General features: G+C 37.0%; 1 protein-coding gene across 1 annotated transcript; it reads right to left on the minus strand.

Moving 5' to 3' along the window:
- Nucleotides 1-24,428: 24,428 nt before the first annotated feature.
- CHL1 (cell adhesion molecule L1 like) lies at nucleotides 24,429-117,954 on the minus strand. The gene is made up of 26 exons (XM_007427096.4): nucleotides 117,780-117,954; nucleotides 109,693-109,798; nucleotides 105,498-105,688; nucleotides 88,346-88,468; nucleotides 86,683-86,853; nucleotides 82,066-82,107; nucleotides 80,402-80,519; nucleotides 77,661-77,842; nucleotides 70,612-70,743; nucleotides 67,904-68,050; nucleotides 66,755-66,866; nucleotides 62,814-62,965; nucleotides 60,637-60,802; nucleotides 58,163-58,287; nucleotides 53,293-53,394; nucleotides 52,869-53,066; nucleotides 50,914-50,984; nucleotides 48,607-48,826; nucleotides 46,707-46,822; nucleotides 46,171-46,375; nucleotides 44,882-45,004; nucleotides 43,301-43,480; nucleotides 33,605-33,763; nucleotides 31,499-31,630; nucleotides 28,237-28,309; nucleotides 24,429-25,754 (listed from the first exon to the last, which is right to left on the minus strand). The coding sequence occupies exons 1-26, from the start codon at nucleotides 117,868-117,870 to the stop codon at nucleotides 25,538-25,540; spliced, it is 3,654 nt and encodes a 1,217-aa protein (XP_007427158.1). The 5' UTR covers nucleotides 117,871-117,954; the 3' UTR covers nucleotides 24,429-25,537.
- Between the last annotated feature and the right edge of the window lie 26,225 nt (nucleotides 117,955-144,179).

Raw genomic sequence — 144,179 nt, forward strand, 5'->3', positions numbered from 1 at the left:
ATATGGAAAGAAAACATGTCCTTATAGGTATTACTATAATAGAAATCTGGTGAAATAAAAGTCTTAAGAATATTGAAACTTAAGAATATTGCTTTTGGAAGAAATACATATAACACAATGAGAAGTAGAAAGGCTTCAAATGTAAATAAACCATATGCCATAAAGAAATTAATGACCTAGAATATGGAAATCATTTGAAAACCTAGATAAGATTAAAAGGAGTAAGAAATGCAACCAGTATCAATCTGAGAATTTACTACAGACTGTCTATCCAAGCAAGGGATAAGGAAAATGCTTCTCTAAAATAACTCACCAGTTCTCAAGGGGGCAAGGTACAGCAGCAGATTTCAACTACCCTAATACTTTCTCAAAAACTAATTCAGCTAGGAGTGAAAGAGACACAAATTTCTGAGCTCTCTTGCTGATAATTTTGTGTTTCAGAAGACGAAAAAAGAAACAAGGGGAATCAGCTATTCTGGACTGAATCTCACTAATACAGAAGAATAAGTTGATGGACTGAAAATACAGGCACCATGATGGAAAGTGCCCACATCATGTTGGAATTCAACATAATGTAACAAGCTGGGAGAATTCAGTCTCTAACCTCAGACTACAGGAAGGAAAATTTTAATGATCTCAGTTGAAATATGGGCAGCATACAATATCTTGAAATCCAAAGAATAATAAATCCAAAAGGGAGGGGAGATCCTAAAAAATAAGACACAAATTATATTCATGAGAAAGAAAAATGGGGAAATTTTCAGGACTATGCATGGATGAATAACAAGCTAATTGACAAGCTGAGAGGCAAGCAGAAATGTATAGAATAACTAAGGGGCTGATAAGGAGAAGCACACACTAGTAGTTTGACCCTATATGGGTGGAATCAAGAAGGCTAATGCCAGAATGGAACAAGACTGCTGAGGAATGCAAAATGTAATGAGGGGTTGAGGGTGCTTTTAAATGCTTTGGCATCATCATGGATGGAGATATTGAATGGGATCCTCCAGGAATACATCTTTGACCCAATGCCATTTAACATTTATAAATGACTTTAAGGATGGAATGGAAGGAATACTTACCGAACTTACAAATGACACCAAGCTAGGAGAACTGGTAATACCATTGAGAACAAAATTGCAAATGAAAATGACCAACAGGCTTGAAGACTAGGCCAAGTCAATAAGATGTTGTTCAACTATGAAAAGAATAAGGTCCTGCATCTGAGTAGGAAAAAAAAATCAAATGCACAAGTATGAGTTTGGAGAGAATTGGCTCAAGGACAGTACATGGGAGAAGGATCTAAGCATGCCAGTGGGCTACCACTGAAGATGAAGGAGAACCATGATCCAGCAGCTGAAGGACTTGGGCTACATTAACAGAAGCATTGTCTCCAGATCATGGGAAAGAATATCCCCACTGTACTCTGCTCTGGTTAGACTACACTTGGGATATTGTATCCAAAAAACCAACCTCTGAGAGAAAGAATTACAAGAGATGAATATATTTAATTTGATAAAGAGAAAACTAAGAAGAGATATCCCCTTTTAAGTCTTACTATGCTGCCTCATTGTGATGGGAGGTATTCTTGGAAAGGATGAAAGAAGGACAACAGGAGTGTAGACTTCCAGTAGGATCACCCCAGACATGAAAATCATCCTAGCTGCCCAGCTAAAGCAAGCAGGTACCTATATTGGGCAGCAGTGATATAGGAAGATGCAGGAGATGGTTGATCACATTAGTGATGATGGCAAAAGCATAATTTCATACTGCATGGGAGAAAGCAATGGTAAACCACTCCTGTATTTTATCAAGAAAATGTAAAATGATTGATGATATGGTGTCAGATGATGGGCCTCTCAGGTTAGATGTCACTTAACACACTACTTAGGAATAGCTGAGGATTTTTCAGAGTACTAATGAGGTTTATGATTCAGCAAGATTAAGGCTTTCAGGACATCTAGTTGCTAAATGTTACAATGCAGGAAAAGAAAATCTGAAAATGCAAAGATGGAATTAAGTGGGAGTATAGGATGTAAGAAGCATGAACATGGGTAAGCTCAACACAGTGAAAGCTGAAATGAATCGACTACACATTGACATCTTAGGCGTAAGTGAATTGAGATGGACTGGATTGGACACTTTTAGTCAGATCATACTTTTATTGCTCAAGACCTGAAAAAGAAGAAATGGTATTGCTTTTACAGCAAAGATGCTACTTGGGTACAGTATAGCAAATGACCAGATATCAATTAAACTTTGTGGACAACACTTTAATACGACTGTTATCCAAGTTTATGCTCCAATGAATAATCTAGAAGATTGATGAGTTTTATGATCAAGTTCAATCTGAGATCAACAAGGTAGATGATTCAGTTACACTGGCAAAAAGTCCACCTTTGGAAGGCAGAAGGACCAGATTGAGGACCAGTCATCCTGGAGAAGGTCAATATATGTGACTGCTAAGAGTCAACACAAACTTGATGACACATACGTAATGTAAGGAAATCAAGAGAAGATATCAGTCTATAAATATCTAAAATGCTGCCTTCTCTAAAATGGAGCAGACCAAATCTGTTAAAACTGAGACAAAACAAAGACCAAAGGATTGATTTTTTTAAAAGGAGGTTTAAGCTAAATGTTAGGGAAAATTATTCTTCCAATTATTCTTGGATCTATTTATTTTCTATTTATTAATAGCAGATTGTAATTTTGTAATTTTAATTCATTTTAACCGTTTTGTAAACTCCCCAGAGTCATTTCAATGAGATGGTGGTGACAAATTTGATGAATGAATGCATGCATGCATGCATGCATGCATGAATAAATGAATAAATGTTTTGATGGCAGGAACAGTTGAGTAGAGGAATAGTAGTGGCAATGGAGGCGAATATGTGTAGCTCAGGGTTGAAGTGTGGAGTCCTTGGGGTTCTCTGAGCTTGGTTCTTTTCTTGCAAATGTTTCATTACCCAGCTAAGTAACATCTTCAGTGCTAAAATGGAATGAGGTTTGCTCTCTATTTATCTGCTGTGGCCTGCTTTGCCAGTGTTGGTGGGGGTTCTGTTTTGCTCTTCTGGTAGTTCATTGATTAGCATATGTTGACTGCTTGATTGTGTGCCTGGTGGTGACCTTTGCTTATCTGGGTGGTGATTGCTGGAGATGATTGCTGGTGATTGAATGCTGGTGAGGTGATCTTCTGGTCTTTTGTCTCTTTTGAATAGTATGTAGATGCTGTTTATCTCTATGTGTCTGTTAATTGCTCCCTTGTCTGAATACCAGGCTTCCAAGAATTCTCTTGCATATTTGGATTTGGCTTGGTCTAAAATGCTGACAGTTTCCCAGTTAAAACTGTGGTTAAGTCTGTCCATGTGTTGTGCAATTAAAGAATTTTCATCATGTCTTCTGACTGCTAGTTGGTGCTCATGGATGTGTTCTGCTAGTCTTCTGCCTGTTTGTCCTACGTAGTGTTTGTTATAGTCCTTACACTGTATGTTGTAGATGACTCCTGTTTTTTCTTCTTGGGCAACTGGGTCTTTTGGTTTATGTTGGAGTGATTTTGTTGGTTTGTGTGCTACAGAGATGCCATAGGGTTGTAATAATCTGTTGGTGGTTTCTGAGATGTTTCTGATGTATGGCAGTGTGATCCTTTTCATGGCTTGTGTGGGTTGTGTTGTAGTAGGTTGAGTGGTCAGGCACTTTTTTGATACAATTACATGGGTATCCATTCTGTTGGAAGATGTTGTATAGGTGGTCTTTTTCCTTTTTCTGCTATTCTGGGTTGCTGCAGTGCGTTTGTGCTCGCTTGAATAATGTTCTTACACAGCTCCTCTACTATTTATGAGGGATGCACAAAGGATTTTCTTTATTCTTTTAAGGTAGTGATTTTATCCCCAGCTAAAGACAGAGATTCTAGAAATGATTTAACACCAAGTTCAAAAATAGTCATAGCAGAGTCATGTGAAGTCTGAGTGTTTTGCACCATGGAAGTTACCTACAGAAAGAAACACAGATACATCTACTCATAAACTCCTACATAATAATAATATGCAGCTTCTTAAGAATTATTTTTAGAGTCACTGTAAAATGACAGATGGATTACCATTGCAAGCTGTTGCACAAATCCTTTTCATGACTGCTACCTCCTAATCCACCATTCAGCTAAGAAAGGCCATAACAATTGGCTTACTGAGTACAAATGAGTCTGCTGTTTTGCTTCTTTAAAACAACGTGCTCCAACCAATTCTTATTTCATTGCTCTCCCTCTTCTTTCTCTAAGCCCCAAGGTTCTTCTTCAAGCCTCTTCTTTACAACCAATTAATTTTTGTTCTCCTATTGACTCCCCATCGGGGTCCTTTTACTTTTTTTTTTTTCCCCCATTTTCAGTTCCACCAGATACAGAAAGATTGCCTGTTCTCTGTTTAAACAGTGGGGATGTTTCCTTACTGTTGCAGCTCCCAACCTACTCTTTCAGGATATGGAGGGTCACTGCATCATAAATTAGCCACTGCAGAGAGAGATGTAATGGGGCAGCAACTGACAGCTAGTATGACATTAGTATGTTGGAATGCCCTAATCCTTTGTCAAGATAACTCTTTCTTTCTCTCTTTCTCTCTTTCTCTCTTTCTCTCTTTCTCTCTTTCTTTCTTTCTTTCTTTCTTTCTTTCTTTCTTTCTTTCTTTCTTTCTCTCTCTCTTTCTTTCTCTCTTTCTCTCTTTCTTTTTTAGCAGTATAAACCAGTAGCAAGACTGTTGAATGTATGTACAGTCCCTTGAAGTACAGCAGCAATGTGGTATTCATAAGAATACAAAGAAATATTAATTTTACTCATAACTGAAGCCTAGGTTAATAAACTAAAGTTTTAGTTCAGGAATGGGAAACCTGTGGATTTGTAGATGTTTCTGTACAACATGCAGTCTTGCAATCATTCCAGATAATCCTGCAAAGGACCATCTCTCTTCAGAAAACTCAGCACCATTGGAAGTACATGGAACATTTCTGCTGTTAAAGGAAGGAGAATCAAGAGCCCCAGACAGATGTTTTCAAAAATAATTCCAAATCCCGACATTGCTTGTAACTTTTCTCCAGATTTTTAATTAAACATTTGGGAGAGAAAGCTCATCCAGAAATTTGTCCCACAAAATAATAATAAAGGAGATTGGAGTAATCTAAAACCAGATTATGCCAATCGGAAGGAATTTCTGGGATATGTAGATTAAAAGATCTCTAAACATTTATAGAAAAGCAGTAATCTGCGGCCCACTTATTCAATGCCCAGGAGGCTTCATGTGCTATCATATCCACCTCCCAAGGAACTATAATGAATAAGTACCTTGGACAGAGGTACTTGTTCCAGCTAACTGCAACAAAGTTTGGGAGATGAGAAAGTCGTAGAACAGGAAGCAGGGGACATGGCTTGGTATGGTAGTTTGCAAATTGTTTTCCTCCTAGTGAGGTGAGGTCACTGAGAACATAGCAAGAGTTTCAGAGAGAGAGAGAAAAAAAGACCCTGAAAGATTTATTGTTTTAAAAAATGTGTAAATTGCATTTAATATTATGTTCACATTTGCATTTGTTAAACCTTTGTGAACTGTCCTGGTGGGCTTTTGCCTGAAACGCAGCATAGAAATAAACTCTAATATTAACATTACCCATTTGGGGAAACAGTAATATAATACAGCTTGCTGAGCCAAGGAGACTTCACCCATCACTAATTGCAATTGAACTATGCAGCCAGCTGTGGCTTAATGTCAAATAATGTAAGTAGCTTTCTTAAACATTCAGACCTGTCACTGCAGTGTTAACAGAGCCCTTGGCTTGGCTGAATTTTTGGTGAGGGTCCTGCCTGTACAGCCCTGCTGAGGATTACTACTGTATGTACAGTTCTATTAAGAATCCTTCTCAGTTTATAAGGAAGAAATGGCCACTGCTTCAAGTTTCCTAAGCTGTTTGCCATAACAGCTCAGAAGCTAGTCACCTCACTACTGATTTTCAGCAGCTAATGAGGAAGCTGTTTGGGATACACCAAAAACCTCAAGCAATCCCATATAGGCCAGATTAAACAATTATCACCTCTGAGTGAGTTCTGTTCAGGCAGACAACCAAATTAAAATAAACCAGGGACACAATCACAGGAATAAACATCTAATACTGACATCAAGGCAATCCAATATAGCTTCTTCTACATGGAAATGTCCAAGCACATGCCATCTAATCAGCCTGTATCACACGGCGCTATTTGAAAATAGACCTTGATGGATAAAAAGTTAATCTTGATTCAAAAACTTCTTCAGCAATGTCTGAAGGCACCAGTCCCTGACAGGCAACATTGTCAAATATACTGGTGTAGGCTTTCATGGCAGGCATCTGTTGTGGAGTGCTGGGGTTTAGGGTTTAGTGATCGTGGTTTAGAGAACAGATTTCCTGGCATTTTGGCAACAACTGTGGCTGGCATCTTCAGAGGCAAGGTGGTCTGCTGTGCAGGCCTCAGGCAACTGAACAAGGACTGACTGGGCTCCTGCCTTCATAGCCAGGTCTCCAGACTCATCTTTAGCCAAGCTGCATAGAAGACCACCTTACCTCCAACAATATCAAAAATGTTATATGCATATTTTCTACCAAAAAATCTGGTGTTATATTTTTGTGCATCACAGAGACAGATTGTACAGGGAGTTGTATGTGTGGCCACACCATTTTGGTCAGCTGTATGTGCACAGATCTTGTTTAAAAACATCAGCTAAGAACCATATAGCTTTCCACTGAAGCAGAGGAATGAAAAAGAAGGAAAGTTATGGGCTTTTTTGAGCTCCTTATCTCCTATATTTTATCTTTGCATTGTGGCACCCCAGAGAGCAACAGCAGAATTTCTAAAAACCCTGGTTGAAAACAATTGTTTTCCACATTTTTTCCCCCTGCAGCGATTGCTAGACAGAAAGACAGGTTATAAAGTGAACACGTTTTCAACATAAAACTAGGTAGATATACAGAAACTTTAGATTTGTACTACTGTCTCTGAAAATGATTAGGCACATTGTGACTAACTCGTAGCTTGACACATCAGAGACTACTATATTATACAACCATTCATTAAACAATTAAAAGTGCCTACACTGTACCTGTTAAGAGTCATATTCATAAAATGATTGCTTTATGTGTAAAAATTAAGCTCAGGTGCTTATCTCTCTGTGCATTTATTTTCCTATAAGTAGCAATTTATCTTTAAAAAAACTAAAATTTCCTAAGCAATTCAAGCTATCACAGTATATAAGCCAGTTACAATGAAGTCTGCACCCCAGCTAATTATTGCTAATAAACATGTTAAGTTAATGCAAGCCCAGCATGGAATAAAGATAACATTAAGCAAATGACTCATTTGACAGTACAGTGAAATAAGATAGGATGGCACTTTAATTATGTGTGTGTATTTCAAGACATACACATGTGGCTAAAGACAATTACCCTCAACTAAAAACAAACAAACAGCACATTGATAAATAAAACAGAACGGTTCTTAAACCATAGTGAATAACATTTAATGTACTTCTTTCTCAATTTGGAGTACATCTCAAATATATTCTGAATCGGGGGGAATCTTTTTTATGAAGGATGATCCTGGATGTTGGTTTGATCTATATAAGTGTTACTTCTTAAGTTTTTAGATAAGTAACACTTTTATCTGTGGTTCTTTTTATAACTTTTAATCATGTATTTATGATTTTAATTTGATGTAAGCCACCCAGAGTCCCCCATTGTGGGGAGATGGGTGGGGACAAGTTTACTAAATAAATAAATAAATAAATAAATAAATAAATATCAAACCAAAATCTAGGGTCATGCTTCATTATACAGATGGGTGAGTTTTTCAGGTTTTTATTTCCTTTAATTTCTCATTTGGATGAATCTATCCATTTCAGTTTTTCTATTTTTCATTATTCCAGTCTTAAATTTGATCTGTTCCCTTTCCCCAATAGAATTCCAATGTAAAACATAATTTTGCAGATTTTCTACAGCATCTATCTCTCTATGCAAATTCAGAGAAGTGTTAAATTTAGTTTGTAAATTCAGAAAAATGTCAGGTTTAGTTTCAGTGTGTGTATTATTGTGAACTTAGATAAATTAAAATGTTCATTAAACTAATTTTTCCAGCATCCTTGTTTCCCATAGTGACTCAGAAGACACTCCTGGAAAATGCACAATCACATCAGCACAAGAGACCTTTTATATTATTTATGTTCTGTAACAGACTTATTCCCTCTTTCCTTTAGGAGCTCAAGACAGCATATATAGCACCCTTCCAGTTTTCCTGCACAATAACAACCCTATGAGTTAGATGGAACTTCTGTGGCTGTGGGTGGACTTGAACCGGGGTCTCCCTGCACCTATGCCAACACTTCAGATGAAGAGGAAAAACAAAAGCTGTGTGCAAGTTAAATCATCCTTTTAGGATGCAAATCTGAGTTCTGGCCTAATGGTTTCAGAATGGATAAATTACCATGTTAATCCTAAATAAACTTGCATCTCTTTTGGCCTTCTCTAGGCATTTACTTTTCTTAGGGTTTTTTTTTTTTTTTTGGGGTCACCTGTAATTTGGCAGATGTTGGCTACAGAATCATTGCTAGTTATGTTCTTTCATTACAAAGTGTGTGGAAAAAATATTGTTAATGTGGGTAACACATTAAGCATTAAGGGAGAACCTGGGAAGGTCTTCAGAAAGCCAAAGAAGATAGAGGTGATTCTTATGATTCTACTATGAATGTGGTTTCATGATACAATCAATTGGCCTGTAGGAAGTACTGAATATACCTACCACTCCTTGGAAGAGAAACTGGTGAACTCAATAGACACAGTATGAAAATTAACTATACAAAGAGAGACGTGACTATTTTTTCCCCATGCTCATTATGTAGTGTTGAGAACACTCTGGTTCAAGTTCTCACTTGATCACAGAGCTTACATGGAGATGTGACAAAGTATCATGGAAGCTTTAATACCTAAAAATGAAAAGGAATGCTGATGAGGATTTATCATGTTATTATATCACTGCTGAATTTTTCCTGCATCCTTGATGATAATCTCTGAGCTCTTTCCTGACTTAAAGGATAGTATGTGGCTTTATAAATCATTGCTGATTGTGGCACAACCCCAAAACATAAGATTTTTTTTTTTTCCCTCATTTACAGTGAGGTGGTAGGAATATATATGAATACACACACATGGTGAATTTCTTTGAAAATCTAAAGATTCAAATGAATGAGTTGTAGTAGCAGTTCTTTTATACTCCTTGGAGCAGTGTTGCTCAGCCTTGGCAACTTTAAGATGGGTGGACTTCAGTTAAAAATATAAATATTTTTATATCACATTATTTAGCTAAAAATATCATACTGGGTAAAAAGACTATATACATAAGAAGACTATTCCAATGATGGGAGCCCCCATCAGGCTTCCAGGCTATCTGGCATAGCCAAGATTTCACACTCTTCCTGAAGGCCATGAGAGTGGGGGCGCACCACACCTCAGGTGGTAAGTTGTTCCACAGAGCAGGGGCCACAGCAGAAAAGGCCCTCTTTCTAGACCCCACCAGTCAAAATTCCTTGACTGGTGGGGTCCAAAACATGCCCCTTCTGTTGGACTGGGGCAGGCTGATATAACCAGGGTGAGACAGCTCCTCAGATAGCCTGGTCCTGTGCCATGAAGGTCTTTAAAGGTAAAAACCAACACCTTGAATTGGACCTGGAAGCAAACTGACAACCAATGCAGCTCGCATAACAGTGGTGTTATATGGGTCCCCCAGGGGCATTTAGAACTGTCTGCAGCACTGCATTTTGCACCAGCTGTGGCTTCCGGATACGCTTCAAAAGTAGCCCCATGTAGAGGCCATTGCAGTAATCCAACCAGGAGGTGACCATGAGGAGAGCCTCCAGATCCAGGAAGGGGTGTAACTAATGCACAACATGAAGTTGTGCAAAGGCTCTCCTAGCCATGACTGCCACCTGCTCTTTGAACAGGAGTTGTGAGTCTAGGAAGACCCCCAGATTATGCACCGGGTCTGTCTGGGGTAGTGCAACCCCATCAAGAACCAAAGACGATAAACTCCTAGATCTTGAGGCTCCCAATATCCACAGCCACTCCATCTTACCAGGGTTCAGTTGAAGCCTGTTGTCCCCCATCCAGGCCCCTACAGCCTCCAGGAACCCGAAAGGGTAGCCACAGCATCACTTAGGTCACCTGGGATGGAGATATGTAGTTGACTATCATCAGCATACTGTTGATACCTTATCCCATGGTGCCGGATGATCTCACCCAGAGGTTTCATGTAGATGTTTCATGATTCCTTAATGAGGAATCACCTTCACTAAGGTATTTCTCTTACTTAGGAGAGCGCTTGGATTTCTTCAATCTAAAGGGGCTCATGTACTATCTTCTACATTGTTTGCAGCATGATTTGCTCAGGTGGCAGTCAACTCTCCCCTAGAGGAGAAACTGGTACCAGTTCCTGAGTTCTAATGGAACTCACTGAGTGCCTCCTAAACTTCTGGCTTCTTCAGGTCACATTCTTCCCTGTGTTTGCCTCTGTCAAATGATGTTTTTCCCCTGTTCTTTCCTTGCTTTTCACTTTTCTGCCCTCCTGGAGAGTTTCAGCTGTCTTACGCAGGAATGTCTTATCTTCCCTGATGCATTTCAGTGTAGTAACTTTCTCTTCAAGCCCTTTTACTTTTTCCTCCAATAAGGAAAGAAGCTTGCACTTACATTAGGTGTCATCTGAGTCCTCTTCAGGCAAGAAGATAAATGCTGCATATGCTTTGTAGGTCACCGAGATGCTGTCTATATTGCTTCTTTGCCAACTCTCCTAGATTAAACTGAAAGAAAAAGGAGAAAAGGGAGAAAAAGAAAAGCCAAAAAGGTTCCTCTCTTCTACCTGCCCCACATTATTAGAAGCAAGTGTATACTTACTCAGAAATGATTCACATGTAGTTCAATGGGACTTGCTCTTAACAAGGCTACTGTATTGCAATCTGCATATTTAGATATTCTCATAGTTCTCATATGACTCCTTCCTTGGTAAATGAACTTTCCTCTCTGACTGATTCATCTTGTTTTTCAAGTGTATTTCTGGATATCAGACAGCTTGACATATGAAAGATGAATCCTTTCTTATATTCAAGATAAGAACTCTTAAAAATTGATAGATTTCACCACAATGGAAAATACCCTTTAATTGTTGACATAATTGAGTCTTTAACAGAGTAATTGGACACAATTATAATCTCCCTGCTGTCAGATTTATTTTAGTTATTCACTGCATTGCCTTGGAAATACAGACATGAACCTCCATTATTAACCTTAAAGCATCTCATCTTTACTTCAAGAGATGCTTAGACAGCTGGCAAATGTACTGAGGCCACTGTTCAGTGTTTGGCATACTCTCAGGCTGATTCAAGAATTTTTAAAAAGTTATTTATTAGGGTTTCAAGGAAAAAAAATCAATGTTGGCAACTATTTTTTGCTGCTTGGACCGTCTACTCACCTTTTTCTTTCCTTTTTTCCCCCATCCCAAATTAAAAATCCTGCTAGATTCTGGATCATACAAGAGACTTTTTTCAAATGTCATTTTTTTTCAGAGAATCATAAAGCAAAAACTAAATCTTCAAGCATATTAGCAGTAAAATCCAGCAATGTAAATTTAACACCATCCTCAACAAACATTTGTTCATCACTTCCTTAAGATTCTAGGGTTAAAAACATTTCCAGATCAGATGACAAGCAACTCTTACTAGTGCCACAGAAATCACAAGGTACCACTTTCAATTGGGATATTGTGTTCTACAATGCAGACACAGTTATCCTGAACTTTTATTCTATATAGGTTTCCATTTCTTTCATAGTGGGGAAGAATCAATGGCAAGGTAAACCAATTCAGGTTTGCCAGCCTGGTGCCTGCCAGGAGAACCAATGTCATATTCTACAGCATCAAAGGACACAGAGACTGGAAATTATGAGTGATAAAAGTGAGAAGGGACCATCGAGAAGGCCCCAGGGAGAATGATCAAATTCCACAAATTTGGAATATAATTCAAAATACCACTCCCATCTTTAATATGAAAACATTTACCTGTGAATTTACTTACATATGTTACAATAATATTAGAATAAGGAAACAGTAACGGACAAGATGAAATAATTTTGAAATTAAAGTTATTTTTAAATTTCTGATATAGAGATGAAGTCAAATTGATTTCAACAGCAGACTGCATCAGAAATGATAACATCTTAGGCTTCATTGAGGCAGCTGTGGTGGCTGATCCATACTGAGCTATCAAAACATGCTTAAGTTGTTTATATTGCCATTATTAAGTATTAAGATCTGAGTTGTTTCAATGAGATGGGTGGTGACAAATTTGATAAATAAATAAAATAAATAAGCCAAGGACATGCTATCTGAAATCACTGGAATTCCTTAAAACAGTCATAAAACAACTGATTTAAAGTAAGTATTCCAGATTCTGTCCATGTTTTCTAATAGAACATCTTATCACCACTTTTTAGAGTAGAATTTTTCCATAAAGTATTCATGAGACTAAGCATAAACATACAATCCACATCTCAAATATATCTAGGTGCTCCCAAACCAGAAAACAAACGATGATGATGATGATGATGATGATCCAAGTATTGCCAAGAGCTTCACAACAACAAAAAAGTAGTAAGTTTCCAATAACATTCATACAGTAATGCTCATTCCACAAAAATATAGTTGATAAAATAAGTGTCCAATTATATTTTTGAAAGTCTGATAAATTAAAATCTGCTTCATCAAAAGATTTTCTCAGTTTAGCCAATGACATTCTTGGTGGACTATTCCCATATTACAAAGTCCAACATCTTATAGTGATTGGTTAAAATATTAGATCCTAAAGGAAGTAAATTAGATTTTTCACAATTAAACCTACTAACTGAATATTTGCCAAATTGTTGAACCATCTGTATCAAGTTAGGGAATGAAGTAGAATAATTATCCAATATTGACAAAATATATTCAGGATATAAAAATAATTTATATTCAGAATCCACCAATGTAATACTAGTAATATCTCAGAATTGCCAATATTAATTGCTAATGGCTCAAGAATCAAGTAAAATAGCCACAAAGGAAGTACACCATCACCTAGGTATTTTACATATATCTGAATACCTTTACTCATTGTCTTATTTTTGGGTAGGTGGTTGTACTGTTGAGTGTTTTACTTAATTATTTTCATGAAAGTTTTCTTAATTGCTCTTTTTGTATCCTGCTCTAAGAACTCTTGGGAGGAACAGAAGTAAACAATACTACAACAACTGCTACTGCTGCTACTCTTGCGACTACTACAAAAAATAATTTGTTTCCTTTAAACTTAAGAATTACAAAGAGTTTTGGTAAGGTCCATTTTCCCAGCTTTAGAAAAAATTAGCAATGCATGCTGCAATGCCTTTGATATCCCACATTCTCATAAGCCATCTACATTAGAACTGCATTACTTATATGAAGCTGTTAATTACTACCACTGCAAAATAAAATACTGCTTGGTGAAATCGGAACATCACTGCAAATAATACTTGATGACAATATTATAAAGGATCATTGAATAAGAAGGGACTGTTTAGACCATCATGTTCAGTTCTCTGTCAGTGCAAGAATCTGAATTAAAGTATCCTTCAGGATGGCTCTCTGTTTGAATACATCCAATGAACGGGAGCTCCAGTAACAATAACAATAAGCTTTTGCTAATGTTCAGTCAGAATCTGTTTCCTAGGAACTATAGACCACAATTTCATTTTCAGCCCTGCGGGACAACAGAAAATAAATCTAGCCTTCTCTGACTTGATGAGTGCTATCAGGCTATAAGCTACATTATTGTGTAGCATGTATGTTCATTTCTCTATGTCTCATTGTGTGAAAGAGAATTCTTACTTAGTTCTTCATTCTCCACCGCTATGAGAATTCATAGAGCTATAGTGGGAAAAATACCATTGGAGCCAATGGAAATGTTTCCACTAAAACTCCAAGCTTTATGATGTGGGAGACAGGGAAAGAGGGAGTTATAATTGTAGTTAGAATATGGCTGATGAGTGAAAAGATAAAATGGCCCTCTCCTCATTGCTAAACAATATTCGAGTGAGGGTACTTATCTCTAGTACCTGTAATTGTTTTACAAAGAAGTCTACCATACATGCGCACACACACACACAAACACATATACACACACATACAAACACACACATACATACATACACACACACACATGCACATGCACACACATATGTACACACAAACAAACATTTGGATCTGTAATAATATAAGCATATGTATATATGGTTGACAATAACCATACTTCTACTGCAGACCAAACAGTCCAGATGCATAATGATAACAACACAGAAGGAATAAAACTCTTTCTTTAGCTCCAGAGACCACAGATTGAACAGGCTAACATTTTCTGCACTGTTGTGAAACTGGCATATAATCCATCATGTGATCACTGGTCCACAGCTCCGCAGAGATGTGAACATGACACCTTTCAGGTTGCCTTAGAACAGGCATCATTCTTGCTTGCCTGCCTCTCTCACATTCTCTCTCTTTCTCTGGAAGGATGAAAAGAATCCACAATTTTATCTCGTCAGATAAAGATTTAAAATCCTCTTGGCTCTTTGAAATCATCTTTAAGAAAAATAAATAATAATGTAAAATTTCACAACTGTGGAGTCCTTGGTGCTCTCTGAGCTTGGTTGTTTGTTTGCAGATGTTTCATTACCCAACTAGGTAACATCATTTGTGCAAGTGAGTGTGGGGTTTACTTCCTGTTTATATACAGTAGCTTGCTCTGCTAGTGTTGGGGGGGGGGGTGTTTTTCTCCTTCATAGTTCTTTGATTACAGTATTGTTTTCTGCTTGATTGTTTGTCTGGTATTAATCCCTGCTTATCTGGGTGTAAGATGCTGGAGAGGTTGTGTTGTGGTCTTTTTGTTTCCTTCTTAGCTTTCTTATTGTCTCTTTTGAATGGTGTGTAGATGTGGTTTATCTCTATGTGCCTGTTGATGGCTGGCTTGTCTGAATGCCAAGCTTCCAGGAATTCTCTAGCATTTTGGATTTGGCTTGGTTTAGGATGCTGAGTTTCCCAGTTGAAACTATGATTGACTCTGTCCATGTGTTGTGAGATTAAGGAGTTTTCATCATGTCTTCTGACTGCTAGTTGGTGTTCATGGATGTGCTCTGCTAGCCTTCTGCTTGTCTGTCCTACATAGTGGCTGTTACAGTCCTTACACTGTATGTTGTAAGTGACTCTACACATTTTCACAAGTTATACACTTTTCCCTATTTCTATTGAGAGGAAAAGGTGACTTTTTCCCCATATCTCTTCATCATCAACCCTTAAAAACATTTGTTTGTGTAATCTGTGAGTAATTTATTTGCACACATGGGGGCTCAAACTAATTCCCAAAACTTCATCATCCTTCCCACCCACCAAATCCTCAACAGTTAATTTGTCTGCTGACTAAAAGCCATTTTTTGATATCTGCAGGCTTTGTCCATTCTCTTTCTTCATTTTTATCCCTTATCCCAAAACTTCTAAAAATTTTGTCCATGATCTTAAAATAGTGCTTGTTGATATTCAATTACAAAGAGGCATGGGATATTCCCCAAGTCTTTGTCTCTCCCCAGATGTGGCAGGATTAGGGTTAGGGGGCTAGGGGTAGAGGAGCCAGGGGTCAGAGAATCTCTATGGTACGGATGCCACTCTTTTGTTGACCCATTCTTTCTATGCAGTTGTAAAATAAATGCAATGCTTTCTAATGATAATGTCAGAATGGGACTCTCCCCTTGAAGCCCTGTGTTTGGGATGACAGTATACTTTGGTTTCTTTAACAACAGTCTCTTGCCAGGCAGGCCTGTAACCATGGCATGTTAAAGATCCTGCAAGAAAAAGTTCATAGTTCTATTTATGAGCAACATTTGTGGAAAGCCCAGGAAGAAGAGATATTTTTTTTGCTCCCAGGTAACAGTGACAAGAATTAAGAATTTGGACCTCTTTCCTGAAATTGAATGTATCTGCAGTCAGGACTATGAAAGTCTGATTCCATTTGTGCATGTGAACTTGACCACGAGATAAAGAGTTCAAAAGGTAACATGTTTATTATTGTTAATAAAAATAAAGTAAAACAAGGAAAAGCCAGTGTCTATATATTACTCTTGAATCTGTTGGTTACCGAAATGGAATAATATAAAGATGATGATAGTAGAAATAATAATAATAATAATAATAATAATAATAATAATAATATTATTATTATTCCTGTTGTATTCCTGATTTCATGTCTCTTATCTGCCTACATGCTGCAGAGTAGTTTGTATGTATGAAAGTATGATCCTCAGATTCAACATTATCTGAGGAGTCGCAATGTAGGGTAAGGGTCACATAGCTCTTCCTGGTGGTCAGTATCAGTAAAAACACCATACAGGATATATACTGTGTAAAAATAGAGAAGAGTGGGGTGGTAGGTGGAAGTCATGTAAAACCTCATAAATGAAGACATGACACCATCCAACATCTGTATCTTCTCTCTGAAAGATTAAGGGAAGGTGGATCCTATGTACCATTCTGATAGATACATATTACCTACTTATGTATATATTATATGTACATATTAGTTGAGATAGTAGAAGTGCCTCTCCTCCAAACTTGGGGCTGATGGGTACATTGAAACCTGAGAACGTATTATGAATGCTTCATAGCATGGCTGCCACATGGTGGAAATAGACAACTGGCTACCAAAGAAATTTAAAAAATTAAAAAAAAACACAATAAAAATGACTGTACTTTGTTAACTGCTTAATCCTTTTAACACCCATCTCCCATGGAATGCTCCCTCCCACACCTGCTCACCATTTTTCTTTTCTGGATCATTGGACACACTGCCAAACAAAGGGCATATTTGTAGTTTGCAGCACACATGTGCGTACACACACACACACACACAGCCCATCATTTTTATTTTCTACAAATGTCTAGGGACCGTTTATGGCCAGTGGCATTTATGGAAATAATGAGTATGCCAGAGGCTGGTGCTTTGCAGTGTGCCAACTTCCTTTTTTTTTTTAAGGTTTTTTAAAAATGTAAAAATATTAAAGCCCAGGGAGTCTAGTGGCCAAAGGGGGGGGGGGATAATATTAATGGACTCATTGATATTCTGGTCAGTGACATTACTTCACTACAGTTACATCAGTGTTAAGAGGATCATATTGGTCACAATCAGGGTATCTCTCTCTCTCTTTCCATCTATATTAGTTGGCAGAACATAACAATGACACACTTTATGGGAATGAAATAAAGTAATAAAGAATTTTTAACTTGCTAAATTACTAGAAGACAGGTTGGTGTAGTGGTTAACCAACCAGATTAGAAACTGGGAGACCAGGAGTTCTAGTCCTGCCTTAGGTATGAAGCCAGCTGGGTGACCTTGGGCCAGTCTCTCTCTCTCAGCCCTAGGAAAGAAGTAATGGCAAACCATTTATGAAATCTTGCCAAGAAAACTTGAGGGATTTGTCCAGGCAGTTCCCAGGAATCAACACTGACTCAAAGGCACACACACACAAAAGACAAACTGGCAAATCAATTGATCGTTGGGAAAGGAAATATTATATTAGGACAACTTAAAAAATGGAGCGGTGGATAGAGAAAGCTTAGTGCCATATTATGCCCATGCAAAAAGGTAGGGGTACAGCTTTGCCCCCACACCTCTTGTTGTGGTCTCTCATTAAAGCCATCTTTGGGCTTCCCAGGAGTTTATTATAATGTTTCAAACAGGTTACTGGATTCCTTTGATGAAAAAAGCAGCCTTCTGCATTGTTTTCTAATTCTCTTCAATTGGATCTTCCCTTTCCAGATGGCACATCTAAGTTATGGGTTTCACCTTGCATTTTAGTCGTCACTGACCCAACTCTTGGCTTGTATAACTCAAAGGAATGTCTCTACCCTCTGTATCTAAAGGTGGCAGAAGCATCTTGATTTTCAGACCAGTGGAGCACATGATTGTGCGAGTTATCCTGCTCCTTCTTATTATATATGCAACATGAATAATAATGGTAACATTTCAGATATCCTTGAGTCCTCCCTGAAAGTTTAGTACCTTTCCAAGGTGCATTTGTATTTGCACCAAACAGTTGGAGACATGTTTGCTTTAGAAAGGTAAGAAAGTTATTGGGAGATCAGTCTAATACAGTGTTTCTCAACCTTGGCAACTTTAAGATGTGTAGAGTTCAACTCTAAGCTTGGCAGCTGGGGAATTCTGAGAGCTGGTCCAGACATGTTAAGGTTGCCAAGATTGAGAAACACTGGCCTCATATAAAGGATTGGCTAACTTTGATGAATAGGCTCTTAATATGAACAAAAAGAATCCTGTGGAGAAAAAGGTGACTGAGGGAAAGTGCCAACCATTTCTTTTAAACTGAATATAGATGATCTCTTGTTTTTCTATCCAGTGTGAACATTCCACCTACTTTTTATCCATCCGGCTGCTGAATTTACAAATACCTATTCCCTGTAATTGTGTCCATTTTCATTGGCCACATGCATTCAAACTAATTCTGCCCTGCCTACACAGATGAAGATTATTTTTCACTGACTTTATTAAGGATATCAAAATACCTTGGCAGCTTTATGAGGTGCAAGATCAGGATTAGATCAGGATAAGAAACTTCCTGAGCATGTTTTCTTTTAAAAAGTACTGTAAATTCTAGACATAGTGGTTAACTATTGTGAGGCCAGTGTTTACCTCAGGAGATAGAGCATCCTACAAAATCTACATAGACACTCTTTATCATAGATTGGATTGTGAGGTGCAGTTGAGTCATAGTAAGCAGAGAGTGCTGTCTCTCTCTCTTCCTCTCTGTCTCATGATTTGTCTGGTAAAAGGAAACAAGAATATTCTTTCATTTTAATTTAGGCTTTTGAAGATTACATCAAGTCAAACTTTTATTAGCAAAGTTGAAATTCATGTAGAATGAAAATATTTTTAAAAAAACCATACATATACATAGGCATGATACAAACAGCAACTACAGTACAAACACATTTTTCTAAGCCTTAAGAAATTTTCATGGACATTCATTTCAAAAAGGAATAGCCAGAACCTAGTACTCATGTCCCCCCCCCACTTTTTCCCCCCACAAAGTAACATTAAAAAAAAAATGCTTTGGCTCTGACCAATTCTGTGCAAAAGCTAAAATTTATGTAAGATTACAGAGATGAATACTTGATAGGTTATGAATGATGCTAACATGTAAACAAGCTATTTAAGACTTGGAAAGGCAGATTAACAGGACAGTGGTATGCGTGCTTAAAAAGGAGTAAGTCCCACATGTTCAATAAAGTTTAGTAGGACTGATTATTTTAAGATTAAATATTTAATTTGGGGGGAGGGGAGGATTAAATATTCTGACTGGCAAACACTGGCTTTTCTGCTAAATCAGTAGAAACTTTATCAGCACAAGAATAATGATTTCCCCTGTATTATATATCTTATTCTTGTCTGATAAGGAAAAAAATAAGTATTTTTGGAAATGAGTTCTAAAACAGCCTCAAAATTTTCTCTTTTTTTCTAAGTTTCTATATTCTGGTTTTCTTCAGATGAGTTAGGACTATATCTTCCAGAATTCTTAGCTGGCATGGACAAATAAGTTGGTTAGAAGTTCTGGGAATTTGTAGTCTTGATATACAGTGATACCTCAGGTCACGAACGCTTCTGTTCACGACTAATTCGGGTCATGAACAGCTCTGTTCGCAAAATTTTGCTTCTGTTTGCGAACACCGGATCGGGTGACGAACAGGATCCGCGGCCATTTTCCCTCCCATGACATGTGGTTGTGGCTTCCTGTAGGGAGGGGGACTCTCCCTCCAAGCAATAACCGCCTCCCCACCCGCCTTCCTGTCCTCCACGCCAGAAGTTGCGTCGAGCAAGGTTAGCATTCTCTCTCTTCGTACTGTACTTTGTGTCATATTTTTGTGGTTTAAAAAAAAAACAAACATATGGTTCAGAACGGATTAACCATAATTACATTGAACCTTTTGGGAAAATTTGATTCGGGTCGCAACCAAAATTGGTTGGCGACCAAATTCGGAGGGGTCAGAACGGATGAACCGTATTTACATTGAACCTTATGGGAAAATTTGATTTGGGTTGCGATCAATTCGGGTCGCAACCAGAGTCGCAGAACGAATTAAGTTCGTGACCCAAGGTACCACTGTACTTGGATGGCTCCAGGTTTGGAAAGGCTATTCTGAATCATTTCCCACCCTGTAATTTAGTGGAAGGGATCAAGAATCTCATTCCCAATTGTTTAAACTCAATTAAGTGTGCATATTACTTTTCACATAGAGTATACAACATTTGAAACATATTATTCAAATGTATTAGTAATACAACAAAAGAAATTGTGGTTTAAATTCTCACTATGCAGAAGCTAAACATTATTCCTATCTAAAACCATAGCTGTGGTCAAGCATATCATGCCCCAAATTGAAAAAGGATGGGGAGGGGAGGAGGAGATGGCCGAGCTCTGAACACCTGCTATTCCTTGCAGAGAATGGACTGAAATGGTTTGCAACACTATTCACAGGGGTTTTTCCCTAAATGAGACCCTGATTAATCTGGTGTATTATGTAAATTTGGCAACTTCACTCACAAATCTATATTAGGCTAGACTAACAAATCAATTTCAGTGCAAATAGCAGAAATAGAATGTGCAGTCGGTTGTTCTCTCCTTCACGTACTGAACAGGTCATTGAATGAGGAGCAGAGGATCCAATGGCATGAGTGAGAAATATCACAAGGGACTGATAGAAGGCGCTGAGGGGTTATTACTATTGCTACTACTTCATCACCATGGATTCATAAAGCTTTATAGAAGGCGGAAGTGTCCAGGGTGGGCCATGGCCTCCTTTGTCATTTGGGGATAAAGTAGAAGGCTCTCCCCCACCCACTTTGCCCACAGTTTGGCTACTGTCTTACCATTATATTCTCCTTCATTATGCAACCACACTAAGCCAAAGTTCACCACTAGATGAGTCATCATTATTAGCAGCATACTCTTGGCTCACCGAGACACTTTGACAAATCACTCCTCCTTTTTCTCCCTGTCTTTCAACCAGTTCCTAGATCTGTCACTGTAACTTTTAAATAATTTCCTCTGTCTATCTTCCATCTGTCTACTGGGAAGTAATCAAAATTATATGCAATAGGATTTCCTCCCAGGTGCAGAGTTGAAGCCATAGAACTGACTCATTAGAACTTTTGGTGGTACCTTACACATACTTCCTACAGCCTTTCAAATGGTTCTCTTTAATCATTTACAGGATCAGAGATCAGTGCAAAGTAAATTGTTGATGGACAGAGGCAGAAGCTGCTAGTCATAATTTCTGTTATGCTAGGAATTGGTTCAGCATGACTGTGTACAGTACCAACAATCATTGCTTGCTGATTTTGGCTGTAAACTGAATATAACTGGATTTACCTTGACATTTTTTAAAATAGATCCACATTGGGAGGTACTGCAAGAAATCATCTGAACTGAAGAAAGTAAAATGTATGTTGAAATTCCTAGTAGAGAATTTATCACCTCAGTTTATAAAGTGGCAAATATTATTAGATTTTTATTGCTCCACATCTCCACATTGACAGAAAGCCTTGGCATCCTCCCCCATTTTTATGATAATATTGCTGTCATCTAAAATTCATATTAATGGAAAAACAGAGCATCTCTGCTAAAATCAAAGCACATATCCTGGTGTGAGCAATTAAGTTTATAGTATAAACTTTTTTTTTTTTAACCTCTCTCTCCAAAGAACAATGTAACTAATTACTTCTGCAGGAATGTGCAGATATTCCATGTTGGAAACTATCAATTCAAAGATGATGTTTCTTTTGGGATAAAACCATTAATATCTCAGGAACAGATATTTAAGAATCCAATGCAGATTTTAAACTCTGGATTGTACTTTTTAATGCATTTTTTAAAGCTGGGAAATGTCACATTAAACTCGGTGTCTTCTGAAGAAGAAATTGACATAGGTAAAAGAATTTTAATGAGAAATAAAGCAGAATACTGTAGAAAGCTTTCTAGGCTTATAGATACTGCCATTTTTCAGGTGTTGATTGTCACAGTGTCCTCAGTGGTCTTCGTTCTTAGTGTAGCTGTCTATTTTCTAACTCTCTGTGTGTATGTGCATATATATTTCAACATGGTTTCTTAAGAAGAGCAGTTTTTTTTCATAAATCCTTCATGCTGCTTCTGAGGCTAATGGTTAAACTAGTTGGTTTTCACAGTCCATTGGAATAATATCTCTTCTGACTATGAAATTTTAAACTTCTATTATTCATGTATCTCTGAGTTAGACAAATAGCCCATTTTCACATGATATAAAAAAATCCAAGGTAGCCACAACACTTCTGTTGTGGTACAAAATGTCATGTTTATTCTTCCTCACAATTCAAAAGAAATTCTATATATAGAAAATTGCTTGCCTGCAGAGGTAGCAGGAACAGAAATCTGTCCCTGATGACTAGTTCACTACATACAGAGAATTGTTCATCCCCCTTCCTTTATTTTCAGTTCATGCAGAAACAGTTTCATTATGTGATGATGTGGATTTCTTACCCTGGACTTTGCAAAAGGAATGGAGAGATGTTGTGTTTCTAAGAAGAAGAATCTGGTCAACTTTGTCAAACAAATCTCCACATAAAGAAAGGAATTATTTTAAAAGGAGATTGTCCTACTAGCAAATTGTGTCACTGCCTCTCCTGGTTCAATTATATGCACAAAATGTGTAAAGAAAGAAATGTTAAGAAGGGCTCTTCAGATAAGATGTTCTTATCTGAGTACATCTACACCTCTTCAGCCATGTCACTGCTATTTGTTAAGTTGCTCTCATTCTCTTGGCCCAATCTGCACCACTGTTGTCACCTAAATGGCAAGAAAAGTGGATGCCCATTTCCACCCCTTGCTATTTTGACCCTTTTGTATGGAAATGCCATGAAGCGGGGAAAAACAGCAGTGCAAAAATATTGCAGGGTGGTGCTCAAGTTTGTCAGTCTCCAGTGGCAGCTCTGAATCAAAGGAGAGTTGATCTTTTTCTTTTTTCTTTCTTTTTTTTTAATATAGGTAGGGAAATTATATTTCAAATATAGTTCAAGCTGAATACTGAGGGGAAAATGTGGCCTGCATGTGGCCCCTTGCCCTTCCCCCCCCCCCCGAGAGCTGAGACTGTGCCATCAAAATTTAGAGGCAAATGGCTGATGATTTTAATGAGGCTTGGGGAGATTGAAAGTGAGAACAGGACTGCCTTGTCTCCCAGAACCACTTTATAACCCACTACTACCAATGCTCCAAATAGAATAAAACAAGTTATACATGTCAAGTTTTCAGCTGAAAACCTTTAACACCACATGTCCACTTGAGTCGCGCCATCTTCCCTAGCAGCTATTGGTATGGACTAAGAGCTTAAATTATCATTTTAAACAGTGCTGAGCTCAAATGCTCTAATAAATAATCAGGGCTGTGATGTACAGACAATGGTTACTTTCTATATAACATGTCCTTTGAAATTACCAAAATATTAAGTCCTAGCCAAAATGAATGAACCTGAGGTCAAGATCAATGCTTAGTCAACTGCATCCTAGTTATCGGGGGGGGGGGGGGGAGAGAGGAACTTTTAATGTAAATAATAACTGCATGCACCAAATTTAACAAAATGGGCATGTATAAGCCTACCAAGATATAAAAGAGGACTGAGTAGCAAGCTAACAATACATTATAACAAAATGGGGAAGTATATTATCCCAAGATAGTTTTGCATACAATAGTATCTATATTGTTATAATTCATATGCCTTCCTTTCTGTAACATTCACCAGACAAGTTTAAATTTTGGGTAGCAACTGTATTATATATCCAAAGATATAACACTACAGGGACTGAAAAAGCATATATAGAAGACCTTTTCAATAATCACATTTGCTTTGATTTAACAAGTGAGACTAAAATAAATTTTATAATATTCATAGTTGGGGATTTAGAAGATTTTGTTTTATGCAATAGAAGAAAATTCTGTGTCAACAGAAATATTTCCCAATACATTTTGCTTGGAAAAATGAATTGTATCCATATAAATGTGACTTCCTGGGAAGAATTAAATTGCCACTGAGTTCCATAATTACAGGCTACCATTGTTTCTTGTTGGCAAAATAAAATTAGCATGACTTCCCGTGAATGTATCAATATAAACTTAATATATACAAACATTCAGAAAAGATATGTGGGCATTCAGATACGAAGTGGTGAAAAATCCTATTTCCTTTAAAAGCCAGCCCTTTCCTGACCCCCCCCCCCCTGCACTGAGTAGAACTCCATGATTTTGAAACAGCCATATACTTTCTATAACCAGAAGAAAGTACTGAATCTGCTTGCATAAAGAAAGGGTGCCAGCTAGTGGGCAAAACATAAAAGATCAGCAAGCCATACTATATTTGAAGGCCTTGCCATCTGTACAGAATACAAATTCTCTTATCAGTGGCACATTTTCTTTAGAATATGAAATAAGACATACCATGGAATGCATTCTTTACACTAATATCACTAGGTAATATTTTTTGTTGCTGCTATATCTGCCTGGAGATCCCTGTAACACCGAGAATATGACTTTACTAAGAAATGAGGTTTGAAACATACACAGAAAGCAGAAATGTGTAAGAAAGTGGAAGTTCTAACCTAAGGCCCATTACTATTAATTACAACATAACAAGTATGCGTATAGAATGTCGTACATGCAGTAGAATATATCACACCATCAGTTATTCCCAACAGAAAGATGACGTACTATGATTGGTTACTAAGAGCACCAGCAAACATGACCATCGGCAGACCTGATGTATTGGCGTAGCGCTGTATCCTTGCGCAACACGAAACTGACCAAGGAAAAGGATACAGTAGAGACATATGGAACTACTTCGCTTCTGAAGCTTTCCAGCACCATTGCCCAGCACAGTGTCAGTCATGCCAGCTTAACCTTCTCTCTGTATTATTTGGTTGTAACTTTCTATAGCCTGTCAGACCCAAACCAGAGATACAAATATAGCAGTCACCCATTTAACATCAATGGTTTGACTGCTGTTCCAGCTAGAGATGTCTATAAAACTGGGCTGTAAGAGACCTGGAGGATATTAGATCCCGATATACGTATATAACACTGAAGAAGGTGTGGTTTGGGTCAGACTAAATGACACATGTATTATCAAACCTTAGTTCAGAGTCATTTTTTAATGAATGGAAAATGTCAGTGTCTTGAAAAGGGAGTAAGTTTCAAAAAATCAGCTTTTTAAGTCATCTGCCTGTTTCTGTGCATGCTGCATGTCCAGGTCTTTAACTTTTCTGCAGCCTATTTCTGCCTTGTATGATATTTGCTGAGAAGTAAAGATAAATACAGTGATTTGAAATGAATAATTCATGCTAATATTTTATGCATGGAGAGGAAAGGTTGCTGTAGAACTCCCAATGCTTTCAACCGAAGCTTTTTCTTTACATCCAGCATAAGCGCCAATAAATGAACCATCTTCATTGAACATCCTGTGGTCCCCGTCTCCATAATCCACTAAGCTATCAGCACTTTCTGCACCTTTAATGTCCATGTTAAGAGACCGCAAGCTTCCTTTGAGTGGCTTTTCATCACTGTCACTGAAAAAAGAAAAGACACTCGTGAGAAGCAGAAATGCACATTTTATCACACAGGGAAAATTAGGAAAAGAGCCATTGGAAATTCTATTTAGGGAGGGGAAAGTACTCCTACAGTGGATAATATATAATATTCCAAAATATTTGATTCAAGGCCAACTACCACCTTGGAGTGGGAGGCTCAGAAGCTTCAGTGACTCTGACTGCAATGCTGACAGGAGCAAAACCTCCTAGTAGGATCAGTAAGGCTGCCAGTAGGGTTGAAAGTAGAGAAGCAAAAGTAGCAGTGAAACACTCCAGAAAAATATTTTTAAATAGGGTAAATGGTTTACTAAATGGCAAATGCAGTTCAATTTGTACATACTGTATAAAGCAATGCATACTGGGACAAAATCCCTAATTTCACATGTACAGTGATAGGGTTTCAGGGGTCTATAACTTGGTTCAGCTGGCTCAGCTCTGCTCTCTTTTTTCGGAAAGCCTTGAAAACCCAGCTGTTTTCTCAGGTATGGGGCCCAGGAGAGTAACTGAGCTCACACTGTTGGTGAATGGTGGTTTTGTGTTTGTTGGCTGAGGGGGCACATAATCAAGGCCTATACAATCATACATCATATGGAGAAAGGGACAGAGACATGTTTTTCTCCCTATTTCAAAGCTCTGAGACCAGGATCACCCAATGAAGCTGACTAGAAAAAGATTTAGATCAGACAAAAGACGGTACTCCTTCATATAGCGCATAATTGAAGTGTAGAATCCATTCAGACATGGTAATAGCCACTAACCTGGATGGGTCTAAAAGAGGATTGACTAAATTATGGAGGACAGATCTATAAAGAGTTTAATGTTACTTTTGGGTAGGGGCGGAAACAGCAATGGGAAAGAGGAGACTTGATATCTTTCGTGTACAAAATATACATTTCCATTTGTTTGCTTCAGTTCTGAAACGAATCACATGGTGCAAATGACAGACTTGATGGTAAAGAGCTGGTAATTCTTTTCCATACCTGAAAACATCAATTGGAAGCAAGTATACTATAGTCTACCGGCAAATGTTATAGCAAAAGCTTGCGTTATGCTAATTCCATTTATTGGAGGAACTTCTACAGATTAGTAGGGATCAGGAGTGAGAGAGAAATTCATTCAGTTGGATTTCAGGGTACACTTACAAATTCAATCTCTGATATAAATTAATTCACACTTCTCTGTGTGTGGAATGTGTTAAGGAAACAGTGCACAAAAATATGCACATGGATGAAATTATTGTACAAAAGGACAGGTATGAGAATAGGAATAACTTGAAACTTCTAATCTCCAAAGAGAAACGGTTCTTTTTTTAAAGCCAATTTGGACTTTCTTTCTTTTTTTTTTCCTTTTCAGAGGATTTTTACAGGTGGGAACGGGAATGAAAGGCTTCTAGGAAGCAATCTCCAAATTTTGAAAAATGGCTCCAAGTGAACTTGAAACAGGCAAGTTCGGGCCACTTTAGGGGGTTATTAGGGTTTTTTGGGGGAAATGGGAAACGTCTACCACCAGATATCTTACACATGCAAAGACCCAAAATGCCCCCCCCCCCAAGTCATTTCCTCCCTGTTCAGTAATGTCACCTTGGTACTCCATAGCAAAACACTGCCCACCTCTACTGTAAGAGAAAAGGGGGGGGGGAGACAAAAGAAAAGAAAAATGCATATGCATTGTGTATAAATCTTTTTTTTTTTAATGTAATGGAAACAAGAAAGAATGAAAGTAGGCTGGCAAAATGAAAACTGAAATTGCAAAGGGCCAAGCCATATAATGCTAGTCACAATCAGACTAAATAGGAAGGATTTAAGTAGGATATTATACATGGAACAAAATCCAGAGAAAGAAGGTAATACTAGCATTGGAAAGATATTTCACCTAGGGAAGAAATGCATCTTCTAGGTGGCTTGCTTACCTTTCTAATTATCTGTCCTTTTAGAAAGCATTGCTATTAAAACTGACCAACGAACCAGGAAGATCCTTGAGGAATATGGTGAAACTCTTTGAAAGTGTTTTGCTTATAACATATTTCCAGTCAAACAATAGCATAACAAATTTCAAATCTGGAGTACAGTGGTTATATAGTTCTGTGCGGATTATTTCTTCATTTTCAGAAAAAAATAATACCTGTATCTGTGTGGGCTCCATTACACTCCAGAACAGATCAGCAATTTGACTGCTTAATGAAATAACTGCCCCAAATGCCCTAAGAATCTATTTTTATTTGACCAAAATCTCTACAAATATATTTAGAAAACCATCCACAAGAAACTAATAAAAATGGAATTCATTCCACAAAGAATTTATTTATAACTGAAGCGTTCCATATACATTTCGTATCATTCCCATGAAATTTCATTTGGCAATGGAAAAGTATTATTGTTTGCAACATTCTTATTAGAAGATCTTACAAGTAGTAGTTCATTATTAACTCACAACATTTCAAAGAAGAATATGTCTCACTAACCTATATTCACCAAAGATTTCATCTTTTATGGACTGGCCTTCAGGATCTGGATGTAAATCTTCTTTTTCTTTTACTGCACACACATTAAAAAAGTCATTTATTCAGTTATGTTTTAGGCATTTGCTTTCATTTAACAGGAATAAAAGCATTCCACTTAACACTGGCAATAAGATAGTTATCTTATTGTATCACCATTCTTTAAAGCTGCTTTACTAAGGCTGTGCTGAATTATTCACAATAATATCATTCAATCAGCTGTTGTTAACACCTGTAATTTACTTACAACTGATTAATTTAGTTTAGATGAAGCTAAATCACTAGGCTCTACAATCCCAGTCTCCTAAAGACCACTTACTATGTAAGTTTTGGGAGCAAACTAGTCAATGTGATTTGCTGCTCTTTGTTACAACTGTCTTATTTGTGGCCAAAACTATAGGATGAGTTCTTAGGCACAGTCCTCTCTTGAAAGAGAAGCATTTTTAATTTTGGCCTAAAAGTGAAAGCCTATTGTCACTGTCATGGCCTTTCACTATTATGTCCAGGCTTCTCCCTCAGGGAGTACTTTTGTCCTTCCAGAACTTCTTTCCTTCCCCTTTTAAAGGCATTGTACACAATCTTCTCAGAATAATACAGTGCACGGTTAAAGAAACATATAACAAATATAACATCAGCATGTGTGTATGTATGTATGAATCATGCCTTCTAAAATAAGAATAAAAACAGCAATATAAAACTTTCAATTAATTCCTTTTTGAGAAACTCTCTCTCTCTCTTGAACTACTCTATACTTGCTTGAAACTATTTTCAGCTCTTTCAACTTTTCCTTGTAAGTTTTAATTAACTAATTAAGTACTAGGCCCAGTGATCTTAAATAAAGGCTAGACCTCTATAGAAAGCCAAAATTAAGGATGAAATAAGTTTTTTTAAAAAAATCTTATTTCTATTGCTCCTGATGGAATCATCTTTAGATTGGATAGTAGCTGGTCTAAAATCTGTCCCAGCTGAGAGGATAATAAGTGAATGGGATGGCTTAGTGTTCTTTGGATCTGAAGGGTCTTCTCAGCTATCTTTGCTAACCTCCACCCTTAGAGGCTTTATGGGTCACATTTTTGGCCTTGAAGCTATCGATCATGCAGTCTGTGAGCCTGTGGGAAGGACTAATTATCTTGAGCCATGATATAGGAGACATAACATTGAAAAAAAACAGACAGTAAAACAAGATGGCTGGAAGTGCTATAAATCCATGCCATAGTCAATCATAGAAAATCAAACACAATTACAACTGGGAGATATATATATAAAGAAAAAATCGATCAAAGCCTACTTTTATCTATATACATACATACATACATACATACATACATACATACACACATACCACACCCACCCACCCACATATACATACATACATATATACACATATATGTATATATGTATATATAAATAAATAAAAATTCAGGGTTGTTGTATAATGTATTTCACATGTATCTAGAAAATACATGTGAAATATTACGTTACATGGAATAGGATCCTGTAAGTAAAATAAAGGTAGACTTTGATCCATTTTTTTCTTTTTAAAAGGACCCCAAGCAATAAAAAGTAACCATCTAAAAGGAGTCAACATCTTTTTTTAATATATTGATTGTTAAAGTATTGACATACCAAGAATATTTTAAAAAGCAAATATTGGAATGCAAGGAAAGTAGGGAAAAAAAAGGGGGGGGGACAAGATAATCCAAAAAGAGAGACTAGTATGTTTAAATAATAATAAAAAAAGAAAACTATCATGAAAAAAGAAAAAGTGGATTACATCCTTCCCTTCCATTTGCATCCTGTACCACATGCCCTAGTTTAAGTATCTGAACTTTACATCCAACATTAGTGACCGTTGTTAGTTTTTGCTCTGTAAGGGAGCCATTCTTGCTTGAAATTGGTTAAACTTCTATTATGGATATAGACTGTCGATTTTACATTGCAGCATATTCTCCCATTTTACTCTCCCAATCTGGTATCACAGACAAGATATCTCTTTTCTAATATTGTGCTAAGTTTATTCTTGTTGTGGTCATTATGTATCTTGGTACATTATAATATTTTTTCATTTATGTTTTCTGGGCTTATGCCTAGCAGATACATCTGTAGTTTCAGTTCAGGTTTTATTTTTAAAAGTTTTTGGATTTTTTTTTTTTAATGCATTTCTTTCCAATTCTTTTGAGCGATTTTTGCATGACCTCCACAAATGTTCCTTCTTTGTTATGATATTTCCAACGTTTGTTGTTCTACACTTTATCTATCTTGGTGATCGTAGACAGAGTTATATACCATCTGTTGTACATTTTATACCAGATTTCCCTGGAAAAGAATCAATATCATGTGGGATGGATAAAGCATGTAACCTCAAGTTAAAATGATAGAGAAAATGACAGCTTTCTTGACAGGATCTTTATTTTCAAAACCAGAAGTTCTAACTATGCCGTGTACATTATCTGTATCTGAACAGCTTTTTTGTTTGTTTTAGGTTATTTATTTGTTTATTTATCCAATTTATATGGCTGTCCATCTCACAAAAACATGACTCTGGGTGGTGTACAAGACTAAAAACAATTAATATATAGAATTATTTTTATTTATTGTTTGTTTGTTCATTAAATTTGTATGCTGCCCATGTCCCCCAGAGGGTGACTCTGGGTGGCTTATTATACTTTAAAAAATACAAGGCTAAGAAAGAACAGCAGGTGTTAATAACAATGGAGGCACCTCAGTATCTCACTGGGGTAACGCTATACTCAAAGATACCAGAATGAAGACAGAGACATCACTTTACTGGCTATTAAGGCAAGTAGACGTGTAGCTGACATCACCAAATAGAAACCTCTGAATGGTGTGTATGTGTTTGTGGAGACTTTTCAACTTTTTTCAAGTTGGCTCTGTTTCAGGTAGGGTCTGCTTCTCTTTCAGCTGATCCCAACTTAAAGCAGAATTGGCAGTCTTGTCCCTTCCATGCTGCCTCCCTGCATCTTCCCCATGGAAAGAAGCTCTTTACTTTCATAAAGGATAAGAAGAGGTAACTTCCAGAAGTTCCCTAAGGTCTCTTATTAGCTGTTGGTAACATGCAGAGGACCATTTCTTGCTGGGGATCATGAGGATTATGTGGCTTTCTCACCCCAAGAAGGCTTAAAAACTCTAGCTTTGGAGTGAGCCAGGAAAGGCTTGCACGTCATTATGAAAGTATACTCATATTGGAGAGCGTGTTTTTCCTTACCTGAATATTTTCCTCCTCTGTTCCTTTTAACAAAGCAGATAGTAAGCAACAGTAAGGTAAGCAAAGCGATGGCACCCATCAGTCCAATAAACCAACCTTGTGTAGAGATTCTTTCATAAACTCCAATGTGAGCTTTGAACAGAAAAGTACATACAGTGGTATAAGAAAAAAACAAAAGATAGCATTTTAGAACTGATGATTGTGGATTGAGCAACTGAGATTGTAAACTTTTGCACATGCTCCTGTTTTATGTCTCTGTAAGCACATGTGGGAGCTTTGTGCTCTTACAGAGCATAAACCAGCACTCTGCCTCAGGCAGAACTGGGGATCAATATTTAAATTAGATGAAAGTGTGCAAGACACATTATTGATATTTGAAACACATATCTCATTACAGATTTTGATTTAACAAACAGGAATAGAGTACTTAAGTCAGCTTTTCATGCAAAAGTAGGAAAGAGCGAGTTACAAAGTGTATAGAAAAGATGCAAATGCATAGCTAACTGGATTTAATATGCAAGAAGAGAAGAATCTACTCTTCTGGGACTGGCAAGGCAATTAAAATCTAGGCCAAAAAAAAAAAAAAAAAACAACCCCTGAACAAAACTGGCCTTTCTGAACTACTTTCTCATTAGTCTTGGAAGCCAAGTCAATGTATGCCTCTGAATTTTAAATCTAGATTATATTCATTCTAGAACCAAAACGGAGAGATGTTTCAGTATCCGGCTTACCTACGGTGGCTCATGTTCTGCAGGAAATTGTGCGTTAGAACAGTTCCCTACAGGAGCTACCAGGGCAGGGAAAGTGGGGAATTCTGAAGAGAAGTGTGCCAATGTCCTAATCAGAAATCAACAGAATAATCCCAGAAATAGAAGACACCATTTATAGAAAGTATGTGTCTAGGATAAAGAAGTGCCCAAGCACAAAGCGAAATGAGCAGATTTGTGACCTGCATCTTCCACTGATGTTGTATAATGCTTCAAGCCTAGGCTTTCCAGATGCCTGACCTCAGCTGCCCTTTCAAAGAAGAATTTGTGAACGAAAGAATGAAGACCCATTCACAAATCTGATTGATGCATTCTCTGATGTCCACTTCTTGCTCCAGAATTGTATTGGGAGAAATATTTTCCCTCTTTATCTTGTTAGATACCCTCTCTCAATCTCAATCCTCTCAATCCTCTCTCAATCTCTTACCTATCTATCTAGATAAACTATCTTCTGCAATGCCATTATTTCTGTGCTGTAGCAATAGCTGGAGATTCAGTCAAGGAGGGTAACCCCCCCACCTCCATTTTCTGTACTACCATATCTACGTCTACAGTGACAGAATTTTATTTATTTATGTATTTATTGTAGACATTTATATAGCCGCCCCTCTCGTACCAAATTCTGGGCGGCTCACAATTCTCTCCTGACATTTTAACCTCTCACAAAATTTTGGATAATACCACTTGCCTATCTGACCCACATCTTTTCCACAAAGAAAAGATATGAGAACAGGAACTGAGAACACATGCGTCTCTGCAACATATATTGGCACAATGGTTTTCCGTTTGCAACAGTAAAACACTGGAATGCCTTTGTGTCAACTTACCTAAGAGCAAAAATCTAGATAGACTTCAGATGACAGGAAAGTATACAGAAACTATGTAACTCTTTGCTGCCATCCAGTGGTTCTGTTAAGTTTTGCCAGACATGGTAGCTCTAATTACTGTTATTTTCTTTGCATAGATGGATTTGGGGTTAGTAACAGGAAGTTTGCTATTAAAGGTAAACCAGAAAAACAAGCAATGTGGTGGGATGGGACTGATTACATTCACACCAGCATTTATTGCAAAGATAATTTGCAAGTCTCAGTTTAACATTCAAAAGGATTAAGAGAAGACTACCAGGCCAGGCAGAACTCCTCAAAATTGTGGTGCTTGAGGATTATGAACTGGGAAACTGTTTTTTTTTTCTCCCCTACTGTATAATTGGGTGCATTAGGTTCTGAATATATAATTGTATAATGTTACAATTGTATGATGTATAATGTTAACATGCAGTTGCTAAAGTTTTGTTTTTGTGAAAATCACCGTCCTCTCAGAGGCCTTAAGAATTTCTCACCTCTCCCCCTGGTCTCAATTACATCTGCAGAAATGCTATTATTATCAACCCAATTCTTAGTCATTAGTCGAATTGTGTTTGCAGTTCCAGGATCAAGTGCCTCAAGAGGCTGAATCTTTGGGGTGGGATTTACTTCAGAAATCTTCCCGACAGCGTTACCTATGGAATGCACAGAGTCAAGTCAATTATGTGAATTGGGTTAGGGCCTGAGAATATAAAATTACAGAATCAGTACCAATATTAATATGTCAAGCATTTATCCTCAGAGAATATTGCAAGTATTACCAGGGATCATTTAGGGAAATTATTCTATGACATATTAATGTTCATATAGTATATGTTCTAAATTATATTTAATGGATGTTACATACTTGAGCAGGTTTATATGTAGCTTATTTTATTGATTAAATTTTCATAAGAGCTATTCATTTAAATTACTGGATAATTTAGCCTAGTTTCTAAGAATTCAGGGAAAGAACCCTAAATTTAATAACAAATTCATTGATTCATTCCACATATTTAAATATCCATATAAAGTGTATGTTCATATAAATAAATGGAAATGTAGTAATACACAGCATTTCTATAAAACACATTTAAATCTATATTTGTTAATAAATGCTAGAATATACATTTTTAAATTAAAAACTCAACTTCTAAATTGTTGCAACTTCATTGCTGAAAAAAAAAATCAAATTATTTATATAGAATCATTTATATACCAAATGATTTATATAGATTTGGTATATCTGATTTACCAAAATCAAAGATATAATTGAATATTAACAAATCTTTTTAGATGAAAGAGACCAAATTTACCTTAATTATATTAATATGATATTGCTTTAGGGAAATAGTAATTAATACAATTGACTAATTGATTTAAACACGGCAAATGAAATGTGAGAATTAAAAGGTTATAAGATTTGGTTCATCTTAGTAAACTGAATTAAAATTCTCTATTAAAATAAGTACACAAATAACGAGTCAGAAATCCCCTTGGAATTATCACTGAGGAAAAGCAAGTCTCTTCTGGGGCTCTTAAGACTAATATAAGCTTTCATAGCAGAGGTCTCAGGACTACATTTCAGCCTCAGGCATGGCCCAGAGCCCCTCTAAAAGTTGCCACCAAATTGTCCTATTAATGTGGAGGAAAAGGAAAATGTATGAGAAATTTTATTTAAATTAATTTAATATAAATTAGATTCAAATGTAATGTAAATTAAATCAAATTCAGCTTTTCTCTTGCCCTTGCCTACTTCTTTGCCCTGAGTACATCTACTGCAGTCTGGTCCTGATCCACCATTCAAAGGCAGAATGCAGTCATCAGTCCAAAGAGTATTGGGAATTTTGGATTTATGCCATAAGAAATGTGTTAATTTTTAAAGTATCATAAGGCACTTTCTGGTTTCTGCTCTAACACAGTAGTTGTCACTCACTAAATAATTATTTTATTTCTGTTTCATGAATAAAATATAAAGTGAGTATGTAATTTTATTCTTGAGATGTTGATGCTTTTAATTTATTTTGTACAATATTGGGACATCATAATTCTTTAAGATGAAACAAAAAAATTGAGTTGAATGTTTAAATCCTAGATATGAAATCTGTACATTATTTTATAACTCTTTAATCTTCTCTTAAATAATATTTTATAAATATTTTCTAAGTATTCTTTTAAAATAATAACTTGTTTTGCTTTGTTTGCTCAGTGTATCTAGTATTACAACCTAAAGTGCAGTGTGTCTAATATAAGATTCTGCATAGTTATTAGTTCACAGATATAGTGGAGCTTGCAAACACTTAAGATAATTTGCATGTCTGATGCAGAAGCAATGATTATTAGTTCTGGAATAAGAAAGCAAGCAAATAGCAGCTTCGAGAGATTAACACTCAGAAGATAACTGAAAGGAAAAAAAGAGAAAAGATTAAAAATGGTTGGATATAGACCAAAACAGCAGAATATGACAAGATTTCTCCAAAACAACTATTCATCAATTACAATCAGTACTTTAATTATTATAGTGCCAGAGAGAGTTAAAGGGAATAAGTTGATTGGTGCATTAAACTAACATTTGATGAGAAGGGTTTAACGTAATTAAAACTATCTGGCAGAGTTGATGTTGCTAAATTAATTCCATGAAGCTGAAACTACATTTTCTAATCAAACCACAAATTAAGCAGCAGGCCATTACAAGTTATTTTTTCCCTAAATGCGCAAAGAAGTACACTTAACAGAAATGTTTTCTGAAAGGTAACAAGGGGAAAATATATTATGTCAATTTCTGTCATTTCAAATAATCCAAACTATTAAAAGCTGTCAGATATACAGAATTACAAACTGAAAGTAACAGGAGGCTCCAGCCAATTTTATATCCACTTTGTCAGGAACATTGCGGCTGCTGAAGTAACTGGAAATTAAGCATGTTCCATCAATTGCTTTAGACATCAAGTTTCAACAGGCATTCCTAATAATCATGTTTCTGTGATAACAATCTTTACGGATGTTCAAAGCATTTTGACCTTGAAACATTTTGACTCTTTTGTGGGTTTCAAGACTGTTTTAAGGTCAAGCAAAATGTATTATTTTTTCAATCTCAGAACAGAAGCCATCTATTTAGAACATTGCTATTTCAACTGTCCTGAGCACTAAGATTGAGCAATTGTTGTCTTTTAATGATTGGGTTATTTTTTAACTTTTTCAGATGTTTTCTAGCTTAGCCATTATACCAGTATCAGTTATGACCCTACTGATATTGATGGGTTGATGTGGAGATGAAGGAAACTGGGTATAGCAGTGAGATGCAGGTAGTCCTCAACTTACAACAGCTATTGGGACTGGAATTTCTGTTGCTAAGCAATGTGGTCATAAAGTGTGACCACATTGGTTAGCAACAGCAATCCCTGCAGTGTGGGTTGCTGTTGTTAACCAAATCCCATGGTCATTAGATGAAGCAACTTCCTGCCAGCTTCCCACAACCAAAGTCATTGGAGAAGCCAGCAGGAAGTTGCAAGTCCCAGGTCTGCAGGCAGGTAAGTGGCTGCTGCTAGGTGGGGGAGGGAGGGGAGGGTGTGCAAGGGGGTGCATGAGGGGCACAGTGCAGGTTGGGGAGGGTCCATGAGAGAAGGCTGGGGAGGGTGCATGAGGGTGCAAGGGAGGGTGAGCAAGGGTGTGGCGCAGGTCAGGAAGGGTGCACAGGGGTGCAAACGGGTCTTGAGGGAGGTGCAGGAAGGGTCAGGGAGAGTGTGAGGATGATTGAGTGGCCATTGACTTTCTGGGGAGCCACTGACTTTCTGGGAAAACCAGCAGGGAAGGCTGCAAATGGCAAACATGTGATCGTGGAGTGCTGTAACCAGTCTAAGTGCGAACTGGTTGCCAAGCACCTAGATTGTGATTCCACGAGCATGGGGGTGCTGAGATGGTTGGGACTCCAAGGACCAGTCGTAACCACCATTTGTTTAGCACTGTTGTAACTTCAAACAGTTGCTGAACGAATGGTTGTAGGTCAAGGACTACCTGTAGAAGATATTTCACACCTGCATAGCTGCCAATTATTGCTATTTCTTAAAAAAAAAACAAAAAAAACTTTGCTACAGATATGCAAATCTAAAAACTGTTAACCTAATGTATGAAAATCTAAAGTCTATTAGCATGATGTTGCAAGCTATTATCTTTGGTATACATACATTATCTGCATGCTCTTATAATTGGTTTACAAAAAGTATTTTGGTTAGGGATGGATTGCTGAGCTTTAGTGAGGCATTTACATCCTGTACATTTTTATTTTTTGTCCTGCTGATGTTGAATTTTCATGGAGCAAATATTGTGATGCCTTGGCCTTGTCTGTTGGCCTCTGGGATCTGTTTGTGTGTGTGTATGCTGCTCTGTGCATACTCATGATTCTTGTTGTTCTAATCTTAATGTTGATGCAGTTACACTCCAGCAAATCTTTTTCGCACCCAACAGCCACCCATATGTACAAGCAAAAACATCAGCAAAGGATAACACAAGCTGAAAAAATATCAGACATGATTGTTGTTGTTGTTGTTTAAGTGGGTAGGGTAGCAGTCTCTACAGAAAATCAGATACAAGGATGATTTTTTTTTTAATGAAAAATATTTTGAATATGATTGTTTTGTTCTGACTTTGAAACAAAATACACTTTCCATTTTGTACATATCCCCAGTCATTATTACTTTGTAATAATCAAGGGCTGGGGGTGGGGGTGTTCAGTGCTTATACAATTCTTCATAAATATATTCAAGAATGTACAGTATAAAAAGAATCCCATACAGGTAACTAGAAGTGGAGAAGTACTGTAAGAAGAAATGTGTTGTTAACGCAAAGAACAAGATGACACAACTAGTTCATGTACAAAAGCTAAGAAGAATAAATCTCTTCCATCACTCAAGGGCTACAGCAGGCTTCATTCATGTCAAAAATTACATATCAGATGTGTGCTGGGCCAGGATTCAATTAGTGGAAATTCAGATATTTTAAGGGATGAAATTGATTCCTTAAGTCTTGCAGAGTTTTAAAGCATCCAATTACCACCTAACCCTGCAAAGAATTCCAAAATAATGTAAAAAGAGACCAACACTTCTTGTCTATACATTCTAGGTTAAGAGTGGGAGGCTTCCGGGCCAGGAAAAGGGATACTGGCAAGATGCACGTGGCATCTGGGCTACTTCTTTTGCATATTCTGGGATAACCAAAAGAGATCTAAAGGCAATAAAGTATTTTAGGAGCTATAGGATAAGAATCTCTGTATTTGAGTACTTCCCTCACTCAATCTGTCCTGTAGGATTTAAACTTTGCCATTCATCTTTTGGTTTATAGTCAAGATCCAAGGAGTAAATTTCTGTTTGTCTGAGGTTTCTACACTGCAGTGTCTATTCTCCGTGGCATACTTTATGAGTCAACTTCTGTTCACACAGTGGAACTTCATCTTGTTTTTCTTCACCCCAGTCTCCCAAAACTGGTTTGGAAAGTTCCTTATCATAGCAACACTATGGACACAGGGTCTGACTGCCAGTTGTAGCAGTGAACATCATATGAGTATGATGTTTGTAGAAGGTCGTATCTAAAAATGTCCCTCTGCCAGCATTACTCCTCCTCCCATCGTGTCCTCCAACTTTGGAAGTACTAGTTCCTGAATTGGAGGAGGACCCCTACCCCCATTAAATACACATACAGTACATACATACATACATACACACATATATTTTGGAGTGTCAGTGAATTGTTTGGTTTGAAATGTCTACAAAAAAGCTGCAACGGTTTGACCTTTCCCAGCCTCACTCTTACTGAAACCCTAATAAAGTCAGACAAAAAGAAAAGGATATCATAAGGCTGTTTAAAGACTTAATAAAATAGAAACGAGTCTGCTGTACAACAGGTATCCAATTAATATTAACTGCTGGATAAGGAGATTTTGATACAGGCTTTTGGTTTTTATAAAAATTTCATATTAATATTCAGACATATTTCCCTCTGTAAGATCTATGCAAAGATTTAGTTAATGTATAAATCCATTGAAGATAGCCTGGGAGCTATATTTGGTGCCTGAAGAAGATAAATAGTATGTGTATGTATGCATTGTAGTATGCAACAGTAGTTTGAAAAGAAAGAAAAATGAAGAACTTTAAACAGTAAAAGGAAATACATACAGTAACAAAATATTTATAGGAAATATATTAAAGGTCACTAAGTTACAGCTATTAGTTTAAGAAAACCAAAAACAGATAGGTTAATTTTTGTTTTTAATATCCAGAAGGTGAGAACTAATAATAAAATCAACAGGGCACCAGCTTCCCTCATTTTTCTTTTATATCAAGGGGCCCATATAAACATTAAATGCTGATCTGCAATTTCAGATTTCTCTTGAGTTTGGAGACTTACAAAAATGAATGATACTTTGGAGACAATAGGATAAACTTAACCCAATAATGAACAATGTTACTATTTTCCCAAGTTATGTCTGTTAAGATTCATATTTATCACAAAATGTTCATCACAAATGGAAAGTTAATACAGACTTTTATGATATTTTCTAGGGCTATGAGTAAGGGGAAAAATATTCACCTCAAAATATAACTTCATTGCATTTGATGGAGAAGCACCTAAGCTTGGAAACCCATACTTGGACTTAGTTTAGAGATCCAATCTTGCCTGTTTCTGAGACTTTTTTCCCACTGTTCATAATGGAAGACATAAAAGTCTTTTCTGAATTGCCAGTTTTCAGATGATGTACATCTTTAATATTTGTTTAAGGAGATCATATATATTCTTGGAGATTTTGTGGAAAACTTGAACATGACATACGGTACAGAGATTCCCCTAGTAAAGCCCTATTAAATTTTAGAAGGAAACCTGTAGGTGGTAAGGTGCTATTCATTTGAACCTAGATGAGGCCCTTGATGGGCACTGACAAAACTCTATCTAAAACCTTGTGTGCTTATAAAGACACACTGCCTAGTCTCTCTACACTTTTGAGGAGAAGGTGAATTAGGGACCTTTCTCATTTTGATTTCAGCACCAATGTGTTCAGTTTATTACTTTCTGTATACATAATGGAGACAGTGTCCTTGGAGGAGGACCTGTCAGGCCTTGTGTCATGCTTTCCACTTACAGAGAATCTGCAGAATGTGTAGGAGATTAAAAAATAACTCACATTTAGTTCTAGCATAATTCTTGCCTTCTAAAGTAACTCTAATAGTCCAGAAGTGTAAAAGATAACAATGATTCAGGGGATTCAGCAGAACCCAGATTCTTTTCTCCTCAAATTGCTAAGACAGTTTCAGACTTGAATTGCCAGCCAAGACTCTATGAGGCTGAAATAAGGTAGCCAAAGCTGGACTGTAGCATAGGGTGGTTAGCTGAAAGAAAAAAGTTCTTACATGCTCTGTATACGTGCTACATTTTTTGTTTGTTTGTTTTTTGTTTTGTTTTGTTTTGGTTTTTTGTTTTGTTTATTTGTTTCTGTGTTGAAAGGTCATAGAATCTTAGACTGTTCCATAGTGGTCATCTAATCTAGTGGCCTGCTCAGTGGATGATCTGCTAAAGCATTTTGGAGAGTTAGCTATCCAGACTCTTTCTTAAGACATCCAGTGAAGGGGAATATACCACTTCACAAGGCAACCTATGCCTCCAATTGATAGCTCTTATTTTTTTAGGAATCTTTTTCTAATATCTAGCCTGAACTTACTTCCCTATAGTTTTAACCTACTGGTCCTGGTCCTGCCCACTGGGCAAGAGAGATGTCCACTCTCTCCTCTATATGACAATCCCTATCTATCTATCTATCTATCTATCTATCTATCTATCTATCTATCTATCTATCTATCTATCTATCTATCTATCTCACAGCAGTGACTCTGGGTGGTGTACAAAGATTAAAACTACCATAACAATATAAACCGATCATGACAGTTAAACAGTAACCCTCAAAACAAAAAGCCACATCACCAACAGAGCTTACCAACTGCCTGGCCTGAATGACTGACCCAAATATCTGAAGACAGCTATCATACTTTCCCCTGAACTTCTCTTTTGCAGGCTAAACATATTCAGTACCTTTAACCATCTTGACTTGGTTTTCAGTCCCTTCATTCTCTTGGTAGCCCTACTCTGAACTTGTTCTGGTTTTTCAATAGCCTCTTTAAGCTGTGGTGCCAAGAACTGGACACACTATTTCAGGTGAGGCCTGATCAAGTCAAAGTAGACTGAGACAATTACAGTTGCAATTTGGACTGTATGCGGCTGTTAGAGCACCTTAAAATAGCATTTGCCTTACCAGCAGCTGCATCACGCTGTTGCCACAATGTTGGATTATCATACTATCATTCCCACAAGTCAATCTACCCAGTACAGAATATGGCATGCCTATCTAGTCTATAGAACAAACAAATCATAGTTCAATCAAATCAGCTAAACCAAAAAGCAACCACTGTTATTATGTGCTGATTTTGCTTGAAAGATTCAACTAAATCTTCCACAAAGAAAAAGAAATATAGTGTTTTTCAACAGAACTTCAAAGGCATGATTTCTTCTTTAAAGCAGCATGGGCGGGTCTCCCACAGTCCCAGTTTCTGCTTTAAATGAAATGTACTACTTTCTAATTAGATAACCCATTAAGTACAAGAAAATGTTTGACTTTTCCTTGTCAACACTGTTATTACATGTTATTCACACTGATGAGCTTGGGCATTTTCTACTTAGCCCATTCCCTCTGGCAAATTGGTGTGCCAATCTCACTTAATTTTACCAATTAATATCTAGTTGGTTCGTCAGATATAAGGATGGAGTTGTAAGCTATCCAAGTCACTCATCTGATCATATTTTAGCTGAATGATGGATGAAATTGTACTAATGGGGCTTTGATTGGAAATTAAATGGTTCATCTAGTGACCCCCTGAATGTTACAGTTGAAAGAGCTGCAATTAAAAATGGGCGTCAGATTTAAGCACATGCGTATCAAAAGCAGTGCTCTGTTGTGGCAAATATTGTCAAATTGAATATGATTATATTTTTGATGACTATAACAATAGATTTACGTGGTATCTTTTACCCCTGTAGAACCAAGACTCTTTGACTCAGTATGATTGCATGAAGTTACACAGATTTGCTTAAGGAAGTGATCTGGACTGAGGAGATGACTTAATCTACTTTGCTGAATCAAAACTCCTGAATCAAAGGAGATTTTCCACACTACTGGATTTTCTTTTCTGCTGTCTATGGTTGGGAGAAAACAAGAGGCATGAAAATATGTATTCTTTCATGCTACTGGTTCCCTCAACTGGTCATTACCTGGCGAGTACTTGGGAGAATTGAGTGCCACCAAAGGAGCCTGTCTGCACCACTGACCTTTCTCAGCTGGGTGAGTGGTCTGTGGAGGATTCCCTGCACCCTGTCCTGGAAGTGACCAACTGAAAGATTCCTTTATGAGTGCTGAGGAACCTTTGAGCAAGCCAACTCCAGTATGTACAGTGGGACTTCCTGCAGTTTGTACTGGAGCCACCCATCCTGGGCAATTCTTGGTATGCAATTTTCTGCAGTTTCTACCAGAACTTTCCAACCTTGGAAGCTCCATGGCCAACGCTTCAAGAGAAAGCTCTTTCAGACTTCTCCTGCAGCATTTGCTGAAGAAGGCTTTTCAGCCTTCTCCTATAACATGTGATCTGTGGAGGAAAGATGAGAGTAGCTCTGAAACAGGAGGCAGTGAAGCAATATGGGTGCTTACTTGGACCTTAGGTGTTAGGGGTCCCCAGTTATAGTGAAGCAACATGATGCTTCTCTTGGATCTTATGTAAGTGACAAGATCATTATTGCATGAAGGATCTTTGAGGAGTGTTTCACTTGTCACTTTGTTGAAACGAAACACTGTTTTGAAGCTTTGCATGGTATTGAACTGCTTATCTTCTTAACAAGTTTGCAAGTAAAAAATAAATCCATGTCCTCACCGAATTATCACAGGAAGCTATTTTGCAAATATTCAGAGAAAAGAAAAAGACAAAGTAGTTGATGAGGAATATTTTTAGTAGATAATGATATGCAACCTTCTGAAGCCTTAAGTATCAGCATTCTAAGGATAAGCACTACTCCTTTTCCTTCCGATTAATTTTCCTTTAATTCAAATATCCAAATGTTAAGATTAAGATTGAATTGGTAGAAATGCAGCCCTGCTTTTAACTTACTATCTTGATTTATTGTTATTCCTTCCTCTGTAATAGGCTTCCCACATCCTTCTACTGTACAAGCCCTTGCATAGAATTTATACTTTGTGCTGAGGCTTAGATTGGACAGTCTGAAGCTTAATGATGATGAATTGGAAATACTGATTTCATGCAAAGGCCCAATGTTATCAGTTTCATTAACTGAAAAACAAAAGAAGAAGCGGATACTATTTAGTCAGACATCAACATTAGAAATCAATTCATTTGTTAAAAATGTACCTCATATACCAACTCTATGCTTCACCTATGTACAACATAAAACACTTTCACTGCTGTTAAATATATATATAAGCGTGGTAAAAAAACAAAAAACAAAAAAAAAACCTCTCACCCCTATGGCTGGTCTGTGTCTTCCTCAATCTCAGGTCCTCTACCAGAGGCCTGGGAGATTGAGGGTTCTGTGCAGTGTCTTAGCTTAAACTTGGGAGGGTCTAGCCCATACGCTGTGCAGATATTCCTGAACACAATGCCAGCTACTTGGTTGTGCCGTTCAGTGTATGCTGTTCCTGCCTGCATCTTACACCCTGCCACTATGTGTTGGATTGTCTCTGAGGCCTCTCTGCACAGTCTGCACCTTGGGCCCTGTCTAGTATGGTAAACCCCTGCTTCTATGGATCTGGTGCTTAGTGCCTGTTCTTGTGCTGCTATGGTCAGTGCCTCAGTGCTGTCTTTTAGTCTGGCCCTTTCCAGCCACTGATAGGATTTCCCAATGTCAGCCACCTCAGCTATCTGCCGATGGTACATCCCGTGGAGGGGCTTGTCTTTCCATGGCACTTCCTCTGTTTGAACGTCCTCCCATCATCAGAGCTCTCTGTCCAGAAGAGTGCAGTGCTGGGAACAGCTAAGATACTGTGCAGAACCCTGATATAGGACCCAAAATTGAGGAAGACACATACCACCCATGTGAGAGGGGATTTTTTTAAATCATTATTTCAAAAATATAGAAAAAGAATTATAAAAATGTTGGGGATTTTTCACCTTATGAAAAGTTTCTGTTTAAAGAAAATGTATACTTAACTCCATATTCTAATCATTCTTCCCCCAAGTCACACTATTCCTTCTCTACCAGCTTGCATATCTATCTTCCTTTGCTAGTAGTCAAACTGTGGATTGGGAAGAAAACTCTTTGTGACTAGTGAAATTCACTCTATAAAGTTGGTGCATGGTTGCAGTAAGATAATTTTGCCAAGCTAAATCAAGCTAAAATGTATATTGTCAAGTCATCACTTCATATATTCAGCCAGCTGATCCTTAAAGACAAAAAATTAAACAAACAAAAAAAACAACAACAAAAAAACCCCAATGTTTGATTTATAGCAGAAAAGTTAGGAGCCCTTAATGACTCTGTGTGAGTCTGTCCAATTAGAATTGAATCATAGGTTCTGTATCATTAAAAAAAAAAAAAAACTGGGAAAGGGCTGTCCTGTCTAAAATGTAAGAGAGGAAACTCTTTCCATCATATTTTGACATCAGCTAAGAGTGATCTGCTTTAAGGAAACACTCTTAAACCCTAAACCCAAAGTAGACTTTTCATTTACTTACTCATCTGGTACTGCAACATGTATCCAGTGATAAAGCCATTTGGTTTCTTCGGTGGCCCCCATGACAATGTTACTGAGTCTTTATCAAAGTTTAGTATCTTTAGAAAGTGTGGTTTTTCTGGGACTGTAAAATACATATGTAAAGATTGATCATTAATACACTTTTATTCATTTATTCATATAAAATATGTCCAGTTGGGCATATGGCAAGTATATCACATTTATCTAAACATTGTTGCTGTTGTGAGCTGCCCAGAGTTGTATTTTAAGATGGGCAGCCATACAAATCTCTTAAATAAAATAATAAATGAAAATGAAGCAAGTAAATAGTAGTCACTCAGCTCATCTCTACATGTTATTGAAAATGCAGACAACTCTCCAACATATACTTTAATAGGTAAGTTCTGTAAACCAATTCTGTAAAATGCACATGACTTTTTTCTGGTTTCTAAGATTCAGTTTGGACTAGTTTGAAACATTTTAATATTCCATCCTCTGTTTGAGAGCCAACTAAGTATTCGGCTTTTGAAAGATAACTCCTATGTTATCAGAGGATTTCATTCACCAAATTACAGAATGAGTTTTACAGAATCATTTTTCTTAGAAGTGGAGAAACCATGAGAGATTTGTACTTCCTCTTTCCTCAGTTCCTCTCTTGTATGAAATGAAGCTAGACATTCTTTCTACCCCCTTCTGCCATCACTCAGCATGGCTATATGGGCTCTTGAATCTGCGCCTGAGAAGGCATGTGTTACATTTAAGATATTAGAGAAACTATGTGAAAGTAGGGCATATGCTGTAGGTAGTACCTCACTGCTTCTAACAGTGAATGTCTGACTCCAATACAGCTTTTGTAATTCATAGATCTTATCTAATTTGCGACTGATATGTGTCCATTATGTTGTTAGAAAATTTCAAGGAAGAATAATAAACAATGCACTTATATCAAGCACAATAACAACTCTAGTAGGTCTACTGGATATATGCAGGGATTAAGTTGATACCCAGCTAGGTAACATCTCCAGTTACCGAGTCAGGTAACAAAACATTTTCAAGAATACAACCAAGCTCAGAGAACCCCAAGGACTCCACAGTTCAACCCTGAGCTATGCATATTCTCTTCCATTAAGTGGATAATCGTTCCTGATAATAATCAGATATTAATTCGATATCTCTGATTGTGGAAATATCCAGACATGCAGTACAACCAAGTCAGTTGCAAAGAGAAAAATGCAGTTACAAAGGTTGGCTACTCTTTCCTTTCTATTCCCCCCTTTCCTCCTACTTTACCTCCCTCTGGGGTTTGGAATTCATACGCAATACTTTCAGGTCCATTTCCTTTGGAATTAAAAGCCAAGACAGTTAAGTGGTATACACTAAAAGGCTCTAGACCAGGAATCATTCCATCATTTCGGTCTGCTTTAAACGTCAAGGAGCGTTTCTCTGGGTGATGGGTTTTTTCATCCAGACGGTTTCGGATTTTCCACCAGTTGACCTGTAGAGGGATGTTTGTTTGAATTTTTGAAGCAGGAAGCAGATGTGACTCTTTGACTGCATTCACATCACTAAATCACCAACACATGCACATGTGCATGCACGCATACGAGCACAGACACACACACACACACACACACACACACATACACCCTAGCCAAAGGTTAAAATTAAATAAATAGGCTTGCATATTATGGAAATGCAGCCTCTAGTTCTTTTGCTGATCTGGTTAAACTGATGTTCAAACACAAACATTTTACAAAAGCTTATTGATAATCCAAGGGTCAAGGTAAAGAAAACAGCTAGGGGGAAGAGTGGAGAACAATATCCACCTTATATCCTCTAAGGTGCCCACGAACCCGATCTTTTGGAATTGTAGACCAGATGACTTTCACCAGAGTACTGTTGATGACATGCACAATTACATTTGAAGGAGCTGCTTCTGGAACTGAAAACAGGAAGATGACATTTATTTGATATACACTATATTCAGCATACAGTAGTAGGTTTTTACTTTGTGCTTACATGAATTATAAGTTTAATATAATGTTCAACCATCTCCAATCTCAGAGGATCTCTTTTAGAAGTGAATGAGGGTTAATGGACTAGAATTTCAAACAGTACTCCAGGCAATTCTGTGATGACAGATATGCCATTTTCCCCGCATTTCATTAGTTCATTAATAAATGGAGGAGGAACTCCTCTGGGTTTAGATTTAGGCCTGTGGCATCCACCTGATAAACTGGATTTAAAATGATGGGCTGGTATGATGAAAAGCCACACATATGATCATATGTCTATAATATTTAGAAGTTAGGGTGTCCAGTCTAAGACTTAATCTATGCCCTCTGTTAGAGCTACAGGGCTAGGCACATTAAGCTGGGATTTATACCAACTGAACTTAGTGGGACATACCTTGGAACAAATCTAAACAGAATTTGGATTTATGAACTACAAGAACCACCTGAAAAAAAAAATGTTCATGCCTGGAGTTCAGCTTCAAGCCAACCAACTCTGCCTCTCCTACAATGTCCCATTCGCTTTCCCCCATCTGTCACTAATCAGAGGCCCTGTATGTTTCTTTTTCCTAACTATTGTCCATACTCTTGCAAATACTGAAGTCATTAATATTGTGGCTTTATATGTTTTCCCTTTGGTCAGAATATGTTGAAATGTTGAAAGCTTTTCTTTCAGGGCATTGGATGTTTATTAGTTTAACTCCCTTGTGGCCATCTTCTTTTTCTCAAGATGGAAGAAAAAGAAGACAGGCATCTTTTCTTTCCCAGAAATCCTTGGTAGTTAAGCTATGTTATAACATCTAATGCTATTTCACTGAGTCATCGTACGGCACTCTATGAGATATGATAATATCTTCAGGTTCTTTGTCTGCCATTCCCCCACCTCTTGCAGAAGTGGGGATTTGTCTATGTGTGTGTGTTTAAGGAAAGGAGAAGGAAATGGTAGAAACTGTTGCCTGTAATTGTGGTAATAGTTTTACAAGAGGCTAAACAGGTTCATGGACAATCAGGATACTAATATTGATGGATATTCACTACCTGTCAGGCCCAGCCTAAGAACAACAATGAAACAGTACAGTCCAGTCCAGTCCCTTTATTTGCTTACACCTACAGACAGAATCTCACCAAACTAAAGCTATACTACAGCAACTAGTGGATATCCCCTGTGAGATTCTAGGGGGTGGCTATCCTGACTCTCTTTATGTTCTCACGCTCCCCCTGTGGACTATGCTGCCTCTTGCCTCCTCCCCCCCTCCTGGAATGCCCATAATTCCTGATAGCCTTGATCTCCCACACTACCTCTTGAATTATGGGCAATGTGTGTTAAGTAATGATTGCTAGAAACAATAGTTGAAGGGCTTTCAGCTTCCAGACCAGGCTTGTGAGTTCTCAAATGCATTTAGCTGGTCACTGTATGACACAGACTGCTGCACTAGATAGGACTGTGTCCTGATCCATCAGGTCTCTTGTAATGTTTTATGTTATGTCGGCCAGTTCTGATGATAAACTCATAAAAAAGGACAGGATTTCAAACAACTCCCCAAGGTTACTACTATTGTCCCCTGCTTGGCAGAACACTAATCCTTTGAAAAGGTAGCATAGCAGAATATTTGTCCACAATATGATTTTCACCAGTTAGTTCACCTTTTAGCACTGAGTTTGAAAAAGAACATCTGTATAAGAGTATTTGTATATCTTTGCCCCCATTACTTACTGTCCTCACTTGAGTATCCGGTTATTGTGTTAGGTTCAGGGCCAGATCCATACTTATTCACTGCCTGGACTTTGATATCATAAGGTACAAAAGTAGGTGTGTTCTGCAATACTAGGAAATGTTTTTGCACTGTTTCTTCCTCCCATTCAGTAGTATCCTGCTGTTTCCAGTTCACTTTGTATTCCAGACCAGGTCCATTATGATCCATGGGCTTTAATGGCTACAAATGAAGTCAAAATGAATCAGATGTTGCAATCATCATCATCAACAACAACATCAATTTCAAGGGAAATGCTGAAAAAAAAAAGTACACTTCTTCAAGGAAGAAATCTTAGCCTATATCACAAAAATGAATGTAAGTTAGAATCTGCAGGGGACTTAATTGTGTCAAAATGGGTAGGTAGGAAGGTGAATGAAATCCCAACTTTTTAAATGTGTATTGCACTTATTGCACATATGCAAAAAGGACCAGGGTTTAAATCCCCTGGTTGTACCCAGCATTTTGATATTATTCAGACACCCATGGACACCCCTAAATCTAAGTCTTGAACAACTGATAAAGTTATTTTTTAAATCATTCATCTTTCTATATATCAAATAGTAAAATGTAATTAACTTACTCCCAACTTTCCTCCATTCTGCCAAAAGTGAGATTGGAAAAGGGATACTGTAACAGCACGAATGCCTGTTGTTCATTTAGCTAAATGGCAAAGTCCAATCATGATATTATTATTATTCAATATAGCCACCCACTCCAGTGGACTCTGGGTGGCTTATAAAATATTATACTAAATTAAAACACTTAAAAACATAAGCAAAACAAAATAAACAAGACATCCCAGACTAAAATAGCCATTAAAACAAAACACGCCAGCCAAATCCAGGACCAAATCCAGGTTTTAAGGGCTTTTTGGAACTTTGTATAAATAACCAGCGTCATTATTTCATTCAGGAAATTCAGGAAAACATGACAGCGCACTGAGAGAATAAATGCAAAATAGTTAACCTAGATTTACAAGTTATAGGCTAGAAGGTGTGTACATTGGTGGCCGGACATGTTAGTTCAGGAACCATAGTAATGATGCACACTAATATGTGTTATATGACTAAGGGCACAGCACAATATTATGAGTTTTCTTTCTAATTTTCATCCGGGAACTGTTGTATTTAATGAGGCATGCTCCTCTAAAATTATTATTGAAGGAAGAGAAAATCCAAAGCATCATACTTTCGATGGCTGATGTGGGTCTTCCAGGCTGTGTGGCCATGTTCTGGAAGTTTTGGTTCCTAACGTTTCACCAGCATCTGTGACCGGCATCTTCAGAGGACAGGAGCACAGGCAGGAGCAGTTCTCTCTGTGCCCAGGATGATGTGACCCTTGTGGGTATTTATAGAGATCAGCGAGGGTGCCTGTGGGGGGGGGAGGGGTTGTGGGTTAATGAGTGGCTGCTTGTTTTGGTGATTAGAGTATATGTATATCTTCCTGAGGGTTAGGCAGGAAATTCATAAACACCGGCACAGTTTCAATAAAAAAGAAGAAAGTCTAAAAATCAACAAAACCTGACTACCAATCCTGAAAAATACAGCCTGCAAAAGGTCAACAAACTCAGCTCAACCACCAGGACGCATGAACAATTCACACAATGAACATGCTAATCACCCTCAGCAGCCACTTGTTAACAACTCAACACAAAAAACCCTGCCTAACCGTCAGGAAGATACACACACACATTGATCACCAAAACAAGCAGCCACTCATTAACCCACAACCCCCCCCCTTGCAGGCACCCTCGCTGATCTCTATAAATACCCACAAAGGGTCACATCATCCTGAGCACAGAGAGAACTGCTCCTGTCTGTGCTCCTGTCCTCCGAAGATGCCAGTCACAGATGCTGGCAGAACGTTAGGAACCCAAACTTCCAGAACACAGCCACATAGCCCGGAAGACCCACATCAGCCATCATATTCCGGCTGTGAAAGCCTTCAACAATACACAGCATACTTTCCTTCAGACAAATATGAATTTTACTCCTTAGTGACCTCCAGTTAATTTCCAAGAGAAATTTAAAATTTAGAATTGTTGCCAAGAAAATAATAGGAAAAAAAAAAGCAAGGTAGAATTTTAGCATGAATTTTAAAAAGTGACAATTTCATCTTTTATGGTACCTACCATTGCTTTTTCAAAACATTTTCTTTAACCATAATTTGTATATTCAGTCAAGTGCTATGTATGTGTAACTAGGCTTATTCAAAAGTTGTGTGAGATATCATAATTGCATGCATAACCTTTTATATAAAGATGTTACCTCCCATGTCATGTTCATCTCATGTGGTTTGAAAGTTTCAATTCTGATGTTTTCTGGGTTCTTGTCTGGAGCTATATAAGAATAAAATGCAATGCAAGAATAATTCAATTTAGCAATCTTTATTCAATTTCCCCCATTAAAAATATATATTCAGGAGGAATATGCAAAATGAACATTAAAAAAAAATGAAAACAGACAAAAATCCTGCACAATGCCCAAATATATGTTCTTATTTTATTTATTGTGTTTATGTCCCATCACAATTGATTTGACAATTCCAACTAAAACTAATCTTGAAGATTTTCCTCCCTCCCCCAGTAAATATGTTTGTGGCAAGCAAACATAGCATGTTCAGAATTGGACAGGGTTAGGAAAAAAATAAATGTAATAACTATTGATTAAAAATAATTCCCTTTAAAATACAGATGAGAGAGAGAGAGAGAGATGGATGACAGATGATAGACAGACAGACAGACAGACAGATAGATTCATTCTTCAAGAAATCAGTTTGCAAATTGCAACTCCCAAGCCCTCAATATCAACATCTGTACTAATTTGTATTTTGAACTTTTTTTCTTAGAGTGTGTATTTCTACAAGTGATTTTTCCAACAACATGTTTGCTTGCTTACCTTCCCCTAATATACATTTTTGTACATCATTTATACTTGGAAATTATGTCACAAAATTCTGAAGAGTGCAGGGAAAAGGGAAAAAAACATGCAAAGGATATGGATTTAGTTATTTTTATTAAAATGATAGAATTAAAATGATAGTAATTTCACAAAGCAGCAGATGTTAACAGAATTATTCTAAAGAGATGTCCCAGTGGGACTGAGAAAACAGAAGGTATATCATTAATATAAGGCATGGAACTGGAAAGCTGGGAAAAATAAAAAACCAACATTAACAGTTGTCAGGGGAGTATAAATCGATAAGTCTTTCAAAACATCTGTCTTCAGCAACCAGATATTTCATGTTATACCAAGAAAAAATGGTTGTGAACAGAAATTTGTCCAAGAGTCATGATCTACTAAAACCTATTATTAATGTTCTTACAATTCATATTCAAAAATCATGCCTTATAAGTGAGACTGAATTAGAAATATATCACATTCTTGTAGGAAGTTTAATTTAATTGGGAATTCTATTCATAACACCCCAGGACCCCTTCAAAGCAAATCAGTTCATGGAAATGCATGTAGAACAGAAAGAAAAGAAGAGCAAATTCTTTTTCATTTCATTAGAACTCTTTGTTCTAATGTAGAAAACTACATTATCACGCTGAGATTAAAGTAAATTATGCCACAATCCTACTGGAAATGAGTTTCTGTATGGTTTGCTTCTTCAGATTCATAGCAGGATGAATGGTAGCAGCAATAAAGTCTACCTAGGATTTATCTTTTCCCAGAAAAGTCAAGTAGGAGACTCACTTACTTTCTAAATTGTATGTCTTTCTTTAACCTTTAAAAATTCTAACAAATTTACTGTGGAAGGATCTGTAACTTATAAAGTCTTTCCTACTGCTGGTATAGTCATGTGTTATATGAGATGTTCCTTATTACATGGATAATTCGGGAAGCACTGGTCTTCCATTGTACTTACTTGACTGCACCCTTTTCATACTCCTTTCCAACTCAATGATAACCTTTTCTGAGAGTGACAACCAGAACTGTAAAAAGTATTCAAACACACTCAAACCTACATTCGTAATTAACAGAACTCACAAGAGGGTAAAAAAGGCTAAAAAACAAACAAACAAATAAACAAACAAGCCAAAGAGGTTATAATCCTCTATCATGTGTATTTAGCTTACCCACCCATCCCCCCAAAAATCCAATTTTTAAATGCAAAGCAAACATACATTCTGATTATATATTAGCTGCATTGCATATCAGTACACCCTATTCCTTGTGTGCAACACCATTATGTACAAAAAGCAATTAACAATATATACCAGCTGGAGGTGTTTCATATCGTTCTGATGGTTCGCTGGGCTTACTTCTCCCAACTGCATTGACAGATATAACACGGAACTGGTAATTTACATAAGGGATCAGTGGTAAAACAACTGTAGTATCATTTCCTGGAAGCCTAATTAATTCCTGCCACTTTCTAGGCTCCCATCGGTTTTCTTCAAATTCCACAATAGATTCTAGAAAGGACAGGGAGAAAAGGCACAGTAAGCAAAGCATGTGAATTAAGGAAGCAAACACCCTTGGAACCAGGCTGATGGGAGCAGAAAAAGATGATTAACAACAAAGACCTTCAATAACAAATTAATTAAGCAGTGCTTTCAGTTAGGATATATGGTTTATTCAAGGCTAATCATTTACTGTCACTTTATAAAAGCTAGATGATGGCAGAAGAATCCTTCTTACCATTAATTGGGCTATTGTAAATACTTCCAGGATTCCAAGATAATCTAATATTTCTCGTCTGTTTTTCAGAGAGGAGGAGGTCTCCTGGTGGGTCAGGGACATCTAAAAAATGGGGAAGAAATGCAAGAAGAATGACTTTTAACTATGCAGTTTTGAGCTCGGCAAACCACAATAATATTTATCAACAAAATTCTGTGCAACTCAGAAGGTTGCATTAAAATGGAGAAACAATTCAAGGAATTAAAATCTGATGCAAACTGGAAGGAGTAAAGAAGTTAACTCCTGGTTTCACAGGCCCATAACTAGTTTATCCTTAAGAAATAGTATCCTCAGAGTTAGAGTTAGGGTATCTGCTGTTAGACTTGATAAAGACAGTGAAACAGAGGCTTCAAAGGTAGGAGGGATTATATTCACAAGGAAGAAATGAAAGTCAAGAGGTAAAAATCTAAAATACTTTTGTTGACTTATAATGGGGGATGAGTGGGGAGTGTTCCTGGAAGGAATGATCAAAGGATCCTGGGAGTATGCACCAAGATATATACTCCCAGCAGGGTCACCCAAGGTGTGAAGGTCATCCCAGTTGCCGAGATATAGCAACCTATATCAAGCAGCAGTGATACAGGAAGATGCTGGAAGCAGATGATCACTTTAGTGACAACAGCAAAGGCATCATTTCATATTGTGTGGGAGAAAGCAATGGTAAACCACACCTGTATTTTATTAAAAACAACATCACATGGATAAATGACTGATGATGTAGTGCTAGATGTTGGCTCCTCAGGTTGGATGACACTAAATATGCTTCTGAGGAAAAGCTGAGTAACTTTTGAAGTACTGTTGTTTTTTATGATGGCTTGATTAAAGCTTTTGAGATGTCTAGTTGCTGATGTTGACGTGTAAAAAAAGAAAATTCACAGTTACAAAGATAGAAGTTGTTAAGGATGAATATTAAAGGATATTGCCAAGACCAAGAAACAGAGAAAATCAAAGTGGATGTTGGAACAGATGGTGGAAATTGCCAAAAAAAGAAGAGAACCAAAACCAAGAAAGGAAGGAAAATAACAAAGTATTTTAAAGAGCTGTTAGAAAAGACAGAAGCAGTATTACAATACCTGTAAAGACATCAAAGGTGGAAACGAACATGGAAAAACAAGGAATATCTTACAAAAAATTCCAAACTCAGAAGTTTACAGCCTTGAATTGCTATGCTAAAGAACCCCAATCGACTGATAGTAATTGATTCAAAGAAGATCAAAGATGGAAGGAGTTTGATGGAATTCCATACAATAGAAATGTCAACATTCAAGATACCTTAAAAGATATTGCCCGCTTACAAGAACTCTAGTACAAGAAGATGAAGTTAGATGAGCACTCTTGTCATTATCAAATAGGAAGGCTACAGGAACTGGTGGAATATCTACCAAAATATGCCACACAACAGAAGAAGAATCTGTAAAAATTCTAACCAAAGCAAATCTGAAGGTGACACAGCGGCCATCAGATTGGAATAGGTCAATCTACATGCCAGTATCAAAGAAAGGAGATTTAACAGAGTATGAAAACTATTGCACTATATTCTAAATTTACATGCTAGTAAAATAATGTTTAAGATCATCCAATGCATATTCATTCATTCATTCATTCATTCATTCATTCATTCATTCATTCAGTTTATACAGCTGCCCATCTCAGACCAAATTACAGCCCTACATGTAAGAGGAAATGCCAGATATTCAAGCTGGTTTTAGAAAAGGCCAAGGAAGAAGAGTCTTTAATGCTGATGCACACTGGATAACTGAGAAAGCCAGAGAATACCAAAAAGAAGTCAGTATTGATTGATTGATTGATTGATTGATTATAGAATGTGCTTCATTGATTATAGAATGTGCTTTGATTCTGTTGACCACGTCAAGTTGTGGACTATCCAATCCCAGAACATCTCATTGTCCTCATGTGAAACCCACATGCAGAACAAGAAGCCACAGTCTGGACAGAACATGGCAAAACAGAATGATTCCACATTGGCAAAGGAGTAAAACAGGGCTGAATTATTTTCTCCTTATTTATTCAACCTATATGCAGAATATATATTCAGAGAAGCTGTATTGGAAGATGATGAGCATGGTTTTAAAACTGGAGGAAGAAAAAATCTTTTATTAGGATAATGACACTGGTAACTGCAAAGCAAATGATCTGCTACTTCTAGTAATGAAAGTCAAGAAGCATAGTGAAAAATTGGGACTCCCAACTAAACATATGGGAGATGAAACTAATGACAATAAACCTGACCAACCAGTCTTAGCATTGACAATGAAGACATTGAAGTGGTAGTTAGATTCTGATTTTTAAGATCAACAGTAAAGGAACCAGCAGTCAGGAAATATGCCAGGGACTAGCACTTGGTAGGGTAGCAATTAAGGCCCTGGAAAAGATAATTATACGCCATGACATGTCTACCCCTACAAAGATCAGAATTTGGATGCAAAGGTTTTGCTTCAGACACTCTACGAAAGTGAAAGTTGGACTTAAAAAGCAGGGCTGCCTAAAGACATAAGGGAATAAGAGACAAAGCTTGGTAACTTAAGACAACCACTACATCTCCCAGGTGTTGCCTTGCCAGGGGGGGCAGGGGTATTTGGGTTGTTTAAATATGTACTATATCTTTAAGATTGATCAGTCAGTCTGTTGTGCATGAGAGAGATGAACTGCTATCTCTCATTTAATGAAAGTCAACAAAGCTGATCTTGGTTGTTCATAACTAGAGGAGGGAAAATCACCCACTAGGTCCGTGTTTGCTGCTAGCTGAAGCCCTGGCACTAGGCTTGATTTAGAATAAACTCCAAGGGAGCTGAAGAAGTTCCTCTTAAGAATCTCAGAAGCTAGCTTCTCAAACCCAGAAAAACCTGTGGTTTAAAACAGTGGCTACATATCTTCTCAGAAGAAACCACACAAACCATCAGAATAAAAAGCACTAGACAGCCCATCTTCAATTTGGTATCCTTTAGTGGAAGAGCAACAAAAATCCCAGTGTTTGCAGGCAGCAGAACCACTGGTCAGACTGGCTGACTGTCTTCCTTCCTCTTTCAACAGTGGCCTGCATTTGTTTTTCAGAAGATAGTGCAACAGAAATCATGAAGCTGTTTCTGATATTATAGCCATGCCCACAGCTTTTTATGTTTCTAAAAGGGTAGAGAGAAGTAGGCTTACCCTCAGTGAGCAAGTCCTGAGATGTCTGCCTGAAGTTCTTTATCTTTACATCAAAGGAAATGTAATTGTATCTACCCTTGCAGTACTTTAAAGATTGACAGATATCGTAGAAACATGTGAATCTATCTGGAAAGCTGCAGATCTGAACCGTATAACAAAACAGCAACAAAAACAGTGCACAGTGGGAATCAGTTCTGAAAATTCAGCTCTGAGGATGTCAGACTATTTGGAGCACTGAGGAACCAAAGAATGAAATAATTTCAATAGACCTCCAGTGCTAAGGTGAGGGAACAACAGAGTTTCTGCTTTGATGCTGATTTCAGCCAAAATTAATTTCTATTCTAGTGGTAATTGGAATGTAATTCATTTTTTCTATGTATGACATATGATACTTCTTTCGGCTTCAATGGGGGGGGGGGGGAATCCCTGATACAATAGCTGGAAATGTTCCCCAACAAAGGTCAAATTTTATTCCTTGTCTCAACCACAGTGGGTTTCTTATTAAGCAACTGTCCTAGTAACTGGAAAGAAATGACGTAGAAATAGAGGGCAATTCTACATAAATACCTGATTATGATAGATAGTTAAAAATTGCCATGCAGGATCCTTTAAAAGACAGCAAGACATGGTTCTCTGCTAAGGGTAATACAGTTAGATATAGCATTTTCAGTCCTGTGATGAAATTGACAGCCAAATATGATTTTAATGCCATTGAAGAAAGGTCGGAGGAAAAGACTAACTTCACTGAGCTGCAAATGAATCAAAATTACATCATGCCCTTTCATCAATATGTCTAAAAATGTCTTCAAATTTAATAAAGAATGCTGCTTTAAAAGCTGGAAAAACCAGGATCTCCATTTCCAAGGTAAAATAATTTAAATATAGCAAGCTGATTAATAAAGCAAGCTGAGCCATTTTAATATTAAGTGCAGCTACTGCTAGAATGGAATTATAGCCAAGCAGCTTTGTTTAATATATTTAATTAAGCTATTATTTTTCTATCTTGCTTTCCCCTGGAGGTGACGTTTGAATTAGTGGCATACATTCCCTTTAACATAACCTATTTAATCAATTTATACACTGTTTATCTCCTGTCAAATATTTGCAAGGGGTGTTTGATTTGTTTCCACACTGCATTTGTAAATATTAATTATTATAATTATAATTCTTTGTAAAATCTTGATGCCTAATCACCTCCTTATAATCTCAATTCCATTACATCACACTTCTACTGTGAAGATAGAATTTGCTGAAGTTAAGCCAGTCTGGCTCTGGTGAATGCCTTGGACAGGACTGTATGTCCACGGCCTTGAATTACATGGCTAAAGAAATATAAGACATTTAGGAAGTGGTGAAAGAAAAGCAGTAATTCCAAAAATGAAAGTGTTCTGATATCTCTATTTATGTAATACATGTAACTATGATCCGGTTGACACCCTTATAACTTTTACATCCAATCAGAAAAGGAGGTTGGGAAAAATCTGAAGTTTAAGTGTGAATTTAGGGAATGTCACTATAATGAATCAAACTAATATTGTTTTTGGGCCTAGAATTGGGAATGAAATCCATTAGTTTGCAGAGCTGCACTAAGAATATGTTTTCCCAAAGGATTTAAACCAGCAATATTAATTAGTTTGTAAACACAAGAACAACATTCACTTACCCAAGACAATTATGCGGGAATCATCTATGGCACTATCAAGCAATGTAGTACCTTCACAAGTGTACACTCCCTCATCTTCTAAGCCCACATTTTGTATAACCAATGTATCCTTTTTAATCATTATTCTGTAAGGGAAAATACAAATTATACACCTAATGAAACAACTATATACCAGAACTACCTGTTTTGCTCTTTCTTGAAATATTCAGATATTCAAGTTTTTGCTTAAGCAGCAAGCTTTCAAGAATCAGTTCACCCAATCTGCAAGTTATATATACACCTGATGTACAAGCACGGGGGGCGGGGGGTTGGAAAGGAGGAGGAAAGATAAGGGAGATATTGCCATCGTTAATTAACAAGAGAATTTAAAAGCTCTCCAAACTGAAATCTGTCAACTAATAATAATATAGAGCTAATACTCCATTTATAGAAACTGAAAGTAATTAACATGGTTGTGAAAGGAGCCCACAGCCTGCTATACAACCAGATCCTTGATCCTGAAAGTAGCCCAGATCTTTTGGGGTCAGTTTAGCAGGTAGTTAACCCATTTTTCCAGGCCTCCCTTTATCTAGCATGGGGAAAAACTATCAAACTATTATAACTGTTTTTTCCCCCATCAAAGTCAGTCTAATGAAAGGAGAAATACATTTATTTGTACTGTGTTACTGTTATTAAATTGAAGAAAACTCTACATGCAGACAGGAATGCACTGGAACTCTTGTACTAGAAAAAAAAAAAAATGCAGACTGGATGTTTTACTCTCCATATAACTGTATTCAGTTTTCTGAATTATAATGTAAATGACTTCTGAATGTTGTAAATATCAACATCTTTAAAAATCAGCATGTTAGAAATACATGTCTATCCTGGAATGATCCTGTGGTGGCTTCACATATACAAGAAGTGTAAGCTCATACACAACTTGCACACAAATATATACATTTATTTATGGTGTACTATACGAAGCGATTATAAATTGGAGTAGAATCTGCTTTTTTAGCAGTTTTGATGGAGAACCTGCATAGATCTATTTTTATTTCAGGGAACATATCTGGCTGCCAATTGAGAATCTCTTCTTTAAAAACTTTAAATAATTTTATGTGTTTCAAACCTAATCTCTTTTTTTTTTTTTAATGGTGTGTCACACAATCTAATTAGCTAATCCAGACATGTAAACGTTCCAGTCACTCCCTATTTCCACGGTTATAAAGTGCAGCATTCCCCCACTAGAGGTCCTTCTAGGATCACAATGGAACTTCCTATTGTATGCCAGAACTTTAAGTTACTTTAATGTATTACCAAAAGGGAAGGCAATTTTACATAATTTAAAACCAACAAGATACACAGAGAGAAACTTAGCAATGTAGTACATTACTGGTATATTCCAGGCATTCCATTCTTATTGCTGTATCTAATCCTCATGCCAAAGAGAAAATACGTTATTTTTCTTAATAAAAACAATAGTGTTTCTCTATTTGTCCTTGAAATGTATGAAAACTCTTGTTGGTTTTAAAATATGTATTTTGTTTGTATAATGTTCTATAATATTTAAGGTATTATTTTATGTGTCTTTTATTAATTTTACACGAACAAAATATATCTATAAACTTCAGTATATATTTGATACATTCTAAAGAGACCAAGTGAATATCACCCTTCTGTTAGTGATATATCAGCAAATAACTCATAAACACTTCTGTTTTCAATTATTTATCTTTTTTAAAAAGGAAGGTGACTAGCTTTTGGGCACTGTCCAGAAGATACAATATTAATTAATTCAATAAAAAGGAATCATATTGCTTAGAATGTTTTATGCTTTATTTTACAAATTTGTTTTGATGCCTTAATTTTTCAACTTCTATTTTTCTTACTATTGGCCACCTGCAATCTGATCCCCTTAAAATGGATTTCATGACAACTCAGTCCAGAATGGAAATGATAATGCAGTTGCTTTGATCTGATTTCTGCTGGTCTGAAGATGAATGTGTTTATAACTGAAACGGGAGTTCTTCTTTTATATTTTCTCCTGCCAATTTGCCTGTAACCTATTAGGGGCTGAGATTGCACTGCTGGAACATTAAACTCAGTTGCCACTGTCTTCTTCTGGTGGACTTGACCACCTTTTATAGAAGAAGTATTTTAGCTTCTTTCCTGTGACCCACTTTGTGGTGTGTGAGGTGGTGTAGACTAGGAATGAGGCATTGCCTGGTAATAATGGCCATTGCCACATGTTGACGTGCAGAGTTTCTGGCCCTGTGGTCACTGTGTAATAGGAGTTTTTTCCTATTTCTGTTGTGCTCTACATTGTATTCCTTTGGGTAGGTTGGTCACAATTGGTCCTCATGCAGAAGCAACCCCAAAACTCAGCATGATAAAAGTCAGACTGTCATACAGAAAAAGACGTGGTTATTCCTGTGAAATGCAAATTGGTTACGCTAAAAGAAAAGAATAAAGACAAAGCTTTCTCTTGTTACCTCCCATCCTCAGTGTCATTCTTTTCCAGTTCCACTCCATCCTTTTTCCAAGAAATTTTAAACTGGTGCTTCAAATGTGAGTCACATTCAGAATGACATTTGAATAAAACTGAATGTGATTTCAAAATTTGTGGATTCTTGGGTATAATAGAAACTTTGGTAGCATCTAATAAATTGAGAAAAAAAATGCATGAAGAGTGTTGTCATTTGGTTGTAAAATAGCATTTCAATGGCAAAACGTGTTGCAGTTTTGTTTTTGTTTTGCTTTTTGCAAAATGAATTACAAGTTTTGTCTTATTTGTTCCTGTAAGAGTGGGGAAACTATTAATCCTATTCTTCATGTGAGAGAAATGTACATAACATTCTTAAAAATATCACTTGTGTTGTTGAATCTTCTTTGGCTTCTAATAGATATTTCACTCCAAAATGTATTTTGCTTTACCAAAATACAAATGGCGCAGGCAATAAAATGATAGAGCCATTTAACAAAATACTTTGAAATATTTATTGTTGAACTATATGTGGAGAACACTGTAAACATTCCAAAGTATTTTTGCCATACATTGACACTTCCAGATGATAAGGTATGCACAAAAGGGAACCATTATCATCATCACTGATGTGAGAAGAGCACAAATGATTTAAAAAATGGAAATTGGGGATAAGTATGTTATAAATAAATAAAAAGTTATCCCTCCATTCAACTTCAGCAAAACCATGTTCCCCTTCTACTTTTTACAATAGTAGCTAAGGGGCTTGTCAGAGTTATGGAATTCCTGGCCCTTTTAATCATTTGAGACTGTTGTGAAAAAGGCAGAAGCAATTCTTATTGCTCCCTTATGGTATAGCCAAGTAACTAATACATTTGCAAATAGTTTTTGCTGATTAGTTAAAAATGCTATTGGATACACAAAATAAGGCATAATTAAGGAAAATGCACAGCATTTTATTCTATTAGTATCAAGTCTGTCTTTTTGAATAGGAAATCCACATAATAATGCACACAGGTATGCACACTGAAATTGGAAATGATTTACAATTAGAGTCAGAGGTCCAATAAAGTATTGTCCTCTCTTACTAACAATATCATTTACTGAAAGGTAAAAGAAAGAACAATGGGATGTACCATCCTGGACCTGACAGTCAGTTCCGTGTAGTGGTTAAGGCACAAGATTAGAAACTGGAAGACCACGAGTTCCAGTCCTGTCTTATACATAAAGCCAGCTGGGTGACCTTGGGCCAGTCACTCTCTCTCAGCCCTAGGAAGAAGGGAATGGCAAACCATTTCGGAAATCTTGCCAAGAAAACTGCAGGGGCTTGTCCAGACAGTTGCCAGGAATCAACACTGACTCAAAGATTTAGATCAGACTTTGTTGATCAAAATTAAACATGAGCCAACAGTGTAATGCAGCTGCTAAAAAGGCAGATACTATCTTGGGAAACATGAATAGGAGCACAGAGTCCAGAGCACGTGACATAGTTGTTCACCCCATTTGTAATATTGAGTTCCATTCTGGACACCACAGATCAAAAAGGTCAATGACAAATTGAAAGGTGTTCAGAAGAGGGCTATCGAGATAAGGAAATCAAGCCCTATGTGGAAGAGTTAAAGCATTTAATATGTTTAGTCTACTGAAAAGACAACTGATACAATGTCAGTTTTCAACCAATATGAAATCTTGTTACATGGAAGGAGGAGACTTATTCTCTGTTGCCTCCGAGGGTAGGACCAAAGCAACTATGTTAAAATTATAAGGAAGGAGGTTCAGGCTAGAGTGCAGAAGAAACCTCCTGATTGTACAAGTGGTCAGCTGGTGGAACAGGCTGACACATGAAGTAGTGAGTTCTCCTTTGACAGACGTTTTCAAACAGAGGCTGGATGGGCATCTGCCAGAGATGCCCTAATGGATCCTGCACTGAGCTCTAAGGTACCTATGCAACTCTCTTTCTTTAAGTACATAACAGTGCTTTCTGATTTCGAATGAAGAATTATATGCAGCAATGGCATTAGTGAAGGAAACAGTCACATAGTTGTCTTTGTCCTCCAGGATACGATACCACTGTCTGAGCAGGTGAAAATATTCTTAAAATTAAACAGGATCTCTCTCTCCTAACACATTATGTGCAATAAAATTAACCAAATCTTTAACAATTATTCATGTTCATATTAGTATCACCTCTGATAGTGAGAGTAGCAGTGATTGCACGCTTCCCAGCAGAATTTTTCACCAAGCAAGTATAAAACCCAGCATCTTCCTTCCTTGTTTCTCTGATCTCCAGGGTCCCATTTTGATCCACCTCAAGAAGTTGCATGCTGTCATCTTTAGTCCTAGCAAGGAATTTGCAATCAGATGAATGCATTTATTATTTATTTATAAAGAGGACTTTTTTTCCCCCTTAACAGTAAGTCCTCTTAGAGGGGAAAATAACCTTGGAAACACAACCTATACAATGGTTGTGCCATGTTGGAAACACAACCTATACAAACAAGAAAAGTATTAAGAACTAATTTAACAGCACCAACCCAGAAGTAGAAAGACTGATTTCCAAGATCAAAAATGTTCTGTGGTATGTTTTTAAAATTGTTTTATGGAAAAGTTATTTTCAGACATGTTGTTAGTGGCTGGAGGGAAGTGATAACAAGCCAGTTTTAGGTTGACAGCTGAGAAAAAAAGCAAATCAAGGATATCACATAGAATTAAGAATACACCTCCCTTCCTTTAGAGACCTAAACTATGTGCAGTTCTAAATAAGGATGGAGGGAATGTGAACTCCAGGTAGAAGATATGAGGAATGGTTTTTCTTTACATGTCACATTGCTACCTCTCCATTGGTCTCAGCATGGAAGAAAATTAGTGATGCCTTTTCCATGCTTGGATAGAGAGAACAGGTGATCCAGACACCTCCCAGAAAATGAAGACTCTTTGAATCTGATAGATCCAAAGTAGATTCATCTCACCCCATTTTAAGGGGGTATCATCATGGTCAATGGGAATCCCAAAAGTCATGATCTGCACCACAGATCAGTCTATGCAGCAGATCTCCATCTCGGTGCCAGAGATAGCTCTGCTTTATCCTAATCTCCATTAAACCATTGCAGATATGGTCTGTTCTATTAGTCTTCTTCTTGGGCATTATAGAAAACAGTTTTCATTTATGACAAGCTGTACAATAATTCACAAAGGGAGAGTCAAGGACTGGAGACAAGAAATAGGTGCCTTGCAGAATGGAGGATCTCTACCTCCCTTCCTCCCCAAGTTTTTGTGGGACAGTGGGATGAGAAAAAGAAGGCAGGGAGGTGTTTGTTTGTTTTAAAGATTTGTGTAGCCACCCATCTTACATGGCATAACCCTGGATAGCTCACCCCAAACAGGAATAAAACAATAAAAACAGTAGAAACAAAAACAACAACAACAACAAAACATAAAAATCAGCAAACTCCCCCCACCCCAACCGCACTTTCCAGTGCCCCAAACACAACACATCCCCATATATCCAAACAAACTGTAGAACTTCCCTGGACTCCAGCCTCACACTACCCCAAAGCTTGTGGGAAAACCAGGTCTTTATAACTTTTTGGAAGGCTCAGAGGGTAGGGGCCTGTTGGATCTCAGAGAGAGGGTTTTCCAAAGGGCAGGACAGCTATGGAAAAGGCACACTGTCTAGGTCCCGACAGGTGGCAACATTTAAGGGAAGGGACCTGGAACTTGCCCACCCTGTCAGACCTAGTAGAGCAGGCAAATACTCTCAGGGAGAGGTAGTCCTGCCAATAACATGGCCCTGTGCTACTGAGGGCTTTCAAGGTGATAACCAGTACTTTGAATTGCACCTGGAAAGAAACTGGAAGCCAATGCAGCAGTGTAATATGGGCAAATTATGTGGTGCCCAAAATTGCACATGCTACTGCATTCTGGACCAGTTGTAATTGGCAGATAGTCTTCAAGGGCAGTCCCATGTAGAGTACATTGCAGTAATCCAACCAAGAGATGACCAAAGTGTGAGTGACCATGAGCAAGGCCTCATGGTACAAGAATGGGTACAACTGGTGCACAAGACAGATCTTTTTGAAGCCCCCTCCCCCTAAAACCATGGCTGCCAACTGCTGTTTTAGCAGGAGCCATGAGTTCAGGAGGACTCCCGAATTGTGGATTACTTCTGAATGGGGGAGTGCAACTCCAATAAGAGTTAAAGATGGTATCTCACCCAAACTAATGGGATCAAAACCCCAGAGCCACCATCTTGCTAGGGTTGAGTCAAAGCCAATTCCTCCCCATCCAAACCCTTACAGCCTCCAGGCCCTGGGACAGCACTGGGATAGCATCACTTGGTCAGCCAGGGATGGATATGTATAGCTAGGTATCACCAGTATACTGATGATACTGCATCCTGTGCCACCAGATGACCTCTCGCAGCAGTCACATGTACTGTAAATGTTAAAGAGGAAGAGCAAAAGGTTGACTTGTAAGCATCTGAATGCCTAGTAGCAACACTTACAGGAGTTATTTCAATAGAGATAACAGATATCTATGTTCAACCTGTATAGACTTGACATCTGTTTATTTATTTCCACATTAATGTGTACACATTTAAAAACTAAATACTGATTTTGGAACATATATTTTTTTAAAAATAAATATTTATAATTGCATTCTATCTAAATGTATACACTTGTATATTGATTGACATGTGCCATCAAGTCGGTGTCGACTCTTAGTGACTGCATAGATAGATTTTCTCTATGATGATCTGTCCCTAACCTTTCAGGTCTTCCACCCATCTCCACTGTGAATCTATCCACCTTGCTGCTGGTCATCCTCTTCTTCTCTTTCTTTCCACATTTCTCTCTCTCTCCTTCTAATGTTTTTATATTTTATACTATATATATAGATAGGATAGATATAGATATATTGTAAATATAGAGACAGAGATGGAGATATATTTTTCTTCTTTATAAAATATCTCTATCTCTATCTCTATCTCTATCTCTATCTCTATCTCTATCTCTATCTCTATCTCTATCTCTATCTCTATCTCTATCTCTATCTCTATCTCTATCTCTATCTCTATCTCTATCTCTATCCATCAAGTGGTACAGAACTTTCCAAAGCTACTAGAAACAATACTAGGGATAATTAGCATAGACAGTCCCAAAGAGATTGTCCTTTGATTATTACAACTTTAACCCTGTTATGTACATAACTGTAGCAGAATAGAGATGGAAAGTAGGAAACCAAGTGATTCCACTTTTATTTTGCACTATTAAAGAAACAGTTTGGTAGACAGGGATGTTAGATCCAACAAAATCAACAGGAACATTACTTTCTGATCTGTAATCCAGGAAGTATTGATCAAATCAATATCAACTGATAAATATTTAATTGCTTATGTAACTCTGCATTTCAGGATCTGTACTGAGGTGCTTGTGCATCAGTGTATGTGCATATGTGTAAGTGAAAAATAAAGAAAGGCCTTGGGGTTTATTAGAGGTTTGGTGACTGACAATAGTTTTCTCAGAGCTTCTGGAAAGCTCTCTCTCTCTCTCTCTAATCATCAGGTGGAAATGGTGCTAGTGTTACAAGGCAAAAAAAAAAAAAAAAGGATGTAGAATCAGACATGAGCTTTTAAAATTGTTTGATCACAGCAATGGATAAAGGACAGTGAGATATACAGGGGGCAGTCTAGTTTAAGTTCTGTCATACTGTCAAACAGATGAAGCTAAATTTGAGATAAGTTTCTTTGCCATCTGAGAAAACAGGAAACTTTGAGGAGGACTGGAGTACATTGGTATCTTTTCAAAATTATATTGGTTTTTCATTAATTCATCTAATTTCCTACTGAGGAAGGAAATCCTCTGAGCAAACTGAGGGCTTATCATTTCCATGATTAACAATGTACAGCTTCATTAAAACTATCATGTTAACACTTTAAACTATTTAAAATAAAGGTACCTTATGGGTATTCTATAATCAGCAATTGTCATTGTACACCTTTTTCTTTTTTAAAAAAGTGCATTTTTTGTGGTGCGATTGAATTCTGGCAATCAAATATAAATAGATTAAAAAATGTCAATAGCAATTTATGAAAAAAGAGCTTACTAAGGAACTGAAATAAAGCTTACCAAGAAATATCTGGTGTAGGTACAGCAAAAAACTGACAGTACAAGCGACTTGCATAACCCACTACTGCAACATATTCTTCGGCATCTGGAGTTAATATTTCTGGGGGAATATCTGAAAAAGCACATGTGGATTAGCAAAGAGAGAGTCAGGTCCAAGAGTCCAGTGGAGGGGGGGGGGAGGTTTTACAGAAATATCCTTTATCCTAGGGCAGAAAATATGCTGTGGCTTTGAGTTATATTTATTTCTTGGAAATTTCTTAATCTGCTTTTTCACTATTATAAACAATGCAAGTGCATTTTTAGAAGAAAAGCATTGGAGAAATTATGGACATTAGTAATCTTTCAGGGATTGGATATTTAAGTTATTTAAATATTTAAGTTATGGCTAAAGCCTTTCTGAGGATTTAATGCACTTTTTTGACTTTCCAAATTTCCATCTGTATTTAGTAATTTGTTAACAAATTTCAGAAATATGACCATGAGGGGAAGCTCTGAGAGCCACAAAACAGAAGTTTGGGAAGGCAACTGCACCTTGTAGAGTATTCAGCCCTGATGTATCCTATAGAGATTAGAACATCAACCAACCAACCATGGATTCCGAAATGGTTTTATAGTCCACCAAAATTACACTGTATTAATTGTAGCCTCTCCAGGGTGTGTTGGCAGTATTATAAGGAACTCTGCAAATATTTCACCTTGGGTGGCACTGCACTTTTTGGCTCAAAGTTTTTTTTTTTAGAAATTGGAAAAAATCACCAGTCTTTCTTACTGTTGGCATAGTTTCCATTTTTCCTAAAGCACAGAAAATGATATCATTCCTATTGTTAGCTGCCAGGTTTCTTATTGTAAAATGCTAGAAAATTAAATACATCTTTTAGTGGATCAATGGGATTTAAAAGTGTGGGAAGTTTCCTTGGCTGAAAAATTATTTCAGCAATAATTAATTTTTTAAAAACCTTTTACTGGAGGATATCACCCTTTATTGCTATTGGCCGTATGAACAGTCTTTTTCCTACTAGATTACCATTACTCTCACATCTGTGAGAGGCAGTAGCTCTCTTCAAACCAAAGTCCTTTCTGAACCTTGTACATGGCCGGTATGGGCTCTGACACAATCTGAACCTGCTATTCCCAGTAAGAGTAACTTACCAAGAACATCAATGTTTGCTGTGGCAAGGATGGCACCATGCTTGTTAGTAGCCTCACACTGGTACACTGCAGTGTCACTCAGCTCCAAGTCAGTGATGCTGATCTCCCTTGTTGAAAAAACAGCTCTGCTGGATTTTATTTTGTTATCTGCCAACAGGATAAGAAATTGCTGAAGTAAGAGACTTCCAATTCTTTGTTAGCACTAATTTTTCCTATGGCAGACACTAGTCTTACAGCAAAGGTGAGAATGTGCAGAGATCATTTGTTAATCCTTATTGTATATGCTGCATTGAAACAAATTTAATTGCACAACTAACAAGGAATGTTACAACATCATGACAAACAAGGCTTACTTTGTTTCAAGCTTAACATTTCCACATGCGACTACTCACAAATGATTTGTTTTAAACTTGTTTAGGAGGATGCTCCCTGGTTAGCTGTACCCACAAGTATCATGCTGGTTGCACATGGTTACCTTTAAAGTTTAAAACAAACTGCAGACAACTGTTTTCCTAGTAATACAGCATAATCACAAACTGTCCAAACTTACCTTTCGTTTTTTGTCCTTGAGGCAGGTTATTACATTAACCTTCAATTTTAGGGTCTAGTTATCTCAGCCTATCTGAACTTGGAAGCTAAATACAACCAGGCCTGGTTAATACTTGGATAGAAGACCACCAAGGAATAACAGGGATTATAAACTACACTGGAAAGTTAAAATATATATATATATATATCCCAGAAGAAAGCAAGAGCAGCCCATTTCTGTACCTTTGCCAAGAAAACTGCATCACTGAATTTCACTTTTCATCTTGGGCTAGTCAGACACCTTCCATAAGGCATGATTAATTCCGATGCTAAATACAATATGTTGCAGAATTTTCCTAACCAAGATTCTTAGAATTATACAACTAGAGAGCTGGAAGTTATCTTTGAGGTTATCTAGTCCATCCCTTGCTTATGGCAGGATCTGGTGGAGCATCTCTGACGAATGACCATTCAGTCTGATGGGAATGGACATTGGGACTGAATCTGATAGTGAACCTGAATATGTGGAAGTTGTACCTGCATATGAAGAGATAGGTGGGGGGCTGGCATATGAGAATGTGTGCATCTGTGATAGAAACTGTACTCAGTGTTCTTGTCAAGAGTGATATATTACTTCCCAATGACATTCTGGTCAAGAGTGATGTATCCCTTGCTTGTTTTTGTGCAAATGACATGTCTATGCAATTTTTAAAGATAGTTACGTGCTTTATGGCTTCCTTGTAACCCCTTGCTTGTTTTTGTAGTCTTTAAGCTTTAAACATAGCTATACTATTTTAATACTTTCATTGTATCCTTGAAGATAAGAATGGTTGTATGATTTGTGATTTCCTTGATCCTATAGCAAAGATGGGAGATACCAGCTGTGGTCAGTCTGATAAGGGGCCACGGCTGGGGCAACTGACAGGACATACAAGATCTATATGCCTGTAATGTTATTATCCTGATAGGGTAAGGGGAAGAGAGTTGGGGTTAAGATAAGTTTAAGATGGATAATGAGTAATAATTAATGTATAGCCGGAAGGATGTCCATCTTTGTTTGAAGTCACCGTGACCTGGTGAAACAGATGTTTGTAAGAAGTTAACCCGTTTCTTTGTTTAAGCTGTCACATGGGTCCTGTGAAGAAAAAGTATATAAGCTATGTAAAATCTGTAATCAGGACTCCCTCCATTAGCTGGGAGTCTCCAGTTTGTTTAGAGCTCTAAAATAAAGTGGATAGAAAAAGTCTGATTTTCATCTTGGTATTTTGTCCACCTCGCACCAAGTCCTAAACCTGGTAATTAGGGTTGATTGGCTGGACCCAAACAAGTCTCTGTTTGAAGACCTCTGGTGAAGAAGACTTCACCTGTTTATATGGCAGCCTTTTCTTAGTAATGTTTTCCTTGTATTACTGCTCTTTGCTTTGTTTATATGTGAGTACAAAGATATGAATTGGGGGTGGGGTGGGGTGGGCTTAGATTCCCAATCTTCTTGGTTAATTGACACATCTGATATTTTGAGATTATGCTGTGGGTACTCAAAGAAAATGGATACTACAGGACTGGTGGTGGTGAGATTGTTCCCTGCTATCCTTTCCAGCTCTCTAGGACATTTATTGTTACCTCTTGGCTTATTTTCTTTTTCTAGGGAGATATACATATTTACAAACAAATATTTGTAAATGGTTGTGCATGCTATTTTTTGAATGGACATCTTGGTGGCTATTATGCAAGAGCATCCATCTAAATATGCCCTCCATGCCAAAAATGTTGGGGATCCCAAGCTACAGCCAATGGTTGGATGAGATTAGTCAAATATAGCTACTAAACTGCAGGCCTGATATGAGCATTATGACTGGAATTCCATAACTTATTATCTCTGAGAACAAAAAGAATTCAGACAACTTTATCAAATGGTCAATCAATCAGTCACAGTATCTCTATTATTAGGAAGCCAGCCCAATGAAGCAGATTAAATTTATGTGTTCTCAGTGTGTTTCTTTCATACTAGCATTCCCTAAATTGGTGGTGTTGGATTTTAAGAAACAGACCCAGTCAGGATGACCAATGGCTAGGGATAATGGAAGCTGAAATCTTATGCCTCTGGAAGCATCATATTGGAAAAGGCCAGTTTATGTAGCTGTTCGCTACTATTGAACTGTAGGTTTGCATCCTATGCTTACCTTCAAGAGGAATTCCATTCTTTTTCCATTTTATAGTTGGCTCGGGAAAGCCAATAGCTTCACAAAACAGGACAAAACTTCCACCGATACTGTAAACTCCACTTTTTGGTTTGCTTACCCAGGTGGGTGGTTCTGTTGAAAAAGTAATTACCAATTTAGTCACTATTGGGACTACTACCATAAACACACACACACACACAACCTGACGCAACAATGTTTATCTGGTGTGCTAACTGCACCCATAGTTGAAGAAGGATAATCTGGTCATAAGAATCATATTCTATAAATAAGACTATTTGAAACTAAAAATAATGCAAAATGCAGTGGCTAGACTTTTGTACAACTGTACTTTGTAGATTATGTTACAGGGTTTGTTTGTTTTCCTACAGTTCAAAATGTTTGTTCTGAACTATGAAGCTCTAGATAATTTGGAACCAGATTATTTGTTCCTGTACTTGATAGCAACATTCAAATTGAAGAACTCTAAAGGGAAATAAACTGGCTTCTTTCTTTTTACTTTAGGCAAGTAGTAAAGAGTCTTTTATACCGTCAGGGTTTAATTGCTATAGAAAGTTGTATCACTTACTTTTTCATTTTAATTTTAAAAAATCTCTCACACATTGTATCGTGTGACACGCTGTTTACTTTTATGTGACCAGTTTTGCGGTATTTTTAAAATTCTCTCTAGACGTGTATTGGGTATAATGATCAATGTTACGTTTAGTAAATAGATTAAACAAATAAAATATAATGTGGAAAAGACTTTTAAAGAATTTTTTTGAAAAAAAAATCAGAAACTGAGCTCTGGGCATATCTAAAGCTGGAGCAAATGAAAATGATGTGAAAGACACTAGAAACCTTGTTAGAAAATTAGGCTGAGAAAACTGAGCTGAGAACAAACTAAAGCAAGAAGATGAAGAATCTTAAAATAAAGCATGGCAGGCCATAGACAATAATAGAGCTGTTCTGTCCTGTCCCGTCCCGTTCCGTCCCGTCCCGTCCCGTCCCGTCCCGTCCCGTCCCGTCCCGTCCTGTCCTATCCTATCCTATTCAAGCATGGGCAATATTGTACCAAAAACTGCTCTGTTTTTCTGACAACTTTCTTCCCCCATGAAAGAGGTATTATATCGCCCACTTCCCCCGACTCCATTCTCACTTTGCAACCTGTCTGGCCTGGCTTTCCATGATGTCTGATCAGAAAAAGTTTCATGGGAGGTGTCCATCATTATGAGAATTTTAGTTTTAGGGAAAAAGTTAAAAAAAAAATCCATTATCAAAATGAATGAGAATGTTTCAAAAGCCGCAGAAGAAATGTTCAGCATAATTTGTCACAGGACAAGAGAAGCAGGGAAAAACAAAAGCAGCATTCAATTAACCAGCAGATGGCACTCAGGAACAAGAGCTGCTGAAGGAAGCAGGTTGGAAAAACCACCAAATATTATTCCTCCCTTTTCATCTCTTGTTTAACCAGGCTGTTTCCACCCAGCCCCTGCCCACAAAACAAAAACAAAAACAAAAACTGTTCAGATCTTCAGTGATTACAACATGACTACAATTTATTTCTGAACTTTGCAAGATTTCTAATTGTGATTGGCTCTCCAAACTCAAGCTCATCAGAGGTTAAAATATGGAGAAATGCATAAATTGTATATATATATATAGTGGATAACTCATATTCGTCACAGAACTTGCATTTGCTATCAAGCTGTCCTCCTTATACAAGAAAGTTGCTATCCTAGAAAGTTGCAATCCAAACTTCAAATCATGATTTTCAGGTAATCCTTACACCTACTTTATCCCCGCCCTTGCACAATGGCCTTAAGAATCATATCAGGACAACTGATATCAGGGATTTGCCCTAAATCTGACTATAAAATTAATTTATTTGATGGCTGTGAAGGTAGGAGAGGAGCAGGAAAGAGGAAGTCAGCCTCCAAAAGTCTTTTGGGAAGATTACAAGTGCAGAGTCAAGATAAGGAGTGAGAAAGAAGTGGGAGAGGACCTTCCCTTTCCAGTCTCTCAACTATTGTAATTGTTACTATCTCCATTTTTCTGGTAAGAAAACGAAAAATGGAAAACGGAAAACGGAAACAAAAAACAGAAAACAAAAACAAAAACAGAACAACAGCAGAGCTTGACTACCATCCTGGTCAAATACCTGGAGGAACAGCCAGGTCTTTAATGCCTTACAAAAGGCTGATAGAGTCGGGGCCATCCAGATCTCTGAGAGGATGCTGTTCCATACGGTAGGTGCTGCCACAGAGAAGGCATGACTCCGGAGTCCAACAAAATGTCATTGTTTAACGGAAGGGACCTGGAGCATGTCCTCCCTGCTAGAATTGGTAGGGTGAGCAGAGATGATGGGGGACAGGTGATCCTGCAAATAGCCTGGCCCTATGCCATGTAGGGCTTTATAGATGACAACCAGCACTTTGAATCACACCTGAGAGCCCATTGGGAGCTCCCCTGTCATCAAGTCCTGATACACTAAAACTTTTTTCTTCCGCCTCAATAGAATATGAACCCAAATTACAAGCCTTACAAGAGTAATGGCACAATTGTGTGGAAGCCCAGTTAGCCAAATAAGGCAGAACTGCAAGACAGTAAGACCAACAGCCTGGAGAATGATGAGGGCCAGATGTGAGTTAATCTTGCATTGGCATAGCTTGATTGGGGTTTTGCCATCCAGAGTGAAAATAGAGTGACAGTTTGGCAAATTGTTGAATATGATGGCAACATTGTCCCTTGTTGCTCCATGAAGAGGAATTGCGACCTGTTTGCAGCCTAACCTTTTTGATTCCTGACTAACTCCTGACTATACTTCTAGTTTGACTCCCTCTGTACTGCTGGCTCCAACAGTTGGACTAGATTTGGATTAGTCTTCTGATTAGTCCCTTGTGGTGACCTGATTACTATATGGTTTGCCAGGGGCTGATACTCATTTTCAGTATCCCCAAAGTAGAAGAGAACAGAGACTTTTGGATTAACATTCCAGTAAATTTTGCCCCCCTCTGCCACTCCAATTCCCATGGGTCCTCATGGTGCCATAAGAATTTCTGCAGCACAGAGCAAAATTACTGCTTCCTTTTTATCAAATCTAGCAAAGGCTGATTAAAGAACAGTCTAACATAATGTTCTCATGTTGTTGTAGTACAAGGCAGGATACACGCAGCCCCCGAGTCTGTTTTTGTGGCCCCAGAGCATCTTTGGACAAAATTGCCGAATTCCAGTGGCTTAACAGTTCCTCATTCCCCTTTTACCTTCCCTCTATTATATATATTATATATGTATGTAGCCTCCAGAGGAATTAAGTATGCAAGAGAATTCATGTACCCTCAGATAAAAAGTCCACAATTATTACCAAAGACTACAGGTGAGTATATCAATGGCCAAAGCTGTGGGGAAACTGAGGGTGGTAGAAAATAAAAGTCCCTGTCATCAATCCTTATCTGAAAACACAGTCAAGCATTTGCTATCTTCCAATTATTCTCTAATCTTCCTGCACAACAGAAAGCAAATCTCAAGGAAGGACATTATCGGTCAAATTTCAAGCTTATTTTCATTTTTTCTCCCTTGAGTGTATGTTTATTTATTCCATGTTGTTCCTAATACATCTATATCTATCTATTTGTACTGCAAAAACTAGGAAAGTGTTGAAGGAATTGCTTTCTATTTCCAGTATATATATAAAAATTCATGAATTAGATACATTTCAGTTAAAATTTTCTGTTTATGTTCCTACAAATTCCCAGTTTACTAGTCCCAGTTTATTTGCCTTCCTATTATCAAAAGAAAGCAAGACAGAGTAAAAAGAACAGTGAACATATATACAGCTAGTTACTTCTGGACTGACTTATATTTTACCCACAGTCATGTTTTTAGAGGAGACTTGGCTATAACTTGACTGAGGTCCAGTGGAGTCAATTATAGCCTATAAAGTCAACAAGTGAAATATTTCCACCAAATGAGCACTAGCTCTTTGGCTATGATGGAACAGGATGGAGATGTCACTTCTGATTAATGGTGCTGACATTTTACAGTTCACAAACGCAAGAGATGGAAAGGAGTCAGACATTGGGGGGTTGGAAGAAAGGAGGTTGCTCTGCCCTGCAAAACATAGAAAACTTCTGAGAATAAGTAGAAATCGTGTCAATGCCATCGAGCTGGTTTAGCAGATTTTATTGCTCATAACATTGCCCTACATTGGCATTAATGAAATGCAGATGTACATACATCTGTTGTATCCTATTTAATAGAGCAATGTTTTTTGTCTGAATTTGGAACCATAATTCTATGCAGCTTAATTACTCTGACTCCCTTAGCCATTTGGTAAATTTTGCAGCTTTTGCAGTTACTTTGAAGGCTTTACTTTTTCAGGCAACATTCTTGCTCCAGATTGTTAAAATAGTCAACTATTGTAGAGATATTTTAAGCCATCTGGAATTTATATCTAGTAGTCAGCAATCTGCATTATGGACTCATTTTCATACCCTATGCAACATCTTTCATTTTGTTGGTCGCACACATGCCTGCACACACACAAATACACACACATACCCTTCAGGATGAGCATCTATCAAGTCCAATGGATAAGCATAAATAATTTTAATGCATGTGTGCTTAAAAAGTGGCTTTTTAAAGTAAGAACAAAATGAAGCACAATTACTTGAAATGCTTTTTTTGAGGGAGGGGGTCTCTGAATTCCCTCTAGTACTGGGAGGATAAAAGAAGGATATACATCACAACCAAGCAAGAAACATACGTGTGCATTTTTCATGTTTTCCTGTACTCATTTTTCTTACGTCAAACAGTTGATTATTTTGAGAAAAACTCAGATGTATCTCTAATTATTATGGCAAATTCACACAAAGTGTCAGCTGCATAATGGCTGCAAATGTGTGTAAAAAATCCTCAGTGGCCAGCCATAAACTTCAAAAGCTGGAGGAAAGTAATGACAAAGTGCATCCACTTAACCATTTTTATGCCTGCCACCTTATCTCTCCCTACTCCCCATCTCCAATAGCTGTATTTTTTAGCATGCTGACTCTAACTAGGTTCACACACTGCAGTGAACCATAAGCTTTTGTTTGTTTGTTTGTACATATTGTGCTAATCTAGCCAAAGTGGCTTAGCATGATATACCTACCCTGGCAATTATTCAGTGCTATACAGTAATATTTCAATTTAATGAACCTTGTTTAATATATTTTGAATGCAGCAGACATCTTGCTGTACACTGTATACTTCCCTAGAGGCGTAAAATCCAGTTTATCATTTTATACATGTGAAAATATGAATCATGTAAAATATGCATGCATAAAGTCCCATTCATATTTAACAGATGCCCAGCTTTATCTGTCACTTATTCTCCCCATTGGTCCATTACGTTGATTGTAACACTGAAGGAAGCCAAGGCTTTCTAGACCAGTGTGTGTGAACAGTGTTGGTCACTGGAGAAAGCAAGAATTAGAATCAGAAAATTCTACAATATGCATGCAAGATAATACTTCTATATTATTTTCTTTGTACTATTTGAAAGAAATGGTTGAATCTAGGCCATTTTCTAAAGAACTGACTTTATAAGAAAAGAATAACCAAGAAGAAACTAAAGTACAAAGATGAAGAATCTTAAAATAAAACATGACAGGTCACAGACCATAATAAATTATTCTATTCAATAAAGTTGGGCAATATTGTTCCAAAATCTACCCTGCTTTCCTGACAGCTTTCCTCTCGCATGAAAGAGGAGTTATATCTCCTAATTCCCCCAACTTCATTCTCAGTTTGCAACCTGTCCAGCCTGGCTTTCCATGATGTCTGATCAGAATATGAATATATTCCATACAAATCTCTGGTGAAATGAATGTACTACAAAACACAAGAAATTGTTAAATGTCTTCAACTACAACACAAGTCAAACAAATGGAAGAATCCTGGACATCATCATGAGAATGTTTTTCTTTTGGGGGGAAGGAAAAACAAACAAACAAACAAACATTTATTTTCTATCAAACTGAATGAGAATGGTTAAAAAGCTGCAGAAGAAAATTTCAGCTCAGCATAATTTGTCACAGGAAAAGAGAAGCAGAGAAAAACAAAGGATGTTATACACTTGCGAGGCTTTTATGCATTGGTAATAAAATTGTAATGATTTTAGCATAAGAGCTCTTCATTAGAATTATTTATTTCAATTTGACTATACTAACAATGCAAATCTATACATATTCATTCAGAAGTCACTGTAGTGACTTTAGTGGAATTCTCTAGTAATGTTGTTGCATTCTAAGGTTAGATATCCACAACAGATTTAAACTAGTTTTATAACTGTTCCTTCTTCCGATTGATGCTTGGAATTGGGGAGGCCAACAGACATTTAATAAAGATTTTGCAGCATCCGCACAAAATTCCCATGATCCTTTAAAATGAGCCATGTGTTAATAGACACAATAATTGATTTCACATATCAGAACATATGGAGAGAGCACATATTTTTCCACCCAGACAAATATTTGTGTGCAAAACATCTGATGTGAGGAGAAAACTTTTATAGCCAACATGATGATTTGTTTCAGTTGAGACAGCAGTAATTTAACATATAAGATGTGCATGATTTGTTCCATAGAAATGATATATGTGTGAAAACATATGATTGATTTTAGCTGAGAATTAATTATATTGTACTAATCAATGCAGGGAACCGTTTCAGAAAATTTTGTCATCTTTCACAACAGTTTCTGCAAAAGCATCTTAAACATTAGATAAACTGGAATGAACATGTATATTGTTTGCCCTATATTGAATTGTATTTTTATTAGAAATTGTGTAAGGAGTAAAAAAATAGTAGGTTTTGTTCATGTAAAGGTAGAAATTGATAATTTGGTTCTTTTCTAACATTTAATTCTCTTATATATGTTCTACTCAAAACAGTCTTAAAAGCTTAAAATAATTTCAGGTTAGGCCATCAGACTTCCTAATAAATATTTTCTACTTGATTTTTGAAAAGAAGGAATATCAGTCATTAGGTTAGTGTATGGGATCATTGAACGTACCTTCAACACCAACTTTGAACTCATGCTTTGTTTCTCCTAAATCATTGGTGGCTAAACATTCATAGGTTCCTTCATCATCTCTAATGACTTGTTCTATCTTCAAAACTTTTCCAAAATTCTCAGTGACTCCTCTGAAAATGCTGCCTCTGTCAATCCTTCTCCATGTTAAATGGGGTGTTGGACTAGGATGAATTAAAAAAAAAAAAACAGAAACAAAATATTTATGTTAAAAAGTCACATGGGTTTTTACTCCTCATTCCACAGCTCTATCTTATTTTGATTCCAACCAATGTCTATATAGACTAATGATGTTCAATATATCACAGTAAGCTGTGGTTTCTTTTAAACAGTTTGTTTAAACAGTTTGCTTCCCCATACATATCTCTTTTTCCACATTTGCCATCTGTAAGTCAACAACAAACTATTATTTCAAAATGTGCATTGCAGAGTATCTCCTTTCTGAAGATGTTGTGTAAAAAATATTGAACTTACATATGAGGCTTGGATTTTAAAAAGAATGTTTCCTCAATCTGACTCTGGAAAAGGATAATCAAAGGGGGAAAAGGTAACGCTGAGTATTAGGAGTCAAGAAATATGTTTCGTGAAAAGAGTGTGATCTGTGAGAAAGTTGGTATTTACTGAAAGTTGAATCTACCCATTTATACGGAGTAATGTTCCTTCCAATATGCTAAGTTCCTTTTTGTTGATTAGAAGCTAATCATGATAAACACAGTCAGTTCACCTCTTGGGTCATGAAGGCATGTGATGGCAGAAATGAAAGTGAATACATGTGCAGCAACAAAGGCACGCTAAACATTTGGGTTCTGCTAGTTTGTTAAAAGAAGAAAATGGGAGCACTACTGCACAGTCAAACCACGGAGGGTCAGCACAGGGCCAGCTGCTGCATTCTTGAGCAGAGAACAACACCGTCTTTGGTGTTAGCTGCGTAGTAACTGCATTTTCTTTAAAGTATGCTCTGAGGCTAGAATTGAAGCTTTCTGGAAATGCAGAAGATCAGTGGTGATGCTTTCAACAAAGATTTCCACTGTACTTAAGGGAGAGTGGCTGCCGCAAAGAAGAGGAGAACAAAGAATAACACCAAAAGGTGAAACCTCTGTATATATATTTTTCCCCTAGTGAAGTAAGATAAAACTGAGAGGAATGTTCTCTTGAGAACAGTACAAAGGCAGGTTCTACAGTACCAATTATGTTCCAGTCAAAGAAGAGATGATTCAAGAGCTGTGCAATCGTGGGCTGGTTCTGTTTTAATCCAGACCACCTCCACAGCCAGTTATTCTCTAACTCTGTCCAACAGGATATTAGAAAAGGTCATCTTTTGGCAGCTTTATTTTATCTGTATGGAAAATTTATTTCTCCAAGCTTCTTCACATTTTTACTCCAATCCCTTTGAAGTAAGAGTGTGTGTTTCCCTCTTCCCCCCTTTTTTTCTACCCTATTTTTTTTTCTTTTTTCTTTTTCTTTGCAACCACTGCTTAAGAACAGGAATCAAGCTCCACAGATTATCTGAGAGGCCATTCTTTCCAACATGCCTTTTAGCAATCTTTTCGTTGCTATATACTCATTTTCAAATCTTCTCTCATCCCCCTTCCCATTTAGCTAAAGCAGGACCTCCAGCAAAATGTGGTTCCTATTTTTAATGGTCTCAGGAACAGCAATTTTATCAGAAGCCTGAGATAACAAATATGCACAGCTACAGTTGACTGGGGGCTTCATTTAATTTATATTACACTCTTTATTTTGTATTTTGAATAGAATTACTAATTTTGCCCAGCTAAATAATTAGAATCTGCTCTCTTTGCTCTTCTCTGAAGGAATAGCTGAAACACTGTGTGGTTTATGTATATTAAGAAAAAAAATGGAAGAAGCTGATGTATATGTGGTAACTGGGTTCAGTTCAACAAAATGTACTTTTGGTCATTGTTTAAAGATCCCTTCATGAATATGTATTAAGAGCTGATTTCAATTTTGAATCATGCTGTGGAACATAACTGGTAACATGTTTGCTGTTCTAAGCAAACTGACCCAGTTTGGCTATCACACTAAGCAAATCACCATCCATATAATCACGTGTCTATTTTCTTACTAAAACCAAAGATAAGAGATTTGCATTGCCTGGAAGTTATATTTTTTATTCTCCAAAGGAAGTACAAATATGCAAAATACTATCTGTTGGCTACTATAGATGAAAAGATAGGTTGGAATGCCACTGAGAAGTTGAGAAGTTTATTTCCTCCAGTCCACAATGGCTTTATAATCATAAATGGGGTTAAAGATTTTGCTGCAAGGACAATAATCAATGCTTTGCCCTCCTAGCCAGCACAAATTCTCTAAACAAGTGAATATAAAAGGGACTTTGTGTTTTGCGGAATTAATGTGAATTCTCATAACAAGAAAGAGAGAAGTTCAGACCAGGCTGCTAACTTAACATTTCCAGCTGGCTTTCTTGTTGCCAGCGCTGTGCACAGCATAAACAGGGCAGAATCATGTCTGCTTGTTCTTGTGTCCATCTGTTGGGATGGCAACATGCCAAGGGCCAGGTTAATCTCAGTTCCAGGTTCCTAAAAAATAATAGGGTTTACAAAGCCCATGTATTTACAGTAACTTTTTGTAACTTTAGGTATCTTTTTTTTTTATTGCAATTACTTTTACTTCTTTTGTAATTATTCTGCTTTTTTCTTTTCTGTTGTTTTTCAAGTCAGTTCTAAAATAAGGATACTCACAGTCCTTCAGCAATGCATTCCAGAAAAAGATCCATTCCTTTCATGACTGTCACTTCTGAACTGGGGCCTGAAGATTCAGGGATAAGTAACTTGGGTTTTCTTTCTTTGATTAAATTTGCTAAAAGGGAGAAAAGTAATTTCAGAATTCTTGAAATAAGATGAATTCAATTCTTCCTAATTCTATCAGTCATGATCAATAAAAAAAATCAGTGCTAATTCATTTATATATATTTTACATATTGGAATCAGAATGATAATACTGCTTCTTCTTTCCTGCTAGGCCATTCCCCCCCCCCCAGCTGCTTTAGAACATACTTCTGAAGTTTGCAAACAAAACACTACACAATAGAATGTGGTATGTAAGTTATAAATTGTGGATAAATTTTATGAATGCAGTATATTCCTGACATGTAAAACAAAAATTCATTGTAGTATTTGTGGGTCCCAAAGCTAATTGGTATTAGCTTTGAAAATGGGAGAAAATGGCAGCATTTTTCTACTTACACTCCTATGTGTGTGTCTGTGTGTATACATACACACAGGCAAGGAAGGAGCTAAAACCAGACAAACAAATGTATCATAACTTTGGAGCCAGGGAGGAAACAGGGGAAAGCTGTGTCCATCATTTTATAGTATTTTCTATTTGCAGACTAGTTTTTGGTTTGGGGTATTCAACTGCATAGCTAAATTTGGAGATTACCAATCATGGCTTGTTTTTGAAAAGGGTGGCAATGTTTCAGGGAGGAGAGATGACTTTTTATTTTTAAAGAAAGCTGTAAACACCACTCTTAAATATATAGAGATTTCATGAAATATATCTCTATATATTTAAGAGTGGTACTTACAGCTTAGAAGTAGCTTTCAATTTAGCACTAGATAATGGATGAGGAGTTGACCATTTGCACAGCATCACATTGGGGATACTCCCATTCAAATTCCCCTTGCTACTAACTAATTGGGGAAATGGAGAATATAACTTTTCCTAAAGGCTCTATCTTAATCTCTGGGAGGCCAGATGAGCCTCAGGAAGCCCTTCTCTTCCCCAGAATCTGTGGTCCCTGCAATTATCCAGCATTCCTTCCTCCTCTGGTAGGGAAGCTGAGAATTATGGTTCCTCACAGCACTCCCAAACAGAGATTACATTGTTTTCTCTCCTCATCTGTTGATTGGAGGTAAGGAACATAGATTTTATCAGTAGGAGGAGGCTGGGGCAACTCAACTGCATCTTTTGGGTTGAGCTCCTTATTGGAGATTATGGAGAAAATCTATCTGTGTGGTTGCTAGGCATGGGAAGCAACTTGATGGTACGTAATCAATCAATAATCAATCTCATTAGAGAAGGAAGGGGTGAATGGGGAAGCTTGGCAGTTTGGATTAGATCCAAAGTTTAGAGTTCTCTATTCCTGTTTTATTGGGTAATCACAGGCAAATCACTATGCTTTCACTTAGTCAGACTTCTTTTGGTGGAAAACTGATATACAAATGCAATTAAAAATGGAGGATGCAGTGTCATTTTTTATGTAGCGATGCATATTATCTGAAGAATACCAAAGCATATCCTGTCATTTGCATGTTTCTGTGCAAAATGTAATATATTTTAAGTAGGATAGTTTATTCAGTTTAAACTGAATTGAGGAGTGAAATGTTAAACAGTAACAACTTACCCTTAGCCGCATTAGATGAACTGGAATCATTAGTATATTTTACTGCAACAGACAGAAATGGAGACCAAATGGAAATATGAATGGTGATGAAATTTATCAAAGAAATGATGGATATAATAAGACTGAGTAAAGAATTCAGATTATGCTGATGTAGACCCATTTGCAAGGCAGACAATCACTTCATTTGTTCTATCCATGTTGCATGAAACTGAAATTGTTAAAAGTATCCTCATCTGAAATAGGATGGGGAGGAATGCTATTTGCATAAAACTAGATTATTCTGCCTACCTCCTGGGCTGAGATTATATTATTCCCACTTAAAACAAATTCCATAATTACTGAAGATGCAATGCAAGCATGCATAATGATAATGAACAGATGTACACATGATGTAAATACCAAAAAGATGTCATACCTAGATAATATTTTTTAAAAATTAGGACTACTTCATGCAGGGCTCTTCCTCATGGTTCATTTAAAGTCCTTTCCACCAATCCTTCATCTGGCAGAAGATGTCTGTTTGTTTGTTTGTTTGATGATACTTATAACCTATTTATTTATAACCTGCCCAGAGGAATCTGGGCAGTATATAATAACTAATACCAACAAAAACAAAAAGAACCGAAATCACGGTAAAAGCATCATCGCCAAAAGAAAACGAAATTCAATGTAAGCACCTCACAACCAGTTAACTGGGGCTTAAATTTTGCTGCCCCATTACTGATTCCTATCTTGTCATAGGCATAATGCTGCCAAATGACTGTGTCTTTATTTACTGAGTGCAAGGCATGTTGCAGTAAGAAATTGGTGGATTCCCCTGGCTTTGTCTCCTTCCCTCCCATCAAACAACACTAGTCACTGGAGAAACATCTACCACTTTGTCTCCTTAAAATGGATTGAAACTGCAGAGGTGAGTTGTGATGGATGGCTAGACTGAAGGATTTAGCTGTCTGTCAAAATTAATCCCAGGCTTTGCAGAACTGTTTTTCACAGGTGGGCCAAAGGAACCGAACTAATAAATGAGGTGCCATGGAGAGGCCATGCAGTGAAGCAGAAGGGAACTCTCAAATATCTCCACCCATGAATGTTCCTACCAACACAGGTTTAACACTCTTTCAGAAGAATTGGACTCTTCCAGTGCTCAATCCAGAATGGTCCTGGAAGACAGTGCTCAAGGACCAGAGATGAAGGGGCTAGAGTGGCCCATGAGAACTTGGACAATCCCCTCCCTTCTCGAGTCATTGGACTCATCAGGATGGTTAGTGATGTGTTTCAGATTGTGTCCATGGCAAAGAACAACATGTTGGGGTGAGAGGGAACATAGTAATTTAACTCTAACATGGCTGAGAGAGCTACTGCTGACTCAGAGAAAGAGGCTGAACTGACACCTAGACTTAAGAGAACCAAGGACAGGGAGGATCCAGTCTCAGTGGCCATGTCTCCAGTTGTGAAACAAGTCTCCTTATAATTAGGTGTCCTTGGAAATTGGGCCTTGTTTGTAAAAAGGATTCTCTTAGTTTGCATCTGAGACTGGATAGAATTCCATCAGCCTTAACAACCTTTTGGAAAACTGTTTGGGTTTATAGACTTTCTTAGAATTTTATTTTAAATCAAAATTGTGGAAAAACTGGATAAAATGAACCTGTACTTGAAAATATTTTCATTCTTATCAATATTGTTTCATCTCAGTCTGATTTGTGTGTGTGTGTGTACATGTCCACGCAGTCTTCTTGGCAACGCTTTTTAGAAGTGGTTTGCCTGTGCCTTCTTTTTAGGGTGAGAGAGAGTGATTGGCCCAAGGTCACCCAGCTGGCTTTGTGCCTAAGTCAGGACTAGAACTCATGGTCTCCTGTTGTTTAGCCTGGTGTCTTTAACCATACTTGACTAAACTACTATCTAGACTATAGTAAAGCACTCTACGTGTGGCTTAAAGAATATCCAGAAACTATAGTTGGTTAAAAATGCAGCTGCCCACATACTTTTGGGAACACATAACACCAGTTTTAGGTACCCTGCATTAGTTCCCAGTTGGTTTCTGGATCTAATTTAAGGTGCTGTTTTTGACTTATCCCTTCATGGCTTGGCATCTGGATACCTTCAGGACAGCCTTCTTCAGCCAGTTTCAGCCTGGCTGATTAGATTTAGCAAGAAGAAATAGCTGGAAATCCTTCCAGCTGTAGGGAGGTTTGGGAGGCTGAGGCATTGATGCAGCACCAACATTGTGGAATAGCCTTCCTGTGGAGATCAGGCTGGCTCTCTCTTTGTTGCTTTTCTGCAAGCTCCTAAAAAAACAATTGTTTGGAGAAGCTTCCCCTGATTTGTTTAATGCTGCCATCTTTTATTTTCTTTCTATTATTGTAGACTTGTTCTCTTTTTCTTTTTGTATGGGGATTGTTTTATACTACTTTTTTTTCCTCTGTGTGAACCACTGAGCAATTTTTGATTAAAGTGGCATACAAATATGTTAAACAAACAAACTGTCTTTCCTTATGTTTTAGATTTTCCCAGTTGCAGTGAGTAGAAGAAACAAGGCTGATAATGATAAAATAATGTAAAGTTTATCCTGAACTATATAACAATAAAATGAAAATGGATTATTCCTGACTTAAAGCAAGTTAGGTGAATTATCCTGGGGGGGGGATTAATTTTATTCTGCAGAAAAAATAATTAGGGAAATAATTTAATCCTATCTTTCTTGAGATAAATGAAGAACCTATTTATTCTCACACAGTGGCTTAGTCTTTTCAGCATGTTTATGTTTTAATAATATATATATGCCAACATTTAGTACAATCCTATATGTGTTTAGGGGGGACGCGGTGGCACAGCGGCTTAATGACGCTGAAAGTTGCCGGCCAGAAATGGTCGACGCTTCAGCGGTTCGAGTCCAGCCTTCGCGTTAGCAGGGTGAGCTCCTGTTTCCGCCCCAGTTCCTGTAAACCCAACAGTTCGAAAACTCACGTGAGTAGATAAATGGGGACTCTCACTGCGGTGGGAGGAAAAATGGTGGCGGCGCCTTGCAAAAAAGGAGTCGGGAGCAGTTGCTGGTAAAAAAGGGTGCGAAGCAACGGAAACCCCGCCTCCTGCGCTCGCCAGCTGGGCTCTGCTCTAGGAAGGAGGCCATGGCAAACCACTTCCGAAACAATTGCCTTGAAAACTGCAAGGACTCGTCCAAGCAGTCACTGCAGAGTCGGTAACGACTGAGCGCAGATTAAAAAAAAATATATATATATGTGTTTACTTAGATGAAAATCCCATCTAATTTAACTGGGCTGAATCCAAATATGTGTGAATAGGAAGAACTGTAAATGCAAAAAAAAAAAATCATAAATAATAGGTTTAAGGTCCTTCTGTTTAGCTAAAAGTTGTTTCATGCTGAAAAGAGGTTGTGTAAGGATCTTATCCAATCATATTGTTCAAATATGTTTATAAAATAATGTCAGTTGTGAGCAATGTTCATGTATGGTTTCAGTAATAAATAAGATTTTAGAAGGACATACAAGTGAGGCACTATCGTGACAACAATTTTGGATTATGTGGGGCAGCTGTCACGAACCACTTAAGAAAGTAGCCAGTATCATAGTAGTGATATTAAAACTGCTACCCAGGGCACTCATGTGTTGCTACAGAGACCAATTTGGCAAGATACATGTCATAATCAAAGTCTATTTCAGCAACATAAAGCATACCCTTAACAGTTTTTCAGTCCCAGGTAGCAGCCCCTAGCTAAACTTCACTGATCTCACAAAAGCTAAGCAGGGAAACCTGGTTAGTACTCAGATGACATATCATCAAGAAATCCCAGAGTTGTAGACTATACTGGGAAATTAAAAAGAAAACCAAGAAAAAAATCCTAGAAGAAGGCAGTGATAAACTAATTCCATATTGGAAAAAAAAGAAAAAAAAGGGGAGGGGGGTCAGGTGGTCACCAAGAGTTGACTTTACCTTAACAGTTCTTCCAAGGCAGTTAACTAAATGAGGAATCATTCAGGAAGGAACTTGTATAAGGAGGAGGAGACCATATCAATGCAAACATTAGAATTAAGAAGAGAAAAGAAGGAAGTTTCAAATGAAACTTCAGACCCTCAGAATTTCCTCGTGGCCCACAGGAGCTCCATCATTGCAAATCATTCTGTGTTCTCATTTTGGTGGGGTTTTCTCCATTTAAGAGAAAACAAAAGGGTTAGCTATATTGCTGACAAGTGCCTCAAATAATATATCTCATGCTAATTCAGCAACAAAGCACACATTACTCTGAGTTTCCATTTATATTAAAGGGAAATTACCATTTGGTGTCTCTGAAAAGAAGCTGATTTCCATCCAGATCACGGTTAGACTTTTATAGTTTTAAAGTACAGAACAAAACAAGAGGAATCTTTTGGTGAGCTGGCAGCTGCATCAGTTTTATGAGCTGGGCCTAGCTGTCATCACTAGGATTGCAATGGAGGATTGAATACATTTGCATATATTTCTTCAGTGAAAATGATGATAAAAATAAATCCATGTCACATGTAAGAATTACCAGAAGAACTAAAGATTGGAGGCAGACATTAGGGCAGGGGCAAGATACAGGTAGAAATGAAGAAGGAAAAAAGAGAACCAAACTCCCAGACTTACAACGTGTAACCGTCAGTGTCATTGGCATTTTCTGTACAATAGTTCTTAATTTTGGAAACGCAGCAAAGCAGCAATAATCACTACGGCTGTCATCTTCTTCCACATTTGCAAAGTAAAGATCCCCATTAAGGCCCATGGAGACCCTTTCATCTTGTGGGATATGCTGCAAATCTAAAAAGGAAAAAAAATGGTAATGATTCAGTGTCTGATCCTTGATCCCAGGTAAGGAAATAGCTCTTCAGTATTAATAATGCATGTGACTTGAAAGAACCTACAGCATATTTGCTAGTTTTCTACTATGCTATGTAGGGGGAAAAACATTACAAGCAGAATAAACTGCCTGGATACCCTATGCACAACCACAAAATATATGCTATGTACGTACTGCATGCTTGATACTGCATATATTTTCCTGTGACAGAATGCAATTTTTGTAAAAATAATGCATTGTTTTTATTTTGCATTTATTAAAGAATTATTCAAGCCAGGCCTATACTCAACATGTCATGGCTGTCAAGAAATCACTTATCTTGTCACTTACAATGGGCTTGGATGGCACATAATATAAAAGTATAATGTCTTTCCTTTTTTTTTTTTTTGATTTGACACAATGTGTAAACTAACTCATTATATGATTCAATTTTATGTGTAAACAAGGCCAATGGGCTGAATGTAGCCATATACTTAATTCCATAATGAAATTCTATGTTTTAATTTGAAAATGAAAAACTTCAAAGGCAATTCTGGGAAGAGAGCAACTTGGACTATATGAGAGAGATGGTGTGCTGCTGGCTTTTGGCACAAGCTTTTCTAAAGGATAAAAGAGAATTTGCCCCACTGAATTCAGTAGGGGCCTGACTTTGCTCCTCCTTTCTTATCATGGTCTCTTTGGCAACTTCAGCCCCCCCTTCTGCATACTGACCTATCCATGCTGACTCATCTACCCTGTTACAGAACACTGTGATGTTTCTTCCTTCTTCCTCACCAAAAACACACACATTTATTGAAGTAGCTGCACCTGTTTGAAGGGCCAGCTCCTTCTCGTACCTGGATGGGCCTCTTAAAAGATAAGGGTGTCTGGGAAAGAAAAATATAGACAGTTCTATCACAGTGACCATCCTCTCACACTATTCTTATTCCTATGTGAAAGGAAGGCTTTTCTGTTTTTACCACAGTTCTCATTGATTATTATTTGCAGTAAAGCTGTTTCATGTTCACAAGCAAGTTTTTTATTATTTATTAGATTTCCCAGGGAGAGGGAAGGAAATGGATCCATTTTAAAATAAAGTGCAAAAGCGCTAGTAAGAGTCCACTCAACTCCCAAACCAAGAACTTCATTTGCTTTGAGACAGGATTGGATACATACAGAAATGGGGCTCACTGAATCAGATCCAAATATAATTCCTTATATTTTCCTTTTCCATGATATAAGATTAGTAGATGTTATAATAAACAGCATTACTCTTTGCGACTGTCTTTTAACTTTAGCATTAACATTTTCTAATCCATTATCTGTAATTTTCAGTTCATTACTATGTTCTGTTAACCACAGAAAATACCATTTATCAATCCTATGCAATTTTAATTGAATTCAAGTTATAGAAAGACTTTTGCAGAGAGATTCCATTTGTAAAGATGTCAGGAGGAATGGGCTGGTACTCACCAATATTCATCCAATAAATGTGCAATGGTGGGATGCCTTTGGGAGGATTGCAGCGCAAAACCATTGCATCACCATGTTCTACATCAATGGGGTCAATCTTCTCTTTGGGAAATTTAGGAATACCTGTTGTAACAGAAACACCACAAGAAGAAGCAAAATAGCATTTGTAATTATTTTCCTGTTCTTGGCATTCTCTTTATTAATTTTTACCTGCCTTGGGTTTTTTCCCCTGTGTCTCTTTTATTCAGAAGATAAAACAGAAATTATTGAGGGAAAACTATATTGATATATATTCTGAATTTGAATGATTGTCCAGTGGCAATTTCAGGCATAGCAGTGACCACAATAGTGATGTATAATTTGAATTGTATTTATCATGATTACATTCTTTCTTCCCATTATACAGATGGCACATTTGGTTTTACTTTTCAGATGATAGGAGTTGGCCTAAGGAGTAAGTGGAGTGATGCGGCCCTTTAGCAGCTTCATGGTATTTAATTTTATATCAGTGTTTCAGTATCTGCACAGGGTCTAGTCTATTCTGTTTCCAAAACCTACTTGATCTTTAAAGTCTAAAGTTTAACAACTTGGAAGCAGTTATCTGAAAATAATTAATTTATCCCATAAAAAAAAATCCCCTCTCACCCCTACGGGTGGTACATGTCTTCCTCAATCTCGGGTCCTCTACCAGAGGCCTGGGAGTTTGAGGGTTCTGCGCAGTATCTTAGCTGTTCCATTTACTTATTCTCACATATTCCTGTTCTCACGTACTTACCATTTTAAGATTATCTTCACAGCCTCCCTTCCAAATTTCTCAACTAAATCTGCAGATTTGGTTTAGACAGAGGTGGTATCATAATTCTACAATATCCTCATTAACTGTTTTCCCTGAGATCATTTCAATGCCAAAAACTTCTTTTGCTTTTCTAAATCTTTAAATCTTTTAAATTCTGTTTCAATCTGCTGTTTTTTGGTTGATGGTTATACTGCATTTTAAAATTGTATTGATGTTGAAATCCACCTAGTTAGAGTGGTGTGTAGATGTGACTTGTAAATAAATAAACAGAAATACAGTGAAATGTTACAATTCTAATGTTTATCAGAATAGCCAAATGGCTTGCAGAGTGTGATTTTAATACCATTCTATCATTTCCTGTATTTTCAACAGAGCCTGCTAAATGTAGATAAAGAGTTATAGCAGCACTGAAACAAGAATCTGTATAGTGAGGATGAATTACATTACATTGTTCTAATTTAAAAAAAAAACCAAAAAAGGTCCAGATTTTTATGGCTCCCATTAGGGATCACTGTAAGCCCAGGTTTTATGAGATGAAATCCTTTGTTAAGCCAACAGCAGTTGAGATAGCATCAAGGCACTTCTTCATTCTCACATTTCAGGCATGCTAGGCCATGATACAAAACTGTTGTCATCTAATCATTTGTGTAATAAGCCATAGCTGAAAGAATGAAGCAGTATCAGTAACAAAAAGAACAGTAGAAGAGCTACCTTAGCGTCCAAGTTATGAGCAGGTAAACTCCAATGATGAGGATACAATTTTGGCTTCAGATTTTATGCTTAATGGACCATTAAATTGTTGTAATTGTAGTTTTCATTCTCCCACTTCCCTCTCTCTCGTGTGTGTGATGTGTGTGTGTCTTTCCAAAAAGAGGGAGATTTATTCTTCCAAGATTTAAGAAAATTATAGTGAAAAAATGTATTAAATTGATTTAAACATTCAAAAAAGACTTGGCTTTATGCATAGGATGCAGGGTTCTTTAAAAACAAAATGTTATTAATTCATTTATTTGATTAATCATTTTTAAACAGCAGTTAGGTCAGTGTAGTGTGGAACTGCTTAATTCTTAACTGTGGCTGCATCATGCTGAGTGTGATAAATACAATTCAAGTATTGTTTGGGGCAAAATGATAACAAAAATGTTACTGACATAAGAAGCCACTTTACAGGATAGCTGTTAGGACCTTGTCCACTGCCTCTTATCCTTTTTCAAAGTACTTTACAGCAAGAATAGATCCAGGTTAAGGTACTAAAGAAAGGTCCAACGATCTGTAGGTCTGTTGCTGCTGTGAATAACTTGGACACATCTATAAATAAAAGTGCTCAGAAAGCAGAAACACAATGCAGACTTCTGGGGGAGGTATGGCCAACTGAAGATGGCTCTGCAAAAGCAGAGCCGATGACCATGGCAAAGACCAAGGAACCGGTGAGTAGACCAGTTCCTTGGGACCTCTCCCAATAAGGAGAGAACAGGAGATCACCCACATGTGCTCTGGATGGCTGCTCCTCACAAGGAGACCACAGGACAGTGGTTTTCTGTGGGTTTGAGCACTGGGAGACAACGGGATCAGCCGATTGCTTGAAACTGCAGGGAAACCTTTTAAAGGGCACTCAGTTCACAAACCTCACTTTCTAATCACTTTTGGAAATTGCTCATTACTTCCAAGCTATTAGAGATCTTCGGAATGACAAGTTTGAAAATGCCAGGTGAGTCTGCCTTCAATCCTGAATGAAAGAAAATTTTAATCATAAGCTTAAGAATTTAAAGGATCAGAAATAAACAGCAAAAAGCTAAATAAGATTTGCTCTTAGAAAGTTTTAAATGGACTAAGAGTAAAGATAAAATTGGAATTTGAAACTTTTACAATAAGATTTTGGAATTAATTATATAATACAAAGAACTTCTTGTGAGAAATAGATCCTGTTCTGGTTTTTACAAGACACACCATAGATAAATAATTTCATGATTTCAAAAACTGGACACTAGAGGGAACTAAAGATTTTAGGTAGAGAAAAGATATACAGACTTGCAAGATGGTTATGACAATGAAAATACTGAAGGAGACTTTTGAAGAATGGAGTCAGAAAATAGGAGCCATGATATCAACAATGTCAGTAATGATGTCTGCTTCTATGGATAGACTATGTCAAAAATGTGTTATTGAAGAAATGTCAGATGTAGAAGAAATGTTATTTGACAAAATAGAGATGGTATCAAAAGTGGATTTACAACTGACAGGCCAAGAGAATGACTCAGAAAAGGATGTTTCACTGGATCTACAAAAGAAATTGGCTGAGGTTTTAAAATTTAAAAGGGAAATACAATTGACAAATCAAAAGAGTGACCTGGATATTTTTTTTTTCCTATTGGATTTACAAAAGAGGTTTGTTAAAGCCTTGAAGAACTCTGTGAAATTTAGCTGTTAGCTGCCTAGAGGCATGGATATGAGATGGGTGGCCATATATATTTTTTAATTTTTTAAAAAATTGTTTTTATTGAACTATGATTAAGAAATATTATCAAGTATCTAAACATAAATTGTATAGAGGAAAAAAAAGATACAGAAAATTAAAAAACCCTATTAAAAACTAAGTAAAGAGACAGTTACTGTACACATACACATTTACCATATATGTAAAGTATATATGGTACTTTACCATATTTACTGTATTATGATCTATTGCTACTGAGGTAAACCATAAAATCCATCCAAATTTGATAGAATGATGGTTCCTTTGATGTCTCATTATTTTAACTTAGTCTGTGTGGGAATTGAAGAGGTCTTGTTAATTCACGTCTCAATTGTTACATAATCTAGAGTTTTCCAATGTCGCACAATTATTATTTTAGCTGAAAAAATTAAATAGATAATAAGTTCCATATTTTTAAGCTTGAGGTTTGGTCCTGTAAATAAATGCAGAAAGCCTAACTCTGAGGAACATTCAGTTCTTTGTTTAGTAATGGTATTTATCTCCCCAAAAATTTACACCACAAATGAAAAAATGACCACCACCCTGTTTTTTTTTTACAACCCCTCCAACATTTGTAAGAATAATTTTGATATATATATTCCAATCTGACTGGAGTCAAGAGCAGCAATGTATAATCTTGCATTGAAGTTGAGGTGAATCCACCCGGCTTCCATAATTCCTGCCAATTTATCTCTACCATGGGGTGAATCTCCTATTTCTAATTGCTACAGTAACTTATACTCTTTTGAGATTGTTCCTTTTGGTTGTTCTAAATAGTTAAGTAACTATTAAGTAAATTAACGAAATAGTTAAGTATATTGAAATTGGTATAAGGTTGTGTTGCTGAAACTCTAACATTTCTATTGCCCAGAAGAGATCTGAGCTGATATCAGAAGAATCATGGTAACTTATCACCTATTCATTGCTATTTGAGCTTTATTGGGAGGTTCCCTATTACTATAAAAATATTTTAGTCTATAAAGATTTCATTTTAGCCAAACCATAATGATCATCCTGATCTATGTATGTTATTAAAGGAGTTAAAGGAGAAGTATTCTTTATCAAAAGTATGTACAGATAGTCCCCAGTTTAAGAAGTTCCATTCCCAAGGTCTGCCCTTAAGTCAAATTTGTATGTGAGCCAGAACAGTATTATTGTATAATACCGCATAAGAAGTATTGTGTATTTAACTCGAATCATTGTGTATTTAACTTGAATTTTGCTACAATAGGCTCCATGGGTCATCTATAAACCAGGCGTTCTTAACCCAGGGACTACCTGTATTTACTCTTCCAAACTTGGAGCATCATTTTAGTGAAAACATTTTCAATGTTTTTTTATTCTAGAAAAATGTTTTGGGTGAAAAAAGCATTGATTTAGAAAATTGTTTGGTTCTAATATAGTTTCAATTTAGATCCATTGTTTAGAAGAGTCTTCCCTAATAAATGGAATTATATGCCCTAATTGTGCCACTTGATAATATATTATCAAATTGGGTATGCCCCAGCCTCACTGTTTCTGAGTTCTATATAAAATCCTTTATTTATTCTCAATTTTTTTTGCATGAAAGAAGCTTTTTATTTTATTTTAGCCAAAGTCTTAAAGCCTGTTCTGGAATTTCCACTGGGAAGCATTGAAATAGAAAATTGAACTTTATAAATATTTTCATTTTTACCACTACAATTCACCCTGAAATGCTGAAAAGTTTTGAATCCTGTTTTTCATTTCCCTGTTTAATTTCTTCCATGTTCGTCTATAATTATTAATTTATATATATATATATATATATATATATATATATATATATATATATATATATCAATAGCGATGCCTATATATTTTGAAAATTTATATACTATTGGGATTCCTACATCTATAGAAATTTCCTTTTGAGTTTTTGCGTGTGTGTGGAAAATCATCAAATGTGATTTGTGAAAAATAACTGATAGGCCATATAAATTAAATAAACAAACTTAAAAACAAAACAAAAAGGGAATATTGAGCAAATGAGAGGAGCTATCATAGGCTGACATTTCCAAAAGTTGCCGAATTTTCTTTAATATAAAGAGGTGTCTTCCTCCTGGTAATAATAATAATAATAATAATAATAATAATAATAATAATAATAATACAAAATAATAATAATAATACAAAATAATAGTTCAGATGGGCAGGTTTTATTCACCACTTTCTATATTTTTTCCCGAACTTTGTTGTCAGTTCAGTGACATGCTTTGGAGGTTTGCAGTTTAGAAATGGAGACTAGACTACTATGAGTTTTTCCTTGCCCAAGAAGCTAAAAAATACTGACATGATATTCTCCCATCTGTAGTCTTTTGAATAAAGAACGTCCCTTAAGGAAGGAAGGAGAGAGTGGAAGCCAGCAATTATGGTCTCATATCTCAAATCCTTTATGCTCTGAAGGAAGCTTCAGGCTGTCTGATTATGTGAAGTGAAAGGGAAAAAGGACTTGTAACATCAGATAAGATTCAATGCATATTGTGCATGTCTCCTGAGCAGGAGCCTTTAGTGCATTGTTGTCGAATCCTGTTAAGTGTCACATACTTACTGGTTTTCTTTGTTTTTCTCTGTATTGCTGTTTTTCTAGTCTAGCTGGCTCTCACTTACAGTGGCAGAATTCAGTTTTTAGCCATTTTTACAAGCCAAGAATACCATTAACTGTCTCCCTAATGGCACATTGGAAACAAGATCATGGGAATGATGCTCCAATCTTTCCTGAACTGTGACTGTATGCTACAGTGACAGACATGTCCCCAGTAGTAAGTCACTATGCCAATGAACTTGATACAAATCAAGTGAATATGCATGAAGATCCTTAAGCACCACAGTGAGGACTAAGATTGAATATAGGCATGTACATTAGATTTCTTAAGTGCTAAAATGAAACTCCATAAAACTTTAAGGTTGCTCTGGAAAATTGGCAGGCAATCTGGCATATCATCTGGTAGATGAAAGATGTTCACATATTCAGTCATCTATGCAGTAGCTACTGTAATAAGGATACAGAATACTGATAGTCTATAATGATATAGGGTGTCAGACAGGGACAGCAATATAGATTCTCCAGAAAACTAACTTCACATTCAGTAACATCAGAATCTTCACAGACTCCACATGATTGCTGTATATTAGTCACTTTATTGCAGATAAGGAATAATATATTTCTGCATAAGCCTTGATTCCTGTGTTCTACAGTAGGAGAGATGGAGATGGAGATGGAGATAGATAGGTATCTCCAGGGTTTAAATCCTAGGCCTTTTTTTCTTTGATTGAGTCAACAGAATTTTGGCTCTTCTCTTTCCAGCCTTGGGAGTTGTAGACATTGGTTCCATATGAATCATTAGTTCTTACCTCACCAGTGTTAGCTCTTAAAGAAGGGAAAGAAGGATGGTATGAAAAAAGGCTGCCTAGTGGAGAAATAGAATAAGAAGAATACTACTCCATGTATGAATACTCAAATTAAAATTTCTTTCAATCCTTTGCCCCAAAACTTTCAACCACATAGGCTAAAACTGATGTGTTAGTTTACCTTTACCAAAAAGATGAGTTTAAAAAAAAAGAATGTTGAAACTAAACTAAATCTAATAATAAGGTTGGAAAGTGAATAGTTCTTCTCTAAAAGAAACTCTGTTCTCTATATATGTCTGGTTCCATAGCTTAAAAGACCAACCCTAAGGAATTTCCCCTCAATGTCAAGCTATGTTCTTGTTTGTATATATTCATCTCTTTCACACCCTGCCATTGGGGCCAGCAAAATCACTTGACTGGTTCTTGCTGACCTCCTTCAAAGATGAACAATGTTGAGTATGAAGAAAGATCCCAAGGACAGTTGGACTGGGAAAGGAAGGAGGAGGAGGAGGAGGAGGAGGAGGAGGAGGAGGGGTGTATTTAGCCATCGGCCCTCAACTGTAGGACACAGTACTGTGATAGTGGATTGGAGGAATGAGGTCCAAGACCAAAGGGAAAAAAGGAAAGTCCTTAGATTTAAAGACCAACACCTTAAACTGTGGGAGGCAATTGGTAGCCAGTACAGATCTCTCAGGACAAGATGGACTTTTTATACTGGCTAGCAGCCTGGTTGCCACATTTTGCACCAGTTGCCATTTCTGGATACTTCAAGAAGTATCTCACCCATTGGGGGAGATGGGCGGCATACAAATTTAATAATAAATAAAATAAAAAAAAATATATCATGTTCAGTATTAAACTCCAACATGAAATTAAAAGACTCTTGCTCCTTGGGAGGAAAGCTATGGAAAACCTAGTCAGCATATTAAAAAAGCAGAGACATCATCTTGCCGAGAAAGATCCGCATAATTAAAGCTATGGTTTTTCCAGTAGTAATGTATGGCTGTGAGAGCTGGACCATAAAGAAGGCTGAGTGCCAAAGAATTGATGCCTTTGAAGTGTGGTGCTGGAGAAGATTCTTAAGAGTCCCCTGGACTGTTAGGAGGTCAAACCAGTCAATCCTAAAGGAAATCAACCCTGACTGCTTGTTGGAAGGATTGATAATGAAGCTCAAGCTCAGATACTTTGGTCACCTAATGTGAAGAGAGGACTCTTTAGAAAAGACCCTGATGCTGGGAAAGGTGGAAGGCAAAAGAAGAAGGGGACGACAGAGGATGAGGTGGTTAGATAGCATCACTGAAGCAATGAGGATGAAACTGAGCAAACCCAGGGAGGCAGTGAAGGACAGGAAGGCGTGGCGCAATATGGTTCATGGGGTCACGAAGAGTCGGACACGACTTAATGACTGAACAACAATTAAACTCCAAACAGTTTCTTCTCCTTTTGGCTACAGGAATAGTTTGAAAATTAAAAGGAACAGGTTGTATCAATTACATAGCTTAGTAGTTAGTGCCTTCAGCTACCTAATAGTCTTCAATTATGCAGTACTGTATTATTATTGGAGTTTTACTCCAATACTTCCCTCTGTATTTAGGTAAAATTAAAATTGAACATTCACTCAGTTGAAAGTGAATAAATTCTTATTTTATTCCAGGTTCCCTATTTTCATCTTTAAAACGTTGTAGGGCTATTCTGACTTAAAATTTGTGTAATAGCACTTCTTAAACATTTGCATTTTCATTGTGTTGTTAGAATAACTGGAATGTGTAAACAGGACTTTTATTTTCTCCTTCAGCAGGATCCTTGTTTTACTTTGAAACCCCGCTGTCACTGAGCAAAGTGTAAACCACTCAATGGTTTCCTTGGCATAATTGATGTTGAAAGCCATGACTTAGTGTGATTTCTTTCTCTGTTCACTTTTTATATGGATGGTGAGTTGCCAAGCACCTTGCATCTTCCTTCAAAATTGTGGAGAGAGGGCTGCCAAAAACCATGCTATTATCATGATGTCATACTTAGCAGGCTCTGCTTTGATTGTGTTTGTACACAAATGGAATTGATTTATTTTAAGCTCCTCTAGAGCCCCACTTATCAAACTTGGCCATGCAGGATACCATTGTTTTAGGTACCAACTTAGCCAAAGGGGAGGAAGGGGAAAAAAGGGGGACCCTTATGTATGTAAGTGACTAAGGAACATTTCCCTTCAAGTCAAGCTTGACTCTTGGTACTTCATGGCCAAATCCATATAGGATTTTGAGCAACCAGACAGAAATGATATGATGATCATATCAGGGTCATTGCAATCCATCTGCCTTCTGTAGAAGAACTATATACTGTGAGGGTCAAAAGGAGGGCAGAGAGGATATCTGCAGACTCTTCTCATCCTAGGTACAATCTGTTCCAACTTCTTCCTTCAGGACGGCGCCATAGAGCTCCTTATGTTAAAACATCCAGACATCAGAACAGTTTTTTCCCTCGTGCCATTGCTTTGCTGAATACCATGTGATCTTTTTTTTGCTCTTATCCAAATGCACCGTTGATTTTGCTGTTATCACCGAAGATAAATTCCTTGTGTATGTTTTATACTTGGCCATTAAAAAATAAAATAAAAATGATGTTGACTTATTCATGGATTTCTTTTCTTCCCTGTATAGCCTTTGCCCCAGTATTTATTGGTAGCGTCTCATTCAAGTAATAATCATGTGCTTAGTTGTTTGAGGTCAGTGGTTTCCCTGTCATAATTGAAAGTCCATGTATTTGTATATGAAGGATTGTGAGGTGTAAACAAGCACATACAACACTAGTCTTTCACATAATCTAATATAAGCTCAGTCCATCTCTCAACACTCTATCTTGCATATCCCCTTAATAATGTTAGGAATTTTATTTTATTTTATTTGTTTTTAATGCTTTTATTGTATTATCTATGGAAGCTACTTAGAGCTTGGTGGATCAGGGAGCATGCAGATTTTGGAAATAAATAAATTCATACATACATACAAACATACATACTCCTTCTACCCAGACACATCAGGTTACTCACTCTTTCATATATAAGCCAGCAGGCTGACCTCAAACAACTAAGCACATGATTATTACTTGAATGAGATGCTACCAATAAATACTGGGGCAAAGACTATACAGGGAAGAAAAGAAATCCATGAATAAGTCAACATCATATCATTTCTGTTTGGTTGCTCAAAATCCTATATGGATTTGGCCATGAAGTACCAAGAGTCAAGCTTGACTTGAAGGGAAATGTTCCTTAGTCACTTACATGCATATGTACACTGAAGCCTACTTAAAGCATTTGTTCTAGAGCAGTCTTGAATCTAATCTTGAAGCAGCTATCATTGCTGGGAAGAATTTCTGTGATTAAGATGAATGTCTTGCCTAGAATGATGTTTTGTTTCAGACAATACCTGTTTTGACAACTGATAGAAAAAACCATGAATTAAATACAAGGTGTTACAAGATGCAAAGGAAAGAGGAGGATTGGGTTTTTGTTGTTGTTGTTTAGTCGTTAAGTCGTGTCCGACTCTTCGTGACCCCATGAACCATATTGCGCCAGGCCTTCCTGTCCTTCACTGCCTCCCTGAGTTTGCTCAGTTTCATGCTCATTGCTTCAGTGATGCTATCTAACCATCTCATCCTCTGCCGTCCTCTTCTCCTTTTGCCTTCAATCTTTCCCAGCATCAGGGTCTTCTCCAAAGAGATCTCTCTTCGCATTAGGTGACCAAAGTATCTGAGCTTGAGCTTCATTATCGATCCTTCCAATGAGCAATCAGGGTTGATTTCCTTTAAGATTGACTGGTTTGACCTCCTAGCAGTCCAGGGGACTCTCAAGAGTCTTCTCCAGCACCACAGTTCAAAGGCATCAATTCTTCGGCGCTCAGCCTTTTTTATGGTCCAGGTCTCACAGCCATGCATTACTACTGGAAAAACCATAGCTTTGACTATGCGGATCTTTGTCGGCAAGGTGATGTCTCTGCTTTTTAATATGCTATCTAGGCTTGCCATAGCTTTCCTCCCAAGGAGCAAGCGTCTTTTAATTTCATGGCTGCAGTCTCCGTCTGCGGTGATCTTGGAGCCCAAATAAATGAAGTCTGTTACTGCTTCCATTTCTACCCCTTCTATTTGCCAGGAATTGATGGGTCCAGATGCCATGATCTTAGTTTTTTTAAGTTGAGTTTCAAGCCAGCTTTTGCACTCTCCTCTTTCACCCTCATCAAGAGGCTCTTTAGTTCTTCTTCACTTTCTGCCATTAGGGTGGTATCGTCCGCATATCTGAGGTTGTTGATGATTCTCCCTGCAATCTTAATTCCGGCTTGTGATTCTTCCAGCCTGGCATTTCTCATGATGTACTCTGCATATAGGTTAAATAAGCAGGGTGACAGTATACAGCCTTGTCGTACACCTTTCCCTATTTTGAACCAATCGGTTGTTCCATGACCGGTTCTAACTGTTGCTTCTTGGCCCGCATACAGATTTCTCAGGAGACAGGTAAGGTGGTCTGGTACTCCCATCTCTTTAAGAATTTGCCACAGTTTGTTGTGATCCACACAATCAAAGGCTTTTGCATAGTCAATGAAGCAGAAGTAGATATTTTTCTGGAACTCTTGTGCTTTCTCCATGATCCAGCGAATGTTGGCGATTTGATCTCTAGTTCCTCTGCCTCTTCGAAACCCAGCTTGTACATCCGGTAGTTCTCGGTTCATGTATTGCTGAAGCCTAGCTTGTAGGATTTTGAGCATAACCTTGCTAGCATGTGAAATGAGTGCAATTGTGCGATAGTTTGAGCATTCTTTGGCATTGCCCTTCTTTGGAATTGGAACATAAACTGACCTTTTCCAATCCCGTGGCCACTGTTGCATTTTCCAAACTTGCTGGCATATTGAGTGCAGCACTTTAACACCATCATCTTTTAGTATTTTAAATAACTCAGCTGGAATACTGTCATCTCCACTAGCTTTGTTGTTAGCAATGCTTCCTAAGGCCCACTTGACTTCACTCTCTAGGATGTCTGGCTCAAGGTCAGTGATCACACCAGCGTGGACATCAGGGACATTAAGATCTTTCTTGTATAGTTTTTCTGTGTATTCTTGCCACCTCTTCTTAATCTCTTCTGCTTCTGTTAGGTCCCTGCCTTTTTGTCCTTTATCATCCCCATCTTTGCACTAAACGTTCCTTTCATATCTCCAATTTTCTTGTAGAGATCTCTAGTCTTCCCCATTCTATTGTTTTCCTCAATTTCTTTGCATTGTTCATTTAAGAAGGCCTTCTTATCTCTCCTTGCTATTCTCTGGAAATCTGCATTCAGTTGCTTATATCTTTCCCTTTCACCCTTGCTTTTCACATTCCTTCTTTCCACAGCTATTTGTAAAGCCTCATCAGACAGCCATTTTGCTTTCTTGCATTTCTTTTTCTTTGGGATGGTTTTAGTTGCTGCCTCCTGTACAATGTTACGGACCTCCGTCCATAGTTCTTCAGGCACTCTGTCTACCAAATCTAATCCTCTAAATCTATTCATCACCTTCACTGTGTACTCACAAGGAATATGATCTAAGTCATACCTGAGTGGTCTAGTGGTTTTCCCTACATTCTTCAATTTAAGCCTAAAGGATTGGGTTTACCTGATCTGAAATTGTATTTTGCAGCTTGCTGTTTGGTTTGGATGAAAGAGTGGGTGCTGCTGAGAAATAGAAAGTTCTTGAGTTAGAAGAACACAATCTGAGGTTTGGCTGGCATGGATATTTGTGGTATGGTAAAGTCAAGGTTAATGTAGATTTTAAAAATCATTATGTTAGACATGCCATATTGAGAATATGGAATAGATACAAACCCAGGTTGTGCCTGAAAACACCTTTGTGGCTCTCAGCACAAGAAGTACTTTATAGATGAGAAATAATAGGCAAACACAAATGGCTAACTTATCTCAAGATACTAGAATTTTGTCAAGAGGAATACAAAATAAAATCAAGAGAAGAACTGGTGGCAGTGGGATATAGTTGTCAATGGTTTTCTTACGTACAGTTATTAAAAAGATTTAAAGTAGACAAAAGAATTCATGGTTTTGAACATTGTAAGACTGAGTTTGAAATAGAATTATGTACAAATGATGAACATGTAATAGCTAAAATGTATAAACTTTGAAATTTGAAACAGAAGAAGAACAAGTAAAAGAATGTATGATAAAGTGAGCTAAAATTTTGGTCATAATATACAGATGGGACAATGGGAAAATATGTGGTTGAAAGGACTGAAATTTACACAATGTTATAATCTTAAAGAGAATTTCTTAAAAAATGATGTACTGTTGGTATATGTCACCAGAGAAATTGTGTAGAATGTATAAAGGCACTTCACATTTATGCTGGAAATGTGAACAACAAGAAGGGACATTTTATTATGTTTGGTGGATGTGTAAAAAAGCTAGAAAATTTTGGATTCAAATATACACACTGATTCAGAGGCTTTTAAAGATTAATATACAATTGAAACCAGTGGTTTTTCTTTTGGGATTGATGGATAAACAGTTGGAAAAAATCATGGAACTTTGTTTTCATCCATGATAACTTTAGTGAGATTATTGTACACACAAAGATAGAGAGATTTGGCACTACCCACAATGGAGGAATGGTTGGTGAAGATGATGGAACTTGTTGAGATGGCTAAATTGGCTGTTTTGATCAAAGAAAAGATAATATTTACATTTATTGCTGACTGGAAACCCCTTATGGACTTTTTGCATAAAACAGGAAAAAAAATGAACTTATGATTTATGGTTTTGATGATTAGACAGGATAGATTATAGAAAGAAGAGAGTTATGTTGCAACCATAGAGTAAGAGGTAAAATTATAATTGTACTTATAACTGCTGTGGAAAAAAAATGGAAGCCACTTCTTTGTAACTTTTTTCTTTCCTTTCTATTTTTCTATTACTTTTTTCCCCCCTGCTTTCTTGCACTTTTAGCTTTCTCTTTGATTTCTTTCTTTTTCTTTTCTTTATTGGTATTTGTTTTTAATCTTGCTTTTTTAAAATTTTTATATATATATATATATATATATATATATATATATATACATACATACATACACACATATACATACATACATACACACATACACATACATACACACACACACATATATATACATATACATACACCCACATCCAATTTGCTGTATATAGGGCTGCTTCAGTTGGTGCAGCATGTGGCAGCCAGGATAGTTATGGGAATATCTAGACTTATCTATGTGACACCATTACTGTGGGACCTGCATTGGCTTCAGGGTGAAATTCAAAGCACTGGTTCCTATGTTTAAAGGCCTACACAACTTAGGACCTGAGATTGTCTTTTGAGTTAAAGCTGCCCATTCAGTAAAACCTGGGAGAGAAGGCTTGTTAAGGATTCCATCACTGAGGGAATGCCATCTGCATGGACCCTCTAGTCAAGACTTCTCAATGGTGGCCTCCTTTCTGTGGAATGGTTTGATCCCTTATATTCAGCCTCCCCCATCTTGTTAGGCATCTGAAAGGCTTTGAAGATATAAGTATGGTTGCTCAGGAAAGCATTTGGGACAATGAGGACTGATCTACTCTATTAGGGAATATTGTTTTGTTTATCATGATTCTAATTTAATGGTGTTTTTTTTAAAATTGCCTGATGGAACTGAATAGTGTATCAGCCAAAAGAGAAAAAGAAAAGTTGTTATCTTTCAGCCCAAACAGAGCTATGGTGTGGACAATTTGGAGGAGGAAGTGTTATGCACACTGCCTTGAACTACTGCAAAATAGGATATACATCCATTTAATAATGATATAATAATATAATAATAATAAGGCAATGAAAAAGGCAGGGGAGTATATAAGCATTTTCCCCCTTCATTCCTAAGATTTCTAATTTTTCTAATGCCAGAAAGTTTCTTGCTCTTGTTTTTAAAAACATCTATTAAAATTGGTTGAAAAATATTTTAAAGGATCAGTTATAATTTTATATAAAAGTTTGCGGAACATTAAAAAAAAACCTCCAGAGAAAAAGAAGGGATTCAATATTAAACATTGTCTACCCAAATCAAATCACTGCCTGACACTGATAACACAATTCTCCTGAGTATACTTTAAATTGGTTGTATATTAATATGCCTGCTGGCTCATTTCTGGGGGGGGGGGGAGTATGGTCGGAGTCAGCAAATAACAAATGTTACACAACCATGATAATATATATATGCATAAATTCAGCCACATTCCATGTAACTTAGGGCTAAACTATTCGATACATTAAAGATGTAATGCATGATTGCCTTCTGAATGTTATTTTTGATAGAGCAAGACCACTGTCTTTGTAGGGAAGGTTTAAATTCACCCCCAGTACTTGTTTTGGATTGAAAAGAAAAAAAAAGTAGAGGAGGATGGGACATTTGGATCTCTGTCCATTTACGCTCTGCTAAGGAAAAATCAAAAAGATGTCATTACTCTCTTATGTTTAGCATACTCTAAGCTAAAGTACTTTGGATTTCCAATATCACATTCACATTTCAAAATTATTCTTTGACAATTACATATGCATAAGATTCATATAGAATTCCTCACTTCATATGTTCGAAGTCCATCTTAATGGGTCTAAAGATGCACCTAATTATGCAATTAAGATTCTGAAGCTGTTATCTTGCAATCTTGTCTAAAGCACATTATACAGAGTTTCTGCCCTCCAAGACCTTTTTCTTCTCTTTGGTCAAGTGTGAGTAAATACTCAGCCTCCAAGTTGTTCACCAATATCCACAGCAGCACATTTTGGGGTTTATTTAAGATTGGTATTTATCCCAAATTGGGATTGTTCTGGGAAAGTAAGATTGAAAAGAAATGTGTTAAGCAGGACCTAGTAAATCTATTTTCCTTTAATGTTCAACAGAGAACTACAAAGAATCCTTCAAGAGCTGAACATTCTGCCCAGGAGGATGAATAGCACTCTCTGGCCACAAGGCAAATCTTTCAGATTATGTTAGACTCCTCTTAATGAGCCAGTGGCTGCATTCAAGGGAGGAGACCTGTTCTGTTGTCCTGGGCTTGCATGCAGCAGCTGCTTCCAAGGAGAAACAGCAATGGTGGGGTTTCAGGGCAATCTCTTCAGGATGAAGCAGCATGGCTGGTTGCCACAGTACTGAGGCTATTACATCTGGCCTGCAACAACCTTGACAGCTACTAGGCACCAGCAAAGAAATTTTGCTCTAACTCTGTAACACCCTAGTTCAGGGTGTTACCTTGGCAACTTTAAGATATGTGGACTTTAATTCCCAGAATTCCCCAGCCAACAAAGCTGGCTGGGAAATTGTGGGAGTTGAAGTCTACGAATTTTAAATTTGCCAAGGTTGAGAAACCCTAAATGAGCTGGTACATAGTGAAGCATCTTCTGTGCTTGCCTGCAACTCTCCTTGGTCTGTTACTCAACCCTCAGCCCATCATGCAGGATACGTCAGATGCCTACATTCTTCTATGGACATTACCACCATCCATACCTTGATTGTATTTAGTGTTCTGCCTCCTCCAAGTGACATTACTGTGTTATTGCCATGCTGTCTATACCCCTGGAAGACCACTTTTAAAAAACATTGGAATCATGGTGAAAAGGTTAAGCCTTCATTAGAAAATATTATCTATCTGTCCTTTATTGTAGATTGTTGGTCACTTTGCAATCAGACACACAATTTTGCTGCCCCAGCATATAATTTCTAAAAGGTTTCCAGTAGTCCATGGATAAGATACTTAAATACATAGAGAATGGTATTAAGCCTGCTACTGTACACCATCAGTTTTATTTGGTGGCAGCACCTGGCCAACCTTTACTGGGCTCATAAGCTAACCAGCTAACTCATCAGATAACCAATTTGGATGGGAGATCACCAGCAAATACTTGGAACTTTAGACTACGGAATTGAAAAACATTCTGAAAGAAGGCTATGACAAAACACCCTTAATTGCTAAGAATACTAAGGGGATGTGCCCATAAAATCACCAGGAGTCAAGCTGGACTTGAAGGAAACTTTACTAATGTAGATCACATGCTTTCCACATTTAGGTTCATATTTAAGTTCAATTCTGATATCTCCAATTTAAAAATGCTCAATAGATTTGCTCAAAGAAAAATAATTCATAATTAGCTTTCCTAACTCTTTGTTTTTATTGTTATTCTACCAAGAAGTCTCAATACATTTATTTCCATTTGATGTGTTTTTAAATGTACCTTGGAGAAAGTGGATGAAAAGGGGGAATCCAGAAGGAATACTTAAGACTCAACTAAAGTACAGGGAATGCTTAGCACAATTCTCCAAAACAAAACATCTGTAATTTCCAAGGCCCCTGTCTCCTGAGTGATTCTTGTAAATCCCAAATCAAGTTAGAGGCAATTAGTACAATGAACTACCACAACAATAAACATGTTCTGCCATCTTACAATTTGGCTGTTTAGAATAAGTACATTAAAATGCCAGTCACCACCATCATCATGAATACTCACCTGGAACTATTAGCTCAATTTCTTCTGACATAGAAGTTCCCAGTTCATTGGACGCATAGCAACGATATTTTCCTTGGAAAAAGGATATATTCCCATGATTTTTAACTACAAACGTTCCTGAATTATTAGATGTAATTATCCGTGAGTCATCCAACAGACTAAATGATTTCCCATCTTTTGTCCAGTTAAAGCTAAAATGAGAAAAGTTTAACATGAATAATTTTGAAACAGTTGTAATGTATCACTATTGTATAAATTAAATTATACCAGAGAGTGATACTCTGAATCATTTATGTCTTGCCTTTTCTCACCTAAGCTATGCCTATACATGAATAAATTATAATTAGTACATATTAGATTAGTCCACATAATACATTGTGATAAAATCACCCAAAACACAGGGATGCATTCTACACTGAGCCACTCAAAACTTCAAATTAAAGTACTTTTTCAGAGTGTATGTGTTGAGAGACAAATATAATATATAAAATACAGCATTTAGAAAAGTTCCTTAGAATGTAAGAAAGAGCCCTGCAAGATCAGATCTAATGGCTATCTATACACTGCACTGTGCGACAATTACAAGTTGGGAATTAGCATAGTGACCTTCATGATCTTTCCCTCAGTGACCTTTGATGACCATGCGGTATCTAGAAATGCTGTGGTTTAACTATGCAACAACTATCTCAGCTCTTCCATTTTCTTTTGAGATGTTAAATATATAGAACTAAGATCCATAAAAGCAGCGGGTCTACCACACTAGATAGGACCCAAGGTCCAGACTACACAGAGAGGCCTCAGAGACAGTCCAATACATAGTGGCAGGGTGTAAGATGCAGGCAGGAACAGCATACACTGAACGGCACAACCAAGTAGCTGGTATTGTGTACAGGAACATCTGCACAGTGTATGGGCTAGACCCTCCCAAGTCCAGATGGGAGATTCCACATAAGATTGTGGAGATTAACAGGGCTAAGATCCTATGGGACTTCCAGATCTAGACGGACAGGCAGGTATTGGCCAATCAACCAGACATCATGGTAGTAGACAGAAGACAGCAGTGGTAATAGATGTAGTTGTGCCAAGGGACAGCAAATCAGGAAGGACTGTGAAAAGCTGAAGAAGTACCAGGGCCTGAAGGAGGAACTAGAGAGGATGTGGAAAGTCAAGGCCAAAGTGGTCTCAGTGTGGTAGGAGCACTCAGGGCTGTGACTCCTAAGCTGGGAGAATGGCTCCAACAGATCCCAGGAACAGCATCAGAGCTCTCTGTCCAGAAGAGTGCAGTGCTAGGAACAGCTAAGATACTGCGCAGAACCCTCAAACTCCCAGGCCTCTGGTAGAGGACACAAGACTGAGGAAGACACGTACCACCCATAGGGGTGAGAAGGGATTTTATATATATATTTGTACAAGGTTCCTCCTCCTCCTCCTCCTCCTCCTCCTCCATGCAGATTATCTGAGAATTGTAAAAATTCTTTGTAAAAGCTTGCAAACCTTTGTTTTGCAAAAATTCCTAATAATGTTCAAAAATGTCCCCCACTTTGCAAGCAATACATTATGTTGAGAAAGTGGGTGATTGAAGGTGAGGAAGAAATCACTGTACCTTAAACTTTTGTTTCCAGAATTCCCTGAAGGAATGACAGATGTGAAACAAATCTTGCTTGATGCAAAAATAATAGAATCAGAAATATTGGCTTAAAAAAAAAAGTGTGGATTACAAGACAGAAGGCATTTAAAGTAGAAATGCAAGTGACAGGCCAAGAGAAAGATCCAGATACGGACTCTTTACTGGATGTACAAAAGAAGCTGGCTACAGTTTTAAAAAAATAAAGGAGAAATACATACAAATGATAAACCAAGAGAATGACCTGGATAATGTCTTTTAATTGGGTTTACAAAAGAGGCTTGAAGAAGCCTTTGCGGTGGGACAAAGAAGAATTGAAGAGAAATCAAATCCTACAACAATATTTGAATGAATTAAAGTTTAAGATTTTTAGAAATAAAAGGAAGGAATATAGGAAGGTTTATTTGATCAGGGTTAAAATAAGACATGTTTTTATAAAGTTCTGGCAACCCTTTACAGACACTAGGATTGAAAAGTTGATGTCTTGTGGGTTTGCTTATAGATAAGGCCTGGGTTATGGGAAGAAGAGATATCGATTTGTAACCTTATAGGAATAAAGATCTACCAAACTTGTTTATACCTGTTATGATGAATACTGGAAATCACTTCTTTATATATTTCTTTTATCTCACTCTTTCCTCTTTTTTTTTCCTTTTTTTTCCTTTTTCCTTTTTTGCACTTTTTATTTTCTCTTTTTGCTTTCCATTCTTTCTCTGAGTTTAGTTTGTATAATTTTGTATTACTGTAATTAAATCTTCAATAAACATGAGAGAGAGAGAATGAGAGAGAGACACACAGAGAGAGAGAGAGAGAGAGAGAGAGGAACAGAAACTCTAGATGGAAAAGTGCTGCATATGAAGGGTCTGATCTTAAATTTTTGCCAGTTTGAGCCCTCTAAATCAGATCTGGATAGTAATAGAGTCTGCATTCACTAACCTAGAGAATGTGATACTTTCAAAATAACATGTCATCCTTTCATGGTTTTAGGAACATATACATATCAAAATAAGTATGTTTATATTTAAGTATGGAATAGATTAAAATGAATATCAGGTGTTGCATGCACCTGATCAGGTCTTGCATGCAAAGTCATGCAAAGGACATGTAAATCTTGTTATCTCCTTCTAGCTGTTACGTACTTCATATAATTTGCTAGGGTGCATAGTATAAATCATGGCTTGCCCTATCCGTCAGTTATTTTTTAAACAGAATATACTGGGCTGACTCAAACAGTCTTTCCTTAATAAACCATGGTTTATTATAACCAATAGTTGACAGTGTTCCCCTTGCTCTTCCTTCTTTTGCCTACTGGCCTCTAAGTTTTACCTGTATAATCAGCCTGGGCAACTGTGTCTTTAGTTTTGACTAGAAAGGACAATATGGAATGAAATGAAGAAGGGAATGTTGTTACTAAGCTGATTCTAGTCTATAAAAATGGGGTTGCTGTTTCTATGAACTGCCCAAGCATGCCATCTTTCTTCCAACTGTTTGTCTGACAAAAATAACCTCCTCACCAAAAGACAGGTCATTGCCTTCCAATCATCAGTGGACTGAAGATCAGCTGGAGTAGTGGGTAGAGGGAAGGAATGAATCAAACACAAAACACCTGATATTCATATCCATCCATCCATCCATCCATCCATCCATCCATCCATCCATCCATCAATAGATTCTGATTTTTTTCTGCCAGGATCTCCTATTTTCCATATCAGGGACATTAACTCCATTTCTGGTAATATTTATCCTTCATGAAAAAGGCAGAGTAGGAGCTCCATAAATAGATAGCAAAACAGGTTGAACAACAAGGTGCCATTTGAATAGTTGTTTCTTCTAATAAAGGCGAATATGTGTAGCTCAGGGTTGAACTGTGGAGTCCTTGGGGTTCTCTGAGCTTGGTTCTTTTCTTGCAAATGGTTTTGTTACCCAGCTAGGTAACATCTTCAGTGCACCATGCTCAGAGAACCCCAAGGACTCCATAGTTGTTTCTTCTTTCTGTTGGTTTGTCTCAGAGGGCTACACACATGTGAATTGGTCAGCTGTGTAGAGAAGGAATCTAGATAATGAATGGTCTGAATGGGGAGGAATGGGAAGTTTGGAATATATTGTTTTTCTCTTCCCCATATGTATGCCACTTCTGCACTTTGACATCTATGTGGAAAGAACATTTTATGATAAAAACTGAAAAGTACTTGGGTTACAGGAACTACACCAGAAATGTAACCTGATCTTCTCCAATTTAAAATTTCAAACAGGAAATGGTTGATAGCAACTAGAATGCTGCATTAGTATGCCATGCTGTTACACACTTCAATTCTGAGGTTAATCTGGCTGTTGTTAAACACAGATTATGAAATTAAGGCACTCAGCACATTCTGTTAGGTTGATTTTATGTTTTATCTATGACTGGTGCCTTTGGGCATCTACTAACAATATAGGGTAGGTGATAACATAAGGATAAGGGGGAAGAAGAATAACTATAATTGAAAGAAAACAGTGAAAATCAAAGGTTAAAACAGCACTAAGTAAAAAAGAAATAAATATGCAGAGAGTCACAAATTTAGTAAAACTTACATTGGTTGGGGGTTCCCTTTAGCTTCACACTTGATTGCAAATTCTTCATCAAAAGGGAAAGCAACCTGATCAGTTGGTTGTGTTGTTATTGTTGGAAGCTGTCGCACTGAAATACCCAAAGGTAAAATGATTGAATAAACAAAACCAGGAAACCATATTTGCTTATACCCTGTCTTTCTATCATAGAGAAAGCCAGCCTAACTTTAGCAGGCAATTCCAAAAAATAAGAGCAGCTACAAAAAATATTCTCCAGTGACAAACATGATCCAAATATGAGATTAGATAAATAGCAATTGTTTTACAGGGGAGTGAGGATGCTGTAGTAGTTAAGATATTAGACTAGGACTAGGTACACTTTGAACTTGAGTACTGGAGAAGACTCTTGAGAAAACATTGGAAAACCAAGAAAACAAATAAATTAATCCAGAATTTTCACTTGAGGCACAAATGACCAGCATATTTTGCGCATATTATATGAAGACCTAGCTCTCTTGAGAAGTCTGTAATGCTGGGAAAAATGGAGGGAAAGTGATAAAGAAGACAGATAACAAGATGAATGAACTCAGTTACAGCAATAATGGGTGCACCACTGGAAGACCTGAAAGACCAGGTTGGGGACAGAGTGTCCTGCAGAAAATCTATCTGTGTGGTCAGACACTTGATCAATCCATCAGGGACACACCCAGGCTTAATCACAGAGTTCACTGGGTGACTTCTGGCCAGTCACTATCTCTCAGCCTAACTAAACTGACAGAATTTTTGCTATCAAATAAAATGACAGGGAACCATCATACTGCCTTGAGCTCCCAAGGAAAGATGGGTATCTCTACAGTACCTATATCATTTACTTATCTAGACTTCCATTGCCTGATTATAGAGAAATATAATAATAATATAACATAGAGTATATCCATGGAACATCTTGTAATAATGTCTAAACTGTTGTCCAGTAACCCTTCTATTATTAGGTATGAGCACATGATCAAATGTTTTTATAATAGTGCTTCCAGTTGCAAAAATCCAAATGACCGCTTCATGGCAGTAAAGAGATATTAAAATCTCCATCTAGTGGTCATCCAGGTTTGTGCAGCCTACATCTGGTAACCCTATTCTACAAGGCAACAGCCATCTTGCAGCATATATCTAACATGTCATATGATAGTTCCGACGGTTCAGCGGTTTGAGTCCAGCCTTCGCGTTAAACAGGGTGAGCTCCTGTTTCCTCCCTAGTTCCTGTCAACCCAACAGGTCGAAAACTCACGTGAGTAGATAAATGGGGACTCTCACTCCGGTGGGAGGAAAAATGCTGGCGGCGCCTTGCAAAAAGGAGTCGGGAGCAGTTGCCGGTAAGCGCGAAAAACCGTGCGCGCCCAAAAAGGGCGCGAAGCAACAGAAACCCCGCCTCCTGCGCTCGCCAGCTGGGCTCTGCTCTAGGAAGGAGGCTCTGGCAAACCACTTCTGAAACAATTGCCTTGAAAACTGCAAGGACTCATCCAGGCAGTCACTGCAGGGTCAGCAATGACTGAGCGCAGACAAAAAAAAAAAATACCACTGGCTATCTAGGATTTGAATTTGTACTTTTTCTTTTCCATAATAATTCAGACTCAACAGCAGCCTTATTTTATTATTCTTTATGTTCTACCACTTTCTAGTTTGGAGACAAGAACATAAAACCTGAATCTAAGAAGTAATTTGAAATAAATAGGGCTGCTCAAAATAGCTGAAGGACTGTAACAGCAATGCTATTCCAAAAAGGTGTAATATAGTAAGATAGCATATTATCTTTCAGGGAGGGAAACAGAGAGTTGGAAAACAGATATTCATGGCAATCATTTCAGACATGAATATGTTGTGTTTCCCAAGAGAACCCTAAAGCAGAGATCTTGCATAACTTCATTTTGGTTTGGCTTGATCAGGAGGGTTCCCAAGCAGTGCTGTTCAAAAGGAATTTCACTGAAGGGAATGAACTCAAGAGTTACATCTTAACCTTTTGTAACAGGAAAAGGAAGGAAGGAAGGAAGGAAGGAAGGAAGGAAGGAAGGAAGGAAGGAAGGAAGGAAGGAAGGAAGGAAGGGAGGGAGGGAGGGAGGGAGGGAGGGAGGGAGGGAGGGAGGGAGGGGAAAAAAGAGAGATTAATTTGAGAAATTAATTTTAATATTAATCGGGAAGTTAATAAATTTAGTCCTTTCATTTTCACTCATAGATTCTTATTACATATCTCAACTGCAACTATATTCTCTGCTGAAAGTACATTAATTATCAACTTCAGAGTTTAGTACTATGCTTTTAAAACTTATTTTCTTTCACCATCAGCACTTTGATCCTAAGAAAGACCTGCTTGTTCATTTTTGTTCCATGCTGACCAACATTCTTTCCCTATAACCTTATCAGTTTTGCATTATCACAATTCTTTATTATTTAAAAAAAGAGAGAGAGAGAGAGAGATTCCAACATCAAGCTATTTAGTTTGTTCTTATTTTGGTTAAATATGTCCACTGTTTCAGTCCTTTTCAGACTGTCCATGCTATTAAATTAAACAATTTAAGCAATACACAGTATTGCTTCCTGTGGCTCTGGGAAGTTCTGGCCTTTTTGTTAGATAAATATGTTGTTCATGTTTCTTTCTCCTTCTTTTTGTCAGTGAAACATTTTTATCTTATCTGATGTTCAATAAATAAATAAACATCAAGCTTTCTAGTCCCTTGATCGTTCTTATAGTTCTTCTCTGAACCTGTTCCGGTTTCCCTGAATTCTTTAGAAGACTACCACTTTTAAGTGATTCCACTCTTATGTTTTGGGCACTAACAGAAGGTGATACCGGGAAACATACAGTTTGTTCTTGGGAGTCCCAGAGGTTTTATTCTCTCTCCCATGTTACATAAATATGAAGGATCATTTGCACATTTGAAGTTAACTGCCATCTATATATTGATGGCAATCACTTGTACTTTTCCTTTCTTGCAAGGTCAACTGTTTTGAGGGCCTCTGCATACCTCCTTATGGTAAAGGACTGGATGTGGGAAAATGATCTCAAATGGAATTTGGACAAGGGAATTGTTGCTGATTCCAGGGACTGGGCTCCAGGGCTCAGGTGTTGGGCCTATTCTGGATGGGGCTTGCACTTTCCCTTAAGGAACAAGTTTGCCGTTTGAAGATTCTCCTTGATCCAGCACAGATACTGGATAGCCACATAATAACAGTGGCAAGGAGAGCCCTTTATCAGCTTTTGCAGGATAAACAGCTGTGCTTCTTTCTGGAGAGGAAGTTCTGGCTTCAGTGATAATGTGCTGGTAAACTTAAGGTTGTATACTACAATGTGGTCTTCATGAAGCAACTCTTGAAGACTGTTTGGAAATTGCAGCTACTCCAGTATGAGGCGATGTAGGTGGTTAGAAGTGCCTACAGAAAATGACATGTTATGCCTTGTGTTGAAATAGTTAAATTATTTATTTATAAAGCAGAACTTGTAAATCACCTCTATCTAGTGTACAGGAGTAAACAAATGCAAAATTAATACCTCCAAACTTAAAAAAAAAATAAAAAGCCAACAAGTCAGAGAAAGAACACAAACCCTCAATTTAAGGTGCTAATTTTGGGGTATAGGCTAATTCCATGGCTTAGGCCCAAACTGCCTACAGAACCAATAAGTCATGTACAACCTTAAATGGGGTACCCTTTGCTGGTCCCACCATGAATATATTTAATATCAACAACAATTTCTGATTATTCTGTGGCTCATGCTATGGAACAAATTGCAGAAGTTGGAGTTGCTTCCTCTTTTTTACACTTTAGGAGGGGACTTAAATCTACCATTTTACCCAGATCTTTTTAGAGTTTCAAGGCTACAAAGGCTTTAGCATTTACAGGTAGTCCTCATTTCCCAATGGTAGTTGGGACTGAGAACTCCATCACTAAGCAACGTGATTGTAAGGTGCAATGTCACATGATTGCACCCACTTATAATAGCAGTTCCAGCAGTCCTAGTTGCTGCTGTTAGGCAAATCCTACATGGTTGCAGTATCCTGCAGTCATGTGATCAATATTTGCAAACTTCTGCCAGCTTCCTCACTGACTTTGCATGTTGGAAGCCGGCCATACTGGTTGCAAACGGCGATTGGGATGCTGTCATGTTATAATTGCGAGCCTATTGCCATGCATCGAAATTGTGATCACATGACTGTGGGGATGCTGCAATGGCTGCAACTATGAGGACCCATAGTAAGAACCCCTTGTTCAGTGCTGTCATAACTTCAAACTGTCACTGAATGAGTGGACATTAAACAAGGACTACCTGTAGTTTTAATGTGTTGTTTAAAGTTCTGAATAGGTTTAGAATTTTAAATGTTATATACAGTAGCTGTGCTTGTAAGCCACCTAGAGCTACAGGAATGAGCAGCATATACATTTACTGTATAAATAAAATGAATATATCAGTTTCATTCTGATGCTTTCTGCTCATTTCTCTAGTCTATCAAATTTGTTTTGAATTTTATTTCTGTCTTCCAGATATTAGCTATCTCACCCAATTCTCTGCAAAAATGTAAATTTGCTAAGTATTGCCTACACTTCATCACCCAGATAATTAATAAAAACATTGAGGACAGAAAGCCTAGGACTGAATTTTGTGGTAATTCAATTGTTATCTTATTTCAGTTTGCTGACAAAGCCACAGATAAGCACTTTTCGGTATAATTTTCAAGTCAGCTATGTATCCATTTTATTGTCATGCCATCCACCTCTTATGAAATCTACCTTACAAAATGCTTTTCTGAAGTAAACTTATTCTATGTCTACAGCATTATATGGCCATTCTTCCTCCAGTAGTCCTCCTACTTCTCAAGTAATTGTTTCCTATTAGTTGGTATTAAGCGAAAGATGGCTGATCCTTTGGTGCCTTTCTCTCCTTCTCAGAGCCAAAGTTAGCAGTATGGCAAGAGAGGAAGTTCCTGGAAGGACCACACTTAGAAGATTTTGTTTCCTAAATAATGTTGGAATAGTTAAGTACCCCATCATGCCTCTTTGAAAAAAACGCAGTTTAGTCTTTGGAAGACATCATCTGCATTTTCTCCTTGCAGGCAATGGTAGGCACCAATAACTATACCATATTCTTCTGCTTATTTTAACTCAGTCTCTGTAGTATTGCCAAGTTTATTCCCTCTGATTTCTAAGAGGATAAACTTAACAAATAATGCAATTCCTTCTCCCTTTCTGCTACTACTGTTATTTTTAAACAAATTATATTGTCTACTTGCTGTATCCAGTTGCTGTGGAATTTAACCCATCAGATCTTCCTTGTATTTGTCTTTCTGTGCTCAGAGTTCAAGTTCGCCATATTTATTTCTCATACTCTGAGCATTTATACTGTTAGGGTATAGACAGTGATGACCATGAGCTTTAATAAGCCAATGGCCTTTTTGGTTTTCAGTTGCATGGTTTCATAGGACTTATTACTGCAATGGCCATATAATCCATATTATAGTTTCAAATGCCACCATACTTTAGATGGGGCTTCCTATACATATGAGGACCGAGGCAACTTCCTGAGTGCCCCTCCCCCCCAAAAAAGAGCCCTACACACATGAACAGACATTTCTAGCAACACTATTCTTTAATATGCTGCTGTTATGTCTTATCAACTTTATGGAAATTCTGGAGAAGAAAATGCAGCCATTCGTCTAGTGGCTCAGGTCAATCCCAGAAGTGCATTTTTGAGGCAGCACATTGTGATTCATAACTGAGCATGTGTGTACTGTAACACAAGTCCATGTCATATGCACTTGAGTCTAGTAAAAAAAAAAAAAACCTTATATACCTCTGTAGAGTCCACCACGGCCAAATATTGGCATCTTTATTCAAAACCACACACCTTCAGGAGCAGAATGGATGGACTCACAACTATGCAAATCATCTATTTCATAGATTTACATTCTTTTATTAGGCTGAAGAAATTAAAGCGCTGTGAATCTTCACATAACCAAACTATAAAAATGGAAATTGTACCCTGAAGAGTAATTGACCATAATAGAATTACCACTTCGTTATAAATTACAGGAATGAATATTAGAGAACTGGCTAGAAAGTCTTTAAACCTAGTGAACTGGAAAACTCACTGCTCAAAGAGAATGTGGTATCTTGCTGTACCATATGGTACCTCTTCCTCTACACCTCCAATGGAACCAGGCTTTGCCTATCCTGTTTATAGCTAAATATAATTCATGTTTATTAAAGCCATTAAAAACCTTCATTAACAGAAATTAAGAATTCAGATGGAAAAATAGGGTCAAAGCAAGGCCATGTAATTTGTGGAGATGATTCTAAATAATGGGTAATTTAGAATCCAAATTTGCAATTTATAAGAGAATTCAACGACCAACTCTGAAAAGGTAATTCATTTATTTTGAACCCAACACCAAGAAATTTAATTATTTTTCCACAGCCATTAGAGTTATGCAAATCCTGAACAAACACATCTCTGTGAATGATTAAAGTAGCCATATCAGCTGGGAGTGGCTGATGAAGGAGGCACACAAACCTGGAAAAAGACATGGCTGCTTAAACGATTCAAGGCAATGTGTTTACTATGCACTTCTGTACATTGCAAAGCAAAAGATTTGTCTATCTATAATAGTCACATTCAGGTTTTCTGATAATACCATTCTCTCTCAAATAACAGTTCTTTGGACAAAAGTTTGCCGTTGGTACACAATGATGGCTACATACATTTAAATTAGACAAAAACGTTTCATGCTACCATGGGATGCCTCACTGCTAAGACAGAAAGCTGGCTGATAAGAGGTTGAAAATGACAACAGCATCCTACTTTAAAGATACATTCATGTGGTTAGTGAAGACATGGGTGCCTCTCCCTTAGCAGAAATTGACAAAAGTGCAGCCAGCTCACTGATAGGAGCCATGAGGATCCCACAAGAATTATTTTTCTAACTGAGACACTTTCATCTTCTATTCTTCATCACTGATTGCTCAATTTAGGATACTTTGATTGGGTCAATGTCATAATTAGCATAATCATAATAACTGTTGATTGCGTATAAGAACGGATCTGAAGTATATCGTATTCTGGTTGACAATGACATTGCAGTTATTAAGAATACATGGAAGGAAGGAAGGAAGGAAGGAAGGAAGGAAGGAAGGAAGGAAGGAAGGAAGGAAGGAAGGAAGGATGGAAGGGAGCAAAGCCCTGGTCAGCTGAGGAAGTATTAAGTCTTATTTTTATCATCTGTTCCCATTAGGGAAACTTGTGAGATTTACATGACTAACAGCAAGTTTTCACTTAACACTAGATGGGAATGGAACAGGTCTCCAGAACTTCTACACAATCTCTCATTAATAAGATAGAATTGATAAAGCAGGATGAATGATGTAATTGAAAAGGAAAAGGAAATCTTTTATCTGAACACTACTATTTTAGGAAAATCCAGTCCCATATCTGGATCAATCTTTGAAAAAAAATACCCATGTTTTCCATTATCTTGCAGTTCTTTTTTCTCTTCACAAACAAATGATGTATAAGCTGTTTTTATTGAAATGTATGTTTTATATATTGCAAGCCACTGCAGTCTTGAATGGCACCTAAAATATATTCTAGATAAGTAAATAAATAAATAAATAACAATATATGCAAAGCAGCAAAACAATTGTTTCATTAAATGCCTTTGGCTGATCCCCCCCCCCCGGATAAATATTCAAAGAAGTATTGGATTATATTATTAATTTATTATCACCATTTTTAGATATTCACATTGAGTTTCTCTATCATATCTGGATACCAGACAAAATTCTAGTGACCTTCCTGACTAACTTTGGAAATCACAGCACTAATGACTGATTCATAATATAGGAGAAATGAGAATAACTTGGATCTTAGGCACCTGTCTATGTGCTATATGTATATTTTTATGGCTCTGCACGAATCATAAGGACAGAAAAGCAAACTTGCAATTCTATCACACACAAATTCTTAAGAGGCCATGCTAGGAAAAAAATAAAGCTCAAAATGGAAACAACACATCGGTAGGATTTAATCTGATCACCAGTAGAGGAACATTCAGTAAATAGCTATAACTCACCAGTAAGCGGGATTTCAATAGCTGCTGCCAAATTTAATACAAAGAGAAGCAGGCACACGAAAATCCTTTTTGTTTCTAATGGCATCTCCATCTCTCTTCTGTAAACATGTAGTCCAAACAGACTGAAAGATGCCTCACAATCTTCCTGTTCTGCAGACTGAATACAGTCCCAGAGAGCAAAATCTGGAAATGGAGTAGAGAAAGTCACAGAAATACTTAGGGCATTCGTTCAGCTCTAATTGTGTTAAGAAAATGAAAAAATAGGCAAGATTTATAAGCTGAAGCATAAATCATAGCAACATACAGATTGTAATTTATTCTTTTACCCTTCTGTTCTCATATTCAGAAAGGGAGGGGAAAAACAAAATCAATTACCCCAAACAAATCTAATTACTTTTCTGCTTGTATACAAGGAAAAAAAAAACATGCCTAACATATTTGGCACACTCATAGTAGCTTCTATTCTTTTTCTTTTCAAAGAAGAATACAGATTGAAAGCAGTTGAAAAAAAAGATGAGATTTACCATGAAATTTCACCTAGTTTATGTTTTAATACAGGTTATAATTACAAAATTTACAGTAACCCCCTTCCTCAATATCCTAGGAGGCACATCTTAGAATTTCACTTAAACAGCTCTTGATAGAAAATATGCTTTGGTACAAAGGCACATTTACAGATAATATTGTTGTTTATCACTGGTGTCTCAAATTGAGAGTCAATAATTTAAGGATGATACAAAGACACCATTATTTTTATAGCCTATTGTAAAATAAAATGGAAGAACAGAAGCTGGAAGGAATAAAATGTAACAATGAACCAAAAGTCTATATTTCAACTCTGCCCACAGCTCAATGACCAAGGTGGAAAGTGGTAGTTTGGCAACCAGCTGCTACACGGATGGGAAATCAGGTGACCATTTATCTCAGAAGAAATGTTCTGGACTGGAATTTGTACTTCAGAGAAGCCAGCTATCTTCCAGTTATATCTGACAGAGGAAGGGCAGTCAGCCAGGAAGAGACACTTAGAAAACCCCAGAGAGACAATGAGAAACAGCTGGCTGACCAGCAGTTATTCAGAGGGTGTTACAGGCCATTGGTTTATAACTGGGTAGAAATTATGGAGATTTGGGAGGGGGGTTATTTGTTTACTCAATACAGGAATCAAAGGAGAGGGGCTGTGATGGAGTTTCATATTCAGGTTGCTCTTATTTTCCCAGTCTTTCTTAAATAAAACCTGAAAGTGAATAGAAGTAAAACTGGAGATGGAGCACATTCAAACAATATTTCAATCCAAATACATCTACGATGATTAGATTTAGGGAGTTTTGTATTCAGGATGTCATCCAGTTTCAGAGCTAATGTGGTAGGCTTGGGTAGAACTTGGTGTCTCCATAAACTCACAGCCTACTGCAATAGCCTATCCCTAAGGTAATCAGTCACGAATCATGCATAAACAGCTGACATAGCATCTGCTGCGTTAGGACCGTCTCACTCATATTCAGGGAGGTGCTCTACCTCCACTGTTACACCGCATCCAGCCCTTCATTGTCTCACTTTTCCATGTACTGGTGTATACGTTAACAGCAATGCCCTTGCTTCATCCCAGTTATACTGCCATTGGATTTTAGAGTTTTTGCATACACAACCAGAAGTTAAGACCATAGAAGGTGCATACTCTTAAATTACTGTTTCTTCTATCATAACCGAGGTTTATGGTGAGTCTCCTGGCAGCATGAGTAGTTTGTCATTCTTAACAGTGTACACTGATGTAGCTCTGTTTATATACTACCTTAATATGCACTGAACAAAAACAGTCCAATATTGTGATTAATAATTACACATTTTGAAAGAAAACCTCATGTTACAATAATTAAAACATATCCAAGAGTACCAAAAGAGTACTGAACATACCAAATGAGTATTCAAGTCACTTCCTCCTAAAGTCACCCCATTGGTATCAGAAGAGGCTTCCAGTGATACATCTATATTGGGAATGTATTCTAAAAAAGATTTAGAACTTGTTACCCTAGAGGAATTCCTGCTCACCTGAGATCTCATTGGAAGAGATATCCCATGAAATCTAAACAAAGACACCTGTCACTGACCTTAATGTTAACCCCTATTTGCCTGATGTTTTTCTTGAAAATAATTTTATTATGAAAGTCTGTCTGTCCATCTCTCTCTCTCTCACCTATATATCACATACATACACATATACATACATACATACAGAATGTTAGCTTGCACATTCTCTCCATATAAACAGAGACATCTTCTGATGTGACAGTACAACTGCAACTTTGAAAAATGGTGACACATACCTAATATCCAGAAAGTAGAGTGCTACAATGGTTAAGGTCTAGGAAAGCCTGGGTTCATATTCAACCTCAAACATGGAACTTAGTGGGTGATTTGGGGCCAGTTATTCTCTCTTAACTGAGCCTACCTCACAGGCTTGTCATTGTGGGGATAAGATGAAAACCACATTGAGTTTCTAGAGAAAAGGTAGGACATTGCTACTACTAGTAGTAATAATACTTATATGGTAAATTCAACACTATATTTTAATCCCTGAATAAGCTGAATACAGCAAGCTCCTTGAAAATCTTATCTCTAAAGCTTTTCCTCCTCCTCCTTCTGCTCCTTCCCCTCCTTCTTTTTTTCTGGACATGCTTTCCAAACCAGATGAGTTTTAATAACTGCTCTGTACTGAATTAACAATTGCTTCCAAAGGTTTTGAACAGCTTAATTCATACTCTCTCCACTAATCTATCTATCTATCTATCTATCTATCTATCTATCTATCTATCTATCTATCTATCTATCTATCTATTTATCTTCAAAAACTTCATGACAAACTATACCCAAACAGCATTGTTCCAGGAATATGTTTCAACAATGATTTTCTTACTATTTATCATACCTGAAAATGGCAGTGTTATATCAAATGACATGTAGCTCTCTGTTTCCATTCACGGAAGGAAACAGAAGAGTTATGACATTATATGTCTCTTATAAGCACAGTTAAACCCTTCATGCCAGATTTACTTCAATCAAATGCTATTTTGATTTCCAAGAACCTATGCCCAGCATTAGAAGTATACAACATAAAAGGAAATGTTGAGCTCTTAGTGGTTCACACTAATGATTTCCCTACCCTTTCCTCCAAGGTGGGAATGAATAGATGGGAAGTGAGTAGTTACAGGACTGACATCAGGGGTCAGTATAGCAGGTCATGTAACAAAGTGATTTAACAGCAGCAACATGGTCTGACAGCAGGAGGGCCTTCATTCTTGACAGAAGCAGGGAAAAGAGGGAGAATGTTCACTTTCACTGATAGTTCGAATTGTCAGCTGAAAGCTGGGTAATAATTCTGGAACTATCTGAAGCAGAGTCATGAATTTTAAAATTTATTTAATTACATTTTTAGAAAGTTCGCCCTTCTCAAATGTGCACACACACATGTTTGGTGGAAATGTCCTTTAAATAATCCTACAGTTGCTTAGAAAATATTTCTTTTAGGGCTACTAAAATTATTTCTTTTTCTGAGAATTTGCTGGGGTATGTGTTCCCTGTTCCTCTACAGTCTTTCCTATATTTATCTAAGTGCTCAGTTTTCATTCTGTCCAAGCTTTGGCCTTCTACCCAATCAAGAAATAATAGGATTCTGCAACCAGTTGATTTTGAAGGCAGAATAATGCTTCATAGCTCACAGGGCATGTTTCATCTGTCTGCAAAGACCAAAAGACCAACTATCTCAATCATCCATTATACTTATGTTTGCCTGCCTATTCAAAGAATTTAAGCTAACCCCATGTTCCAATAATTAGTGTATAGAAAACAAACGTCAAGAATTCTACTTCCTTCTACAATGTGAAGGTGTTACCTGAGGTCCTTACTTTAGGGTTTTAGAGTGTAAGGTAGTAGCTTACTATGTATAGCTGCTTGGACTTCTGAATGAAAAGTGGGGGGGAACATATTAATCTAATAAATGGAATAATGGTGATAATGGAATAGCTGAAGATGAATTTTATACAAAAAAATATTATTTATGATAAAACATTAGGAGTATCCATAAAGAATGCATAAAAAATGAAAGTTTCTTAGGGTGGGATAGGCCATTTTTTTGGTAGTGTTAAGAGTAGATCTTGGGAAAACATACAAGAAAAAGAAAGAAGTGAAGTAAATGAGAGTGAAAGTAGAATGACTGCAGGAAGAGGAAGAATGAGTCCTGTATGAAAGATTATTAGATAAATCTCACAACAGAATAAATGGGAAATGGATGTAAGTACAGAGCATATGGAAATTCCTCCCAACAAGTGAAAATAATTATGGTAAAACCTTACAGAAGTTTGCGGAGTGATCCTAACTGGAATTTTGGAAAAAAAAAACTTATTAAAATGAAAAAGTGGAAGACATAAGGCATAAGAAATTGTCTTATGTCTAGGCATAAGAAAAACGCATAAGAAACTCTTTGGTGCAGATTAGGAGGTTGAAATAAAACTTATTTTTAAAAGTTACAGACACCTTTGAGTTGAAATTGACTCCTGATGTCTTACATGGACACATCCATGTGGTTTTGCTGGCATGATACGAAAGGGGTTTGCTATTGTTTTCTTCCAGGATTGTTTGTTTAACTTCTCAGAACAATTCTTCACTGTCCCTTAAGCTGCTTAAATGTTGCTCCTGGCTGTTTCTTAAGCTAACTTCAGAAATTGCAGTCTAGATTGCAGTGACTTTGCGGCTGGGCTGGACTGGTGCCTGGTCCAGATCATGACCACCACAATACCTGATTGGTCATTCCCCTGCTTCTCACCCTTCCCATTCATGCATGGAAGGCAAGCCTCACTGGCTGGCTGGCTCCTGTGTGGACTGGTCTACAATGCCTGCCTTTTTCTTTTATGAATTCTTCACTCCTTACTAGGCCCCGTGCCTTTATTTTGCTTTCCCAGATATTTGCACACATGGATGCCTTCATACACCCTCCCACGTTATCTATTTTAACACTAATGCGAATCTTTTATATTCTTTTTTTTTCCTTTTCCCTCTATAGGGAAGCTCTGATGCTACAATAATCAAAGCAATAGGAAAAAGGGTTTTCTTTTTTCTTATGTTCCTCTGTAGATCCATGGAAACTTTATAGCAAGAAGAACTGATAGTTCAACTTTGTACGACAATGTAGTAATATTCCTATATTCCAATGTAACTATGTTAAAAAATAAAATAAAGGGGAGGGAAGGTTTCCAGTATTGTGGGAGGGGGTAAGAAAACAGGAGAGCACGCTTCATGTAGTCTGAGGAGAAATTGAAAGGATGTCCACTGGGAGATGTAAGGTTGAATGGAGCATGAACTTCTAGGGTGAAGAATAGTTCATTGACTTCACAGGCCATCAATTGGATCAACTTGATGATGGTGATGGTGGTGATTTTGAAAGGAACTGCCACCTAGCAGAGAACATAGCTGCCTGGCAACCCAGGATGAAATGGCTGCCCAGGCCAATGACCAGCTGTAGCAGGGAAGGGGGCATGCCAGGCATTGCAGCCAATTGGAGCTGGAGAGTGGAAAGAAGTACTGGAGACCATCTACTCTGAAAAGCTTAAAACAGCTCAGGTCAGGAAACAGCAGTTCTGAATCCAAGCTGGAAAATGTAGGTGCACTTGCAATGGTTGGGGAGTGGAAAAGGATAGCATCACCTGTTCCTAAACATAGGAAGAGATGTGTTATCCATATGGGTGATGGGCCAAGCAGAAAATGTGGATCTGTTCTCAGTCTAGCAACAGAATAAACTTCTGTAGCAAGGAGCCTGTTGTCTTAATGGAGGCTCACTGCTGGATTTAGAATCCCGAAAAATCAAACTCTTAGGGAGCCTAAACTTACAAGAAACATTTTCCACTGCAAATGTTTTTGTTCATATAAAGGGTGGTGAGAACAGTAATGGGGAAGGGTGAAGCTGATGTGTTCTCCCTTTCCTACCTCATATGGTCTTTAAGTAATAAAGCACATAATGCTAATAGACCGATAGACCAATTTTAGACCAAGGCAGTATTTAAATAACAAGATGGCTTTGTGAACATGAAACAGCTGGTATGGAGAAACTAGTACAAGATTTCCCAGTGGTATCCCCTCCCATGTGTTCAGGTCATTAGGACAACATGGCTCATAAAATGGCTTGTACAATTTTCTCTATAGCACTATAAAACCTTCTTTCTCTCTGCCTTTTCCAGCTCTGATGGTGTAACTATTTCTCAGGAACAGCTTGAAATACAGAGGCAGCCACCATGGGGAACAATTTAAGATGTTCTGAACTCAATGCAGTGACTGTTTTGGGCACAGTCACCCTGATTTCAGGTCTCTATATATTCTGATATTTAGTCTGACTGCCAACTCTACTAAGAAGCCAGATGTCCTACTGAAAAATAACTCATCTAACTTACATCTTTTGGTCAAGGAAATTGGAGATCAGGTGTTAAAATGGATTTGAGTGCAATATAATGGGTAGTTTTGTTTCTTACTATAATAATTAAGATCAATAAATCATAGGCCTAGGATACAGCTTATTTGCTATTGTCATCAGTGGGGAAAAATATTTTCATAGATACAATTCTATTGTACAAGATGTGATACATTTGTACTTGATTGGAGTTTGTCAGTGGCATTTGTAATTTTGCTACCATATTAATTGTTTAAATTCTTAATAAGAACAGGTGAGTCTCTGATTTTAGTTCTATGTCCAAATAGGACACTTTGAAGCTACAATTTCACAACTATTTTGGTGATGTCTTCCATCAATCTGCATAGAAGCAAATTTGCTTCCTTTGACACTATCATATTAGGAAAAAGAAAAAAAAAACATGGAACACAGCCTGGGTACTGAACTCAGTGACCTAAATGATCCGTTCTAATTCAATGGCTCTATGCTTCTTCTACCACTTATTAAAGTGTATAGAAATATAGATAGATTTCCACCCACATTCACAGGAATATATACCTGTGTTTCTACTCTCCACATCCTCAAGGGCCTCTTGTAAGAAATAGTTTGCCAGTAATTATAATTATTTAGAATGGAGAATCAAAGCTGATCCCCAAAACAAGGCCTTATGGTAAATCTCAGAAACAGTCACAGCTTCAAACCTTCAGGAAGGATCAATTTCTGACACAATGCAATAGCTTCAAGTACAAAGCTGAGTAATACACTAATACACTTTTTCTTGAAAGTTGCATGTTCACATGCAGTTGGTTGTCTACGTTTGTTCCTCTTCAGTATGCATTTTAAGCTTTATATGGCAGATCTAAAATGTTGTTCTATTATGACTTTTAAATTGTGCTTTTTGTTTCTCTAAAAATTGTATATTAAAAAGGTTGCTATTTTCTCTGAAGCCATTGTTTTGTTGTCAAAGTACGTGACAGTTTACCATTCTGCATCTAATTTGATGCAAAACAGCTGTCTTGCAAAAGGACATTTAAAGGGGCTATTTCTCAAGGCATATTTGCTGCTTACAGAATATTGTTAACTGACCCAGAAAAAAAAAAAATGTATAATTGTCACTAATGTCAGTTTTTATCTTTTCAGCAATTGACTTTGACATGCTACTTATTACTATGCTGTTTGGAAAAAAATATTGGCATTTCTTCTTTCACAATAACAACAATAAAAGGTAAAGACAGACATAATATAAAAACATTCTGTGATACACAGATTTTCAATTAAAAACACATATGTACAGAGCAGCATATTGAAAGCTTACTCAGCCTTTAATTGGCTCATTCAGTAACTTTCTTCAGCTAAGAAAAGTTAATAGTTTACACTACAAAGAGCAGGTATCTCTCTCTCTCTCTGTATACATGTACTCACATATCTCTATATGTTTGCATTTGATACATAAAATCATTTATTTGACAGAGAAGGAAACTGCTATGAGTTATCTTTTTATTTGCATAGATATCCAACCTGTGCTTAATTTTCAAGAAGTTAAGGTACAATATGAATAATTACAGGATTTTTATCTCTGATAATGCAGGGAATAAAGCTTACATTTTGTAAATCTTTCAGATTTCATTCTGAGTCCTATTAATCTTGGAGGACATTTCTTCTCTGGCTTCTAAAGGCTGAATGCATAATATACATTTTTTAAAAAAGATGCTTTAATGGTACAACAGCACTGTTTATTCTGAGATGGGATAAAACCATTAAAACCCCCTTCTATGGAAATTAGCTGGTATCTCTCTAAGCATGTTATCTAGTTTTTGAAATTCAAGATCTTCAGAAACTACTATGGACTATTTATATTTACTGTATATTCCATATGCATATCATGATCAACTTCAAAAGAAGATACACACTAGCAAACAGGATTTCCTGTATGAAATTTTAAGTAATTATATCAGGGCTCATTATATTTAAAATTTTATTTCAAATCTGTTTTTTGACCCAAAACAACTGATCATCTACTATGCTGTATATTGATCTACAGATTTAGCAAATATTTAAGAAAAGTCATGTTGAATCAAATCAAAGGTCTTTCTAATCTAGCATTCTGCTCCCATAATGGCCAAATGCATTCCTTTGTGAAGTTTGCAAGCAGGACATGAGTGTAACAGTGTGTACATATCTGTGCATTATTGGCTGTAAGTGGTTCAAAGTTATCCAAATTGTTTCATAAAGCCAGCTCAGCAAAGTGAAGCAGATCACTTCCATACTCCGCAAATAATTTCATTGAATAAAACCTCACATTGAATAAAATATCACTTTGCACAGTCCTATAATGGACACCTGTTTACTTCTTCTTTTTAATAGAACATGAGTCATTTCACATCTGAATTCTTCAGAAATGTTCAAATGGTTAGCACCTTCTTAGTTCTTTTTTAGTATTTTATAAATATACTATATTTTATCTTATTTCCTTTCACTCCATTGCTATGATTCCACTTCATATGTGAGCAGCTGTCACACAGATTCTGCAGTGAAGACAGGTGCAAATAATTACTTCTACTTCTTTGTTGTCTTTTTTTAGTACTGCTAGAGCTCTCTTGTCATCTTTTCCTGAGTGCAGTCAAATAAATATTGATCTCAAACTAATATTAACCTTTAAATATATGAAATAATGTAGGGTTGGACTCGCCCTGTGAAACTGTGGCTGTTATGGCACAATTTTACTTTTTGAAGTAGAGGTGCTTCCTGCAAAAGCTGTATGACCTCAGAATGCTCATATCAGTGCAATGTACAAGAAGAATGCCCAGAAAGTATTAGAAATGTTAGAAATATGCATTACGTAACATGATGAAAGGTTACCCTCCTTAACATTAATGTTATTAAAGCTCAGCTCAACTCCAGACAAATTTACCCAGGTGTTGAACCCGCTGAATTTGGGTGTGATGCAAGACATTGAATGCAAAATTGGAATTGAAAGTGGCTGCCAAACAAATCTCACAGGAGTAAGCATCCAATAAAAACCTGCCTAATTGAAGCAAATATATTTATATCAAATATATATTTGATTTAATTGGCACTTACAGTGAATGTTGAACTACATTATACTTTTTATAGGTCACAGTCTTCAATCTTTTTTTTCCCCTCAGAAAAGTAATTCACTGAATAGAGATTCTGGATGCTGTTACTATCATTAGATCAGTTTCTGAGCACAACATTTATGTACTATCTGTTCTATGTATAAACCAAAAAAATGTAGACAGCAATGCATCATAAATTAATGCTTCATATGTATGATGGATGTTATTGAAACTTTTTTCATGTAAATGCATATAAAAACTATAATGGAGTAACTTTTCTGCTGAGATCTAAGGGGAGTGGAAATATGTTCTTTTAAGACATGATTCTAACATTGTATTATGTAATATAATATTAGCATTTATCGGGCCATTGTCTTATTTCAATAGCTCTGCTAATCCAAATGTTTTGAAACTTTCAAGGGAACTGAATCTGTAATAAGATGAAAATTAGTTCTGAGCATGAGTTAACAGAAATGATTTAATTATTACAGGCAACTGCATCAGCAAGTATGTGGTCTCAATGCCACAGAGAGTAAGAGAGAGAGAGAGAGAGACAGATATGGAATGTTAAAACTTGTTAAAATAAGGAGAATACTTTGCTCCAGTCAACATCATATACTTGCTATTATAGCCAAACATTTTCAATTTATTATTTGCTTTCATTTTTAGTATTATTTAATTATTGCATTTATATTCCTGCCTTTAAAAAGCTTGGTCTTGCATACATGGGAGCTTGCTCTAAATTCATTACTACAGCAGCAACTTGGTAACTTCCAAACCTAATAAATAAATAATCCTATCCTTAATTTGATTTATTTGTGTTTTTTCCAGAGCACTGGGGAATATTCTGAGGAAGAGCAGGTTATCATTCTCTGCTTAACTGATCAATTTGAAAGTACTGGTTCTCTTGTTCCAATAGGTCATTGTATGCTTTGATTTTCACAAAGCTCTGGCAAAGTTTCTCACCAAGGACTACTGAGCAAACTCAGGTACCATGGGATTAAAGGAAAACTGTTCTTATAGACTGGGAACTAGTCCAGAAGCTGGAAACAGGGTTGGAATAAACACAATTTACACCAGCAGGATATGCAAAGTAGGTTCCTTCATGAATTGGTGTTGGAACTGGAGCCCTTCAACTTATACATAAATGAACTTGAGTTAGGGATAAACAGTGAAAAGCTGCACTTGCTGATGATACCAAACTATTCAGAATCAGTTCACAGAGGATGGTGAAGAACTCCAAAATGAATGTGAATGTGGGCGACTGTAAAGTGATGCATGTTGGCATAAAAACTTCAAACTTCACTGACAGACAGGGACTGAGAGGAAAATGATATTGAAATTGGAGTCCTCAGCTCAATGAAAATGTCACCCCAAAGCAAATTCTGTACTTGGAATTATTGGGAAGTGACTAAACATACAGTTGTTAATACAATAACGCCTTTACACAAATCCATGGTGAGACCATAGGTGGAATATTGTTTATAGTTTTTGTCAACACATCTTAAAAATGATATACATTATAAAGCTAGAAAATGTACAAAAAGGAAAACTAGACTCAAAAAAAAGAGGAAATGAAATGAATAAAGTAGAGCTGTTCTTCCCTGAGGAGAGACTATAGCAATTGAGGCTATTTAACTTGGAACAAAGGATAAAACATAAGATAACTTGGATAGACAGATTTTTTTTTCCTTTTTTTTTGTTGTTAAAATTAATAAAATTATATAAATAAAAGTAATATATTCTGCATAGAGTAAAAATATATCTGGAAAAGAAAAAAGGAAAAGGGAAAAGTAAAAAAAAAAAAGGGGCAGAAAAAAGAGATGAAAGAAGAAACCTCCCCTTCCTCCCCAACAAGTATAATTAACAGTTTATCACCATTTCTTTCTTTCTTTCTTTTTTTAAACTCTTCATCTCATATCACACCTCTTCTTTATAATCAAATTCAAGCTAAAGTCCATTGAGGGTTATCAGAAATAACAACATACTATACAAATTACATTAATAAACCCACTTTGAATCCTTCTTTTTACACTCACATATCTCATTTTCTATCTAAGCCAAACCCCCTATCTCACTTTGTTATAAACAAAATTATTAAAGCATTGTCATCTAATCGTAATCAAAAATCCATTGAACCTCATCAGAGATAACATCCCATCTTCATAAACCCAATCCTTAAAGCATCATTATACAGTCCTAATTGATAAGAATCCATTAAATGTTACAAAAATAGCAACCCATTTATATTAACGCTGATGAAATAAACCAATTTTGTCTTCTTTTTTCTTTCTCCCAGGAATCCTTAGTTCCCCCAAACCAAGTCTGCTTTTTCACAGTGTCTTTATCTCTTCTCTCAGAATTGTTGGCATCCTTATCACATCTCTTTTGTAATTCCAGTAACAAAACGTTATGCACGTCACTGTTCATATTCTCACTACCACTTCTCACAAAATCTTTGACATTTCAAACATGTCCTTTTTGTAACTCCATTATAGAGAAGTATCCACAACACTCTTCTGGTTTGATATTTGTACATTGTTTATAATTATTAAATAAGCATCCAGTTTCATTTGTAAATCCATTATTTCCATCTCTTTCTTATAAGTTGTCATTTTTATATCCACATTCAAATCAGTTTTGGTTTTATTCAGAGGAACTTACTCCTCATCAATATCATCTTCGAATTCAATAATAGCAGATAACTTTATAATTATGTCTATGGCCCATTCATCAAAAATTTCCTTTAATGACCCATTGATACATTTGCTTCCTTCTAGTGTTCAAACTTCAAAGTTGTCTTATTGGTGGTTTAGAAATAAACATTTTTTCCATGACAGGACTTTTTAGATTAACTTCAAATCCTTTCTTTAATTCAAAGAACTTTTTAAAATCAACAGTTTCGCTGTATATCCAAAAAAAATCTTACAAAACTTTAAACTCGTAATTTTTCTTTCTTAAAGGGTTGAAGGAGAACTCACCCAGTGAATACAACCAAACTTGTGGTTCTGAAGATATTTAATCTTAACATGCAGTAAATAAAAAGTAAACCCCAAAGTAGTTTCAATCTTAATAAGTAGGGGAAAAAAACCCTCTGAAGTTATTTAAAAAATTAGGTTTGGTTGAACCTTGAGTCCATAAAAGGCTGCTTTAACCGTTCTTTGGAATCCCGTGACTCCCAGATGTTTGCAAGAGACTGCAAAAACATCAATTCCTGCTGTCTACTCACACACACACAAAAGCAGCTGTCCAGAGTACTTGTGGGTGATCTCAAATAGATCTCTCCTCTCTCCAGAGAGAATTTGGCAGTCCAGACCCAGCATCCACTGCCTCTTGGATGTAATATCTCCCACTGTTCAGCATGGTGTCAGTTCACCATTCCTCACCAGAAGCTTCTCCCAGAAATCTTTTCTCCGTTTTTCACAATGTAAAACTCAAGGTCATCCACTGGAACTAAGAGCAGGAAGTTTCCGAACTGACAGAATGAGATACTTTTTCACACATCACATATTTACAATGGATTTTGCCACCAACATTTGTGGTAATGGCAGCCAAAAGGGACTGGACAGGTTCATGGAAAATCAGGCTATAAATGGCTACTAATGTTGATGGCTGTTTATTACTTCCTGAATCACAGCTAGTGTACCCCAAATATTGGTTGCTAGGAAGCAAAAGCAAAAGTGGTTGTTGTTCTCCACTCCAGGCTTGTGAGCTTCACAAATGCATCCAGTTGGCCACTGTGACACCAAATTCTGGACTAGATGGGCCTGTGGCCTGATCCAGTTCCAGGGCTTTTCTTATACTCTTATGTTCTCCAGTTCCAACTTCCCTTATCAATAACAAATACAAAATTAAACATCAGAATAACTTTCTGGTATTATTTGGGAACTTCTTGTTCTCATTGCTTCTCACAATTGTAGTGTGGTGAATGCAATCAGTTTCAGTTCTTGTTTCTGACCATAAGGCCAAGTCATATATAAACAGCCTGAAGGCTCTTATGTGAGCAGCAGAGGAGAAGACAGCATTTTCAGTTTGCCAATACATCACATGGTCATTGAACTCTTTCATCTGCTCTGTTTTTTCTTGCAGCTGACATTTTTACACCTTATTTAAAAACCAGAGCTCTGTTTAAGCAGCTGCTACCAGAATACTCCAGCCCAAGCAGGTTTTTTTTTTTTAATTAAATATTTGCTGCTGTTCTTTTTCTCCCCTGAACATCTTTGTGGATAGCATTTTTTTCCCCCTTGCAAATATAAGAGGTCTTTCAAAGACCTTCTGGCTTTGCCTTAAAGGCTCTGCTTTTTACCAGTTCTGTCAATGTCTCTATTAGGTTCAACATCATTCTGAGAAGAGCTGAACTTATTACAACAAACCATTTTTGCAAAGAAAAATAAATGCATTTTGTTAATAATTGCGTGAGCAAGCATAATAATATTATTTTAATGCACTTAAAGTTGTACATTTCCAGCAAAGCTGAATATCTATGACTGCCATCTTTCCTAGAAGGAGACAGGATCTAGGTCAGAGTCTTTTAAATAAAAACAAATATAAATATGCATTAATTGAAATGGACATAAAACAAGTATTGGTCAATCATTAAATCAAAGTGACTTACTGTCAGCACATTACAACTACTTGCTTATGGTGTTAGTAATATTAAGATGAAACCATTTGGGAAAATGTCAGTGGAAAATAAAAAAAAAACAATATTTATTGTTAGTTGGGGAAATATATATCTAAACATCTTATGTCTTTCTTTATTACAGTTATACTCTGGTTTCTCAGGTCTACTTTTTGGATTTCCAATTAGGAAATCTTAGAATCAATTGATTTCATTTTCATTTCTGCTGGTCCTAAATATTGAATACTAATTATGTTCAGCACTTTGCTGGTGGAGGAAGAGGATCAATATCCCTACAACTTTCATCTAAAATGTAGAGTGGGGGGAGGGGGGGAGCTCAGAATACTTCTGCTGCATTTAAAAAAAAATATGAGAGAGGTATGTGTCAGGGTAGTCTTGCCCCTGACACCAACTTGCACAGTAGAATTGGGCTGGTGTTGGAGTCATCCTGATTGAGCAACTCATGTGGAAAACTGCCATGTATGTAAACATACTCATAAGACTGCTGTGCAAATCAGTGATGAGAGCTGGGGTAGCCCAAATGTTTCCATATATGGGGAAGATTTCATGCATGGTTTTATTCCCATTTTATTATAAACTTCTGAATTAAGAAAATGAAAAAGTGACTGTTCCAAAAAGTAGTTAAACTACCCAAATTTTACTATGTTGTGAAAACTAAATAGTGTCACATGAATATTTCCTTCTCATGTTATGGGCAACATTCAGTATCTCCCAGGTATCTGTGCACACAGTGGAAACATCTGCAGAAAGAAAATCTTCATATATACAGCTGCCCAGCAAAGGTTGACTTGAAGGCCAAAATCCTATGATGTTTGTTGGTTTAACATAGAGTTTAGGTCTCTCCACTATTAAGTAAAGTATCATTCATGATGATTTTGATTCCTAGTGATATACATGCAGTACATGAAGTTTTCTTAGCAACAATATGGAATAGATGGTTTTCCATTATCTACTTTTATGATATTTTTTTTCAACTTCCCAGTCTAGCTTGTAGCCCTAGACTTTCCAGACACTCCCCACTAACCGAGCTGACTCTATTTAGTTTCTGAGACCAGCCACAGTTGGTTAGGTGTTGACACATACATAATTATGAATGTAAAGCAATACAAATCAAACTAAATATTTTCACATAAAAAATATTTTCCCAACATTTTCAGTACCAACATGTGCACTATTACTGAGTCCTTCCATGAAATGCTAGCTGTAACCATCATGGCAGAATTAAATTAAGGCCTCTCTAACAAGCGTACATCCAGGAGTGTCCATCTCAGTTCTAAGTGATTAGTTAAGACAACTACCATATCACAATTCCCAGTAGTCCTAGCAAGGATTGCCAGTGCTGAGATATGGTGGAAGCTGTACTTCAGCAACATTAGAGGGCACAGTCTCTTCCTGTTTATGTAAGTATGGGTCTCTCCTGAATGATTATAAATCAGATTAAAATCCCAAGGGTAAATTTTCATTCTGTGATATTGTAAAGAGATAATCAGAATATACAGTATATGCACATAAAAGTCACTGAAAATTTACCATGACTTTTTTTTTTTGCAAGTCTGACCACATCTCTCCTCTTCTTTCCCAATTTTCTACAGTTCCAGACATTATACAGTGTTCTGCCTTTATACTGTAATAGGTTTGGTAACACACCGCAAAATGTATAATTATCCCTTAGATAAACTTTATCAGATGAACTTTGATTGTATGGAGGTATAGGTATGTCTATGCTTTCCTTCATGATCTTTTCTAATAGAATCATTGGGGGAAATTTAATGTGGAATTTATTAGTGCATTGAATTTTATATGGCTTTCTGCTTCCTAGCCGGGGGAAGAAGAATCTAGTTCTTCAGAATCTGCTTCGAAAGTTTATCATCTTCAGTAATTTAGCTGTATCTGCACTAGTGCCTATTTTATTACAACCCCAACAGAGTATGTGAAGACACTTTATCAAGATGCACGGAAACAATCTGTGCTCAGTATAGCTACAAAGAAGACCAGAGGTGGGGATACTTTCTCCTCCCAGTTATTACTTCAGGGGTAATTTCTCAGTAGAGATGATGATGTTTTCTTTAAGACACAGTCAGGGGCAATTTTCAGGGATATCCTCAGGATGGCCAATCAATCAATCAATCAATCAATCAATCAATAAATTCAAAATGGTGGCCACAACCATGCAACCCATCCCCATCTCTTCTTTATGTGCACTGCAATGCATGCAAAAAAAAAGGGCAGGCTTTGATCGCGTAGTTGTGGCTGCCATCTTGACTCTTTTTATCCCCTCTCTTGGTGGCTTCTTTTCTTGTCAACAGTATGGAAGTGAATTGCTGTTGCCTTCTTGCCAGAGTCCTTATAAAAGCCCAAACTGGGCACTTCTCCTTTCTCTTTGCCAGAGCCTTTTCCCCCATTCCCCTTTTCTGACCCTCCCTTTTCTCTTTCACTTTCTCACTTGCCAGATTTTTGAGAAGATTTCATGCAAATGCTTTGGTTTCCTTGCTCTAGTTTTAACCCATTTTAGTTACCTCTGTGTTTTTTTCTCCTTTTAAGATCTAAACTATTAACCTGCAGTGCGTTTCCTCATATATTCTACTGCTTTAGGCAACTCAAAATTTCTTTTCCTGATTGGTTGCTGCTAGCTCAAATCCCATGAGCATCTAGGTGAAGTTAGGATATATTAATCCAAAGGTAAATTGTAGCACTTTAATGTCTGTTTCCTGGTGTGGAAAGAATATTTTAAAATTCTTTGCTATACTCTTCTGTTTTTTTTAATTATCCGAAATAATTTAGTGTCATCACACTTGGCCACTTCACTGCTCATCTTTAACTTTCCCATCATGTCCACTCAATCATCACCTCATTTTATAGGGTACAAACATCCAAGAAGTCACATTATGATTATGTGATAAAGTCATAAAAAAGAGAAAGTTTTGTAGTAATTATATGCCCAGAGGATTTCATAATATTCTGTAATTAGTGGTTAACTCAGTAAATTATACCTCATTTAATTTTCAATTGTTCCGTCTCATGGAAACAATTGGGTTTAAATCACAGCTATAATCATATAATATGTCACTGCACAATGGCAAACCTTTAAAACAATTATTCTGCCTCAGAGGCATAGATTATTACAAAGTCATTTCCTTTCTTCTGTTGCTATCACTTTATTTTCAGATGAATGAATGAATACATGGTTAAAATATTTGGGGAAAATATGAAGTCTTTTTTTTTACTTTTAATCTGCTTGAATCAATTCATTTAAGAGTATGAAGATGCTTTTTAAAAAAATGGCTAGTGTAAAAGAAAAAAGAAAAACGTATCCATGGAATGTAGTTTGTTCAGCAAGTGGCTGCATCTCGTGGACCTTGTTTGGGCTTTGAGGATAAGGGTTCAGCCTGAGTAGTACTTGTACCACCAGAAAATTCTGGGGCTGTAGATATGCAAAGAATCTGAAAAACATCCCAGAAAAAGGTAATGACAAACAGCATCCGTTCAACCGCCAGAATATTGCATGTTTTACATCCACAGAATCACCAGCAGTCAAGCTTGATTTATCTATCTATCTATCTATCTATCTATCTATCTATCTATCTATCTATCTATCTATCTATCTATCTTAAAACAAATGTTTTAAAAATATTTAAATAACGATTTCCTATGTTGTTTAAAATAAAAGGATGAAAATTCTGTTTGGTGCTCTCTGGTTAGAAACATGTAAATCGTAAGTGTACATGGTAAGCCAAGCAAAAGAAGCAATACACTTAGAACTGAATTTGTAACAAAGGCTAAGAAAGCAGGAGAAAAATGGAAAAATAGGGGGCCAGGATGGGGGCTCAGACTCAATTTAATATCAGTAAATCATCTAGAGTCTATGAATATTGGGGTGGTAGATAAATCACTTAAATTGCATAAAATAGGTAAGCAAGTAAGTAAACGGCAGGCTACATTGAAGCTTGGTTGGACGATGCTCATGACTGGCATACCGCACTAGAAGGCTGCAGTTTGTTCATAAAGAACAAAACCACTAGAAAGGGTGAAGGTATTGCACTGCACAGAAAGAAAATATATATGCATTAGCCCAGAAATTCAGGAATCAAAGCATGAAATCCTCTTGAAATAATTTGAGCTCTGTCCTGGGCCCTATGCTTTTTTAGCATTTTTTATCAATCATTTAGATAAGAGAGTTGAGGTGGTGCTTATCAAGACTACAGGGGATCCGAAGCTGGAAAGGAGGAAAGATTAATACATCAGAGAGAAGATTCAGAATAATCTAGACAAGTTCAATCATTAGGCTGAAATGAATAGGATGGAAATTAACAGGGGAAAGTAAAACATTCTGCATCAAGGTAGTGTCAGGCCCAGCCCAAGAACAATGGTGAAACAGTCCAGTCAAGTACAGTTCCTTTATTTGCTTACACCTTATAGACAGAATCTTGCCAGACTAAATCCATACTACTGCAACAAGTGGGTGTACACTGGGAGATTCTAGGAAATGGCTATCCTGATCCTCTTTTGCTTCCTATGCTCCCTCTGAAGACTATGTTGCCTTTTGTCTCCTTTCCCTTCCTGGAATGGTCCCCTTCCTTCCTGATAGCCTTGATCTCCCACACCACCCTCCTCTTCATAGATACATTCCATCATAGATAGAGAAAATAAAAGCAGAAGTATAGAATTGGAGAAACCAAGGATCTTGGCTTCCTTGTCTACTACATATTAAACACAAGCCAGCAGTCTGATGAAGCCCCTAAAAAGACAAATGCTAATTTGGGGTAGATTTAACAGGAGAACTGAATCCAGATCACTGGAGGTAATTGATCACGCTACTCTGCTTGATCAGGCCCCACTTGGAATACTGAGTCCAGTTCTGGGCACCAGGATTCAAAAAGGACAGTGACAAATTGGAACACCTGGACTGGACCCCAAGCCCTATGACTGATTATATGCCATCAAGTCATTTTCAACTCCTAGTGAGCACATAGATTTTCTCTACAACAAGCCCTATGGTAATTGGTTAAAGGAACCATGTGTGTTTAGTAAACAGAAAGAGGTGACTGAGGATTGTAATACGATTGCTGTCTTCAGATATATGAAGGGTATCATGTAGAAGAGGTAGAAGATTTATTCTCTATTGTCCCAGAGGCAGGACCAGAAATTACAAGGAAATAGGCTCTGGCTAGACATTAGGATTATAGGATTATAGGGTGCCACATGGAATCACTGGAAGTCTTCAGATAGAAGCTGGGCAGAGTCTTTAGTGGATTCTTCACTGACCAGGGTTTTGGACTAGATATCTTCATTCCACCTCTAGAATTCTGATTCTAAGCAACTTGTGTCCAGCCAGCAATAGTCAACTCCTTTCTAGCACCAGTGCTACTTGTTACTAGTGCTATTAGTCTCATCCTAACCCATTAAGCTCCTTGACAATCAGATTGCACATGTCATCACATATTCTTTATATCTTATCAAAATCCAAAAGCATTAGGATTTCCAGATTTTGTTTAATTCTATTTCACATGTTCCTTCAAGCTATATCACATTGGCTTAAAGCTGTTTTAATGTTTTACCTTGCCTTTAGTAAAAATATGTAGTATTACTATTTGGATCATTTACCTGATACATTTCAAAATCAGCATGGACAACACTATGGGTGAATTTCCACTAGAGAGGCTGTCAGGCAAATATGATCAAAAGCACATATCGGATTTTTTTTTAAAAAAGTATTGAAACATAACAGCCAATGAAAATATTATATTAAACACTGACAAAATAACAACCCATTCTAGCCACTTTTCTTACTCTCAGAGAGGAATTGGAGTTCCCCAGTACAGCCCCCCAATCTTCATTTCTCTTCTAACATTATTTCTTCATTAACTGGTTTCTTATTGCATTTACAGCCTGGATTTCTGCCAAGAAATAGCATTCAGGATGTTTAACAAAAGATATTTTAATAATGAAATTATAATGAAAGCATAACAATAAATCATTTAATACAATTAAAAGGCATTCATAAAAATAAATAGCACAAAAAAGTTACAAAAGTGCTTCAGAACATAAATGAGCATAATGACAAACAAACAAGAGGAAGAGAAAGTTGAAGAAGGTATTGTTGATGAGGCCTTGCTGCTTATGACTGTGGGCTTTTCCTAACAACCAGACTTTCTATCTCTCAACCCTGCTCTTTCTGGCTTAAAGCACATCCCAATTCTATTCAGACTTCAAGATGTTATGAGAACAGCCATGTTTTTATATTTGTGAGGTTGGCACACACAGAGAACCCCCAGCCAATGACAGCTGAATGTAAAGAACTGTCACCCAATCAATGCTCACTTGCTCTCATTCCACCCTTTCAGGTCTATGACTAAACATTAACCCTTTCCTCCTCTTTACAAAATAAAAGAGAATAACTTGTTAATATTTCCCTGTTTTTCTGTTCTCTATGGAAGCAGCCTTCTTCCCAACTCCTAAGGCTAGCACCCTATACAGGATGGCTAGTAGGCTAATCTACAGACATAATCTAGACTGCTAGTGGAATCGTTTTTCCAGTCTCCCCCAACCTGGAGGGCAACAAGCTAATTTACAGGACTCAGGAGAAACAGTTTTCATCTGTCAAGTTTCAGACCAGACACGGCTATAAATCTTGGCTCATCAGACTCTTATCCCCTTGTTCTGAAATAGGCTTATCTGGCAGAAATCTCCTGGATGCAGCTTGGCTAGTTTTGACACTTTATTGCAAGCAAGATAAAAGTTAGAAGGTGTAACTACTGCAGTATACTGTAATCAGAGCCTGTGTGTATTCATGTTCTGGAGTTAAATTCTAGATTTTTGCTCTTGCCTTGTTGAGTTAATGGATATTTGCTTCTTCTTCTCTTCAAGGATGCAGAGAAGCAGCTGGGGTTTGTTGATATAACATTCTCACTACTCTGGGAACTGGTCTTCCTTGCCTTACCAGATTCATTCCTAACACCACCCCTCCACTCAGTACCTGCTTAAAGATAAGGAGATATCTCACTCTGCTTAAGAATAGGGCTAACTCTGAGTTTGATAACCAGTTCCACATAACCACAAAGACTAAGACCCACTAGTTAGAACTGCAGTTTTCTCTACAATTGAGGAAAAATAGTAACATCAATACAAATTATATACAGTAGCCATAAGACTTTTGCCAGAATTTTATTCTTATCCTCTCCCACCACCACCAACCAAACAGAGAGGGGTGGTATCTATTGTGCTTCTGGGATAGAGGTTGGGACATCTAAAGTCAGACTAGAGTCATGAGTCAAAGATTGAGCTAATAACATAAAAGTAGAGATAGGGCAAAAACAGGTGGAGGACTTAAGGCACCAGTCAGCAGCAGTCTGATTGTGAGGGGAGATTTGAACAAGCATGGTACCAAAACAGATTACCTTTTCCTAGTTGAAGCATAATGTGTGGAAATAATTTGAATAAAGCGTTATCAACAGTCTTCACCTATTTTATTGAAAATACTGTAAGTGTGGTAGTGTTACATATTATAATATTAGTTCAATATCTATTAACTTAAGTAGAGTGATGCAGGCAGAAAAAAAAAGTGAATGTGACCAGGCATGAGTAAGAACCCAGATGCAAACTTCATATGTGATGAAAAGGGCAACAAAACATATTTGCATTCACAGAATGTTGACCAGCTGCACTCTTAGAGTGTCTCCAACTTTTTTGGGAGAGGATGGGCTGGAAGATCCAGTCAGTGTAAGCTGTGATTGTCTGGCTGAGCATTTCATGGATAAAATCATTCACATTCACTCTGAGTTGCAAGCCAGATAGACAGAATCTACTGAGATGATAAACGTAATGTTTTGTGCTGTCACCTGGGAGGCTTTGAGCCTATGGATCCCAAGGAAATGGAGACAGTGTGATCTTCACTCTGCCACTTGTATATCCACTAGTTGCTGTAGTATAGATTTAGTCTAGCAAGATTCTGTCTATAAGGTATAGGCAAATAAAAGAACTTTACTCAACTGGACTGTTTCACCATTGTTTTTGGGCTGAGCCTGACAATAACTGAATAGAATAATCCACTCTTTATGGGGCTGGCCTCAAAGACCACTTAGAAACGTCAGGTGGTCCAGAATGCAGCAGCACATTTACACCCATTACACTTCTGCTATAGGAGCTGTACTGGTTACCAGTAGGTTTTCAAGTGCAATTTAATGTGCTGGCCACTACCTATAAAGCCCTATATGGTTTAGGGTCTGCATTCTTTCCCCAATAGTTTCTGTTTGACCTACCCAGAGAACTAGGGAATGCCTGCTAAGTTTCCCCACCTACCAGGAGGTATGGTAGAAGAGAACTCAAAAGCAGGTGATCTTTGTAACAGGTTCCCTTTTTTGGAATAGTTTGTCCTTGAAATAAGGATCTCCCAACCATCCGAGCCTTCCAGAAGCAGCAAAAACCTGGTTCTTCCAAAAGGCCTTTGGGATTTATCACCAAGGGCACAGTGCTAAAGAAATTTTAGTTTATTAATTTAGTACCTAATGAAAACTGAACAATGGGTTGCATTGTAAATTAATTATAAAAACAATTATAATTTTCATGTAGAGTTTCTAGCTTGCTACCTCCTTTCCCAATACATAATTACTGGATATTCTCTCTGGGAAATATACAGCACTTTTTACAAGCGCTTTCTCTCTCTCTCTCTCTCTCTCTCTCTCTCTCTCTCTCTCTCTCTCTCTCTCTCTCTCTTTTTGGGGACTGTACAAATCCTAACTAGCTTCATAAAATACAACCCTCCTTGAGTTTACACCATCTGTGTGACAAAATTATGAAAATCATCTGCTTAATATAGGCATGAATGCTGTACAACTGTTTTAGAAATATGTAACTCTTTTTAAAGCCTCATTATTAGAATTGTTATTTAGAGAAAACTCTATGTATACACAAAAACCTCTTTAGAAAGCTTATTTTCCTTCTCCTGCTTATGTTATTAAAGTGTTCTTTTTAAAAAACTATGGAAAATATGCATTAAGGTAGAGATTAAACTCTATTAAACATCTGCAACTTTTGAAGTGCCAGTTCATCCAAGAAGTTAGCACCTGTCATCAACCAGCTGGTAACACAGATTCAAATGTCCGGGGGGGGGGAGAGTTTTCTTTAGTCATGAGTCATATTTTCATCAATAACTAAGCATTGGGTGGTTCTCCCTGAGACAGTAAACTGGGCTAGTTAGATCTGTACTTTCAAAACTTCCTTTTCTCTAGTAAGAAAGCTTTTCAATTCTAGGTTTCTTGTTGTGAGGCCCTGCTTCTTGTCTTTCTGTAAACTGTTACCTTGTATGTAGTACAGTTATATAGATAATTCGTGAGAGTTCTGCAGTACTATTCCTATTAGCACAAGCTGCCATTTGTCACAATACAGTACACAAAAAGTAGTGTTTGGGAAAATCAAGGATTTAATGCAACTACTACTACTACTACTACAAAACAAAAATCATTTAGATACTCTGATAAAAAATATATTTGCATTTAGGACTAGCTGTTAGACTTTAATATAAATGTATGCTTAAATATTAATATGTAGAATGTCCTCCAAAATGTTCAGGCGATGTAGTATTAGTTTCATCATTTGTCCAACCCTACTGCCACTTCCCTTTCCCCAAATTAACTGAGTATGGCAGCAATAGATCCTGGACACGATCTTATCACAGTGAGAAATTTTACCCTGCTGTGAAGACTTATAGCGGAGTGTGTGACCATCAAGAATGATGGGAAATGACATTTCCACAGCTTCTGAAGCCTCTGAAAGGAAATAGATAATAAGCAGTTATTCAAAATAGTTCTGGTTGAATCTGGAGGTACCTGAATGAGAACTTAAGTGCATTGGGGAAGTTGGCAGGGCCCAGCCAATCCAGTGAGGCTTCCCACTGATGCAAGATTAGGAAAGTAAAAGTGGAGAATATGCAGCAATGGAAAAAATGATTGTACATATTTGCAACAGCAGTGTAACTAACTTCAAACAGGAACGGCTCCCTTACATACAACATATTACAGAGCAAGGCAATCTAAGACATTTAGAATATGACTTTTGAAGAAAAGAGAAAAATAGACTAAAAAACTATGTGAAAAACTGACTTAAAAAGATATAAACAGCAATTGTAAAAGTTTAATTAAAAGTATAAATATTTACAGTAAGTAGAAGGTGGGGAAAAAAGAGTGTACAATTGAACTCTTCTTTTTGCAATGTATTTTTTTTTTATTACACTATATTTTACTTCTTGAATCTCTGTTTTTGATCTACTTTTGTACAATGCTTATGAAATAATAAAACTAATCAATTAAAAAAAAGAAACCAATGTTTCATTTTAGGACCTTGCTTTATCTCATGTTCAAAAATATATAAGCATAAGAACTTTTGTATGATTTAGAAAGAATATATTCATGCATTTAGCTTTTTAAAGGTTTATAAGTAATAAGTTGCTGTTATGAACAAATGAAACGATATCTAAAAAAACCGTTCAGTGAATGAAATAACAAAGAAACAGAGTTATTTCCATCAAAGCTACACATCCTTTTAGAGTCCCTGCATGTTCAAAGAAAAAAGGACTAATCAGAAAAGTGGAATGACCTTCCTTTGCAGGTCATTCAGAAGAGTGATTATTTTGTATTATGATTTTAAAGAGGTTCCTACTGTCTTTATGTTGCCACTCAACAGCTTACTGCTCTTTTTCTGATTAACAATTCACAAGGTACTATGAGCTCTGCAATGCATTTGCTCCAGCTTCCATGATACTCCAGTCATACTAACTGAGCAGCTAACAGCAAATTTACATACAGAAAAAAACAAAGTGATTAAAAACAGTTTTGTAATAACGAATGTATCTTAACATGCTTCATTCTGACAATCTTCTTTGATACAATTGACAATGGTGGAACTTGTTAAAATATTTAAATTCAAAGCTTAGTTCTATTTTAATTAATGTGGTAGTCCATAGGTTTCTGCAGGTGGGGCAAGGAAATTGAATGATCAAATATAATGCAGACTCAATCCTTGCTGTACATATTTGTGAGTGACATCATGGCACAAGTACAGAAGGGTGGAGTGTTTCATTATTTTGGCTCCAGAACCAACATCTGCATGTAGCTCAGTGGAGAAAGAATTCCTTACTCCTCCTCTGTGATTACAGTTAAACATTGTATATGAAGTATCCTGTACTGAAAAAAAAAAATTCTCAAAGCAGTATAAATTATTTTACTGGCTCTGAGTTTTCCTAACTGAATGGTATCTAAAGTCATCATAAAAACCATCTCCCTATTGTCACAGGTTCTTTTCTTTTTTAAACTGTACCCAGTTAGATCAGCCCAGTCACAAAAGATCCACAAAAGCCCTGGACCCTGGACAAAGGGTTTATCTATCTATCTATCTATCTATCTATCTATCTATCTATCTATCTATCTATCTATCTATCTATCTATCTTTCTCTCTCTCCCCCCTCCACCCCCTCTAAGGGTTGGGGAGATGTTTTATTTAAAGAAAAAAAGACACAAAAGTGAAATATGAAACTTACAAGTCTATATGTGAGTGTTACTTATTGTCTCTATCTTATCCTATAGTCTATTTCTATTATTATTGCTACTATATAATTACAGTTTTTTCTATACTATATTCTACTACTATTACTTCTATACTATTACTATTACTTCCATACTGTTACTATTATAGACCAATTTCCCTCTTACAGAGCCTTCCCACATTGTGCTGTGCTTTGCTTTGCTTTGCTTTGCTTTGCTGTGTCTCTTCTTTTTCCTCTGGACCATCCAAGAAGAAGGAGGAGGAGGAGGAGGAGGAGGAGGAGGAGGAAAACTTCTTTTATTTGGCTGCTTTACTCTGCTGGTGGCTGCAGAGCTTCCAAAACATATGTGTCTCCTCCATTCTCCTCCCATCTCCTCCCACACCTATGTCAAGGTTGCAGCTTTATTGGCATCTCTGCCGGGCTGACATTGGAGAGAAGGCTCAAATAGGAGGGGATTAAGGAAGCACAGGTGCCTGCAGGTTTTCTAAGCAGCCTGCTCTTCCACACATATATCTCTCAGAAATTCAAGCAAAGTAAAATGTGTTTGATTGATGATACCAACCCATCACCAATGACTCTTACATGAAGAGATGACACCAGCAGCATGGGAAGAAATACTGAAACTCATTTATCTCACATTTCCTCTTTGTTTTAGAGGAGCTCAAAGTAGCATACATAACACTCATACATAACATTCCCTCCTCCCTTTTTCCCCACA

The sequence above is a fragment of the Python bivittatus genome, unplaced genomic scaffold (genome assembly GCF_059951505.1).
Source record: "Python bivittatus isolate LINGU-HERP-01145 unplaced genomic scaffold, Pbiv_v1 ctg000080_np1212, whole genome shotgun sequence".
Taxonomy (NCBI): domain Eukaryota; kingdom Metazoa; phylum Chordata; class Lepidosauria; order Squamata; family Pythonidae; genus Python; species Python bivittatus.

Excerpts from the sequence above, each read along its gene's own strand:
- CHL1 (XM_007427096.4), bottom strand. The coding sequence starts at position 117,870 with ATGGAGATGCCATTAGAAACAAAAAGGATTTTCGTGTGCCTGCTTCTC. Across the intron at positions 58,288-60,636 it reads AATGACACTGAGGATGGGAG|AATAATGATTAAAAAGGATA; the intron begins GTAACAAGAGAA and ends TTTCCCTTACAG. Across the intron at positions 25,755-28,236 it reads GAAATCTTTGGTGAATATAG|TGACAGTGATGAAAAGCCAC; the intron begins GTTAGTGAGACA and ends TTCTTTTTTCAG.